This window comes from Cheilinus undulatus, linkage group 7, assembly GCF_018320785.1.
Source record: "Cheilinus undulatus linkage group 7, ASM1832078v1, whole genome shotgun sequence".
Taxonomy (NCBI): domain Eukaryota; kingdom Metazoa; phylum Chordata; class Actinopteri; order Labriformes; family Labridae; genus Cheilinus; species Cheilinus undulatus.
This window is the reverse complement of record NC_054871.1, coordinates 42,412,194-42,556,372: the sequence shown is the minus strand read 5'-3', so window position 1 is coordinate 42,556,372 and position 144,179 is coordinate 42,412,194. Positions and strand designations below refer to the sequence as shown.

General features: G+C 39.3%; 2 protein-coding genes across 2 annotated transcripts in view; one reads left to right on the top strand and one right to left on the bottom strand.

The window, feature by feature from the left end:
* The window catches only part of si:ch211-51h4.2, a 104,946-nt gene extending 66,854 nt beyond the window's left edge, over window positions 1-38,092 (top strand). Inside the window, exons 10-14 of the mRNA XM_041790470.1 lie at window positions 472-530; window positions 1,777-1,841; window positions 17,011-17,160; window positions 34,032-34,074; window positions 38,016-38,092. Of these exons, the coding sequence (XP_041646404.1) occupies window positions 472-530; window positions 1,777-1,841; window positions 17,011-17,160; window positions 34,032-34,074; window positions 38,016-38,030 (332 nt within the window). The 3' untranslated portion in view covers window positions 38,031-38,092. The remainder of the gene's footprint in view (window positions 1-471; window positions 531-1,776; window positions 1,842-17,010; window positions 17,161-34,031; window positions 34,075-38,015) is intronic.
* Window positions 38,093-50,999: 12,907 nt separating this feature from the next.
* On the bottom strand, window positions 51,000-119,810 carry tbl1xr1a (tbl1x receptor 1a). The gene is made up of 16 exons (XM_041791213.1): window positions 119,500-119,810; window positions 85,069-85,134; window positions 63,564-63,665; window positions 61,436-61,581; window positions 61,118-61,343; window positions 60,504-60,636; window positions 58,952-59,093; window positions 58,324-58,387; window positions 57,849-57,946; window positions 57,685-57,745; window positions 57,457-57,578; window positions 56,185-56,259; window positions 54,619-54,746; window positions 54,159-54,324; window positions 51,747-51,848; window positions 51,000-51,653 (listed from the first exon to the last, which is right to left on the bottom strand). The coding sequence occupies exons 3-16, from the start codon at window positions 63,619-63,621 to the stop codon at window positions 51,627-51,629; spliced, it is 1,548 nt and encodes a 515-aa protein (XP_041647147.1). The 5' UTR covers window positions 63,622-63,665; window positions 85,069-85,134; window positions 119,500-119,810; the 3' UTR covers window positions 51,000-51,626.
* Window positions 119,811-144,179: the final 24,369 nt, after the last annotated feature.

Sequence of the window (144,179 nt, the reverse complement as noted above, 5' to 3'; positions counted from 1 at the left end):
TGTGCTACCTGACAGAGCTTGATTAATTAGATAACTCTAATTTGATTTTTTTTTTTTTTTTTTTGGTCAAAAAAAAAAAAAAAGATTATATTGACCATGATTGATTTTTAAAATCAAGTAAAGTGTAAAATATGCAAGGGGGTGAATATTTTTTAGGTACGGTTTCTCAACTTACTGTTGAATATTAGCCTTTATCACAATTCAAACTGATCAACAGCCCTCGTCGTCTTATCTTCTTTATTTGGAAAATTAACAGTGACATTCTGGTAACTGTATTGTGTTTTTCTTTATTATTTTAGTTGTCATTTCAGTGTTTTTGATTGTGCTGGATCCAGTTATTGGAGTGAGAATATCATTGCATATGGGGATTGTTTTACAAAAAGTATTATTTGATGCAGGGAAGAAAGAAATGGCATATTTCTCACCATATGTGGCATTCAACTTTTATGTTGTTTTTTTTTTTATCACCAGGAGGAATCGTCAATGTGATGCCTCTACTCTTCTCACAGATCTCACACAACAAAACACAGGTGAAAAATAGCTGCACACTATACTTGGCATTACCTGTAGATTTGTAGCCATATTCAGAAACAGGATGCGTCACAATGTGTCTGGGTTTTCTTTACGTTATTAGGAAGAGGAGCAGGGAGAGACTATGGTGACCTTTTGGCCAGGTGTCTCACTGTGACTGACCATACTGTGGTTGTACTGAGCTAATAAAGAATGACCCTGCCTGCTGTCTGGGTCATTTTTTATTGGTCAAGTCGAAAATACTGTGAGGGAACAGCCCCCTTCTGGTCTTATTTTTTTGGAAAGGCTCCATCAGAAAATCTTATAAGAAAAACAAGGGTGTGCAAGGTATTGTGCTGAAAAAAACATACCTGGGTGACAAATATAAGAAAATGGTGACAGTATTTTAAAAAAAATTCTGTGTCCCAACGTCAATGATGAAAATCTGTGAAGAAAAATAGAAATTTAAGTTTGTTTTATATTGATTTCAGATGAGCCACAGACTCCTCATCACTGCACATAAACCAAACTTTAGTTTGTTAAATGTAGTGGCAGCTTTAGTGAGATATAAATCTGTTCATAGACAACATAATATATTTGCTTTCTACATTTCTGTTTGATTTGTAATATAACATTTCCGCCAATGCCAGACTTTAAAGCGTTTTTCCAGTATTTGTAGTTTTCTATATGAATTACAGTTTAATCACATTTGATACATGCTTGAAAATATAAGATAAGATGAACTTTTATTGATCCACAGGGAGGAGATTCTGGCATTGCAGCAACACAACAAGAGAGAATGAAAATGCGCTTGCTCATTTAAAGCAAAAAAATACCCCGTATAGATCCTCCTCCTGTCTCTCTGATTGCAAGCCGGCACCTCTGCTGCTACAATTTCACAATACCTTTTTTTATAAGAACAAACTCAGCTTCATGTAAATTACCACCTACATCTGCCTCCACTAAAACACAACAATATGTATCATTATCCCTGACAGGATTTGTATATTTTGAGGTCATTGTCTCCAAAGTGTTTTGAAGACGGATCTTTTGCATTAAACACTGATATTTTGCAGACATCATACTAAGACAAGGTCAGAATCGCAATGTGTGGAGGCTTAAAGCAAGTGAGTCATGGACACTGACATTCTCTTTAGGTGCATGAATGACCAGATGAAGATGTAGGGGCAGAAATGTGAAGTGATTATCTTTAGAATTCAGCTGCAAGGTATTGATGATGTTGTTGTGTATTTTCTTTGTGTCCAGATTCTGTGGTTCAGGAGAGCTGTGCTTGGAGGCCTGACAACCTGCACTATACTCAACATCCTTTGGTAAGCACATCATGTTTCCAATTCTCTGCTCTTTAACTCCTTTACTGGTCAAAACAATTCAATCTTAAAGCCTGATATCATATCACAAGTTTTCCTGAACTGGACTAGACATAATACTCTCATAAAGCCCTCTATCCTTGGAGCTTTATTTTATTGCAAAGAGCGTTCAAGCCTTATTAGATAATAAAGTAACTTCTCAAGAAAAAGCGGGAAAAACATTTAATGGAGAAACAAATATAAAGTAATCTGAGAGGAAGGATCTGATTGCTACAGTTATAGATATAATGCAAACATAAGAAATGGATCTGGGCATAAAGCAATGATGGATTTCGCCAGAGACAATCAGTTATTTTTTATATATCACTATACGATAGGAAAGCTATCTCAGGACACTTTACCATGGAGACAAGAGCTTAGACAGAGAGGAAAGAGTATCATTAGTTTATATACCTTTTCAAGTGTCAGGTTGGATAAAGAATGAGGGGGAAATATCACAGTTGAATTTGGCATTAAAGGTCACTGTGACCTCATTTCTGCCTGCTTCTTTTTAATATGAAATTTCAGCCTCAGTCGTCGTCTTTTTCTCTAGCTGTGTATAAACTCTGTCTTTAGTTATGATGGCCAAAGTTGTAATGTTGTTTGATTGTACCACAGAGACACAAGGTTGATATTAACTAGTATGAAAATATTTTTAAAAGCAAGAAGCAAGATCCCCAGCTTGCTTCTCCTTCTCCAGAGAGAAAAAGCACTGTTTTTAATGTCTGCTTTCTTTTGGTGTTAAGTTGCACCACATTTACTGCCTGTAGCAGTTAGCACTGGCCTAGGGCTGGGCGATTATGGCAAAAATCAAAATCATGGTTAATTGAACTATCTACCTTGATTACAATCAATGAAAGATTTTTTCACCCCTAACCTCCAACTCGGTTTGTTCTGTCAACATTTGTGTAATTTCAAAACAAAAAACTGAAAGGAATATACACAGATCAATAATTTATGGTTATTTATTGAAACAATAATCAAAACACATCAGCTGAAATGATTTTTTTTTTTTTGTAAAAAGTCAAATTTTCCAAGAAAGGTAGAAAATAAACAACTTGTTTTTTCTTTCTAACAAAGTCAATTATTACCTCCGCCAAGGAGGTTATGTGATCGACTGGGTTTGTTAGTTAGTTTGTTTGTTTGTATGTTTGTTTGTTAGCAACATAACTCAAAAAGTCATCGGCGAATTTTCATGAAATTTTCAGGAAATGTCAAAAACGGCTAAAGGAAGAACTGATTTGATTTTGGGACTGATCCGGATCACTGTCTGGTTCCAGGAATTTTTGAAAGGATTCTGTACTATTGGGAGATAGGGCTAATGGCAGAGGTCTGCACTGTTACCACTTTACACCAGGAGATGGCAGACATGAGTAACTTCAATCCCAGTAGCATTTGTTGGTGTGTTACAATTCAAAGTTTTGGAGTTTATAGAGTTTCAAAGACACACGCCCAGTCGAGGAGATGAGGCGGAGTGTAACAGAGAGAAAGACAGCAAATTGTATCAAGAATACTCACAGTGCTGGGAGGAATAGAGGAATATTCACCCTCTGCCATGACTTTCAGTCGTCTGGTGAGACCATGGGTGCTTCCGCCATGACAGTCCACACGTAGTGAAGCCAATGCTTTACCTCACTGTGTCTCCACCACACCAGGGAGGGAGTAATTGGCAAATTAGATTTTGGGAGTGATCCGGATCACCGTCTGGATCCAGGAATGCTTTTCAAGGATTCTTCACCATTGGTAGATAGGGCTAATGGCGGAGGTCTGCGCTCTCTGAATGCTTTTCTAGTTTTAATGTTGTAGAAAAAGTAGAAAATAACTTTGTCCATCAGCTTCATGTTCCATCACCATCAGCTTCATGTTCGACTTTTAGCAGACTGGATGGGATGGTGTCAGGTGACTAGTACTTGTTCTCTTAGGTTTCCAGTATGCCACTTGCCCTGCGACTCCTGGCCGCCTCTCATGTGACCACACAGCATGTAGTTTATTTTTAAGGGGGTGATGCATTAGTAGAGAGTGGAACAGAACTGAAATAATTGACACGGCAGGTTTATGTCGGTTAAAGGCTCTAAATGTCAGTTTTTATTATTTTTCGATTAATTGTCCAGCTCTGTGCTGGCCTTTGTGGATTAGGACCTTTTTGGCTGATTTGCATGCCAGAGATTTTGGGCAGGGTTGCTGTCTGCTCAGCTGAGCAGTTTGCGTACATTTTGTTTGCAGTTTATGCAAATTTCCCCTAAGCATATGTTCTGTGATTAAGAAGCCATCTTTTTTGCCATTTTTACAGCTAAAAGCCATGCAAAAGCCTTCAGTTAATCTGCCTCTGAGTCTGTTATTTTTGTTTTTTTTTTTTTTCTGGTTTGTAATCTAATGACAAAAACGTCACATGCTAAAACCTTGCACACTGAGTCCAACACACTTATTTTTGTATTCATTGATAAAATTCGTAGAACATTGGGAACGGTTTCGTGCTGCAAAGAGAAAAAAGCAGTGAGGATGATTCTGTGACTCTTTCACTCCTTTACGAAACACACTGGGTCCATCCACCCTGACAGAGAGCTTCATATGCGAGTTTGTGCATATATCTGCTGTTCAGAGTTGGAGAGGTGGAGTGCAACTTTTTAATTCAGCTCCTTTGTTGCATGGTTGTGAGTAGGGCTGGGCAATTCATCCCAAATTAGATTAAATCACTATATGGCCCGCTGCAATTTTCAAATCGCAGAAGGTGCAATATTTCTTTAACTTGAAATGTGTCAAAATATCAATTTAAAAAATAAGTTTTTTGCAGCAGCAGAGATTTTATGCACATTATGAAAACATTCAAGTGTCATGTTTTTTTTTTACAGTGGTTTACAAAAATCCTCCTTTTTGTGTTTTATGTATGTTTTTCTTAATCAAAATGGGTGACATAAAAATGATAATGCCCTGAGCTGGTAGCCAGCCTCACATCCTCCACCCCAGCCACCTCCTTTATAGGTTAAAGCTTGTTGCACCCACATATTCAGATTCATGCTACAATGGATTAATTGCTTCAGAAATAATTCCATTGTTTTCAATTCACATGGTCTTATTTATGGAATTATTTAGTGTTTGAAATTGTTGAAAAGTACATAAGATTAATCCAAGAATAATCACATATTAAATCACAATATTTGGGAAAAAAATCGCAATTAGATTATTTTTGCAAATTTTTCAGCCCTAGTTGTGAGTACAACTTTTAACCTTTATACCTTATTTTTTCTATGGCTGATATCCACATACACATAGCAAATCATGGTGTTTCAAGTGAAGTTTCATTGCAAGGTAGAGAGAGAGTGAGCTGGGAGCAGCAGGTGCTTTTCTGAATAATCTATCACCCATTTAAAAGATTTAGATGGATGCAAAAATATAAAAGGATATTGACAGTTTTTAAGTTTTAAAGGCCTTAAGTCTGTGTTTATACTGTTCATGGACCAAACCTGCAGTGTCGTTCTAATATAAGGGCTGCTTTTGTTTTTATCCATTTTGAAAAATCATACCATGATTTAGAAAGCTGAGGCAATTCTGCCCCCCCCCCCCCAACAAAAAAAGCAGAAACTTTTCCACAAAATACAATTTACCAGTTTTTCTGAATCTACACTGCCATGTCAGTCTATTTCCACAGTAGAGCATCGGGTGTATTGCCTCGCAGGGGAGTGCACCACAGGACATTGGGTTATTTCTGTGAACAAATGCCACATCCTCTCCACAGGCAGTGAGTCTGGGATCCTGGAGTCAGGAGATTTTAGGGGGGCTGGCTTTGTTTCAGGCACAGTAGTCACTCTGTTTAAGATGAAGTTGTGTTGAGACTGCAGTTTCAGCCTCACACAGAGAAGATCTGCTATGTTTTGAATGGTGGTTAATGGCAGTTAGGCTTTGATGTTTCTATGAGGTAGAGTCCTGCAATTTTTGTTAAACATTGTGGTATTTTATTGCAATAGGATTGAGTAAGACATATCTATATGACATGTTTATATGAGGGGTATTTGATGTGAAATTATAATTCAACCAAGGCTGGGAAATTCCAAAAATGCATCTCTTTTAAACCAACGTTTTACAGGCCAGGTAGACTTGAGCATTGTAGTCAGAGGATAGTATTTGAACATACTGCTGGACCATCTGGGAGAAGGTCAACACTTACCAGAGAGGTAGGACCCTCTGAGACCTTCAGCAGATGTTTGAAAAGAGTGGACACTTACAGCAGCAGCCAGTTTTGTAGAGGAAATCTGTTCCAGAGAGAAAGGAGGCCATCTGGCATAACAACCATTGACAGAGGGCTGCAGATGCAGCACACAGCCTCGACCGTCCACAATCTCTCCAAACCTATTCAGCAGCTGAAGAGTGTATAGAAAGGTGCACTTGGAGGAAACATTTAACCTGCTATTTCCAGCACTTGACGAAGAAACAAGCCTCAGGATGATGCACATTGTAGTCAGATTGCACTTGAAACTCATCCTAAATAAGTTTGCGGTTTGGAACAGTTACTGAATGCCTTAGCTGTCGAAGGCTACCACAAAAAAGGATGATTCTCTTCTTTAGATGGAGCTTTTGCAGATATCTGTGTGGTCATAAGGAGCCTTGTTTCCATTAGATAAGCTTGCATTGTTCTTCATAAGGCTGACTTGTAATAAAGTGAAGGAAACTATAACTGGAGACACTGTATTTATCTATTGTAAACACACCCACCCACACTTATCTGCCCACCATATTAGAAAAAAAGACAAGAATAATAGATCTGAGGGTGTTTGTTTCCATCAGTCTTAAAGAGAGTTTTTAATGAAAGAGAAGTGAAGGACAAACTTTAAAGTATAAAGAGGAGTTGTTTTCAGCTTATAATTACAGATAAATAAACCTTTTGTTGCTTGGGAGAACCTTTGTTAAGTCTAAGAAACTTATTAATGCAATATCACGCAGGAACAAGGTGAGGGCTTGAGACCGACGTCTATTAAGAGCCTAACCACTCTGAATGGGGAGTTTTATTGACATCACCGGTTACCAGACAGACAAGGTTCCAAGAAATCATGCAGTCTAGTTTTGCTGTGGTGAGTGATGGATGTATTGTGTTGAAAAAGTTAATTTTTATTCACATTGATCTACAGTCAGTACTTCATCATGACATGTCCCATCTAGGATCTCCAGAGCTCAGCCAGAGTGACCATCACTTGTAGACTTGGCGGTGATGGGGAGGTGGAGAGTCGCTCGGAACCACGCCATGAATGAGGAGAAGGCTTGATTTGAAAAGGGGCAGCGTGGAGAATATGGTCTTCCTGGCTGAACTTTCGCTAAGCTTATCGGTCGTTTCCACTAAGCGGTCCAGCTTAGTTCTGTACAGAGTGGCACGCATTTTTTTGCGTTTCCATAGAGCAAAAGTTGGAAAAAACCCGTACAGTCCCACTTCTCGGCACACTTCCGTAAGGGTACCGATCTTACCTATCCATCCCAAAAAGGTGGAGCTACACACACAACAATAGGGGGTTGCATTGACATCACGTCAGCACGCGACTCAGCTGCTCGGCTCCGGGCTGCAAATCACAGAAGTCTGCTCCGTGACGAGCAGGCAAAAATGGGAGGTAAACAGATTAAAATCTGCATTAATCCAGGATATTTAGACTCGACAGAGATCCAAAATGTTTCCTAGTCTGTGGATATTGATATCTGACCACAAATCAAGTTTCCTGATGTTTATATGGATCTGATTTTAAGAACACAAAGCAGAGCCTGAAGGCACACAGCCTGGTCTATCTGTAATGGATGTGAAACTAAATTAATGCTGAAGTTTTGTGAATAAGAAGCAATAGATCAGTTGATTCTGTACTGTAACTAGTTATCCATCTACTTCTTACTTTTGGTAACTTCTAAAAACATCGCTCTGTGGTTGTTGAACATGTTGACAGAACTTCAGGCTGCAGCCCATTTTAAAACGAGATCAGTGCACCCAGGATTTCTGACCTAATCTAGTCAGAACTTTTACTTTATTTATAATGTGTCAGGTTCTCACAGTACAGCTCTAAACTTTCAGATTTTGTTGTATAAACTGTTCTGGACTAGATGTATTTGCATATTAATGTACCGTTGAAACTCCAAACGTCTCTGTACACGTATTCCATCAGCTGAGGATTTGTACTGACCATGGTTAACATAATCAAGATGTAGTTATTTTTTTAAAAAGCACTTTCAGCTGAAATAAAGCTGTTTAATGCTTATTCCCTAGTTATTTCTGTCACTCATCCTTTCTATAACTCTGTGGCTGGACCAGCAGACTCGTGCTGACTGTGACTTCACATGCATGCCTTTACAGCCCACCCACCAAGTGAGGGTACGGGTGTCTGTGGAAACGCAAACTATTTTGGTGTTTAGCGTACCAAACCATACTCAATCAAACCGGACCCCTTGATGGGAACACGGTTTTAATGTGATGCATCGATATCAGATATAAATCTCATCAAAACTAGCACAATACTGCTGACAGTCATGATAGAAAGTAATGTGGTATTAAAAAGTGTCTGTTCTCTGGGAAATGGCATTCAAACCTGCAGAACTTGTAGTGAGGTGCCACCACAGCATGTTGCCAACTTTTTATTTTTTCCTGATTCATCTGTAAGCCTGTAGATCTCTTCTCTGCATATTTGCTTGATTTAATAATTCACAGTTTTTATTCATCTCCTATGTGGTTTCCAACTTTACCTCAGAGTGATACTAAATCATTTTACTATTCCCATAAAACCCTTTATAAAGAGAATATTTTGATGCTTACAGTTATCTTTAATCATAACTTTCCTTGCTCAGTTCCTTAGGCTAATTTCTGTCCTCCATTCTTCTTTCTGTTAAATCTTTCAAATGTATCATCACATTTTCTGTAACAGCGTTTAATCTGAATCTGCTGCCCTGACACTTAAACTGCATACCCTACTTACTGTATCAGCCCAGACCAGGGCTCAAAAACACTAACAGCTTTCATGCAGAAAAACACTGCAGTATGAGTTCAAATGCCAAGACCTATCTAAATTCATGCTTTGCACCTGCACCAATCAAATTTTTAAACAACAGTAGACTTTTGGATTATTGCCTGAATTTTAAAATAGCAGGGAAGCACATTAGGAACCACAGAAAATCCTCTGCTGCAGTGCCGCATGAGATAGTCTTTGCACACCCATGACAAATTTCACCCAGCTATACCCAACAATTGGCTTTCTCTGACCTTTGGTGTACTTTACTGATCAGCTTCTGGCAAAACAACTTACAGCAGCTCCACACAATAAGTCTCTCTCCTCTGGGATGCTTCTCTGAGATTTATGAGCTTCAGGCTGCATTTTTTTCCTTTTGTGTCCAACCTACACACCAGATTGTGAAAGCAGTGTTCCGTGGCAAAGCAGTGCTCTATAATGGCAGGTTTTTCACAGGGGAGCTCCATTTATCGATTCATGATAACATTTCAGAACGATTTCAACTCTCTGTAAACAGGCTTTACTTTCTCTCAACACATACACAGAGCCCTTTGGACAACACATGCACAGCAAAAAACACAAACTTTCCTTTTACTTTTAGCTCAGTAAATGCATGGTTAGATGTGTCTTCAGCTAAGAGTTCTGTTTCGCTCGAGGTTTGCCCTCTGAGAGTGCTTTTTGTGTTTGACTCTTCATGGGTGACAAAAGCAAGGTGGATAGAAGGTGGTGTGCTCTCACTACTGCATCCCCTTTCACCCAGTCACTTAAGACCCTCTTTGCACTCAACATTTTTGTTGGAACTGAGTTCTTCCAGTTTAAGAGGTATCATCAGTCCCACTGTAGATCCTGACAACATGGGATTCAGTTTCTATTTTGATTTTATCTATTTCTTTTTCCCTTAAACATTGCCATCAGCCATGATCGATAGGAACAGTAAGCACACAGTGCTTTTACTTTTCTGCAGCTCAATTTAGAAGAAAAACTGGCTTGGTTTTTACTTTTCATGATTAATATACAAAAGTCAGTCTGATATGCTTGTACTAATTCACCCTTTCACTATAGCACATAGCAACCTTCCTCTGACCATGCAGAGTCTATCACCTTCCTTTATAGTGCATTTAGTGGAAGCAGCGTCATGAATAATATTGACTGGATGTTTAAGGTTGGTGCCTTTTGCAGCACATTAGTATTGGTATATTATGTAGAAATCTCTGTTTTTCAGTTTCTGTGAAGAAACTGTACATGCACGTCTGGTTTTCCAGCATGGAAGGTGCTCTTATTTCCTTTCGTTGTACATTTGTTGTTTGAATATCTTACAACCATATGTAATACTTTCTTAGTTGCAGGGTTTGCAATCTTTGATTCATCTTTTTTTTTAAGACAAGTTGTGTTTTTAGTCAGACTACCCAACCCCTGTAAACCAAGGCATGCCTCAAGGTTCTGTCCTTGAACTGCTTCTCTTCATCGTCTCAGCTCATCTGCTCCCTCTTGGTCACATCGTCCACAAACATGGTCTCAGTTTTTAACTCCTACACCGGTAGCACTCAGCTTTATCTACATGTCACACCATCTGCTCAGTGGATCACTCACTGGTCAAGTGCAAGAAATTAAAACCTGCATGTCAACCAACAAACTCAAACTGAACAGCAACAAAACATACGACACAAACAAAAAATTGTCCTTAATGTCAACAGTAGTCCCATCTACCTGTCATCCGAGGTCCGAAACATGGGCGTCATTCTGGACTCCACCCTGTCCTTCCAGTACCACATCAAATCTGTGACCAAAACTACCTTTTTCCACCTCAAGATCATCTCCAAACCAAAACCATTACTGACAGACTTGGTTGCAGAAACCCTCATCCATGCATTCATCACCCCCCATCTAGATTACTGTAACAGAGTCCTGTCTGGGGTACCTAAACAAAGCCCTGGATAGGCTCCAGTACATCCAGAACTTCACCTCCTGGGTTCTCGCCCACTAGGCCCCTGGCAGCACATCACCCCTACCCTCATACACCTCCACTGGCTCCCAGTTGAATTCCAACTTAAATACAAAATCCTCTTCCTCACTTACAAACCCCTTCATGCCTCTCAGTACCTCTCTGACCTTCTTCAGCAATACATGTCGACCTGGAACCGGTCCTCAGACACTGGCCTTCTCACTGTTCCTACCTCCAAACTCCATACCTATGGTGACAGAGCCTTCAGGACTACAGTGTTCATCCTCTGGAAAATCTTACCTGAAAACATCCACAATGCTCCATCTTTGGACATTTTTTTTCAAACTCAGCCTCAGCCTACAGCCTTTACAGCCTGAAGCTCCCCTCCTTCATACTTTTTGGGGTTTGTCTTGTCATCTGTATTTCCATAAAGCAACCTTGGCTTCCATGAAAGGAGCTATACAGATCCAAGCAATTATATGTTGAATTTCAGAGCGAGTCCTTGTTTAGTCTTTTTTTAAGATAAAGAAACCTTCAGGTATCCAAAGAGCACCTTAGATTGGTTCTCCTTTGAACTTAACTTTCATTAGTCTTTCGAAATGCATCACCAGAATTATTTCTGTCCTTCCTTATCTCTCTGGACTTCCTGGTACACCTGAAAGAACAGATTGTTTCAGCTTTGATCAATCCAGCCGTCTAGACAGGCAGCATGCCCACTTATCTCTAAGCTGTGCTATCAGACCACGCATGAGACTAAGAGTATATTTTTATGGTCGATGTCTACATTCCATCGTTTTAGATGCGTGCTGTGATCGTATGCCGAGCTCTGAGCACTTTTATATGACCTTCCCTTTATGCTGTATCTGAACACATGGAAACATACAGAGCAGCACTCCTACTGTCTAGACAGCATGTAAGAACACAAACTTAAAGTGTGTAATTATTCCCTTTCAGGTGAATCATTTCATTTTAAAAAATCAAAGAGAAATGAGTAAATTGAAGCTCCAAACTTTAAAGACAAGATCAAGGTTTATTAAGATTAAATGTGTGCAAAACCTTTCCAGCATTGATTTGAAAACTCTCACATCTTTTCACTGACTCCCCTTTTGTGGAGATAACAAACATTTCACATTACCTGAGTGTAAAAATATGGCTGTATAACACCTCCAGAGTTTATGTAATGCATTTAAATTGGCATTATTTGTTCTTCAAAAGGCTTGAAGTCTGGCACAGTTTGTCTCTATAAGTTGACTGAAATCATCACAGCTTACACCACACAGATGCAAATCCTCTTTCCTCGCCTTCCTTTCTCTAAACTCTCTCTCTCTTATCACACTTTTTCTTTTTGGGGTCCTGTTCCTGCTTGACGTCCTGGTAAGCAATTTCCTCTGCCTCAATTTTTTAGACCATAATTTTGATTGATAATTATCGTCGGGGACATAATTCTGTTGAGCCACCCAGCAGAGTGAAAGACTAGTAGAATAAAATAGAAATGGTCTGTTGTTGGGTGCATTCGAGCGTAACCACAACAAATGAATGGATAAATCTCTCAGAGCTGCACTCTGCACTGCCGATTCAGAGACCAGTGCCGCAGAGAGAGGAGAAAACGTACTTCTCTCTCCCTGCAGTCTAACTTTATGGCCTTTGGTTTCAAACAAAGAACTTATGATTCATCCTCTGTTCCCCCATCTCCTGCTTTGTTTTTAGAAAAACCTTCAAAGACTAGCTGTTTCCTGAAGGATTATCAGGCCGATTTCCTCCAGATTTAAACACAATCCGAGGGGAAATCCCTGCTGGAGGCCTGGCTGGCACCGCTGGTCAGGCAAGATAGTCTCTTATAATAAACATATCTGAGTTGCTTACAATTGCACATCTTACACAGCCTTTGACTTCAATATCCCAGTGTGAGATGCTCCATCCTTTGGGTAAACAAGTGTTTACCTCCTCAAACGAGACAGAAAAATAACAAGTGAAATCTACCAGTGTGTATGTGAATCAGTCGTAATTCACGATAGTGTCGCTTAGGAAGTAGAACCAACGTCCAACTGAGGGGCCATCGACACGGAGATGAGTTTAGGGGTATCAGCAAAAGTTTTTGATTGTATCTGCATTTCATCCACAAAGAAACAGTGTTATGGTAGCCCGTGCTTTGTCTCTGTGTGAACAACCAAATGCATCTTTCCTGAAACGATTACGTCATAACCCACATCACCTGCATGCATAAGCCCAGCCATCATGAACACATAATTGTATTCAAGTCACTACAACAACCATGAGCAACCAATAGTCATGGAGAACAGCATTATGCCACATGGTCTTAGATCCACTGCAGAGTGTAACCAGAACAGCAGCCAGGGGAATGTTTTGCTTGCTCCATAATCCCCTTCTCTGTTTCTGGTGTGGCAGCCTTACAGCAGGACTTACATGCCTGGCATATATACTCCAGTGTTTTCAGTCGGTTCATACTTACATGGACATATCTTTAAACAATGTCATGTTTACAGAAAACTTTTTTAAAATGATACAGAAATATATCATTTTCTTCTCCATGTTGACCAGAATTAATTTTGACTAAAACTATGACTAAAAAGGTTCGTCGCCAGCCTTTTTTCCATGGCAAGAACTACTCTAAGACTAAAAAATATAGATCTGTGATGACTAAAACAGACTAAAAGTCAGTTTAGTTTTTTTATGGAATAAAACTAGACTAGAGTGTTTTCAGTTGTCGTCGACTAAAACTAGACTAAAACTAAAAAGCGTAGAAATAACTAAAATGTGACTAATACTGAAAGACACTTTATTTAAAGACTAAGACTAAAATTTAAAATAGCTGCCAAAATTAACACTGATTTGGACAAGGTCTGAATCATTAAGAGTTCAAAATCTGCTCCAAAAAAAACCCCCTTATTTTCCAAATGACAGTGATCACAATGTCAGGAGATATGAATAACTGCTTTGGTAAGTAACTTGACAGCAGTTAAGTCATGTTTGAAACTTAAAATGTACCGCGTATTCAGAGAGTATTCAGACATCCTTCACTTTTTTTGTTTTATTTTGTTATATTTGTTTTGTTATGCAGCCTGATGCTAGAGCCATTCAAATTCCTTTTTCAATTGTACTCTTACCTTTTAGTATTTGCAGGACAGATTTTGTCATCACTGACATAAATCATAGTATGAAATAAAACTCAAATATTCTTATTTTGCTTTTCATGTGCATTAACCAGCCATATTTACATGTATTTCTATTCAAACATTTTAAATGTGCATTTAGAAGAATTTCAGCACAAAATAGGGGTAAATGATATTGGATTTTTGCTGACATTCGATATGCCAATATTTACAGATTAGTTTTAGCCAGTGTTTAAATGTACTTCAGACCTTAAACCAATCCTTAAAACACACAATGTAAAGTTTGATGATAAACAATTTAACACAGTCAGGTTTTTTTTACACACTTTAAATGTAAGGAATGATGATGAGTAAAGAAAAAGACTTAAGCTGACGTAGGTCTGTTGGTCCAAACTCCACTGACTTTTTTGTTTGTATGGCCGATATTTACCGCTGATATAGGCCAATTTTACAGCCAAAATATCAGCAAAAATGTTCACATCTGCCAATTAGAGATGTTCCAATACATTTCTTCCTTTCAGATACAGATTCTGATACCAGGGCGTTGGGTATAGGCTGATGCCAGGTACCGATCCGATACTGGTGTAAACTCTCTGTGGAAAATTAGTACAGTATTTTAGCCTTACAGTGAAATCAGAACATGCCTCAACAAATAGAATCAAAATGTGCAGTTGTGTACAAGTTGTTTTTCCTGCTAATTATTGTGAGTTTCACTGCTAAGTATTGAAATAACAGTGAAACAGAGGACCACATCACAGGATCTCCCTCTCTCTCTCCATCCTTTTTGAGCTATTCAGGCCTTCTCCATAATAATCTGCATGTTAAAGCACGCACAATTTGACACAGCATTGCGTGATGACAGAACAGACTGCCATTGGTTGACAGCCCCTCACAAAGCAACAATATGGCTGTTAGCATTCTTTCGCATTCAAGCTAGCGGCAATAAATGATCAAAAATTGATTAAAATTGCGTGAAAGAAGAATGATGTTGGATTCACTGGTGTGGATTTAATCTTTTTAGTCCCCAAAATGTCATCTGAGCTCCAGGCTCTCAGGAAAAGCTTCTGTATATTCTATGAAGGCATGGATAGCATCATTTGAACGGCACAACCACTAGATTGAAGAGGGGAAAAACCTTTGCTGCAGTAGTGGGTCTTTTGTTTGGTTCTTCTTCGCTGCTCTAAAAACAGTAGCTTAAGGATGGGGTGTTTTCAAGCACAATAAAGACTTGTTTTGTGTTCTATAATGCTAACATTTAGCATGGCTAAATGAAGCCAAATCTAATGTTAAACAAAGCAGCATAGGATTAATTTATAAATATGTGTCCTTGCTGATACTAATACCTGCATTTTTAGTGGTATCGGACGTATTCCCAAGATCGGTATTGAAGTCGGAACAACTCTACTGCCAGTACTGATAATTCACTTTTATAGTTAATGTCTGCCTATACCGTTATCATGCCAATAATATGATCTTTGCAAAACGGTAATGATCTCTTATCACAGAAGAATGATACCAGCAAATTATTGCCATTGAGAGGCATGTTGTCTTCATAGAATCGTTTCATAGAAAAATACACAGAGCCTTTTGAGTTGGTCATACTCTATCATAAACATCCATTTTGTGCTTTCAGATCCCTAGGGACTGTACTTAGTACATGCATCAACACAGTGCATGAGGATTACGTCTTCAGTGACAACCTGCAATCAGAACTCACTTGCCTGCCTCTTGTGCAAGCAGTTGCTGATGCATTTCAATGTAATTTTTCACCAATGAGTGGCAGCATTGTTCACAAGGCCCTTGAGAGTGCTTCATCAGGCCAATGACCACGAGCCATAATGCTTCAATTGGCAGCCCCTACTGGCAGTATAATAAGAACTTTGAGTGGCCAAGCTAGAAAAGTGCTTCTCAAGCTTAAGTCTATCATACATTTATGGAGAATGTTGACTGCAAATCAGTGACTCATGTTGATAAATCTGTCTTTGCCCTTTTTCTCTATTATTCATAAACAAACAATAGCAGATGCTCTTGGAAATGTCCATGAAATCCATTAGGGATGAAATGCAGGCCTAAGCTGTTAAAACTGTACTAAGAATCTACCAGCAGACATTTTAAGTCTAATGTATTTTTTCTAAATTGAATTTACTTGTGAAGTTCAAAGCCCTCTGAGGTGTTAACCTACCAGACTCACAGCACTGCGAGCACGCCTATACATAATGCATAAGAGAAGGGATGCCAGTGTCAAGTATGTCAAAAGGAAACTAGAACAGAAGGTGTCTGTGGTGTTGGATTGAGTACATAAACAAAACAAACAGGTGGGTGAGAACAGTGCAGCTGCAGCAGTGTTAGGGTTTGAATGTCATCAACATGAGAGAGAGAAACTGTTGAGCCTTTTCTGATTCTTTGCTCAACCAGAACTAAGGACATGCTCCATTTAAGCTTAGCATCGCAGATAAAAGTCTAATTAATTCATGATGGTGTTCTTGGGGGACATTTGATGCAGCAAGTCTCTGTTTCCCTGTCAGGCTGGAGGGGAATCTCAGTCTCAAAAGGGGAAGAAGTGAAACATTACCTGGTATATCATGCCTTCAAAATAGTGTACAATCTCGTAAAGTCTCAGAATTACCAAAGAGATCCTGGTAGAACTAAAAACGCCAAAGGATGTCTTGTTTTCTAGTTAAGGATCTTGCCTCAGTGTCTGCAGTGAAAAACACCATCCCATTTTCTTGAAAGGTGACATGCGATAACCTGTTTGCACCTTTTAATCTCTGTGCCATACTTTGGACAAAATACATTAAAGCAACAGAGGAGGCTTTTCATCTTATACAAACCAGTTCTTAAGCCTTTCTCAGAATGGTCTGTTTGAGCAACTGTTGATCATGTAATTTGTTTTTGAATGTGAAGTTGAGATTTAATCATCTTATGCTGATCTGTTTTTCTTTAAAGGAGTTTGTAACCATCCTTGCCACCATTTAATCACAAAAAGTGTAAATGCAGATGTGTATTTGCAGTGTCTTCACTCTCATAATTATTGCCTTATCTGCACAGTCCTATTTCCTATCAGGCTCATAACTTTTCCTGATTATGTGTTTCAGGTGCTGGGCAGTGCTGGAAATCGTCCCCCAGACGTCATTACCTGAGAGGAGGATGGCAGCTGAGACGACCCCTCAGCCTCAAGCTAGCAGCTTACCTGGTCCTCAATCCTCGATTTCTCCTCTAACGTACTCCAACATCTCTCTAGAAGAGTGAGTCTTTACGATGCATGACTTCTTTTATTATTGAATGTCACAAGCCTTTGTATGCAGCCTGTCATTCTTTACTGTTGTAACATTTTCTCTGTCACTAAGGTCTTTGCATGCCCTCCAGGGGATGTTTTGTTGATGGTAGGTCAAGATATGTTTCAAAAGAAGTGAGATGAATGAGGATTTATCACATTCATATTATTTACCCTTCTAAGTTAAAGGGTTGTAGTCAAGAATCAACCAAAAATCAGCCCGGCCAGTACTGGGTAGATTGCCAGTTATCTCTATCAGTGTTATATTTTCACTAATAATATTAAGTTATTTAACAATACACTGCTTTGACTGAATGCTGCAGGTTCTAGCCAATAAATACTGCAGTCTGACGTGCACAGAGAGACAGAGCAAGTAGAGTAGCAGAGTCTCATAGCGGAGTTTGTTGTGTCGTTACAGTAATGCAGAGGCTATATAATGTTCAAATTTTACAAGCCTCCATGCTGAAGTTCAAAAAACACCACAAAACTGCCAGCATGTCCTGAAGCTCTTTCTGGTTGTTGTAGAGTAGGGGAAGACTGATTGTCAGCCTGGTTGATTATTGATGCTGATATTTGTCATTTAGCAGATAATCAATATTGGCATTGTATTATCCCGATAATCCGCCAAAATCATAGACTACATTCTGTGATATATCTGTATATTTTATGCAACAATGCCAAGAGAATCTCAACCCTTTTAAGCACAATGACGTTACAGACATCTGATTTTTCAGGACAACCTGGAGTATCCTAATATGTGTGCTGCAAAGATGTCAGATGAATGTATCAAAAGCTGTATGACCAGAAAAACCAAGTCAAAGGAAAAGATTGAAATTGAATCTTAATTAACTTTATACAAGTCAAACCCATAAAAACAATGACCAAGCCCATTATTTAGGCCATAGAGAACTATCAGACAGATAACTGTCTTGTCTCTTTATTATCCTTGGCTGGCCCTGATTGGTCGCTATCACCAAGAAAACTCCAGAAGTTTAAGCATCGTGATGGAGGACAGCTGGCAAGACTACTAAGTTTTGTATCATAAAGTAATATATAGTCACATAAGTATGGATTTAGATGATCAATTAGTTAGGTGATCTGCGAGGTTCAGTGTTAAGCTTCATAATGAGATAAACCTTTACTATCTTCAGCGATGAACGTATAAATAAATCAGTTGAACAATATATTGTGCTCAAATGCAGATTTTACTCTTTTCATACTCAGTATTTTTTGTTTGATATAACTGTATTTACTTTGGCTTATTGAATCCAAGACTTAAACTTGCATCCAAATATTTTTAGTACACATAAGAACATTTGTACTACTGGCCAATACAGACGTACATGAACTGTTAAAGGTGTGCAGTTCTGAGAGATAAAAACTCACCTTCATTTCTGCTCTACATTCATCTATACCAATTCAAAATCTAAATTTGGACATAAATTGGTTCCAAATAACAGTCTTATGAATTACTAATAATCTGTATCGGTACTGGTCCTAAAAAACTACTAGGCTGACTCCTGGTTGTAGTAGTAGCAGGTTTTAAAGTAGGGCTGTTTACCTTAGCGCAATAACGCTTATGATTAATCTAGAAACCGTAATGAATTAAAATAATACTGCTATGAAATAGTTTGACTGCAACTTCCTCTTGTAGTTCTCCAGCGTGTATTTTTATGTGCCTGGGGGTGAACAAGTAAAAGTGATGAGTGATTGGACGGCCTGAGGTCTGCTTAACAGCAAATTTAGATTTAAAAAGCTGCAGAATGGAAGTTCAGATAAAACCAAAGTTGTGTGTGAGCAAAAACACTAAGATCAACAAGCCGTCCTGTCAAACTACACTGGTTGAGTGCAGCAGACCTGGATTTGTCAACAAAACGACAACTAAGCTAAATAGTACAATCAAAATGTTTAACCAAAGACAGCGTACCATCAACAGCGTTGAAGATGAGGGGCTACAAGGCATGCAGTTATTTTGTTCTTGATGTGTTTGTCTGTTCATTAAGTTTGCAGTTTATAGATAGTAATGCTTAGCAATTTAAGATATGCTAATTTAAAAACCATTACAACTAAACAGGGATGTTAGGTAAGTTTAAAAACTGTATTTTACCATAATTATACTTATTTAATCTCCAACAAAAATGCAAATAAATGGCAGTATTTTCATTGCAGTGTTAATTTTGGCAGTTATTTTAAATCGAGTCTTAGTTTTAGTCTTTAAATGAAATGCATTTTAGTTTTATTCACATTTTAGTCATTTCTATACTTTTAGTTTTAGTCTAGTTTTAGTCGATGAAAACTCAGAAACATTTTAGTCTAGTTTTAGTCCAAAAAAGTCCTCACATTTTAGTCTTTACTTTTAGTCCAAGCCTTGCCTAAGGCCAGCAACACACTACAGGATTTTAAGCTGATTCAAGGCAAGATTTGCTTCCCCCAACAATCGTGGGGGCGTACCCCGAGAGGAGCCTCGTCACAAACAACTATTTGTCTGAATAATCCTCATGTGTGTGATGTCAACACGGTTGTTTTACTGCTTTCAAATCACATCGTAGCCTCCAAAATTCCAAATCATGAATATCAAACATGTTTGATATTTACGATTCTAGGTTGTAGTGCCACTGGCGGAGTACCCACAGCAACCAATGATAGCGAAGAGACGGGTAGCGTCACAGCCGGATCATACGTACTTTAGTTTTTAGATTTTTGCTGCATCTGTAACGCATGCCAGGGCAGCCTGTTGTGGCGAGACAGCAAGACGGTATCGACAGACATCCGTGTCTTTTTTTTGTGATCACGCGAGGTCGTAGGCAGGTCGGCCAGGTGTGTGGACTCCAGTGATCTGACAATCTGGCTGAGTCGTCTAGTGTGTGTGTTCCAAGGATTAAAGATGAAAAATCTTTGGAAATTGTCCTGAAGTCTGTGGTCTCTTACAGTTTTGAAATTGTTTCAGAGTAAAAAAAAATCAAAAAACCAAAAAACCAAATCATGGTAGTGGGCCCTATGCACTCTGCCAAACCGGGGGTCCCTGCTTTCTACAGCTGAGAGGCAGAATAGCTACAGCTATGTTGTTTTTTTGACAAATTTAGCCATAGTGGGGAAGTATCATGGATTTGTATGTCCAACAAAGACTACATTACGCTTTAGTCTAGTTTTAGTCATCTTGACGAAAACTAAACTTACTGTTTTTCAGGTTTAGTCAACACAGATCTATTTTTGTTAGTCTTAGTGTAGTTTTTGTCATGGAAAAAAAGGCTGTTGACGAACATTTTTAATCATAGTTTTAGTTGATGAAATTACCACTGTTTCAATGTATGATTAATCATGATAAAAAACAGCGTAGTTATGTGATTAATCATTTTTTAACTATAACCAGCATTAATTTGAACAAAAAAATTAGTTCTTAGTTTTCACGTGATGTTGCAAGTAGGTAACCTTGCAAAGCAGATGGATACACCCGTTTCTTTGTTTTTCACTGGCGAATCCATCTTGCAAAGCTCCCATTTGAACCATTTGAGGCCGGTTAGAAAGTGACAGGACCAATCAGCGATGAGGGGCAGTACTTTCAGGCACGGCAGAGTCGTGACGTAAACAAGCAGCAGCAAGAGGCCGGTGCAATTATGGCGGAAGAGCATAGCGTGGATGCTGATAAAGCATCATTTTTATCAGAACTTGACGACATTTCTTTGTTAAAAGAAGAACAAAGAACAGCAGTGAGCTGTTTTCTTTTCAAAAACGACAAAAGTGGAGTACTTACAGTACATGTCTACAGTCACCATTTTTTGCGTTACTCCTCGGTAACTGCGCACACACAGCTCGATAGCGGCTACATCACGTGTTTTGGTGTTCTTATTGGCCTGTAGAGATGTGACAGACAGAACGTTCATCCAATCACACTCCGAGTTTTTTTCAAAGCCTCTGCCTTTTTCCAAACGTTTCCTATTGAAGCTTTCCCAGATGGATGTGTGAACACATCCATCTGGCGTGTCAGGTTAGCAAGTAGGGAACATGGTATTGGAATGCAGTACCATGATGAAGCACAATACTGTTCCTGATACTCATCCTAACACTAAATACTGCCCTGAAACCATATTATGCACCGTCAAAAGACATCCTAATACATACTGTAAGTCCAAAAGGGAAATTCAGTTTAATTTTGTTAAATATCATGGTTAATAAATAAGAACAATTTCATCTATTGCATTTTTTTAAAGCAGAGAAGAAAATTGTCTGAAATTGTTGGTTGGGGTTGGTTTGGAAAATCTGACATTTTAGGCCATACTTCCCAGCTCTAATCTGTGTACAGAAATATAAAATAGATGTTCAGAACCAAGCATTGCTGTTAAGTGATACAGCTAAAGAGGATAATGCTCAAGAGGCCCATCGGTGGTTGTGAACAAACCCTCATCAACCCACCGAAGTTTGCTTCAGCAAACACAGCTGCAAAGCATCCAGGGATTTTTGTTTGTAGAAATCCACAAAACCTTTAAAACAGTTCTCCATCCTCTTTCACCATTTGCATTTTCTGTCACACACGAGTGGGCAGATGTTAACCAGAATCCTCAGCTGAAATTTATTTCAGAACTATTAAACTACTCATGAAAAAATTGAAGTTGAAAGTTTGTTTCTGACCTTGTAACAACAGTATGAAATAAGTCTACCCACACAATATGCTTCTCGTCAGCAGTTGTGGTAGATCATTAGATTTCAGAGTTTTCTAAACCTCCTGGCCGTTAATGCCTGACAGTTCCTTCTTGACCTTGGAGACCTCAGATGACAAGGAGATCTCAGCTACCCACTCACTTGTTGATAAGTTTTAAATTGTTGTGAAGGATCAGGAGGCTGACTCAGTAGATAGAGTGCCGGGAGTATTAATGGTTATATTCTTAACGCTAGAGCTCCAAAAAACAAGACCGAAGCACAGCGGCTATTCCAATCTGCCGTCTGTTATCTTAGAAAGAATGACAGTGTCAGAAAACTTTCATTGACATCAGCTCAGTCTCTAAATGATCCTGCAGGCGTGGATCTTTTTTGGGCTATTACTTTGTCCCCCCTCATTCTGAGACCATAAAACAGCACTGTGTTGTCATTTGCGGTACTAAATTAGCTTCTTGTCATCATATGCTATTCCATTGATGCCCAAAAAGGTGACTTTGATGATACATCAGCAGTGAATAGCGCGGATGTGCACAATTAACAGCTCTTGTTCTGAATATGTAATTATTTCACAGCATCTTAGACTCTAATAGCTCCCTGGCTCATGCCTTCCCTTTCCATTAAATTCTCCTTCATTCCGCTGATTTGCAGGACAGCCATTTCTCATTTTGATTGCTTGGCATGAATTTTTATTTCTGTGTTATTCCTTCTCCCCTACCGATCACTGCTCATTGTTCATCTCTTTAAAAAGCACAGCTCCTATGACCCACATGGCTGAGACAACCTTAGTGACAGGTACTCGCTCCTCCATGCATGGCTCCCATAGACCAACAGTGCCCCCATGTGGAATTTTTTGAATTGTTTCCCAAAAAAACATCTGTTTGAGTACATAGTTTTTTCACCACTTCAAATCCCAATCCTCTGACCTTGTACTCCTCATCTGTTGAGTCTTTTAGAGCAGCTATGTGCAGTTAAAGCCATGCCAGGATGAAGAGGGTAATCATAGATGAAGTGCCCATGTGTTCTGTCACTAGGGTCAGATACAAGGGTTTGCTTTTAGACACTTTGCACTTCTCTAAACACTTGGGATTTTTGTTGAGTGTTACTCTTTGGATACTGTAAAATGATAGGAGGGAGCAGTCTTACATCAGCCCAACAGAGTAGTATTACATCCCAAACAGTTTAATAACTTGCCAAAATACAGGAACAAAAGATATCTGGAGGACTTTGCCCACATGTTGCTGAATTTAGGCGTATATGTGAGGTTTTTTTAATGGTGTAACAGTACGCTTTCATAGAAACTGTCCATACCAAGCAATAAAGCTGGTGATCATCTTAAACAGTGTTCACCAACCTTATCTGACTAAAGATCCACAATGAGGTTAGCACAGAAACCAAGATCTATCTGCAGGAGGGGGAAACAATCAATCAATCTTTATTTGTGGTGCAAGTTAACAAAATTTTTTCTGAAGACACTTTACAAAGACGGCAGGACTAGCTTGTGGATAGTCTATCAAATGGAGAAAAAGGGAAGTAATGAAACACATTATCAAAGGATTTCATTTTCAGTTTTACACCCATTTAGACCTAAGGCTGACTTTAAAAAAACTCTGAAACTGAAGTGTTTTTTAATCACAAACTCCAAAAAGCAGAGGTGTTTTTTTTTTTTTTTCAAAACCAAACAGAATTTCTGGGTTTACTAAAAACTTTTTCCTAGCCTCATTGATAATCAGAAACCTGACCAAAAAAAAAAAAAAAACATTTAAAGCTGTAACCCATGTGGCTTTAACCATGAATAAATGCCTTTGTCCCTACTAGAGGTGCACAATATGGATATAAATCACATTACTGACTGGAACACTGAATTTTATCTTTTTCCTTCTTTTTCATTCCGATTTTTAAAGCTAATTTCTACGTTACTGACCAAAAACAAACTTATTTAGAACAGTATCCAGACCTCCTTTCACTTTTTTCAATTATCTTATGTTGCAGCCTGATACAAAAGCAAAAGAATATCATTTTTATTCTCATTAATCTACACTCAGTACCTCATAATGACAAAAATATGAGTTTTAGAAATGTTTGCAAATTGAAAAAAAACCCCTGAAATATCAAATTACTGTTTAGACCCTTTGAGAGAGTCAACACTATTTGTGTAAATAACATCCTGAATGTACTTGTCATTTAGATGTAATTACCTATTTCCTCTAATAAGGACCAGGAGTTAAGTTGTGGCTGGGCCCCACATTACAGTGGTGCACACAAACAAAATTGGGCTGGCCCTGCTTTATAGACTGGTGTATAGAGCTCACCAGTGCCCGCCGACCTTTCCGATGGAGCTGGTTCCAGAAGTATTTCACCATCCAAATTTCCCATAGACATGTAGCTATATCCCGAGATGTGAATTTTCGAGTATCTTATGATTTGATTTGATTTCGATTATGGAGGTCATGATTCAACTCAGAATCAATTTTCAATTTGAACATATTCTTGGCTCACAACACATACACTATTTCTTATAAAGAGGTGATTATTCCAGCATCTTCTTCAGGCTGCTGTGCACCAAGGAGCTGTAAATTATTATTAGACGTTAAAAAGCATAGTAAAATGTGTTCAAGATGATACATTTTGGTGTATTTGTGGTGTTTTTATCATCTCGTTCTAATAATATAAATAAAACCTCAAACAAAGATGACATTATTTTCTTGCTTGAATTGCAAAATAATTTGATGAGAATAAAATGTGAGGGCTTCAACAGGAAATGAATTTATCAGAACCTTTATAGTGGAAAAATATTAATGAGATTAAATATTTCCCTGCTGATGATGTTATCAGAGAGCAGGTCTTATGTTTGAACAGGTGACAGTGTCAACTGATGACTTTCCAGCAGAAAACATTGTTAAAACACTGGACATTTTTCTGTTGTGTCTAATATATGCACAGAAGATATGAATTTAATTAAGAATTAAAGAAAAGGGCTCTTTATGTTTTCCATTAACCCAGATGTATAGTAATAAGTAAACATGGCCTATCATAAACTGTTACACTGGTCTTTGACTTGAAACAGACAATAGATCCTGGTACATTTATAGTCCGTGCCAGTCAGCAGTTCTTGGCTGTTGTTCAACTTATTTACATGATGTGAACTCCAGCATATGAGCTGTTCCTGAAGTAGTCTACATTATTATAGTCTAGCACACTTAGCGTACATTACAGGCTTTCTCTTACCTGGGATTGTAGTGAGTCTTAAAAGTTTCCTTCTTATGTAGGTAGTGCCTCTGTATGTGACACAACCATGAAAACATGACTGAAGCTAAGAACTAGCGCTGCTAATGCTAACAGCGCAGTCAACTGAACATACTCCTCCTAAGCATCTATGTGCTAGTCTAGTTGGAGAGGGTGGGTGGAGGAAAATACCGATTGCCAGTTCTTATGTTAACTCAGAGAATAACCCTTGTGTATTTCACTTTGATTTGTTTCATAGAAAATAGTAAATTTGGTAGTTGTAAATTCTGGCAGTCAGCTGACACCACTTACAGCCTAATTACCCATCTGTCACAATTTACTTTACTTTGGAAATTTTCCCCAAACTGTGAGCATGCTAATACAGATCTCAATATGCTTGTTCCTTTGAGTAGTGGAGTATTTTCTCATCCAAGGTAGTGCAGACTTAAATTAAAGTGAAATACGGTGACTGACAAAAGTAAAAGAATATGAATGCTGACAGTGGGAGGATGCATGATTCATCCTTTTTTCAGTATTTGGATGTATGTGGCTGTAACCAACATCAAACACTTAAAAAATGTTGTCAGAAATGCCATTCATCACAAAGTCTGAGCCTTATTTGTTCCAGTTATGGCAGGAGACATCAACAAATCTAGTCTGATGAGAGGATCAAGGCTAAGGCAGATCAAATGAAACTTTCAGTGTCTTTCACACAGACACAGAGGAATTTGTTATAGAAACTCAGCTCACTCTTATGAATGTGTTTAAGTATACTAGAAGAAAAAAGAAAGAAATTTAAACAATAATTTAGAGACTTAACGTCATATTTTAATAGTCAGTGTATTCACTTTTTAATAATGGAAATACTTTTGGCCAGAACAGCTGTGTCAGTACCAATAAGAATTGTCAAGCCACCATTAATTGATTGTTGTTGAAGGCACCCTTTGCATTTTGAATAATTTGACTGAGAGGGCTTTAACATTTCAACATCTTTATCTATCTAGACTGTAGTAAACCTCAGAAAGAAAACATCTATCTGACCCATTTCAAACCCATTTGTTTAGAACTGACTGGCATAAAAACAGACAGCTAGGGGTGCTGCAATGCAAAGGAATGGACTGCTTTCATTCACTGACAGATTGGAGATAGTTCCACATACACATCAAGTGTACCAACTGGAGTTTCCACTTGACTTTTTTGTCTTCAGCCAAAATTACCAGCAGTCCTCAGGAACTCTGGCCATCCCCCCTACTTCCCAGTTGGGATGGTGTTCTTATAACCTTGCAAAGCAGATGGATCCGCCTGTTTCCATGTTTCTCACTGGCGAATCCATCTTGCAAAGCTCCTGGCTGAACTGTTTTGGGCCCGGTTAGAAAGTGACAGGACCAGTCAGCAACGAGGGGCAGTGCTTTTGGGCGCAGCAGAGTCATGATGTAAGCCGCAGAGACAGGAAGCCAGTGCAGATATGGCGGAAGAGCTAAGCATGGATGCTGCTAAAGCGCCAGTTTTATCAGAACTTGACGACATTTCTTTGTTAAAAGAAGAACAAAGAACAGCAGTGAGTTGTTTTCTTTTCAAAAACGACAAAAGTCGTGTACTGACACGTCTACAGTTGCCATGATTCGCGTTATGCAGTTCTATATGGAGTTTATTCCTCGATAGCGGCTACATCACATGTTTTGTTGCTCTTATTGGCCCGTAAAGATGTGACAAACAGAACGTTCATCCAATCACCCGCCGAGGATTTTTTCAAAGCCTCTGCCCTTTCCCAAACGCTGTCTATGAGTAGTTTACCAGATGGATGTGTGAAACACATCCATCTGGTGTGCTGGGTTATTGTTCTTAGGCTTGCCTCCAAATGTAACAATGTTCATTGTGGCTAAACAGTTCACTTTTAGTTTCATCTGACACTCTCTGCCTACATTGCTGCTATCTAGTGGAAGATCCACCTAAAACCTAAAAATATCTACCAGTAACTTGAATCATAGTCATATTTGACCAACTAGTGGTACTGAACGCTGGGAAATTCTGGTACCATAAATTAAAAGTACAGAAAAATACAGCAATTTCGGTATACTGTGCAACATTAGTGCAGTTAAACCAAGGTGATTGTTTGATTCTACCTGACATTTTTAACATAATACAAAGCAGGGCACTGAGAGAGAATATTTCATTTTAATGCTGTTCATGACAAAATATCACAATTTATCCTTGTCAGTTTTATATGTAATAATGTCATGAATCATAATTTTCAGTTATTGGCCATTCTACCATCCTGTGTATTTTTTAAATCAATATAAACTGCAGCTCTGTTACCATAGAGATCATTCTCAGTATTTTTCAGTGTCCATTCTCCAACTATTATCCTAGCAGATGTTTAAAACATAACCAAGAATCTCTGCATCAGACACACTCAAACCACCCAGGAAAGAAGCAAAGACGGAGAAGAAGCTAAACACATAACAGCAGGACAACAGAGATAAGAAAACATGGCATCAAGACAAATAAGTCATCTTCTCACTGAAGTGGAGAAAGTGAATCAAGATCTCAGGAAAATGAGCCCAGAGGACAGAAGAAAAGAGCTTCGGAAACAGACATTTAGAGAGCTGAGAACAGTGGAAACGGAGCGTCTAGCAAAAGCTGAGCTGGAAGAAATGGGAAAGCGCAGGAGAGAGCGAGAAGAAACTGAAAGATTGCAAAGAGAGAAGGAGAGGATTGAGCAGGAGAGGAGGAGGCAGGAGGCCAAACACAGGGAAGAGGAAGAGAGGAAGGCTTTGGAGAAACAGAAAAAGGATCAACTGGAGAACAAGAGGCTCCACTGGTAGACAGTGGTGACGGTGACGGAGGAGCTCACCGCAAAGTGTTCGTCCTCCATGCTGAAAAGCCAGCAGAGAGGAAGAAAACCTCTGTCTAACAACTGGGCTGGAGAGCAGAGAGCAGACAGTGATGAAACTGACCTCCACCCAACTGGCTACACAGACCCCCCCACCAATTGAAAGCGACAGGCTTGAGTATAAAAGTATGCATATTTTCTTTTTTGTTTCAAAAATCAAGTTATTTTCTTGAAGTTATTGATAAAGTTACTTATCTTTAACTTTATTTTAAATCACCAGAAACACCCAAATCTATCAAGTCCCTGCTTTGGCTGACAGAAACTGGGACTTGAATCCTGGTTGGAGGGGTTCATGGATCAGATGGAGAGGAAGAGGGAGACTCGCAGGCTTAAAGTAGAGGAGGAGTAAAGTGGACTGCCTTTAAAGAGAGACAGCACCCATTGTCAGACCAGTTCGACATCTATACTGGAGGCTACAGCAGGTCTAGAAACCACATCCTCAAGAAAGTCATCTTACATTAATGTTATAAATAAACTGCTCTTTGAATTTTCTGAGTGGAACTTGAGCTTTACTGAAATAGATTTGTCAGTATATTGACCACACGGGAGGAAGTCGGTGTGTTTCCTTTGAGAGGACAGTCATTGTGCAGCAATGCTATACAGTTACAAAGACAGTTTGTCAAGTCCCAAAAGCTGTTTTTTTTTTTTGGAAATGTCACAACAGTTTGTTTTTTTTTTAATTAAACTTCAGCACGTTACACACTCCTGTCTCCTCCATCAGCTGCGCAGGTAAACAGGTGCTATGCTAGCTTAAACATGAGAAATTCAAGACTGCAGTGGCTCAATTTCTTTGTGGTAAAAATATAAATATATATTCAGTAGTAGAAGACTAAGCTAGCAAAGCATTTTTGTGTCCACACAGGTGCATCTCAGTATTTTAGAATATCATGGAAAATTTCAGTGGTTCAATTCAAAAAGTGAAACTCATTTTTTATATGAGTTCATTACAGATTAAAAAATTGGGGTGTTTATTTCTTTCAATTCTGATGACCAAGGCTTACACCTAATAAAAAAAGAAAACAATTTAGTCTCTCAAATAATTAAAATATTACACAAGACCAATGAAAAAGGATTTTTAATACAGAGATGTAGGCCTTCTGAAAAGTGTGTGCATTTACATGCACTCTATTCTTGGTTGGGGCTCCTTTTGCATGAATTACTGCATCATGTGGTGTGGCATGGAGGCGATCAGCCTGTGGCACTGCTGAGGTGTTATGAAAGCACAGGTTGCTTAGCAGCCTTCAGGTTGTCTGTATTGTTGAGTGTGGTGTCTCTCATCTTCCTCTTAACATTTACCCAGAGATTCTCTACAGCAGCGGTTCTCAACTGGTGGGTCAGGACCCAAAAGTCGATCATGGAGCAGTTTTCAGTGGGTCGCTAATGTGTGTCTAGAAAAAAATGGTGGCAAAACTCAATGAAAAAGATGCAACTATACCGTTTATTCTACTCTGTTTGTGATAATGGGTAAATTTGAATGTTTTATCAATGTTTCAACTCACATACTTCTTTTTCCTGCAATAAAAGAGCAATTTTTTTACCATGTTAATGATGTAATTTTTCAAGATCCCTGGACAACTGGCTAAAATTTACACATTACCATGGGGAAAAGGGGGTGTAAAACATATCAGTTTTGTCCTGTCTCTTGTTCCTGTCATAAATTCTATTCCATCCAGTGGAAAATTTTTATTTACCAAACATGCATTGTTGAAAATCCTTGGAAATTTGGGTCACACTTTGTCGGCAAAGTGTGGGTCCTGAGGCTAGACCAGTTGAGAACCACTGCTCTACAAGGTTCCAGCAAGTGTTCTGACCAGTGAAGCACAGGAATATTGTGGTCATTTAAACAGCTTTTGGTACTTTTAACCATGTGGGCAGGTACCAAATACTACTGGAAAATGAAATCAGTATTTCCATAAAGCTTGTCAGCAGAAGGAAGCATGAAGTGCACCACTTGTGCATGTTTTTCTACCATACTTTTTTCTTCCACTCAGCTTTCTGTGAGCATCTTTACATCTATATATCTATATAACTATATATTTGCTTGGATGAAGAACTCTGTGAGCAGCCAGCTTCTTTAGCAATAACCTTCTGTGGCTTTCCCTCCTTATGGAGTTGTTATTGAGATGCACCTCTATGTGCCATGAAATTACTCTGCCATGTACATGTTGCATCTTTTTAAATAGGAATTGGTGCATGGCTCATGTAGGAGGCAGACAGCCTAACGTCACACATTATCATGACGGTAAAGACTCAAAAAAATTGGAATTCATGAAAAAGTAGGGGGCTGACAGACTGTGAGAAGGGACAGACAGAAAGCACCATGATCTGCGACTGTCTCTGTACGGCACAGTCCCTCTATCATGACAGATTGATTGTACAGTCACTTAGAAAATAAATAACTATATAAAACACTCTCTAAGTATTTATTTATTTAAGCATCTAAAAATCCCCACTGAACCAGCAGTTACATAATAAAACCACTACATTTCCTCAGTGCCCAGCTGCCTTTAGAATGAAGTTTCCAACTCCTTTAGTTGGCCTGCAAAGTATCACAGCAAGAAACAAACTAATGAAACCTACAGCACTTTACAACAGCAGCAGACAAATGACCAAAATTAGAGTTTAAAAAGGAAACACTGATTCATAGGTGTAAGCCCTGACCTGGCATGTGTTTTACAACCATTTGTGCCTCATTTAATATTTAGACAATATTTTTCCTGTTGTAGCATTCTTGCATCTCCCCAGGAGATCCTGTGCAGGCTGGGAGCTGGCCAGCTAGCAGAGACACAGACAGAGCCAGGCTTTACTTCATGGACTCTTAATGAAGATTCATTAATGCAGTAATAGTGCTGTTATAATGCTCCTTCTATGCACTAGGTTGTAAGCCTTATGAATAAAGGGACTGTTCATTTTTTTATCACTCAGCTTCTCTCTGATTGGTCAACAGTGAAAAGACAGTTTATTGGATAAATGTAGAGGGGCATTTAGCCAAATGTCAAGCTAAAACAAAGTATGTGTCAACTTTTAAGCTACAGTCAAACATCTTTCGTCTAATATTACTGATTGAAAAAACTTTGCTGTTCACATAATGGGTTATCTTTTTTAATTATTTCTTAAAAAATTGAAATATGGTCTGAGGCCTCCAGAACACTTAATTTGTTATCTTTAAACCATTTCTGTGTAGCTTTCAATGGATGCTTTGGGTCATTGTCTTGCTGAAAAAATACTGTTTTCCTAAGCTGTAGTGCACTTTTGATTGTCCTCCAGGATTTTTCTTGTATTTTGTCACATTCATTTTACCCTCTACATTTACAAGGCTTTCAGTGCAGACTGCTGAGAAGCATCCCCACAGCATGATGCTGCCACCACTGTGCTTCACAGTAGGGACGGAGTGTCTGTGGTGATGTGCAGTGTTTGGTGTCTGCCAACACAGCATCTTGTCTGATGGCCCAAAACTTCAATTTTGGTCCCATCAGACCAAAGAACTTTCTTCTACTTGGCCATCTCACATGCCTTTGGTGAACTCTCCTCAAGATTTAATCTGAGTTTTCTTCAGCAGTGGCTTCCTCTTTGCCATTCTCCCATAAAGCTTTGACTGTTGATGAACCCAAGCAACAGTTGTATGCAGAGCCTCTCCCATCTCAGCTGCTGAAGCTTGTAACTCCTTCAGAGTAGTCATAGGTGTCTTGGTGACCTGATCTAGGCAGATTCACATGTGCCATATTCTTTCCATTTCTAGCTAATGCATTTAACTGAACTCCAGGAGATGTTCGGTGCCTTGGATTTTTTTTTTTTCCCTAAAACTTTTCAAAAACCTTTTCTCACAGTTGCTTGGAGTGTTATTTTGTCTTCATGGTGTAATGGTAGCCAGGAATACTGATTAACTTGACCTTCCAGACAGAGGTGTCTATACTACAATCACCTGAGACACATCCACTGCACTCATGTGATTCCCATTTTAATTATTGTGAAACTACTAGCACAAATTGAATTGACCTCTGTTGAATTAAGTCAGTCACTTTAAAGGGGTTGATTATTTATGCAGCCAGTTATTTTACCTCACGTATTTTCGTTTGATTGAAATTACTTTGTAGAAATCTGTTTTCACTTTGACATCAGAGGTTTATATGTTTTTTTTTTCCTTTTCAAAAAAGCCTCATTACTTTGCCCATGATTGATTTATAAAATAATGAAAAGGACTAAACATCCAAGGGGATCAAAACTTTTATAGGCCCTGCCTGAGGTGTGCAAGCATCAGCATCAAAATCTGCTTTATTACACTGACTTCCAGTTGTAGTATACACTAGTATCTAGTAGTATCTAGTACAGCTTGCAAGGGATGCAATGCAATGTGGCGCAATATTTTGTCCCTGTCTGCCCCGTTTCTTTCTTTCCTGTCTGTTGCGTGCACTGGCATTGACAAGGAAAGAGATGACAGGACACCAGGAGTGTGTTTTTAGCATGTTCTACAGAATGGGGATAGTGTTATCCATGATTGAAATGCACAGTGTTATATTATGAAAAGAAAAAAACATTCTTGTCATGGTAAAATTAATATACTGCATTAATAGATTTTAAGTATTTCAACAAAGAAGTTTCTGAAATGTCCCTTTATTGATATTTCTGTCAGGTTTACTAATGTGGAAAAATAAGAACACTCTGTAAACAACAAAAAAAAATCTTTGTGTGCAAGACAAACCAAATACTTACAAGGACAGTCGGCACACAAAAGGTCCTTGTAGTATCTTTAATTCTGCTGACATCGATGCTGATGAAGGCTGATTGCTGAAAGTTGCTTGTTGTGATCTATTCTCTGCTGCCCTGCCCAGAGTTAGAGATGCTATAAGGACATGTTGTTTGCTGACAGTTCAGTCTTTAATGTTTATTGCAGCAGCTGAGCATAGTTTGTCTGTGGTGTCTTGGCCCCGATCTTATCCTTGCAGGTTTTTGCAGATTAATCTTACATGCAGATTTTTTGAGGAGTACGTGAAGAAACCCTCAGTTAGAGCCTACAGGCGTAGGCTGGGGTGATGATGGAACTGAAAGTGAGAGCACAGTAAAATGGCAGAGCAGATGGAGGGACCAGAGACCTTGCAGAATGCATGGATTGCATATCTGGAGGATGTTTGTCAGGTGATTTTGTATAATGACGCATATCAAAATAAAATCAGGGTAGCTTGAGTATTCTGCCTGAACTAGTTGCTAGCTCCATGAATGTCATTTTATGTCACCAACAGCACTTTTCTGAATCTCTCACCTCAAAGAACCCATCCTGAAATTAAAATAAGCATATTTTCAATGATTTCACAATGGAATTTATGAAAGACGTCCACACAGCTCAGTGATAGTTCATGCAGGACACAGTAGTCATATGCCCAGCCATGATCAGCTTGCAGCCAGCTCATATTCAGATCCATGCCAATGCTTTTGAACTAATTTTATTGTATTCAGTGCACATTGTCATTTATGTGTCTATAAGTATGGAGGTTTTGAGCTACGCAATCCCTGGAAAGTCAAATCATGCTGCTCGACTAACCAGCAGAACAAGTAAAACTGTATATTTATTTTGCAATAAAATGGTCAAATGTATGAGGACAGTATTCCTGACTGAAATTGTGTTGTTGTGTTGATGTTGTTCTTCCTCAGCCATTCTGGCTATAATGTGTGTTCTGCTTTGAAATTGAATTCTTTGTGTGACAAAAACATGAAAACCATGTTAAAAGATTTTGGACTGCATTTATCTTAAGATCTGATGCAGTACACTTTATTTTTTCCTTGGAGAAAATTTTAAAAAACAAACAGTTCATATGTAATAAAGCACAACATGTACATTGCATACTACCCATATTGCTGTATTGTCAAGCTGGTATGGGTTAAGGTACACCAAAGCTGTTGAACATTAGACTTTGCTTTGGTAAAGGTTAGCTTTGCTCACTGACACTTCACAGTAATTTTTGAAGGGGCATAGATCATGTTCCTGCGCTCTGCTAACCTTTTTAACTTTGCATGTTTATGTCAGAAAAAAACTAACTTTTCTTTTGGGTTTTGGGGGGGTTTTTTTTTGGTCTTTTCAGGTCTGAGAAAGCAGGAGAGATTGCAACCATCCCTCTGACGCGGGTAAAACTGTGCATTCCTATATATTTCTGTATATATGCCTTCCATTGTGCTCACATGTTGCCTGTCAAGTCAGGCAGTTTTTTAATCAGTAAACATTTTGAGCTTCATCTTAATGTTTCATGAGTATCAAGGTAGTCCTCTATAGTAAGACTAGGGAGTATTAATTTAATCTCCAATGACAACGCCACACTGTCTCGTTAAACCATAAAGTGTTCATTAAAATGGACATAGCATCAGCTGTCTGGGAATGAAGCCAGAATATTCACAATAGTTCACAAAACCTGCCTCCTCACTGATAACAGACTGGCAGAGCTTGGCACTCATCTGTTAAACATTTATTATCCGTGTTCAGTTTTTATTCATTTTAACATTTACATTATTTAAAAAAAATATTATTAAACTTGTAACCGCCAGTAAATGTTGTTCCTACCAACATTTTTTTTCATCAGGCGAGACATGAAACTAAGTGAAGAATAATTTTTTTTGTATATTTCGATAAAAGAGAAATGGGCAATGTCTTGGAAATTAGACTCCATTGTGATGTCTACATGTACTCAAAATACTGGGGCTGACGGCAGAATAGGATACCCCCCTTATGAAGTCTGGTTGGTGGTCATGAGAGATGCAGGATCAGATGAGGAGTAGACTCCTGAGGAGCTGGTACAGTGCACCTATGAGATTGCTTGTAAGAGGAGATGGAAGTATACAGAATAAGATTAGCAGATTTGTGAAGACCTTTACAAGATGTTGGTGAGCTAGAATGGAGGTGGCTGGGGTGGAGAAGGATTGCACCGTTCACTCTGAAATGATACACTGTGGAAGAGAGGGCGACAGATATAAAATATGATAGCTGCATGATGATTGGTCAACTGAAGTTGTGGCAGAATCTGATTAGCAGACCTGTAGTCAAGCAAAGAAAAACTTGGTTGACTGAAATTACACCCACACACCACAATCGATTGGTCATTTAGGTAACAGGAAAAAAAAGACGGTGAGAAAACCTTTCCTTTATCTCAAAATCAGTTTGATCCGTTACAGGTTTTCTACTGCATCTTTCTGGTAATTTATATGATCTTAATAATCAACATAACAGGCTTCATGAGGCATTTTTTATGTTTTTTATTCTCATTATGTTGTATAAAAATAACAGCTGACTCAGAGACGATAAGTTTGCACCTTCCTTTTATCATATTATTGCTGTGATCCCGACACATGAACTATTTAGCATCATAGCCTAAAAATATCCTCAGATCATTGTTTCTCTCTGCTGCTCTCTTTCTGTCTATAACACTAACGCTGACGTGTACGTTTTAACAAAATGATAAAGGGACTTAATACTTGTATTTGCTGACAGGTGAATTGAATAAGCCGCAGTAGCTGAAGCTTTGGCATAGGATAGATGAGACAACCAGCAGCACTACTTCAATACATCTTAGTGTCGAGTTTAAGATGTGATGTTTCCAAGTTTTATAAAACATAACTACTGTGAAGCAATCAGAAAATAACATTCTGCATCACTTTGTGTGCAAGATTGCCCAGCGCTGGATTCGCTCCTCTCTCTTCTGCTCTGCATCTCTCAATCAGTCAGCTTCCTACTCCCGCCGTTTTATTCATAACTACCATAAACTTCTGTAAAACAAACATATGTTTATGATAGCTAAGATTTTACAGCAAGGAGGCACAGGTGATGGTTAGGTTATGCTCATTTACAGAAGCTAAAGTCTTCCAACTGGACAGTCTTTATTTAGAGAGGTAAGTCCCATTGAGATCAGAGATTTCTTTTCTAGGGAGATTTGACCAAAAACGGCAGCAACCCACGTACACCAGCCAATACACCTGAACACATACAGTGCACATTAAATGGTTTTAACAGTAATCAACCATCACTAAAACAGTGACATCCCTAGTCTTCACTAGAGTTTAAAAATGTAGAGTCACCAAGTTTTGCTGTTTAACTCGGTCTGCAGATTGTTTCTTAGTAAAAGGTGCAGAGAACCATAAAGCCTTCTTTACCAACTCAGTTTGGACTTTATGGAAAACAAATTGCGCAAAAGATCAACGATCACAAGTTGTGTAATCCATCATAAAAAAGATAAGATAATCCGGAATTATGCCATGAATGGCTTTGTAAATGAAGACATACAAATTTCTAAGACAAAAGTGCTTAAAAAAGCACACTCTCCTACATTCTCCACTACCACTATCAAAATAAAGATAAACAGATGATGAAAGATGGCGTCGAGGATGAAGATACAGAGCAGGATCTTGGTAGAAAAGGTCTAACCCTTAAAGCTACTATGAGGACTTTATGCTGGTTATGAAACAGACAGAAACATATACTGATGTCTCTTTAGGACCTTGTGATTCTGGTATGATGAGTGATGGAAATAAAGTGAGTGGAAAATAATTAAACTCTAGGAGTTTTAACAGCAAGAGTGAGCAAGAGTGAGTATTTTTATATGAAAAACCATTATGAAGGCCAACTAGATTGGGAAGATTTAAAAGCCAGAGCAGCTAATGTCAAATCAAGTGTTATTTCTGCAAATTTTGTTGGATTTGTTTTTAACATTGAAGCTACACACTGAGCTGTCATGTTTGACTAAGAACACATCTTTCTGAAACCACCTTGAAGAAGTACAAAAGTGCCTTATTCCCTGTCGTGTCCTCATTTTCAACATCCGCCAACATCCATCACCCTCCCCACCAACCCATGTAGATTATTAATGAACGTTACAGGGCCTACTCCTGGGTGGCCGAGCTGATCCAGGTGTTTATAGCCATCAGCGTCACCGTGTCCTTCCTGGTGATGGGCTCGGCCATGAAACACACCAGTAAGTTTACTCCTACTTCAATGTCAACCTGTTAGTTTGTCTTTTATAATTCTGTCCCATTTATGCTGCATCTCTAACATTGCCTCTATTGTACAAGTAAGGAATTTAGTAGTGTAAGTAACCATGCAAACCCCAAAGTCACAAGCCCTTTTATTCCTATAGAGAACAGAATTTAGATGAAATAGCTGAGCTGTACGTGAATGTTCTTACTTGCAGACTTGATACAAAGATGCACCTAATGATTTTTAAATATTAACAGATTTAAAAATGTAGATCACTGACACAGGAACAGATTTCCTCCAGTTCTAAACATTATAATCCAGTTCTAAGCATTATAATAGGCACAGATGACCTAGCGGTTTGGTGACACCCCATGTACATGGACAGCCTTGGTTCAAGTCTGGCCTGTGGTTCTTTCACCACGTCATTCCCCACTCTCATGATTATTTTGTGCTCTATCCACTGTCCTAACCCTCTTATCAAGGCAGAAAGTCCCAAAAAATAAATCTTTAAAACGATAAAAAACCTTTAGAATTTTCTGAGCGCATGCACACAACCATTTGCTGAGACCACAGGACCTCTCACGATTTCACAGCGGTGAGTCTACAGACATGAGATCTCACAGAAACTCACGTGATCAAATGTGGCTTCAGAGAAAAAGAAGTCTTGAGGATGATAGCTTGATCAATGTAGTTAACAGGCTGTCCTGTTTTGATATGATTTTTTTTCCTAGAAAGAGGGAATATGGGGGAATTTGTTTTTTTTTTGCTGTTAAACAGAGCAGGGAAATTTTAACACAGCTTTTCCAAACGTCGGAATGAATCCTCATTACATCAAAAACAGCCTTATGGAGGATTGCCTTTAAATATTTTAGATATTTGATATTCTCTTGTTGTTAATGCACATTAAGAAAACCCCCTGGGTCAATAGCTACTCAGCAGACATCTGAGTAACCTTTAAATTAATTAATTTTTACTTTTACTGGAGTGGATTTGTAGACCAGTACTTTAACTTTTACCTTAGTGAATGTTAACCAAAGAAAGGGTACTTCTACTTGAGCACAATAGTCTTGTACTCTTTCACCTAACTAAAGGCTGGTTTGTATTTCAGTTGATGGTCTGGTGAGTTCGTTGTGGAGCAGCAGACTGGAGTGGCTGTCTAAAGCCTGGGAGCGAAACCTGCCCAACAAACATCACATCTGTTCAGCCAGAAGGTGGGTGCTCAAAGTGCAGAGAGGAGAGTCAGATTAAACTGTTCAGTTCAAAAGGCTCATCTTTGTGACAAGATGTCATCAAAGCAGTTCATGCTCTCACAAAAGAAGGGAGGCGTCTGAAAAGATGAACACTGGGAGCAAACCTATTAATGTGAGAAAAAGAGGGTATGCATTTGACTTCACAGGCTGCATTTCCAGCTGCTGAGTGGCCAAAAGTTCAGACTGGTGACAGAAACCGGTAGAGAGTTAACAGCAAGCGTTTATTTTAGCTGTTAAGTGTAATAACTGTTTCTTGAAGATGTTCCCCATAGTCCGTATATAACTTTGTTGTTTGATCAATTTTTACTTGTAATTTTGAAATTTATATTTGCATTCTAAGCCGTAAAAGTGGTTCATTAGACATGTTTGTGGTTTTCTCATTAAAAATGTAAAACTTTATCCTACTTTGATTTTGTTTTTTTTTTGTGTGTGTGAATTTAGGTCCGATGTGTTAGTATAGTATTTCAAAATGAAAAAATAACTGTAAAATCATACATGTGTGGTTGTGCTGAAAAAGAAAATGGTACCAAACAAGGCAAGGTAAAAAGTTTTTTTTTTTTTGGTGAAATACAGAGGTAAAATAAAAAGTAGTCAAAAAAATTATACCCTTGACCAGAGGGTCAAAGACAACAAAATGTTCATAGACAAAGTCTCTTTTTTTTGTACTCAAAGTGTACAATGCATTTAATTTCACCCCCAGGACACTTACTCTAAATGGCTCAAATTGGAGTTAAAAGTTTGTTAGAATAATCATGTTCTGCTGAACATCGCCAAACAATTTTTTGATAAAGATGGAGTCTTGGCAAATCTAAAAGCAGAATAGGTCTTTTTTCCTACTCTAATAAAATTTCATTACATTCCAGGTCTTTTTTTAATCTCCATGAGCATAATTAATAGTTGAGCTTTATCAACGGCCCAGACTCATTAACTCTAAAGTGCCAGTTATTTTGCATTTGTAGCAAAATTGCCTGTCACTTTCTGTTTTTCATAAAACAAAAATAATTTTTATCCTGGTACATGGTCTTCCTTCTGTTTTCCAAAACTCATTTGTTTGTTTTGAAGTGGAAAGTAAATTGCAAAAAGCTCTGAAAGCCGTGGTGAGTCCTTGAGCAAAGTTTATACTAAAAATGTATTTTCAAAACCTCCAAAGCCACTTTTGAAACTTCCAGTCATTTCTATGTGGATCAAGCAATGCTGCAGCCAAATTTCTCTGCTGACTTTTTCTTTTCATTTTCCTTTGCTATGACAGTATCTTTGTCAAATATGTTTTTTTTTTTTTTTTAGCTGAAACACTCTTCAGATGTTAATTTTTCATGTTTGTCTTCTGTCTTTCTGGCAGCATGGCTAAAGGTTTCGTGTCACTGCTCGCGTTCATGGTCATCTTTATCGTGTCGGTGTGTGACCCCAGGGTAAATCATAAAAACACACTCACACTCTATTTTAGAGGAAACAAAAGATTCATGATATTGAAGACTTCTACCAGTCATTTGTGTTTTTCATCCTTCCTCAGGGCTTTGTTGTCATGTTGGATAAAGTTGTGTCCTTCTCCCTCAACACTGAGGTTGGCCTGTTTGTCTTCATCATGCTGAGAGAATCCAGAGAAGACAGATTCCAGTGAGTTCTGATACATCCTGCGTAGAGAAATGCAAGCTTTACCAGCCAGCACATAAATATTTAACTGAATTTAGCTGACAGAGTGCTGAAAACTTCCGTTTGGATGTGTATTATTATGTTATCAGAGCTACCCTTGGTAAATGGTGCCACAGTGCAGATAAAGAAAAAAAACATGTTTAAATGACCCGCATCTGCTCTTTCTTTAGCCCCTAGCATCTTTTGCTTGAAACATGACGAATATGACCTTAGATTTTTTATAACGCTGTCTACTCTTTTGATACTTCGATCATTAAAATATGGAGATTGTTTCTTATCCTACCTCGAACCAAAAAGTATCTAGTATCTAAAATGTTGGTGGAATTACGCTGTTACATGTTATCGAATAAAGCGTAATAGATTTTCTGACATATTGTGTTGACTTTCGTCTTGTTTTTGTAGACACATCGGTGTCCCTCTGCCTGTAGGCGACTGTGTCTTTAGCCTCAGCTGGCTGCTCCCCACCTACTTCCTGTTTGCAGTCACCTATGACGTCCTGCAGACTCTGTCCGACGTGGCTCATTACCTGCATTTCTTCAGCCACAGTGAGGAAGCTCACTACCACAATCTGACTGAGAGTTTAACAGCAGCCAATCTCTCCATCCTGCTCTGATTCCGGAGACGAGACGGACCAGGAGGAGTTTAATTTGCCAAAAACCTGAATGTTAGAAAGTGCTTTTATATTACATTCATCAAGCTCTTCATACAATATAAACATTTTAAGCAGAAGCATTGTTGCTTTTGATGCCAACTGGACTTTTCTGTTGTTTTTGCACTTTAACATGACAATTTTTTTATTTTTTTCTCTTTGACTTCAGTGGCCAGCCTGTTAGTAATGCAAACTGTGCTGTTGTTCTGTTTCTTTTTTACACTAAGGATGTTTGAACTAGATACTTTGGGCTTTGGATATACAGTGCAAATACATTTAAACATGTTTTTCCAGAACAATCCACTGCAGTTTTAAGAAACACACAAAATAAGGTCAAAAACGGTCATTTGCATGTCATGCAAGAGCCTGAAACACATTTACACACCCAGGCAAATTGTTGGCACTCTTCCATTAAAGAAAGAAAAACCCACAATGGTCACTGAAATTAATTTCAACTGAAAAAGTTATCAAATTTACTGAAAATTATTGGTGAAAATCAGACATTATTTTTGACTTGCGGTTCAACTGAATCATTTTAAAAAACAAACTAATGAAACTGTCCTGAACAAAAATAATGGTACCCTTAACTTAATATTGTGTTGCACAACCTTTTGAGGCATTCTCTGCAATAAAGTGAGTTCTGTAACTCTCGATGAGACTTCTGCACCTGTCCACAGGTATTCTGGCCCACTCCTCGTGAGCAAACTGCTCCAGCCGTCTCAGGTTTGAAGGGTGCCTTCTCCAGACTGCATGTTTCAGCTCCTTCCACAGATGTTTTAATAGGATTTAGATCAGGGCTCATAGAAGGCCACTTCAGAATAGTCCAGTGTTTTGTTCTCAGCCATTCTTGGCTGTTTTTAGCTGTGTTTTGGATCATTATCCTGTTGGACGATCCATTACCTGTGACTGAGACCAAGCTTTCTGACACTGGGCAGCACATTTGGCTCCAAAACGCCTTGATAGTCTTGAGATTTCATTGTACCCTGAATAGATTCAAGACCCCCTGTGCCAGATGCAGCAAAGCAGCCCCAGCACATAACCAAGCCTCCTCCATAGTTCACAGTAGCTTCGATGTTCTCCCCCTAGGATGCTTCATTTTTGCATCTGTGAACATGGAGCTGATGTGGCTTGCCAGGAAGTTCCAGTTTTGTTTTGTCCCTCCAAAGGACATTCTCCCAGAAGCTTTGTGACTTGACAATATGAATTTTGGCAAACTCCAGTCTTACTTTATTATGACTTGCTCTCAACAGCAGAGTTCTCCTCAGTCGTCTCCCATTAAGTCCACTTTGGCTCAAGCAGCAAAGGATGGTGTGTTCTGACACTGATGTACCTTGACCTTGCAGTTCACCTCTAATCTTTTTGGAAGTTGTCCTGGGCTCGTTGGTTACCATTCGTATTATCTGTCTCTTCAACTTGTCATCAATTTTCCCCTTGCCTCCAGAGAGGTTGGCTACAGTCCCATGGACCTTAAAGAGGTTAAATAAAATACGGGCTTTTCAGGACGCCAGTGTGAGAAACATGAGGAGTTTTTTGAGCTGTAAACCATGTAAAGCTACTACGTGTGTATCAGAGAGATGGTGTAAAGCCTCGAAAAAAGGCATAATACCCCCACTTTAAACTTCTGAAAGATATGAGCAGCTGTAGTCACAGGAGCATCAAGCTGCATGGAGATGGTCTTATAGCCTTTACCTTAAACATGCTTGACTGTAATTTTCTTTCTAATCTCCCAGGACAACTGTCTCCTTACCTTTCTGTGATCCATGTTCAGTATGGTACGCACCATGATACAAACAGCACAGTGACTACTCTTCAGCCTTTAAATAGGCAGACTGATTGATTACAAGTTTGAAGACACCTGTGATGCTAATTACAGGACACAACTTAGTTTAACATGTCCCTATGGTAAAATTATGTTCAGTCTTTCTAAAGGTTACCATCAATTTTTTTTTTTTTCAGGCTAGTTTTCAGTTGAACCACACTTCAAAGGCAATGTCTGATTTTTATCAGTTCATTTTCAGGACATTTTCATTTATAATCACTTTTGTCAGTTTAAAGTTACTATAGCGACTATTGTGGGTTTTTTCTTTCTTTATCAGAAGGGTACCAATAATTTTTTCCGAGTGTATGTGACTCAAAATGGGTCCAGCTATCACAGGAATCAGGCTGTAGGCCTCTGTCATAGTCTGAAAATGTGCATCAGTCTCTTCTTTTTAACAGCTGATCTGAAGACAGATGAGATCATGCATAATCATGCATAAAATAAGGTTTGACATCAGCATTGTGATCAGATGCAGAGTTGAAGAGTGTTGAATGCATCTGGTCCCTGCTGCTGTAGAAATGTAAATATTTTACTTTTAATGATATATACTGTATACAGACTATATGCCGATTTACTTGAAATGCACTATGCAGAGTATATATTTTAATTGAATGAGAGTTTGCACTCACTGATCACTTCATTAGGTATACTTAACGTTTTCCAAAAATTCTGCTGAAGTCACCTGGCATACTGAATTAAATCCCCCCTTCTTCCCCAGTCTCGAGCTCTGTTTGAACTTTAGTAGATCATCCTATTTACATCTGCGTGTCTTCACGGTTCCTGCTTTAGCAGATATTTGGACACATAGGCAGATGGGACAGCTAGTGAAGTGGTTGGTGAGTGTAGATACTTCGTTCACTTAAGCTCCCAGCCTTTTTCACCACAGACAGCTCCAAAGTGACACTTCTTTTGTCAGTGAGCCCTTTGTGGGAGGAATAGTATTGTTTGTTAGCTGAACTGAAACATGAAGATGTATCCCCGTTAGTCTGTTTGTGAGCTCAAATGCATGTTCACAAGAGTATTTTTATATAAGCATGATCTGTATTTATCCTCAAAGCAAGCGAATAATCAAAGTAGACGATACAGCTTAGCCTATGGAAATGAGTTATTCAATAATGTATTGCTTTTTGATGCTTATTTACATTTTTTAATCATGGCGGATTATTGATGACTGATTACAGGTGCTGATGGTTGAAACTTCAGCTCTTGAAAACCGTAGTGAATTCTCTTGAATTTAATTTCCTTTTGATTTGCTTGATTTTAAGCCAGAATCTTGTCCCAGAAACATTTAAAGTATTATTTAAACATTTAAAGTATTTTTACAATCCCAGTGACCACCGGAGGCAGCTGTGATATTAACCCTGAAGTAAATCCAAGTCCCTGTAACTCTCTTTATGGCTGGCTACACAAAAAAACATTTTCAGTCTCAATCAATGTCGCAAACTTGGGAGACGTCAGACACCAAGGGCAGATTCAATAGATTTTGAACTTTAAAATCCTCAGAGCAGACACTCTAAATGATTCAGCCAGAGCACACACCTGATATTTGTAGAAATAATTTCACAGTTGAGATTTCAAAGACACAAGATCTCACAGAAACTCGTGAGTTTAGTATAAAACAAATATGAACAACAATCAACATCATCTACTAGATATCAAACCCGATTGTGGTACATCTTGCATGAGACACTTGTGTTCTTTTTCAGTGTCAGTGCCATGTTGGTGGGCTATTAAAGTATGCAGCATCCAGAGGAATATCATCCTCCAATCTGCTCAATCTCACTAGGCTATTCTATCGGAGGAAATCAATCGGAATCATAAATATAAAACATTTGGTTATTATGATTCCAGATAAGGGAGGCTCCAACTCAATCAGGAGCAGTGAAGTAACCATATTGACACCACACACGAGGGTTATTTGGACTAATAATCTGCTGGAACAAGCCTCAAATCAGTTTCACCACCCGAGTTGTTTGAGGGAGGCAAATTGAGCAGATTGGTGCCAAAGATCTCAAGAGGAGCTCAAAGCTTTGTCTTTACTTAACTTAAATAGTTCATACAAAATCTTTTAGTATGATAAACAGATTCAAACCTGCAGGTGCACCTCAAAAATTACACAATTTCAGGAAAAGTTCCTTTTTTTCAAGAAGTGAAACTTCTATATGTGAAATATTTCAAACCTTTTTTGTATTAATCTTTATGATCATGGCTCACAAAAAAAATCTACTATCTCATAATATTAGAATATTATAGAACAAACAAAAAAAAAGATTTATAGTTGGTTGAAGTAATTTGTTGGAGCTTGACTATTTTGTTGAGTCTGGTGTCTCATCTTCTTGACATTTCCCATGAGATTCTCTATGAGGTTCAGGTCAGACCAGTTGGCTGGACAATCAAAAACAGTTTTACCATGGTCAGTAAACCAGTTTCTGGTAGTTTTGGCTTTACTCTGCACAGGTGCCAAGTCCTGCTGGATAAGGAAATCAGAATCTCCATAAAGCTTCTCAGCAGATGGAAGCATAAGGGTCTCTAAAATCTGAAAAAGCACAGTGGACCAACAGCAGCAGATGACAGGGCAAACCATTGCTGGCGGTACCATGGATTATCTGCTTCTCTGATGTTCCTCCAGATTTTGGCACCTTGGTTTCCAAATGAATCAAAATTGACCTTCACCTGAAAACGGCAACTGAGCGCCGGTCCAGTTCTTTTTCCTTAGTCCAGGTGAGACACTTATGACGTTGTCTGGGGTTCAGGAGTGGCTTGACACTAAGAATACAAAACTTGTAGGCAATTTCCTCAACCCATCTGTATTTAGTAGCTCTTGATCCACTGACTCCAGCTTCAGCTCTTTGTGAAGTTCCTCTAAGTTCTTGAACCTGCTTTGACAATCCTCTGAAGGCTGAGCTCATCCCTGTTGCTTGTGCATGTTTTCTAACCACGCCTCTCTCTTTCAGTCAACTTTCCATGAATATGCTTTGATAGAGCCTCTGAGAACAGCCTGTCCTTTCAGCAGTGGCCTTACCAGACTAACCCTGCTTGTGAAAGTTCCAGCGATTGTCCTCTGGATTAGAGTCAATCCAGCAGTCTTTCTCATGATTGCAGTTGTGTGTACTGAACCCACGTGAGAGAATGAAGGCTGAGAAATCCTTTGCAAATAGGACTTTTCCACAATATACTAATATGTGAGATAGTGGATTTTGTGAGCTGTAAGCCATAATCATCAAGATTAAAACAAAAAGTCTGAAATGTTTCACTCTGTGTGTAATGAATCTAGAATCTGGAAAAATATCTTTTAGAAGATAGTCCAAATTTTTGAGATGTACCTGTATTTTCTTCAAGTTTTGTCCATGAAGGGGAGCCGGTGGCCTAGTGATTAAAGGCACTCCCCATGTACATGGGCAGCCCAGGTTTGAATCCAGCCTGAGGCCCTTTACCGCATGTCTCTCCCCCACTCTTGACCCTGTTTCTGACTCTATCCACTGTCCTCTATCTAATAAAGACACAGAAATAAATCTTTAAAAGTTTTGTCCATGAAATAGTTAAAATTGATGTTGATTTTTGACAGCAATCTATCACTTTTTAATTTGAATGGGTCTTGGTGGAAGTTTGGCATTTCTTAGATATAAGTAGGGAAGCTCCAGGGAAAAAAGGTTGTGAACTACTGGTCTAGGGTGTAGCCAGCCTTACAGGCAGGTTCAGTGCCAAAACAATGTTTTTCTTTGTGCTTTGAATGAAGCATGCTTGCTGGGTTTTATTTAAATTTTGCTGTGTACAACTGAAAGCACAAGCATGAGCTTTATCAACATGATGGATGTTCAAACCTTTTTAAACCCATGCTTATCTGTTTTTAAAGCTTTCTTTTTCGTGTTAAAACTTGATTTAAGATGTTATGATGGTGTTAGCTCACACACTCATGCACACAAATAAAAACTCAAAACTCTTATCAAAATATATTTTATTCTGGACTGTTTGTTTCACTGATCTGACTTTGAATGTTAACAGATTGATGTGAAGTGAGCTGCAGAAAGTAACCAAAGGGAAAAAAAAGAACCTTGATATCCAATGGGAGAGGGGCTGCAGGGCTGACGTGACGCTTGCTTGTGGTGGCAAAAATCGAGGCTGACTCAGCGTCAGTCAAGTCTGCCCAGACAAAATGTGTGGGATAGACCAGAGGAAGGTATGAATTAGTGCGAGATATTTTTAAAAACTGTTGGCTCCATTTAAACACATTTAAAAGTCCATTTGTAGAAATATCCAACAAAAACAAGAAGTCTGAGAGACAGTAAGGTTGAATATATATTTGTCAGAGGTGCTTTGCAGGCAGATAGGCTGGTTTTAATTTTAAGGTCCTAGTCCAATTAAAACGCCATGGTAATAGCTAAAGCCAGTTTATGGTGATTTTGTTCGACTTTTTTCTAGGTTTTACTACAAAATAGCCCAGAAAAAAGTCCTTTGGCGGTGGACTTGGTGGTGGTTTTATCTACACTGTGAATTCAGCAAGAAGCTTTTCCACAAGTCATTTCTTCCTGAGTGACTAGTTACCCTAGTAACCCTAGCTGGATTGGACAAAGCAGACAAGAATGAGCATCATTTAATCACTAGCATTGGATGGAGGAACACTCCACCCTTATAGCCAAAGTGGTGGCTGGAGTTGGGATATCTATGTACTGTTAATTATTTTCTTACTTATTTTCTTTACAAGTAGGATCAGTTAGATCAATCTACAGATTAGTTTAATCAAGTTGAAATATTGTAGCTATTTCCCCATTTGGTTAAACATTCGTTCAAATTGCGTTTAACTGACTTGAGAGTAGAAAATACTGATAAAAAGGTCAAATTCCTCACAGGGATATTGTAGTAGGTGTGACGTTATCCGAATACGCTCTATACAGTGTGGCTAACATTAGCCGCTAGTTCTGGCAGCTTTGGTTCCTCTGCAGATCAATATCATGCTTTGATATGTGGCCTTTTCACTTCAGCTGAGTAGTTACATGTAAATAAAACCCTCGACAGCCTACATACCACATTATTTCTATTTACTAATTTAAAAACTGTCTTACCGCTCTGTTTCAATTAACCGCTAAGCTTCTCATATTAACGTCCAACAAAATGCCTGGGGAAAGCTCAGACAGGAAGGCAGCGGCCTCTAGTGGTGGAAGGTTCATTACAGCTTAAAAGAGCATTATATACCAGGATTTCAAGCTTGTGTTTACAAAAAGTTCTTAGTTTAACAGACTCATAAATCTCACGCTGGCTAATTTGCTAAACTAATTTAACTGTTTAACCATGTACATTCCTAATTGTAGCCTAAAACATTGTGCAAGTAATGTTACGTTATTTGAATAAGGACAGCCACGTGTACCCATCCCTAGTATTTAACCACATTGCATTCACACAAGGTAGACAAATTGCTACCAATGAGAGTGATCTGCCTGCAGACCTCCTCTACAAAAATGACTCCCAACCATGGCAAATGATGAATAAAGAAAAAAGAGGAAAATAGCCTCCAGTCTTTGCTTGATTAGAAAAAAATAAAACAGTTTTAAGCAATTACAAGACTGACTTTTCAAAACTATTTGTCTGCACGAAGAAGAGTTTGAGAAGAATGTCATTTCTGGAGATAAAGCTTCTCTAAAAGGGTGAAATGATGAAAAATATTTCTTTATTTGGACAAATTTGATGGGAATCTGCTCCTGGGAGAAACTTTTTCCAGGCAGGGAAGGTGCCTTCAGACTGATGGCTCAGCTCAGTGAGAGTTAACCTTTGACTATTTAATAGCATCAAAGTAAAAAAATCTGATCAAAGAACATAAAAATTAGCACTGCCAATAAACCATCATTCACATTTTTTTTTTATCAAAATCTATAAAGAAATTACAAAAATGTAACTGTAATTTTGTCTTAGAGTATAAAATGTTTGATCATTGAGGACCCTTAGAATAAAAATGTGAGCAGAATATTAACGAGGAATGAAGGTAAAAACCTGTAGCTATTTTTTCCTTATGTCCTGGCAATTTAACAGCACATATGCAGTGTTTTATGAAAAGTACACTTGTTGCTTTAATGTTGAATTCTGGGATTTACTTCAGCCAGTAAGATTCAACAGGGGGAAGAGTCACAGCCTTCAGTGACTGAATCTAAACACACCAGCCGTAGTTTTCAGAACGTTTGATGCAAATGTGGTCTGTCCTCCTCACAGAACGTCTCCTCTTCCTTTAAAGTAATGAGAGGACTCGAGTAAAACTTTTACAAGAGCCAGGAAAAGAAGCAAAAATAGTGGGAAAAAAAGTGTATACAATTCTTCAGTCAAGAAACAGCTTTTAAACATAACCGAAGAAATGAGATTAATAACAGAAAATAGATCTAATTCTCTCAACCAGGATGAGACATAGCTTTGTCTCCATGTCTTATGTTATTTTTGAGTTTTTTTAAGAGAGCCAACTTCACCCATCAACAAGAAAGCATCAGGCTATGATGGTAAGAAAAACTTCAGTTCTAACAGGCAGAAATCTCAAGTAGAAGTGGACTTATGGGTTACATGCTGATTACTGACTTTAAAGTTCGATGTAGATCTCTAAAGGACTTCCACTATGGGGTGTTAAAGTGCGTCTGAGTCCCTCACTGAGTCACTTCTGGTAAGTGTATGCTCACTGATTACTTTATTAGGTATACCTGTCAACACAAAAACCTATTCAGCCAATCAATCAAGCAACCAATGCATTGTCCATGCATCCTTGACATTGTCAAGGCAATCAGCTGAAGTTCAAACAGAGCATCAGGAAGGTGATTTAAGAGGCTTTGTGCCATGGTTGTTGGTGGTCCGGCTGACTTTCATGGTGTTTACACCAGATTCTGAACCCGTCAGTTCAATGACACAGCAGAAGATTTATCAGTCTAAACAATGTTCTTCAAAGTTTATACAAGCCTGTGTGAATTGTAGTCTTAGTTTCCCCTTCTTAGCTGACAGGAGTGTGATATTCTGCTGCTGTAGCCCACCTGTTCTACCTTGGTTGAAACTGGTGGCTATTTTGTCTGGTCATTCTTCTTGTACCTCTGCTATCAAGTTAGTTATGTATACATATATCCTATTGCTGGTAAACCTTGAGATAGCTGTGAGTGAAAATCCAAGTAGATCAACAGAATCTGAAATACTTGGACCAGCTCAACTGGCACCAACAGCCATGCTCGGTTAAAACATTATCCTGACAGTTACATGCTTAAATGTATTGGCTGCTGACATGATTGGCCGGGTGTTCATTGTTGTCCACATGCAGAAGACAACAATCCATTTGCTTTTCGTCTTAAAGAAATTTTACATAACCATGGCATCACTTCAAAAATGGTCAGCATGAAAACTGAAAATTGCTGTAATATATATGCCAGACATGTAAGCAGCGCTGTAACGCTGCCACAGAAATACACGAAAAACAGAGAAGAAGATTATGTAGCAAGCGCACCTAAAACTTTCTACTGGCTGTCCTCTGTGGAGGATCTAAGAACATGTGGTGTATGCTGTCCTCCTTGATTGTTTTTGGCTCACAGTGGGAGCAGAGGAGCAGAAGATTTTGCTGTAAGCCATAATAAGCTCAGCTGCACGAACACAATCCTGTAATCTGCCATCAATGTTGTTGACGGGGTTAGCGTATGTGGGTTAAGGGGTCTATGAAGTGATCGCTTCATTAAAGACGCACTTGGTTGTTTACACAGAGAGGTAACGGGTGGTGTTTACAAGTTTGTTCAGTCTGGGACCTGGTTTCAGGCTCCCAAAAATACCGTTCCATGTGGACAAAAAGCTGATTCGATAAAAAAAAAACTTTTGGGGATACTCCTTCAATTGTCTCAGTGTGGACAACCCCTTAATGAGCAGATGGACAGGTACACCTATTAAAGTGATCAGTTAGTGTTTATACTCGAAATCGTCACTTTCCTGAGAGAACTGAGGAAGTCAATATTAAAACGGCTGCAAAGTCACCTTTGTTGTTAGATTTAGGTGATTTAAAAAGAACTATAAACTTTTTTCTTCCAAAACAACTAGAAAGCTTGCTGGAATAATGTTTCAACATTGATCACTGTGGCCCAGCACTCTGTCTTCTTTCTTTGCCTCCAGAGAGTCTACAGTACCTCAAGAACCCAGAACAAAGTGGTGATTAACTTCATTACATTCTGTGCCCGATGGCTTTGGCCTGTGAGAGTGGATGGCAGCAAAAATGGTGGATATTTTATCAATGATGAGGAAACTCACTAATGCTTTAAACAGCACTGAAAAGGAGGACACCTCATAGTAAAATGCATTTGTTTATGTTGAACCCTACTGGCTGAGTAGTTTGTAAACCGGGATCACTGATGGGGTTTTGCTCGACTAAAAATCCAGCCTGGTCAGCTGGAGGAACTCAAGGTTGGCTTCTTTCCAAGAAAAGCCTTTTAATTTTTTTAATCTGACAGTTAACTGCAAAGGCCGAAGCATTAAGAGAGAGGAACTATGGGTAAAAGCTTCTCCAAATAGAGCACAAAGGAGCTGTTTTTTTAAAGATGTACTTTGTCTGTTTTATGGGGAAGGATGGAGCCTAAAAAGATCCAGAGTGTCCCCTTTGGAGAAAACTGCACATGTATTACTGCATTTTAAGAACGACCCACTCACCACTGAAAGAACTACTGCAAAACATGACACATGAAATCCTTCAGGTAGCCACACTGGTTTGAAATCATGACGAGGACACAGTTTGGGTTGCATGTCTGAGCGTGTTTGTTTGTATTTTTCTTCTCCAATGAATAAAACTCTGACGTGGCCAGCCCCTGCCCCTCCCCCAAAGATAAAAAATATAAAAACATTGAAACAAGAGATCTGAAATTTAAAAAAACTAAGTGCCATCCTATATTATGGTGGAGAAGTTGATATGTCTGCACAATGAGATCCAACTAGTAACAAAGATCAACACTTTTTTCATTGTTTTTCATTTTGATGACGATGAGCATGGTTTAAAGATCAAAAAAGCAAAATAGCTTCCAAATTTTGGTACATATACGGATCTGTAACTTTTTTTTTTTTTTGTCTATGAGTTTTTTCTTTTTTTCCGTGGCGTCCCGTCTGCATCTCTGTAAGAGTCTGCACAGATAGAGAGGGGCGCCTCCGTCCGCCCGTTTATCCATCCGTCTGTCTGTCTGTCCTTCTGTTCATCCCTGTGTCTGGACCTGCTGTGTCGGGTGCTTGCTTCCTGTTCCTGTTTCCTGCTTCCTGTCTGTCGGTGGGCGGGGCCATAGTCGTAAGCGTGAGCAGTACGCAGGGCAGGCAGGGACAGTCATTTGGCTATGTACACATTCATGGTCGGTCCATGGCTTCCAACAAACAGCAGCACTATTTCCGAAGGTCTAGTACACACACCTGGAATAGAGAGGAGAGATATCAGCCTGCAGAACTGACCCTGAACCATCACAATAAAAAAAGATGGAAAAGGAGGAGTAGAGAGGGACTTACAGATCCGTCTGACGCGCTAGCTCCCACTTTGTCCCCTGCTGCATTCCAGCAAACCTCGAAGATTCCCCCCGTCCCTCTGTAACTGTGGACTAAAGCGCCCGTCTGCAGCAAAGGAGGCACAAGAAAAGAGTGAGAGGTGTTCTATAAGAACTCATATGGTGTTTCCTTATTTTGATTTGATTTGGATCTTTATTCTTCTCAAACATGACCAAAACAGAGTGTTAAAAATGGATTTTTAACACAGCTTTCCAAAAATCCTAGTTTTGTTTTGGATGCTTACAGTATTTTACTTTGCACACAGAAACAAACAAAAAGCACAAAACTACATGGGTCTAAATTTTTAGCCCCCTGATGCTAATAGTCAGTAGTGTCTCCTTTTTACTGGATAACAGTCTGCAGTCGTTTGGTGTAGTTTTCATCAAGTGTCAGACTCATTTCCTGAGGAATCCAAGCCCATTCTTTGGCCATTCTCTTAAGCTCCTCCAGATTTGAAGGTTTTCTGGCATGGACCTTGGCCTTCAGTTCATCCCACAGATTTTCAATGGTATTTAAGTCAGGGCTTTGTGCAGGCCACTCACTAACACCCACTTTGTCTGGAGATGCTTCTTCAAACAAATCCACGAATGTTCTGGGTCGTTGTCATGTTGGAATACAAAGCGAACAAGATCCAGTTTTGCTGCTGACTCCTCGTGGTTTTCTTTTAAATTCTCCATATATTCCTCTTTCTTCATGATTCCTTCCACCTTTACGAGTTTCGCAGTTCCAGATGCACTGAAGCATTCCCACAGCATAACACTTCCACCGCTGTGATTCCCTGTGGGGCCGGTGTTCTTAGTGTGATACACCTCTCCTTTCTTTCTCCAAACATAATCAACGTCTCTATGGCCAAAGATCTTTAGTTTAGTTTCATCTCACCGTATGCAAAATCCTTGTATACCCTTCTCCTGCTTTGTGAACATCAACAATTAATTTTCTCAAGCCTAAACTGATTTCTTTTGTTTTTGCCATGATGCTTTCTCTAGTGATGGATCAAACCCTTACTAAAGTTTTCACACTGTGTGTAAATATGAAGATAACCCCTTCATTTAACTTGATTTTACAAGCTTTGAGCATTATACAGTTAAAGCACATCATTGTACAACAGTGGTTTATTTTATAGCTCAACAAAAAGGTCAGTTCTAAAGGGTCTAGTATTAAGTTCCTGGTAGTTTTAGATTTTTTGTGAAATAATTTTGTTTCTGTGTGCAAAGTAAAATAATGTTAGCATCCACAATAAAACCAGCATGTTTGGAAAACTTATGTTAAAAATTCCTTGCTCCTTGCAATTTTGCACAAAACTGTTGCAGAGAAATTATTTGGCCACAAGGGGGCAGCAGTCACATGCATGTCCTCCTGCTACATTGAAGTCCAGAGTTGAATGTAGTTTTTACTTGGGTGCTGTTATTGACCTTTTCTCGTGTATCTGTCAGTGGTATTGTGGAAGATAAGTAACATTAATCAGAAGGGAGTTGCATGAAAAATGTAACAAAAATGTGAGTTTCTTGAGGCTGAAAAACTTCGATAGAGTGTCTATTTTCGTTCAGGTTGCACTTCCCAACACACTTAACAGTTTGTTGAAATTAATATAAGGTATAAGCTCACAGATTATTTTCAGGTACACCTGCTCATTAACAGCTAATCCCATGGCAGCAGCTAATGGATTTAGGCATGTAGACAATGTGCTGAATTTCAAACTGAGCATTACAATGGGGAAGAAAGGAAACATGCCATGACATGCCAGGGTTTACAGATAATGGTGAGTAAAAGAGAAAATATAGTTAGCTGCAGTTCTCTGGGCCAAAATGTGTTGTTGATGGTCTGAAGAGAATTACCAGACTGGTTTCAGCTGATAGAGAAGCATTAATAACTGAAATTACTACTTGTTGACCATGTCTACACATCTAAATGCACTGGCTGCTGCCATATGATTAGCTAATTTGCATTTTGTGTATAATTAAGTGGTTGGTGAGTCTAGATAGGTGCAGTTAAACATTTGCAGTTATCACAATTAACATCTGATAAGCAATGAAGAACTGAGCAGTTCTTAAGTTTTTATCACATTATTTAAGTCAGATTCAGTGTAACTCCTATTGAGTGTTTTTTAGTTTGCCTTAATCCAGAGGAGAGCTGTGCGTAATGTCTTACAGGTGTATCTCTTTATGCATGATAACCATTGAGATGGTGTGAAATCACATATTAACATATTAAAGCGTATAAAAAAAGTCTAGATCACATACATCTGTTCTGCCCTGACAAAAAAATACAAAAAGGATGTTTATTTAAGTTCCATCCAAACTGAACTGAAATCATGCCAGGGTGTTCATTCCTGCAGAGTTTACATGGAGGTCATGTGGACTGTCTTTCCCATCCTACCTGTGTATTCCAGATGTGCACACATTTGTCGAAGGAGCCACTGGCCAGATGTCGACCATCGGGGCTGAAAGCCACGCTGTAGACCGGCTCCTGGTGTTTAGTCAGCGTGTGGATACAGATGCCCCTCTCCACATCCCAGAGACGGACTGTGGAGTCAAAAGATGCACTGTGGGAGTGGGAGACAGGGATAAGCAGGGTTTTAACACTCATGTAGAACAAGACTTTTAAAAAAAGTACAGCTTTATAAATTTGTATTGCAAACAACATAGCACATGATGGTAGCCACACTCCATTATAGTATTAGAGACACTTATAACATCTGACATTGAGTTAAGTAGACGTCAGGGCACATGAGGAAAGAAGTGAGAATTTTACCTCCTAATATCTATTTACTGTATAAAATTTGAATTTTGTTGTTCCAGTTCCCAATCAGAACAGATGCAAACTGAAGGGCACTCACCTGGCTAGCATGAGATTAGCACTGGGATTGTTGGTTCCAGGGCCAGTTGGACTCCATTTGATGGTGTAGATTTCTTTACTGTGGGCCTGCAGGTCGTGGACACAGGAGTCCTGCTTCATACTCCAAATCTGAAAGACACAGAGCAGAAAATCTTTATATTTAAGTCTTAATTATCAATGAAGTTTATTAGCTGCAGCTGACAACAAGAGCAGGCTAGGCAGTTACACAAGTTCAACTTAAAGCATATTCACTACGGATGCACATACACTTTGAGTTTAACTGAGACTAAGTACTTGTTTTCATAAAACACTGCAGATATCATGGTCATTATCATTTTAAAGCATGTTAGCCTGCATTACATGAGTATTTAGTCAAAGCTGGAGCCATGTCTGCAGTTTGGTGATATTTCGACAAATAAAATTAACTTGAAAAAAGAATTTAGTATTTGTACATGGTCTGGAAAAACAAACTATTGGTGCTTCCTAACTATTCACACGCACAAACTCCTGAATTTTAACCTGAATTTTCTGGGTGATCTGCATGTATGAAAGCAAACAGCCACATTTTTCCCTCCCTTGCCTGATTAGGAAAACCTTCTGCTGTGAACAAGTAACTCAGGAAATGTTTAGCGGCAGAGCTCCTGAAGTTATAAAGACATTCCCACTAGTGCATGTGTGAAAACGGCAATAATCTGTGTTTGACTCACTGAACTCAGAAAACTTGCTGCCCTCTAAGCATATTTTTGGACATTGTTTATGCTAAGGGAAAATAATGAATTAGGATAAATAATATTAGCATTTAATCAGCAAATATGCTTCATGTTAAAGATATAGGGGTGTGAGTGCTTCAAACCACGTCCTGGGCCCTGGTATGATAGGTTTGCTCATGCACGAGCACAAGCATGCAGAAACATACACATGACTTTTAAGATGACTAGAGTTAGAAATCTTTAGGGAGCTCACGATTTGATGTATTGATGCATTTTGATGCACTTGTTTTTTTCTGTTTTTCTCCCTGTGTCCAAAATAATAAAAACATTACATCTGTGTTTAGAAAAAGGAGATCAATTAAATTTCCACTATCCTCTAATGGGAGATGTGTGTAAACAGAAAGGTACAATTGCACTGATCCAAATGAAGCAGCATCATTTCCTTGTAACAAATCTGAAATTAAAAACATGAATGTGTCCTTTTTCACAGATGAAAAACTGGTAACATTAATCTTGCTGTTTCCCACTGCATGTCAGAGTTCTGCATTTTCATTCTGGCTATTCAATATTCAAATAATCGATTATTGGACATTATTAAATTGATTCAGAATCATCCACCTCCAAATAACAGTGCTTTTAAGAATCGATTTTTTTCTCCCACTTCTAACCGTGACCATATTTATGACATGGCTATTTCTTTTCACAGTCGTTTTAAACTGGTGGAAATTATGTGATGCCGTATGTACAATGTGTAACCATGCAATGCTTATAATAATAGTGATAATAAGATTAAATCAGTGCTTCCTAACTAATGGATACCAGTGACCTAAATATAACATTTCAGCAGCTTTGCTCACCTTCAACGTCATGTCGTCTGAGCAGGAGGCTAGCAGGTTCCCTGTTGGATCCCACTTGATTGCATTTACTTCATTCTGAAGAGAGAAAGAGGGAGAGAAATGAGAAAGTGAAGATGCACATGCATCAATAGAGACATTTGATTAGCAAACGCAAACCTCCCTACATTGATTTGAAAGTTTTATCAGTTTAATAAAACCAATTTAGGGTTATTTATGATAATTCTTGGTCTGAATTAGGGCTGGGTGATACATGGTGTATACTCGATTTATCGCTGCTTTTGCCACTTGATGTGTAAATGACCATCAGCCGTAGAGTGTAGATTGCGTGGACGTTTTGAGCGGCCAGCATGCATTTCTCTCTGGAGTTTTGCTTCTCCCCCTGTCTACTCAGCCTCTCTCACAGAGCAGAGAGCTCACTCCCCCGCCCATCCAGAAACCCATCCTCTGGGCATGCGAGGTTTTGTATCAGAGGAGGAGGGAGGGAAGCATGAGAGAGCTGAGAGTGTAAACACTGAGCCAAGGCGAGTTAGAGGTGTTAAGAGGTGATAGTTGGAGATGGAGACGGACTAATTGGTTTAGATGAAAAACAGCACCACATCTGTCATACGGCAGTGGTTCTGTTTCAAAAGGAAGACGTCAAACAAAATGCAGTAATCCGTGAAATATACTGCAAGAGATTACGACAGTAACACAACACATCAGGAAAGACATGGTACCAGTATGTGTTGTTGAAAAGCTTACATCTCTAATTGGTGAGTTTTGTGTAGGTTTGTTTCATCATTAATGAGGAATATAATCAGCATTTTAATAATCAATCAACCCTTCAGAACTTTCCATTCACACTGAAAGATGCTGACAGTATTTATTTTTGTTTGTAAAAGCTTATTAATAAAGTCTTTTTTCAAAATAAAAGTGCTAAATTTAGAATTATATTAATTTTACCCTTTCTGCATACAAATTTTTAAAAAAATAAATACAAAGGTCTACTTTTAACATCATACTGGTGTTGTTTTATGTATCTGAATTAAAATGTATACAGTATTTTGGAGGAGATTGCAAAATATTGCAATATATTTCATGAATCACAATACAGCCTAACAATATTGATCTTACTTTTAGGCCGTATCACTGATCTCTAGTCTGAATTAATGCTTTACAGGGCCTCCGTCCAACCAGTCAGGTAAAAGACAGAAGCACCTTTATTAATCTCTTGTGCATACATATCTATTTTGAAGGAATTAATCTGTTACTACAGCCATAAACACCACTTACTGTATGTCCCTGGAATGTTTTAATGGGTCTATCCTGTCCCAATTTACAGACATGAATGCACATATCTGTACTACAGGAGGCGAATGTGTTGTTGCTCTGCCAGTCCACGTCTAGTGCTGGAGCTGTAAGAGATGAACAGACCAATGTTAGAGAGGATAAAATCAAACTGTGAGTTATTACATCAACATTGAAACTCCTTAAAGAAGGCAAGAAAAGAGTCTTTTGTACCCGAATGGAAGGGAAATTGTTGTTTGGCTTCTCCTGTATGGGCATCCCAAATGATTGTTGTCTGCCAAAGAACACATTCATGCGTTGTTAGAGCGAACAAAATCAAAACAGAGCATTACTTTGATAGATCTAGCACCAAGCCAGAACAAGGTTCCCCTGTTTACCTTATCTACCCCTGCACTGAGGATAAAATTGCCTTTTTTATTCCACTTGAGTGCAAAGATTGGACCTTTGTGTTGGCCGAGTGTGCTGGCCAGGTTTCCTGTGAGGCAAAACAAACAGAAAGGGAACAAAACATGTTAGTGTAAAATCTGGAATGACAACAGTAAGACTTTAGGGCTCTAATTGAGAAAATATGCATCAAGCCAGCCAAGCTGCAGCATGTGCAGCTGCCTCACGGTGGCAGTGTTGCTCAAAGATACACTTAAAGCCCTGTGACATTTATGCTGTAATACTGAGGAGGCAGCAAAACCACTTTAAGATGCAAACCACAATCATTACATAAAACATCAGCTCTCATAGTTCGGCAAAAACAATTATCTAGAAGTCAAAACTTGAATTTTCTCGCCTTGATCTCCAATTTCACTTCCTCTGTGTAAATAAAAGATGCGTATGTATAATAAATCAAAGCCATCTCACCATCCTTCGTCCATATTCTGGCAAAGCCGTCATAGGAGCCTGTTGCTAACAGCGTGCCCTCGCTCTGTCACAGAAAGAGAGAAAGCAGCTTCATTTTTTTGGAGGCAGCAGTATTTGCATTTCAGAGTCCTGGCTCAATGAACGTTTGCTGTGATTCAGCTGCTATCATAAGAGAGGTTCTGTGTTTCCCATCAGCATGGATGCTTTCCAGGAAATTTCTGCCTCTGCCCCTGGCTCAGGTTTACAATCCACTGGCTTGACTAAAGGAAAATTCCACTCTGATACACTTCCACTGTTAGGCACCATCAGCAGCTAACAGCTAACATCAATGCTCACAGAGCTCAGGGAACTACAATGTCAATTGAGAATTGCCTTTCTTGGGAGTACAGGAGCATGTTCTGTGTGTTTTGTTGCTTTGGCTGTCAGTACTAGTCTGTTAAGTAATCACAATCATTAAAAAAGGCCTGTAAAAAAGTGTTATGAAGCAGCAGGATTATTACGAAACAGCACTTTGAAGTGAAATATTTCACAACAGCTTTGACCTGGTTCCATATTTTGATTTGATGCGCCCATGGAGGGTGACTCACATGTTACATCATGTGTGCTATGTGTGTGTTAGCGCGCTTACATTCCAGTCTAGCGAGGTGACGTCTTTGTTGCTGGGGACATCCTGTCCTCCTTCCCGTATGCAGTGTCTCAGCACCAGCTGTGTGGAGCTGCTTGTACTGTTCTCACTCAGGTTCCAGATACGAGCTGTCGAATCCCCAGACCTGACGAGTACACATACACAAACAATTTTCAGGTGTCGCACTCAGCCTTCTGACAGTTTTTGCCATGAGAAGATGAAGTCAACATGGTGTGTTACCATGAGAAAAAACTATTGCTTTGCTCTTCCTTTGAATCTTCTGTGAGTTTACTTAAAAGTGGGGAAGCGTGGACTTGAAACAACATCGTTAGTTTATAGCAGTGAGGTATTATTTATGGTTTCATTAAGCAGTTGCCTTTCATTGTTCAAATTAATCACCTCACCTAAGGATGAGGTGAAACTGCAAAAAAAAGTATTGTAAGATATATTTTCCAGTGTTATTATAATCCATAGCCAAGTCCCATTTCACCTTTTAAGAGTTCCCTTTAACAGGTGAAAGACAACCCTTCAAGTTACTGATACGTCATTAGTGGTTGTTGATGGTATTTACCCAACAGACACTGCATAACAAGACATACAAGAATATTTTAAAGGCTTGTTCAAACAAACGAACCATAACGTATCCACCCATCACTGTCTCCATAAAAACATCTCTCATCACTCATCATGTACACACATGAATCACAAGAGAAAGGACGCATGTGAGTGCATGTGAATGCATTCAAACTCAATGAATAATGCCAAAAAGTCAAAGCTAAAGTCAAAGATGGAGCTGCAGAGAAAATCAGAACAAATTCTGGCTTTGTTTTTGAGACAATTCTGAGTTTACACAGGTGCTGTAGCTTTAACATCTATGAGAATCTATAAGTACAAGGCAGTTAAACTGGCATTTAAAAGGTTAAATTCCTGACAATTAATCCAAATTTGATATTACTCATCAGGTTTCATGTTCATAAAAACAATGAAAAAAAAAGGAAAATAATATTAATGTATAATATTTTTATTGCTTTCTAAGTATGGTGCCTATTTTTGATCCAAAGAGGCTGCAGGGAACATTTTTAGGGTATCTGAGGATTAACTTTGTCTTGTCATTAGTAAAACCATGAACTCAGCAACAGGTAATTTCAGAAAATGTAATGGATAACTTTCAGCTTACAATAATATTTAGACATACAGTTGATTTTTAAAAAATTACTCCTTTTAAAACAACCACCACTGGTGCTAAGTCACTTTAGTAAGCCATTGGGAAATACTAGTTTTGCTACTACTTTTACGATACTGGAAGTCCCACCCACTTCTGTAGCTACAGTAGACCCTTCAGTAGTAAGGTGATATACATTCGTACACCTTTAGTTTTGTATTCGAGCAGCCATCTTGCTAGACCTTCACCAACAACACTGGTACTAACACATGCACCAGTTTGGGATCTTTGCCGCAGAAAACTTGTGTGGCACACAGGCACTAGAGTAGAATTTGTTTGTTTTAGAGGGTCAGGTTTCAGAGGAGAACACAGGCAACAGAGACAGAGACTCACCCCGATGCCAGCAGATCACTGACTGGGTTCCAGGCACAGATGAAGACTTCTGACTCGTGACCTCTCAGGACCATGGCTTTGTTCTGAGGGATCTCTACATCTCCATCCACCTCCATCAGGTCTGCATGGTTGTCTGAGCACAGAGGATTTAAGTTAAGTTCAATTGTCCTTATAAGGACTTTTTTATTTGCCACATATCCAGCATAAATTCAGTTTAAAAGAAAATTATTATTCCTTGCTCAGCACAGTGCCAAATATCAAAACTTAAACATCAACAACAAATTTCCTTTTCCTTTCCTTAAAAATAAGATTTAAAAAATGGCATCATAGATTACAATATGCACTGATTAGTTTAATCTAAAGAAAAATGTTAAAATTTTATTCTCACAACTGATGTTGTTAGTTGATATTTCTTTCCCATTTTTCTGCCCTTTTCCACTACCTTTTAACAACCCACCCCCGCCAGCACCTCTTGAAAACCTCTCAGGGGATGAATATCCCCACTTAAAAAGCATAGACTTATAAAGTCCCCTGATCATTGCAGATAACCAAATACCTGAAAAGCTACCTTCACTTTCATTACACATTCATTTATTCTTAAATAAAAAACTCACTAGCTAAGGCGTGGGCTCCGTTCTCCTCCCCATTGGCAGTATTTTCTCCATTCTTGGCGTTTCCGGCGATACTTCCTCCAGTGGCCGATGCCGGCGCTGATGCAGCGGCCTGCTGCTGGGCCATTTTGTCCCGGTAGGCCTGCTGCCTCGTCTGAACCACATCAGGCATCACAGCATCGATCAGGGACAGAGACTCAATTGGCCGCCCGTCAAATAATGTGCCGTCCTATGAAGAGGAGGAAATATCCAGAGGGTTAGAGAGGAGAGGAGAGGAGGGTACGGGGGCAGAGAGTTTTTAATATTTGGTCAGTGTCATACCTCATTGATGCTGACTTCAGCCTCGACGTACTGCAGGCCCTTCTGGATGATGCTGATGAGGGCAGCAGGGGGAACCAGAGCACCATTGATGTTTGACTGGCTGATGTGACTTTCTATACCAAACGTAAACGCTGAGTGGGAGAACCCTGAGGGGAGGAGACGGGGAGAAATGCAGAGGAAGGAGGAAAACCATCAGTCTTTACTGTTAGCTAATAATTCAGCCGAATAGTTCAGATTTGAGTGATGTAAAATAATTTCAAGTGAGCTTAATTTGATGTAAATATGTTAAAATACCATAACATCTGGACTATAAGTCACCCTGTTGTATGGCCAGTAGTTTGTTTTTTTTGTAATTCTCCAAGGAGGAGTAAATGTTCAAACAGTCCTGCTGCACAATGATTTCCATTTTGGTCTGCGAAGTCCACAAAATGCAGTTTCTGTGCAGCTCAGTCACTAATTTAATGCCATATATTCTTGTCTTTTAGATTTCTGGCATATTACAGTAAGAAGCTCTCATTCTGACTTGTGAATTGCGCAAAAAAATCTGATCCAGGTCACTTTTAAGTGCAGTGTGAAGGTAGCCATAGAGACAGACAACCAGGCACACTCACACCTACAGCCAATTTAGAGTGATCAATTAACCTAATTAGCATACCTGGTGATTTGAGGAAGCCAGAGAACTCAGAGAAAACCCATGCACAGGAAGAACATGTAAACAAGACTCTGTCCTTCTCACCAAAAACTTAAGAGTAGAGGGAGCGTAACCTGACGTGTCAGATAATGTTTCATACACAGTGCATTGCATGGGATAAATATTCCATATTCATCGGGGCAACAGCCAATACATGGTGTTTAGGAAAGGAGAACATTTAAAAAAACATCTTGGAGGGAGACTGGACAAACATTCTGTCTTTCTAATTCATTACAGGCCACTCAGAGCAATAGAACAAATAACTTGGCATGTACAGTCTTTAGAGTATACTACATAACAAGAGCTCCATAGGCAGTTGTTAACAATCAGTGAAGCCAGTTGGTAAATCACACTCCTACACAAGCTGATAAAGACAAGAGAAAAAAAGGTTTGGAAAGGTTTCAGTGTGGTCTTTGCTCTAAGGAAAATGTCCGGTTCTGACAAAATTGCCACTATAACTATATCCAAGGTAATAGCTTCGCTGGTTGGCTTTATTTATGTGCTTGCAATAAAACCAAACTCTGGCTATAGCTACTGCCTCATTCCCCTTAAATGAGGCTGATTGGTCCATTTTGCTCAGAAGAGGCACAACATTTTTAGCTTGAAACCGGCGAAATAGATCTTTCTGATGTCAGATGTGGAATCTGGTTATCTAGCTTTGCAAGGTTCAAGGGAACACCTACTCTTGTTAGTTTGAAAATTAAGTGAATTAAGAAGATGATTAATGATGATTTCTATGCCAATACCAAAAGGATCCATTTAAATTATTAGATGGCTGCACCACAACACCAGCCTGAATTTCACAGGAAATACGTTTTGTGCAAGCAAAATGTCTCCTTATTCAGACTGACATTTTATTTTTACAGTCTTACAAAAATACTTGTGTCCATTTATTCCCTGTAAAGTACATTATGTAATAATATGAAGGTAAGGAATGGATTAACTATCATTCATGCACAGATGTAACAGGAAAACTGTGCCAGCTGAACTGAGCCTTTTGGCAGCTCTTCTGTGGTAAAATTAAAGTTCACTTCACATAACTCACACAGCTGGTAAAAGGTTATTTTTGCACCTACAGAGTTTCTCACTCAAAGGAAAGGATGCCTGGGGTTTTTAAACTGCTAGCATGGCTATTCTGCTCTAAGTTTTATAATATGTCAAAAATAATCCAAAGTAAAACAAGATATTGAGTCGAGTTGTATTGCTAAGGGCATGACTCAAATGATTATGTTTCAGAGCGTAACTGCGTCAATATTAAAGCATTTCCTCACCATTAAAAACCATGACAAATACGCTGGTGACGTACCTGAGCTTTAAGTGTGTCGATTTAGACAAAAAACAAAAAAATGATGAAGAAAAGATGCAGAAGTTTTAGGGAATTTAACAAACAAAACAACTACCAACACATAAAGCAAACTTAAGGTGCTGAGCGTATACCTGACTCCTGTAGGTATCTGTAGACCAGGAAGTTGACCTCATCACTGCTAATGCTCATCTTTACTCCTGTTACACCATGAGGTCAGCACGCACACAGCTAGCCTAGAAAACAGAGAGAGAGATTCATCAGTGAGGGGAAACACTCATCATTTACTCTGCTGTTCAGTGCACACAAAACATGCACACAAGACATGTGACTGCACTTTAATACAGACAGATCAAGCATGGCAGGATTCATTTGGAGCCTAATTAATGTCTTTCTTATTTAGCCTTTTCAAAATAATTTCACCACCAAATTATGAAGGGAATGAAAACAGCTGCTGACCTAGTTTAGTCTATTCTTGTTTACTACACAGGAAGTTGCCCTACTTAAATGAGAATTTACAACAGCATACAAAGAGCTGAAACAGAGATATCTTTGTATTTGTTTCATTTTTGGATCTTCGTTTAAGTTTGCATAACTGTTTACAGAATTTTAAGTAAGGTATTATCTTTAAGGGGCATATTCAAGAACCAATTAGATATCTGGACAGGACTCGAAGATTACAGAAAACTATCAGAGCCTGCGCTCACTGTGAACAATCGAGTACAAACAAGTACACAACACTCGATTTATTTGAATATTTGTTGCATGCTTGAGACCATCAGAAGATCAAATCCGCATTGCAATCATAACTTTCCAGGACACATAAATCCTGTCTGAGAGTAGTAATCATCTCTGTGACGTCCTTTGGCGTCTTTTAAGCCTCAAAAATCATTGGTATGTTTTATTAAAAAAAAGCTTTCATGAAACATGATTCATCACCTTTGTAGCCAAAATATCATCAGACTTTGCGTAAAGAGGGCAATAAGGCAAAAGTCTCTGTAATGTAAATTTAAAGTGAGTACAATCTGAAAGATGTAGGACGTATTCATCTATTTTTTTACTTTTCTGTGGAATTTGCGCTATATTCATATAAAAGACACTAATCTGATAAAATCAAGACGTCTTAATATGCAAGGTTCCCTTTAAAGGTCTTGAGGGTTGAGGTACGCAATCGACTTTCATCTTATTAGCAAGCCTTCTTCCATTGATTACATAACCTGGGCACATCATAGCAGCCCCTAAATAAAAACAAGCTGCATTGAATTTCTTGTGTTAATAAGCCTGTCAGTTCAGGCAACAGTTTTTGCATACTAATATTCAATCATAAAGCAGTCCAGTCCAATTAAAAAGAGCCTGGTTGAGTATTCAGACCCATCTGCCATCAGGAAAATCCATCAGACAAGCTTTAAAGATCAAGTTCTCAACAGGTTTCACTGAGACATAACATTTAAGACTTACATTATTATTATATCACTATCATTATTGGTAGTATTTTAAATTTTAGACAGTTTCTTTATGTACACTAAGTATTTGTCCACATGTTAATAAGTGAATTTGGGCGTTTCAATCAGACCTGTTGCCACAGGTTTATAAAAACAAGAACCTAGCCATGCAGTCTCCATTTGCAAACATTTGTGACACTAGATGGGTCATTCTGAAAAGCTCAGTGACTTCAAGCGTGGTACTGTGATGGATGACACCTTTGCAATAAGACAGTACTTTAAATTTCATCCTTGCTGGGTATTCCAAAGTCAGCTGTGACTGGTATAATGAGAAAGTGGAGGTGTTTAGGAACAACCGCGGAAGACCATGAGATATCAAAGAGCGGGTAAGCAACTGCATTAGTACATGGTTCGTGAAAGTCGCCAACACTCTGCTGATTCCATGGCTGAAGAGTTCTGAACTTCCACTGGCATTAAAGTTCGCACAAAAACTGTGCAGCTGGAGCTTCATGGAACTAGTTCCCACAGCAGCTTGCAACCCTCACATCTCCATGTCCAAAACCAAGAGGCGGATGGAGTGGTGTAAAGCAAACTGACACTGGTCTGTGAAGCAGTGTTCTGTGGAGTGACGGATCAGCTTCTCTGTTTGGCAGTCATATAGGAAAGTCAGGGTTTGGCAGGAGCCATTAGGGCGTTACCTTCCTGGCTGCACTGTGCCAACTGTGGAGTTTGGTGGATATTAGTATGAGGCTGTTTTCAGGGTTTGGGCTAGACCCCTTATCTTCAGTGAAGGCCAATCTTAGTGCTTCAGCATATCAAGACATTTTGGACAATGCTATGCTTCCAACTGTGTGGCAACAACTTGGATAAGGCCCTTTTCTATTCCAACATGACTGTGACCCAGTTCACAAAGCAAGAACTTTGATAGAACCTCGACCTCAACCCCACTGAGCTCCAGTGGGACTGACTAGAACGAAGATTGCGAGCCAGGCCTTCTTGTCCAGCATTGATGCCTGACCTCATAAATGCTCTGCAGAATGAATGGACACAAATTCCCACAAAAAACACTCCAAAATGTTGTGAAAGAATACAAAAGTGCATATATCTGAATACAGTGTCATCACAATCCAGGTTGCTGTAATTGTCAGGTGGCCAAATACTTTTGTTCATATAGTGTGTGTTTATCATTGCATACATGCAAGTATTAGGGCTGGGCAATTAATTGCAAATTAGATTAAATCGGGATATGGCCTGCTGAAATTTACAAATCGCAGAATTTGCAATATTTCTTTAACTTGAAACTCCTCAAAACGAATGTCTGATATGTATTGTTTTTTTGCAGCAGAGATTTTATGTACATTATGCAAACATTCAATTGTCAACACAGCAGTACATTTATATATGACGTATTTCTCAGTAATCCCTACTTGCATCAATGCTGGTGCACCATGCTGCTGCTGGCAAAGCTTAACCTCCTCCTCCCCAGCGGCCTCCTTTACAGCTTAGAGCTATAAAACCGCATATCCACTGAGCAATAAAATGGTTAAATATATGATGAGTGTGTTCCTGACTGAATGTATGTATGATTTATTGCTTGAATTTGTTAAAAATTCACAAGATGAGGAACCTAAAAATAATCGCATGTTAAATTGCAATCACAATATTGGGGGAAAAAAATCGCACTTAGTTTATTTTTGAAAAATTGTTCAGCCCTTATAAGTATCAGTATTAATCTATTATAAATCTGTGAAATACTTTGTCAATATTATTTGTCTATTGTTTTATTTATTTTGCTCTGGCAACAACAGTCTTATTCATTCATGCCAGTAAGGCTTTTTTAAACTTGAACTTACTGATCAAATATATCAGGAATTTTATCACAGCTCTGACAGGTAAAGGCAGAAACATTGTTTGACAGTTGTCACATTTCCACACAGAGCCCATTGTTTTGACTGGAACTCCAACATTTTTCCACTACGAAAAAGACGCTCCATGCTCTTAAAATTGAGGTCAAAAGTTTAAAGTCTTAGCACTTCAGTGTTGCCACCAGACAAGACTGCTTTCTTCTTTTGTCATTTTATGGCAGTCCACAAGGTTACAGATGCACTTTGTTCATTATATAGCTGTAGTACAGAATTACACCCAGGCACCAGTAAAAACAATGAAAAATAACAGGTAAAAGTAGCATGATATCCTCATTTTCTAATAAATTAATGATGGCTTGAAGGTTTAGAATTTATTACCCATCCCTTGGGAATTACAACCGTAGAAGTTCAAGAGCCAGTGAGGCCCTTCCAAATAAGGAGCACAGGCTCAAAGCCTACCTCCCCTGAGAATAATCAGCTGTGTAATGCCTGGAGCTCAGTTTCTGCAGCCCCCTCTCCCTCCCAGGAGAAGCAGGCTTTCTGTGCATTTAATGGCGTTTAAGTGGATGAAACACTCTCATGGGTTCTGGGAGCACTAGGTTGCATTTCATTTCCCAGAATGTTAGGTTTTTTTTGTCTGGAACAGCAAGATATTTAGCACAACCTGTGGCCTTAATGCTGCAGAATGTCAGACTCAGCAGGAGCAGACAGGAAGTAGTAAGGATCCCACTGTGCAAACATGAATAGTAGTTTACAGTGGCGCTATTGTTTGATGTACTTTCTGAAGGTAACAAGAGGAAATGGAATGGGCTTGAATGCACCTATGATTATAAACTAAAGGGAAACATCACTGTAACAGCAAACAGCATACAATACGCATAATAGGTGCAAAGTAAGAGCGACAGTGTTTCTACTCCTTTGACATTTTTGCTAATCCTGCACAGCCAGTGCAACAATAACAACAAACACTGCCACAGAGTAAGACCCAGTTGCATCTCCTTCACATGAGAATAAGGCCGGTATAGAGAAGCCATCCATGCCCCAGAGAAAGGCAACAATACTGTACCAAAATAGCAGAAGAAGGTGGTGTTGTTTGCTGCTCTGTTGTCTCAGTGACAAATCAGCCTCTAAAGTGAATCTTCTCCAGACCAAGCATCACAACAGAGTAGACAAAATAAAACAGATAAGGACTATTATTTAGACGTGACATCAAAGAACACTGCGACAAAATCTCTGGAATCAAAAAAGCAGCACATTGTGACATTGTGAGCCGCTGCTACTGCCCCATGAAACACTGGAAATGCAGACACACTGTACTCTACATTAGACCTATTATTAAATCATGAACAGCTGGAGGGCTGCTTTCACTCCCAATTTACAAGATTGCAAACATTTTAGCTGCTTTCAAGCAAGACACACCCTGCACTTTGTGTTAACTATATGCTTGACAGAAATTTACAGAAGCTACTTCTGAAAATACAACAGCAGCCGTTTTTGTTTGTTTCTTCTTTTTCTCAGAGGCTGTAAATCAAAGATTTGATGCACTTGAAACTGATAATCCAGATCACTCTGCTTGCATTGAAAGCTCTGTTCACTTTCATTATCACCAGGCGCGATTGAGATTATGCTTCAGACCAGTAGTTCTCAACGGTTGGTCTAGGACCCAAAAGTTGGTCGCGAAGCTGATTTTAGTGGGTCACAAAAGTGTGCCCAAAAAACAAAATGCAGCAAAAAGTCTTTGATGTACAGAAGCCCTCAGTAGACATGTAGCACAATGATACATTTTTTTGTTTTCCTGTAATGATGACCAACTTCTTTATTTCCTTTGCCCTGGATAAGGAAGCTGGTTCCCAAAAAGTTAGGTTTCCATGCCAGGAAAAATGAGTAAAATAGAATGTATGGATGCATGTCCTTCTGCAATGATGTGCTCTTTAACCATGTTTGATTTATCTTGCCATCATGTTTTGTTACATTTAGGGTACAAACTACAAAATTTTCCATTACATAAATTGAGTGGTTGAGATTTTTTAACTCTGGGTCACAATTTCTTATAAAGAGGTGGTGGTGAGTCTTGATGCCTGACCAGCTGAGGACCACTGCTTTAGACACAACTAGAACAGTGATTTCCACATGAAGACAATAATTGGGTTAGCCAGGTATATTTGCAGACACTCAAGTATATTTGCTGACTATTTTTTTACTTCCTCTTTATTTTAGTCTATAATCCATGGATGAGAGAGATTTGCCTACTTAAATACCCTTTCAGTAAATGCATTGTTTGAGGAGAAATATCTAATGATAAAAGTTGAGTTTCTAATGCTGCTGTCCAACAGTATCAAGTCACACATTTCAAAAGGTGAGAGGAGGTGAATGCGCTCTGCTTGCTGTGGTTGTGCATTCACACAGACAGCTATTGTATGATATGGTTTTGAACACCTGCCGGTAATATCCGGTAAAATTCAGGGAGGGTATGACAACATTAAAAAAAGTTGATTTGTTGTTGGGGGGGTGTTAAAGAACAGCGCTGCCAGGGTCCTGATGAGGGTGCGTAAACATGAGCACATCACTCCCATCCTCTGTTCCCTACACTGGCTCCCCATCCAACAACGAATCAACTATAAAATCTGTCTCCTCACACACCAATACCTCCATAGTACCACCCCACCCTACCTCACAGAACTCCTGACCCCCCACACCACACCACCAGCAGACAGCTCCACAGTACCGACAGCCACCGCCTCCATCCACACAAAACAAAGCTCTGCACCATGGGGGACAGGGCCTTCCACGCTGCAGCCCCCGCCTTTGGAACGCCCTCCCTGAGCACCTCTAGATGCAGGACAGTGGACTCTTTTAAAAAGCACTTAAAAACATTTTTATTCAGTCTTATGGCTGATTTGTAGTTTGTAGTTTCTGTGATCTGTAGTATTTGTGCTTATCTGCTTTTTACTCCGTTTTTAGACATGTTTTTATTGAAGCACTTTGGGATTTGTTTGCCAAATGTAAAGTGCATTACAAATAAAATTTATTATTATTATTAGTAGTATTATTTAAGCGACAGCAGCGAAAATGAAGCGTTTCAGACGGAGGTTAAAATAAGGGTTTTTCAGAACGCCAGTGTGAGAAACATGAGGAGTTTTTTGAGCTGTAAACCATGTAAAGCTACTACGTGGGTATCAGAGAGATGGTGTAAAGCCTTGGAAAAAAGGCAAAATACCCCCACTTTAAATTTATTGAAAAAGGGCCACAGTTGGCCCAGGAGCCATTGTTTGGCTAACCCTGATATAAAATAATTATAACCAGTGTAACAGTCAGATATCTCCAACATTTTACAACACATCCACATGTATAATCACATCCTAACTGATGTTTATGATGTAAATGAAGAAATCCTTCTGTTCTCTCAATCACAGAGAGAAAGGAACTTAATAAGAAGGTCAGTCTGTAACAGTGCATGTAGTTTGATGCTGCACTGTTCTACTCCTGACTGTAACGGTTCTCTCTTCATCTCTCTCCATCCTCACTATCTGTCCGTCTGCCGCATATCAGACCGCTACGTTAAGACAGACACGTATCGGCTCGTTAAGCAACCAACGGGAACTACCTACGGGAGGAATTATGAAGCTAATAGATACTCCAATGTAACCTCATTTAGACAACAGGACTTCATAAAATCTCGAGTTTGAAGCCTCCGAGGGGTGAGTAGGTCTACAAGTTGTGACTTCAGCAGTGTGCCTCGCGCACAGACACACCTCTCTCTCTGTGACTCTGGTGTGGTGAGGTAAAATAACTTGTAGCATGGATGAGTTTTCTTGTAGGTGCAACATTATATCGCCCTGTACTGCTCTGTGTTGAACTACGTGATGTTTGCCAGTGTTTCGTACAGCTGCTTTGACATGCTGTTATTGTTTAGGAGGGGGCAGGGTGAGTGTTTGTGAAGTGAGGCACAAGTTGATGCTTTAGTGATCCCCCAGAACATATTTCCCAGTTCCTCTTTCTAAAATACAGAGCATTTCAGTCAAATTCACTAAATTTTTGCAGTTTCCGTGTTAAATAGTAGATTCCATTTCTATTGGCCAATTCTGTGAATCCATTAATGCTGAAATCTTTGGGACCTACAATATATCTCTGCCAATGTGTCTGTTAATCGAACCAATATCAGCTCTGTTGGCAAACATCAGCCTGTTAACGGTTAATGTAGCATGCACCATTATCAGTAACCAGTGTTTTTCTGCTTTGTCACCAATGTGACTGTGGTGATTCTGGAAATAGGACTTTGTTGGGTAGTAAAACCCCCTGTTGGACAGACTCTGGTTTGTTTCCAAACATGCAGTTTGTACAACATGTTCCAGTCATATGTTAACAGGCAGCTTTGACTAAATGCCCCTGACTAAAGTTCTTTACACACTGGGTCCATTATTTTTGAATCTGTAATGTGAAAAAACATCATGCACTCAGACCCTGCACATTGACCCGATGTGTTTTTCTTTGGCTTCATTGCGAAAATCTGTACAATCGTAGCGCTGGGCCAAGTTAAAGAAATCGAGAATAACTTTCTAATTCCGTGTTTGTTATGACCTGTGAGTAGGCTTCAAACATATGTCTTTATAGGTTAGCTATATTTCCATGGCTGATATTCACATAATACACCGGCAAACTATGGTGTTTGAAGTGAGGTTTCAGTGTGTGTTAAAGTTTGAGGACGAACAAATGAAAACAATTCAGTCCTTCAAACACACTTGTAAGTGTAAGGAATGATAATGAATAGGTCTGTTGGTCCAGCCTTAAACTACACACATTTATTTATTTTATGGCCAATATTTACAGATTTTATGGCCAAAATGTCAGTTGTAAATGTTGCTATAAATTTTCATATTTGCAGATACCAATAATTCATTTTTTAAGCTAATATCTGATGATAATGACACCCAACAGATATTATTGTGCATCACTATTCTTAATGACATGAAACTACAGTCTTGGATGGATCCATAAAATGCCTTCATTCATGCAAACATTAATGCTGAAATAATAAGATAATAAACCTATGCATATTATAAAGTAGAAAGATTCTCAGCTGCATGAGTTAATTTGTTTGCATACAGATGAAGTGATAATATATACAGAAAATAAGAAAAATACATTTGATTGTTTGACTAAAGAACATAAGCGCCATCATCCAGCCGTTTTCCCATGCTTTAATTGAGTCAAATTCTGTAAATAAAGTGTACATCATGGTCTTTTAGTAAGCAAATAGTGAATCTGGTTTACAAAGTAAGCAGGGATTTGTAATATTTATTCTATTTTAAGTCATCCACCACACAAAAAGCTGCTGATATGATCAGTAAACACAATAAAAGATGGAAGGCAGAGTAAAACATATAAGACCTGCTGTTGTGTTTGGTTGAAATAAAAAACCTGCAGACTGTTGAGTCACAAATCACCAGGCCCCTCAGCTCAAATCCCATCTGACAGCTGCAGCGCCCTGGAGGACAGGACAGCCTGGGTTTGTAAACACAATGCTGTAGTTCCATCATCCACCATCCCTCTGCAGTGGCGCTGTTGAGCCACCATCTGCAGCCAGGAGCTTCTGTGTTGACAGTGTGGGAGAACAGAGAGGGGGATGGGCACAGAGAAGGGAATCTCTGTCTCTGCATTTCTTCCCTCTTCCCTCCTCCCTCCTCCCCCCTCGCGCGTTCTCTCTCTCTCTCTCTCTCTCTCTCTCTGTCTTCTTCCCCTCGTGACTGCTGCCAGTCGCAAACTGGCCTTTACAGTAAATTTCAAATCAAGTCACAGCTCAATGAGAGAGGGAGAGAAAGAGAGGGAGAGAAAGACCCACAAAGACAATCAATCAACAGCAAAAGAAAATCAGGACATGGCAATTAAATCCATATGGCATATAACCTGTTTGCTAACCATGACATGAGTTCATATTGATGAGAGCGAGGAAGGCTCTGTCCGTCACAATATGAAATCAATATAGCTAAGTAAATCATATTTGCCCTGGGTTATCGCCGGCATACATAATTCATTAAGTCAAACACAGGCTAATGAAACATCCAATCAAAGGTTTTAGCTCACTCAAAGAAGTGTGATGAAAATAAAACGACACCTGCTCGATATGCTGCAACGTTCCACTTCCTGTCACAACACATTTAGCCACACATCAATCAAGCGTTCGCCCTGCATCATTGTTGTTATGATGTCAACGCAGACCTCGAGCTAAGCTGGATGATTTAGCAAACAGAGTAGATTTCTATTTCAAGGCCATGAGGGATGCCAGCTTTTAATGCCTGGACATGCATTACATTTACAATAGCATGTCTCAACACTGCACACTAATTAAGAGGCAGTCATTCTTCTTCTTATATGCTGCAGTGAACGTGCAATACATATCCAAAGTCAAACATGTGACTGAACTTTCTGCTAAGCCTTCTCAAATGATAACTGCATTTTGCAATGCATGAATTAAATCTGTAAGACACCCTGAAAATTACACCACACAATACAGACTACAACCTTGTGGGACAGGGTGATACTCATTTTTTAATAACATCATACCCTCCCTAAATTTTTACCAGGCTATATGGTATCACCACCAGGTGTTTAAAAACCACATTGCAAAGCGAGTGTAGCGCACGCCTCTATGGCGCTTCACCTAATCTTTTATCAGAATGCTTTGAGTCTAAAAACACACATTTATAAGGTGATGTTTAAAGAAGTGCTGGAAAATATTTATAGTTAAGGCATCGTCTTATACTGAAGAAAGTATTCGAAAAATCAGGACGGATGATCAAAAGAAGTTTCTCTCTTTTTCCTCTCCATTTATGATAAAGACATGCTCTCTTTTCCCTCTTTCCTCCCAGAGGTGACATGAGAAATAAGTATCCACTATAAGGCAACTGTTTATGTGTACCTAAGAAAAGCGAGCCCCCCCCCCCATGCAAAAATCAACATTTTAATTGTTTCACTGATAAAATCCTGAAAAAAGGCATATGCATGCTTTTCTTATCAAAAGACCTTTGTTTTAACAACTTAATAACTACAAATTAATATTCAATATTCAAATCAGTATTTGCAAATCTAATTTTGGCAGCCTCAGAACAGACACCTTGATGACAAACTTTGTAAAGCTATAGATAATACAATGGCCAACTTGCTATTATCACAAGAAAATATTAAATTCACTATCAGCACTAGGGCCCCAAGATTTCCATGTTCACAGAATCATTGATGGAATTGTGGTATTGGCCTATAAAAACCAATCAAAAATGTATTAAGCATTCAATTTTTTTACCCAGAAAGCCTCTGTGTTTGTGTCACTATTTTGCCCTGCTTGCTTTGGCTACCAGTTATAAGCTCTTGCATTGCAAAACAGTGACCAAAAAAAACAGAGGCTTTCTGTGTATAAAATAAAAAGCTTCATAAATTTTTGACAGTGCGTACTTTTGAGCCAACGTTGTTTTGTGGCCCAATATTACCGAAATCTCGCTAAATTCCTTTGAGAAACTGTTGCCATCTGTTACGCTGTATAGTCTAGGTTCCTGGACGGACCAGTGAGTCCGTCTTAAATGCTCACTGAAATCACTGGAGGCTAATGCCACTGTAACTTTGCTGAATGTGCTAAATTTTGATTAGTGCTGGGGTCATGGTGGATTAATGTTAGTTCTTTATAAATGACAAAAACTTATATAGATCAGTGATTCTAAACTTGTGGGTCTGGACCCAAAAGTGGGTCAAAGATCCCATTTCAGTGGGTCACAAATGTGTTCCTAGAAGCAAAATTAGTGCCATAAAGTCCATGAAATCCCTTTAAGAGAGGCTTTTTTTGTCTGTTCTCTTTGATTTGTCACTTTTCTTATACTGTAAAAGGTCCAAACTCTACTATTTTTCATAAAATAAATCCAACTGGCTGAAAAATTACCAAAAATCTGGGTCACAATTTCTCACTGAAGAGTTGATGGGGGTCCTGAGGCTTGACTTGCTGAGAACCACTGATATAGACTATTTCTTTCTGTAAAGTGTCTTGAGATTTGTTATGAACTGCCACAAAATGATGCCAGTTACTATTTGTATGTGAGATACAAAGGCAGATTAAAAGATGGACACATTTTCAACACACAGCCAAATCACAGAACTCCTACCAGATGCTGTTCATCCACTGTGCTTGTTTACATCTAGACAGTAGAGCTGAGAGACCAGGCCCACAACAGAGCTACAGCAAATCTATAGCTACAGCCCTGACAATTGGTGGTGTTACAGTTTTAGTACATTCAAAACATTGTGAGCAAACATTAAAATCTATTAATGATTTTATTTTAAAATCAAATTATGAAGCAATACATTTAATCACTGAATTACTTCCTTGTAACTGTGACCAACTCATTCTAAAAATCATTCCTCAAGTAAAAAAAAAAAAGCTGCTGCCTTTAGTGCAACAGTCTGAACACATTATTATGTTAGTGGCTGCATGTGTGTGCGGTGCCTTTCTAAATGTCAGGTGCATCCCCTGAAACTCGAGAGGGGGGTAAACCAACAAACTGCCACAGCACACTGATGTGTCTCACTGCGTCGTGTGCTTTCTTTTGTCCCTCCCAGTCTGTGACAACACACACACCATGTCGCTTCATGTTCTTTGAAGACATTTCTGCATCAATAAGTTAAGGAGAGCCAAGCTGTGATGGCTGCTGCTCTGAGTCGACTCTGCAGGTGGAAATGGGGCTCATTCCTATTTAAAGGCTCCCTCTGAGACCTGGAGGTTTGGGTCTGTTTTTAAAGAGCAGCAGTAGGATAAGATGATACATAGCCTCACCCCGAAATACATACATCCTCTTATCCCTGGAGAGTGGTTATAGGTTGCAGGACTGTGGATGTAAATGTTAAAAACTCTTGTAGGAAATTCTTCATGGTCACAGGGAGGCCTGCTTAGAACCAGATTTTTTAGTTCAACCTGGGTTAGCCTCAGCTGGAGCTAGAGACTAAGATTGCAGCAAAATGGAGAATGTAAGATGAGAGAAAACACTGGTAGAAATACACTCATTTAGTCAAATTTGTAAATGAACCTTGTCAGTCTCGCTGGTCTGCACCAGATTTGATTACTAGTCAGCTGTACACATCAAATTATGTACAAACAATAAAGGAACCACCAGCAACAGCGAGGGGCTGGCTGAGGTCCATTCTTTTCAGGCTCTACTGTCTGCATGTAAACAAACACAGTCAATCAATAGCATCTTGTACGAGCTGCAAATCCAGCAGTATTCTGATCTAGAAAATAGAGGTAAATACATGCAGGCTGTGTCATATTAAACTGGAAAACTAATCAGAGGAATGCATAGCTACATTTAGCACAGGCATCTGGATGCTGACCTGTCTAAGAATAGCACTCGCAACATCAGGCACAATCAGTAAGCATAACTCCATTGTTAAAGGACCAAGTACAAAAAATAAACAAAATAATGAACAGTATCATACAAATTAACAACACATGGATATTCTGCATGCCAAAGAAATTCTCATCACTGTTTCTTATGAGGCTTTTATCACATTATACTTGCAAGATTCATATACTGTCCCTTTCTGGCTTTCAACATAAATAAAAAAACATACCGTATTTTCTGGACTATAAGTCGCACTTTTTTTCATAGTTTGGCTGGTCCTGTGACTTATATATCAAAATATGTATAATTTAACATGTTTTTAAATGTTAATTCATACTGACTGACGTGAACCAAGGAGTAAACGTTACGTCTATAGCCGCTAGAGGGCTCTCTAGGCTTGTGACTACAATATGATGCTCCTGTACCACTGAAAAAATTAACTGAATCATTAACTTAAAGAAAACAGAAAGAAAGTTTGGAGTGAGTGAGAAACTTGTGAGGGAATGGTGAAAAGCTGAGGTTACTCTTAGTGCAATGAAGAAAACAAAGAAAGCTAATCGCGGGCTGAAAGCAAGATGGCCAGAGCTGGAGGACCAAGTCCAAAGATGGGTGCTTTAACAACGCGGGAGAGGCTTGTCAGCAGTGCAGTAATGTCTACGCGCCCTGGAAGTTGCCAAGGAGAGGAATAAAAATGACTTTGCAGGCGGGCCTTCTTGGTGTTACCGCTTCATGCAACCCAATCGCCACTCTATCAGAGCACGGACAATGGTGTGTCAGAAACACACTAAATACAAGTGACCTATAGTCCAGTGTGACTTATATATGTTTTTTTCCTCTTCATGACGCAACTTATACTCCGGAGCGACTTATAGTCCAGAAAATACAGTACACTAAATTTTATCATGAAGCTCCAAACAATTCTGAATACACTGTGCTTAATTTGGACCGCTTTTGGAGCATTTTACCTTTAGACTAGTGATAAATTTGTTTAAATGCTATTATGTAGGGGTGTAATGGTTTTGAAGTCACAGTTTGGCACATTTTCAGTACTGGGATTTAAGCAAACACAAAACAGAATTTGGTTGACTTTACCTATTTTTTACATTTAAAATAAATTAAGCTAAATTAAATTAAAAATAATGCTGCAACCTACAACAAAAGGTCTTCAATAAATAAAGATACTGGAATGAATTATGCATATTCTAGGTTATTCATTTTTATTGAAATACTGGCATATTGATACCCTTCCCTTTCTTAAATTTTTCAAATTTCCCAGCTGACCTTGAACACATCATAACATAAACGTTAGTTGGCTTGTTAAGTGCACTAATTAAAATGCTAGATGGTGCTGGTAAATATGTTTTATTAATAGTCTAATCCTGTTCTGTTACATTCTAGAGTATTGCCAATACAACAACCCTAATAAACACCATATTTATTATCATTTTGCATCCATCTAGACCACATAAAGTTAACCTGCTTAAATAAGCAGCTACTAGAAAAGCTTGATCATTGAAACTGAACTGAATGGCACTGGAACTACCCACAACACTTCAATAAACATATTAGTATATGATGTTTTTCCTTAATTTTAAACTACAGATAGATTTTTAGAATGATAAAGCACATGACATTCAAGCTCTACCACTAGATTACAGCCTCGTTAACACAGGCGTTTTAATAGCACTGAACAGTTGTGTAAGGTACAGTGACTAAAAGAAATGCATGTGGCTCTCCCTTCCCCTCCCCTGAGTTGCTGGTCTCTCAAAGTGACAGATTGCATTGGCAAGCCTAGCTCTGCCTCAAATGGCCTATGTGAGGTCAGGAAGGCTAGCTGTCTGTCGCTGACAGATGGTAGCACATAGGCCTTGCCAGCTAGCCTCGCTTGATGGGCAGTTAAACCTGCTCTAGGCAGCTCGTGTCCATCTGAATGCAGCAGGTCAGTGAGGTCCGCTGAATCAGAGGTGGTTATCTCACTGAGAGCTGACGTGTCGGCTCGGATTAGAAGAACTCGCCAAAGTCATGAGCCCAATGACTTAAAGATTCTCTCTAGAAGGTCAAGGTCTCTTACACATATCAGGTACAAGTTGAACAACTGCTCATTTTAGAGTTCTTGTAATGGGACCAAAAATCACAATAAATGCCCAAGTGAACATGTACTACAAGGTGAAATCTGCAGTGGGAGATTACCCTGTGGTTATTTGTTATGCAGACCGCTCAAGTTGTAGTATTAAATCAATAACCGTCCATCTGCCTGTCAGTGGTGTTTGTTGTGTGAACTGTGAGGTCTCTTGAGAAAATGACATGATGTAAAAAAAACAGCAACACTCAATTTAGCTGGCTTATCTGGCTTTGCTATTCTTATTTTGCAATTTGTCTAACAGTGCTGAGGTTCATAGGGAAAAATAAGCAACATTCCTCTGCATTTGTCCTTGTGCTTGGCCGAAAAGCTGATTCTGACCAAAGACAATTCATCAAATATGGATGATGCTACAAAAAGCTTTAAATACTTAAACACGGCTGCAGAAAACACAACAACACATTAAATTCAGCGGCAGAGAAAATCGATAAGAACACATTAGTGTAAAATGTAGAGTAAAGTTATTATTCAAGTTGAAAATGCAGGGAAGATGTATCTAAAGTAGGGGTGTAAAGGTAGACATGTTCAATACAAGATACATTATGATGTCAGTATTTTGGACAATGATGACATATTTTCAAATTTCACAAAATCTACCAGGATATGATTTTGATACGATTCCATACAGGAATTGATATATGATTTAAAGCACAAATTTCCTGCAGTTACAGAAAACAGTTTTGGCAGTTTAAATACTAAGAAGTGTCTGTTTTTTGAGGGCCCATGATTGCCTTTGCATTAAGAACATAATATGGACATTTGAATTAAAAAATGTTGATTTTATAACAGCACATATTTCAAGTACCAAATATTTTTAATTTCCCATGCCCTCTGACCCCCCTGAAGCACCGGTTGTGTACTTTTCCTGCAAACTTTCACAATCATGATCACAATTTTTGGCGATTTTTCCCATTTTAGTTTTTTTCTTGAGCTTGTTTACGCACATGTGGACTTGAACAGATATTTCTGCCCTTTATCAATCTTTCATACTTAACATAGAGGCCTACTAATGTGGCAAATAGTTCATTTTTAGTTTTGTAATAGGCATGCAGCAGCGAGCTTTTCCCTTCCTATTTATCTGTAGAGCCTGTATCAGACACTACTTGAGTTTCTTCAGCTTAAACAAGATGTGAGTGGATTTTATCTGTGAAGGCCATTGTATATGGTGAAAATGCAGTGTAACACACAGCCAAGAGAAGTGAGGGCTTCCTCTTTCCTTTAGCTGCAAACTTTAAGCAAATGCTGCTACCGCTAACATGTTCAGGTATCAGCTTGTGGGCAGAAACTGTCAACAGCAGGGGAACTTTTTTTTTTTTAAGCGTTGCTTAAAGGTGACAGTGTAGATCCCACTCCCCACACTAAGAGAAGGACAAGACAGAAGTAGTGCACAGACATTATTCAGCTTCTAAGAAGATCAGGGAGTAAAAAGTCCCTTTAAACTAGGGGTGGGAGAAAAAAATCGCTACAGCATAGTATCATGATATTTTGTCTGGTGATATATTGTATTGTCTCGTCCATGAACCGAAGTCGATGATTATGAAAAATAAAATCAATTGTTTGTCCAGTGAAGTCGGCAGAGGCGATGGTCATAGAGCAGGAGAAAGTTACTACAACAAACATCACAGCACCAGGAGAAGGACATTAGGAATGCAAGCAGGGCACGAATGAGATGGACATGACACATGAAGTTTGCAAGAAGTGCTATATGAAAATAAAATACTGTGGAAATACAACAAACATGAGGGCAACACTAATGCTAAATCAGCTAAACAGTTACAAAAAATGGTATATATTGCAATATATGGTATCACAAAACTCACTGTTTATTTAAACAGAGCTGGTCTGCTAATACAAAGCTTAAACTTACAGGGTTATGGTCCAATCACAGATCTCTTTTTCATGCCTACTCATTGATAAATCAGTTAAAGTGTATTTCCACAGTGCTTCCTTCGTTTTAAGACCATCGCTGTGCACTTCCCTTTCACAATACATTGCTTAAGTCTTTTTAAAGTAACACCTAGGCGTAGAGGTTACACTCGGGCGTAACTTAAACAGAGGGTAGAACTTTAAGTCAGTCCTAACTTCTGGCTCCAGCGTTAAGTTACGCAGAGGAGTACGACCTGCTGGTGCACTTGGCCACAAAACAATCACATAATCTGGACTTTGCCAGCTTTGGTCGGTACTGGAGAATCTAGTCCAATAAGCATGATTATCTCGCAATCTGTACTCCTCTAAGCAGCCATCTAGCAGGGGCTGTAGCTCCAGTTTACGGCCACCACCATGGTGCTGTACTTCCAAATGTAAACCATCTTGTGGACAAAATAGAGCAGCATTTTGATCTTAGAAATACTACAACGTATGTAGGCTAGCTTATAGCCACTCAACAAAAGCAACATTGAGCCCAGACATGTAGACATCAATCTGCAGAAAGCACAGATGGCATCCATAGCAATGTTACTGCCATGAGTGGCTAACACACAACAAACCAACTTGTGACTGTCAGACCGAGATCTCATGTTTAGCTATGTTTAATAAAAAAATGTGCTTCACTGTGTTGACTGTGATCTGAGTTTTCCCTTTACTTTTGACTACTCTAGATTTTAAATAGTCAGTGATGAAATTAGTCACTAAGAATATTCTTAGTGAAAGTTTGATCATTTCAGCTTTTAATTCATTAGGTGAATGTGCTTTTAAGGTGACGGGGAAGAAAAAAAAAAACAATATGGGTTTGGCTGGGTGTTATACAAGCACAGAAAAAATTCCTAAAATGCACCATGAAGAAAAATCCCCCTGGTTTACAGCCAATTTAAACTCTTCATTATCATCACAATAAATCGCGAGATTAAGCCGACAAAAGTCAATCACAATAAAATGAACAATATGAACAGCATGATGTAAATCTTTAACAAATTAGTTATTTGGGGAATGTTGACTGTTTCACATCCTAAGGCTTTCAATCAGTGCAGAAACATCAACCACAGACAGAGTTTCCTCAAGCTTTACATTTAGAGAACACGACTTAAATCTATTATATCTACAGTTGTTTGGAGGGGTGTTATTGTAGTAAACTGTTAATCCACATACTCTTACATAATAACCAGGTACGCATCTATTTCCAGGAACAGACTGAAGTAGTGGAGGTATCGCTGCAGACAAACAGTATGAGCTACTTTATTGACAGCAGGGAGTATTGGGCTGCTGTGGGTGGGAGTGAGGTGTGGAGCTTGAGTTTTGTGTTACAAGAAAATGTGGTGAACTCCATTACCTGTATAAGCACCCAGAGACCTGCCAGTATCACACTTCTTTTTTTACAGAAGAAACAAACACAGGTTAATTTCAGCAAGCTAGCCTCTGTGCGGCAAATGTGAGTCATGAATGAGCTCTGTAAACTGGATGGTTGGTTCACAATTCTTTTGTAAAATATGGGCTTTGAGTTATTTAGCACACCTGTGTGCAAGTCTCAGGGTTGAGGAGGAGATGTAACCTAACACGCCAGATTGACTGTTTCATATCTCTATTGCATGGATGTATTTCACATCCATGTGGGAAAGCTCCCATAGAAAGTGTTTGGAAAGGGCAGGACATTTCAAAAAATTCCTGGAAGGTGATTGGAGGAACGTTCTGTCTGTCACAGTAACGATAGGCCTATCAGAGCAACAAGACAAAATGACATTGTACGCTTGCACTACTCTTAAGCTGACACGTTTCCGCTGCCGTAGATAGTTAATGACGGAACTCCTAAGTGAATAAATCTGATGCTAAGGCTGGGCAAGAGACGTGCAAAATCATCTTCTCTACCATGACAATCTTTCAGTGTGGCTCTTTGCTCTTTTTTTTAGTAAGAAATGTGGTACAGCTCCGATTAAACTGCCGTTTTCCTACAACTACATCCAAGCTAACAGCTACTAAGACAGCAGCCGTTGGATACACCGGCAGACTCCACCCGTATTGATTGCAAACTCATGCTGAAGCAGACCGGGAGAAGAGTGCAAACGTATTTTCCATCATGAAAGCTTTCAGCATGGCTCTTTGCTCTTGTTTTAATACAGAAATGTTGTCCAGTTCTGGGAAAACTGCCGCTGTGACTAGTCCAAGTTAATCACTCCACTAGCAGCCACTGTATATACCCACTCACCTGACAACAAACCATTTTCCTCCCGTAACTCTAACAAACTCTTGTCGAAGCAGGTCGGCAGATGGGCGAAACATCTGTCCCAACATGACAATCTTTTAGAGTTGTTTATTTACTTTATGACACACAGAGACGTGGTCCAGTTCTAGAAAAAGCTGTCGATATGCTACAGCTACATCTGAGGTAATGACAGCACTGGATGCAGCCAATCATAAACGGCTTTGAGTACAACTAAACCCCACCCATAGCTACCGCCTCATCCTCCTCAAATGACCCTGATTGGTCCTGACTGTGTTCGGTTCGGCAAAAACATTGTGGATTGGAGCTTTCAAGATGGATTTGCCCGATGATATTGTATCCATCCCTTACAAATAAACCATAAATAAATGAAAAAACATCTGAACTGGCAATGACTTAACTGTTACTTGAAGCATCAGTATTGGTCCTAATTTCTAAAATCAGTGCACCTCTGGTGAAAACAGATTTTAATGAGCAGCACAGAATTTGTAAGTTGTATGCTCAATGGAAGCTGTCACATAGGATGGCAGTTTAAACATTTTTTTCTCTCTTGGATAACCACAAAACCCAACTGTCTTGTGCAGAGGCGGGGCTTATCTTCCAGATGCTGTGACAACAATACAAAGTGGTAACAGAAGCATCCTTATCCTTGGTATTTAACCAACTGCCACCACTAAAACATGAAATGTCGCAGGTTTGCAAGTTTGACAGTAAGTATTTAACCAAACTGGAGCAGAATGCTGATGATCTGTTTTGCAATGGGGGCTAATTTAGAGACCAGGCTTTAGTTGGGAATGATTACTGGCTTTCACAACAATTTGAATTGGTTATAAATGCATCTGAACATTTTAATTCATTCTCAGTACAAAAATAAAATTCACTTGGCCATTAGTGTTGTTGTGTATAATGTCTTGCAAATGGAGACCACTTTATCTCACCACTTTCGCTAAAAACCGAATTATATAATTCTGCATTTCTGCCAGGGCTGGAGACAAATGACAACAGCGCAGTAGCAAACCTAATCTCATGCTTCATCACCCAGGCTTATCTGTATTTAACCCCCTCTCTTTTCCATCTCTCCATACTTCTATGAATCTCTCACCACCTCATACTGAAATGGGTTTGAGCATTAGGTTTAACCAAGGACAAGCTCTCAGCAAGAGGTGTGGAATTTCTGGCTCACTGTGGGACTCACTAGAGGAGAGGAGTCAAACATATTTGTGGTGTATTTTCAGAACGGGGGCATAGAATGGAAGAGGCGCAGCACACAAGTTAATTTCTAGGCAAACTGCTGCAATGAATCAATACTGTGGGCTGAATCAGTTTAAACAAAGACTTCTTTCTTCTCTTCTGTCATACAACAGCCTTGTGGGAGCAAGACAACGGCATAAATGAGAATTAAAACCATGTCCTTATTCCTGACGCCATGATTCCCCAAAGACATTTGGCAAATCAGGAGAGATTTTACGACGACTTCAGAATCGTCAAAATGTGCTAGTCTTGTTATTTTGCATTGCTCCTGAGGTCAAGGCAGACATTTTACACTGTTGCAATGACACAAAGAGTCAGTGTGAAATTAAAGACAAAGTTAAGGGTGAAATGCTTCTGTAGGGCACAAACAAATTGGGTGTCTTGTTTGTCGTTAACTCTTGGCCTGAAGAGCTCTGGTTCAAAGTCAGCGTTTTTCTCAGTGCAGCGCTACAACAGAACAGCAGAGTAATCAGAGCTGCATGGCGTCCTCTACACGAAAACACACAAAACAACACTTCAGGATACAATCACACCAAAACAGAGCCCAATCTGTTTCTCTGACATAACTGTTCCTTTCGACTGACTAAGTTTACCCATCTGTTACACATTAATACCACAATAGAATATCATTTCCTGGAATTCATGCACAATGACTCGGTTTTTGTTTTCTGGTTTCTGACTGCTATGAAAATGAGAAACATGGAGGAGTGCTTTAAGCCTACTCATGCTAATAACACACTGGATGATATAACTGTAATACTGAGTAATGGTGTCGAGACTCAAATTAACAAGCCGGGCTGAAGGTTTGACAGTGGAAAAACAAATCCTTCCAATTTAACTGAGCAGACAGTAACACAGGGAGCTGCCAGAAATGGTGGCTGCGGGAGCATGGCTGTCACCGCACAGAGACTTAGCTCCACAGAACCAAATGAACAATGTCACTGAGTCAAACAGAAAGTCCCAACGCATCCAAGCGGAACAAACATGGCCATCACTATGGAGACTGAAGGCTTGTCAGGGTCCCATACTGCATTGTGAGTTGTGCACCACAGGGTCGAGTTCACAGGAAATTTGCTGGAATCTCAAAGAGTTCAAAACAGGAAGAGTGTACTGTTCCTCCAGTGGAAATCAAACAGCTCTAAGACTTTGACAGTTGGTGGTTAGCAGAGCAAAAGTCCTCTCTGAGACATACGTTTTCTTCACTAAAATAAAGACAAGGAGGGGAGATGCAATAGGCACTGTGGGAAATAAATAAGAAGTAGTGGCACCGTTAACTGGTCTGATTTGTTTTACCCTCAGTATGGTCCAAAATCAAAGTTGCCTTTCCTTTTAAGAGCTATGAACAGAACATTTTAATGCCTTAAGTTATGTATAAACATTTAACAGCACAACCAGGCTGTAGGTTTTCACTCACCACTGTAGTAAGTCTGTATGCACCACCGCTATGTTCAGTCAGGGCCTTGTACCATCAGCTCAGAACCTGCAACAAACAAGAGGAAGGAAACTCAGTCAGGGGCTTTTGAACAAGCTCAGATGAAAGAAACCCGAAGCATGTTGGTTATTAATTTCTGCAAGCACATGCTGGATGATTGTGAGCTACAATAGCACATTATCAGCAACAGAGTCCTATCACAAACGCATCTGTATTGTTGTCAGAGAGGACATTGAACAATGACATTGACGGTTTGTCCAGCAAAGCATGCCCCATGTTTCCCAGTCTAAAAATAAAGCAGACGTCACAAGTATGTCACAGAAGTTGCCCACAAATAATGATGGAAGAAAATTGTGAAAGCAAATGAAGATGCCTAAGTCAACCAGATCCTTGGTCAGAAAATGTTTTATTATGCCCCTGATGTCAGACTAGGGGCATGAGAAAGGACAAACCACGTTTCCATGAATTAAGCTTGTCAAAGATGATCTTCAGGACAACACGGATGTTCATGGTTGTATATGTACATAAGTTTGTTCTAACCCACTTCAGCATCTCTATGCATTTCTATGATTCTTTATGAGCCCCTGTTTTGTATGTTTTAAGTCCCTGTTATACAAAAAATCATCTTACAAATCTCTGATTTCAACATCCTGCATATGGCTAAGACAAAGTACAAACTTGCCAGTAGATTTGAATTCCTTGAGTTTCTCTTAAATACAGAACCAGGTGTTCAAAGATGTTCATCCACTGCAACTTTGTCAATTTAGTTAGATGGTTGACCCACTGGCTCAGCACAGCTTTAGAAACCTCACCATAGCTAAGTGTTAGCTGTCACTCTAAGACAAAGAGTCTTCTGCTGCCAAACAATTTAAGATTTATAAGTTGGTTAAACTGAATAGCATTTTGTATAGCTAGGGCCTGAAATCCTCTTAAAACTGTAATAAATCCTACCACCACTAGTAGCCACTCTAGCACCAGTTAATGGCCGCTGCCTTTGTGCCAGAGGTGTCCCCGCACTCTGTTGGATGTAGACATGAGAAGCTTAGCATTTAGCATGTCTGAGGAACAGCACAGTATGGCCGTGTGTTCAACTAGAAAATGGAAATAAAGTTGTATCTAGGTGTTTGAGGGTTATACTCATATATAACCACTCATCCAAAGTGCTGAGTAACCAAATTAAGCACAGTATCTGCAAAGAGGAACAAAGGCTGACAGAGCTAGCTGCTAATTTTAGCCACACTTCACCCAGCACAAGAGTCTCGCATCAAATGTGGCTTTTCCATTACATTGGCTTGGCTCTGTTTGGTTTGACTCGGCACGGTAGCCCAACATCGCAAGGGATTCGCTTTTCCACCACAACTAAGCTACCGTTTGAGGGTATATTCCAACAGGTAGACACATCTGTGAGGCATCTCCACAGATGCTGCAAATAATGCTGAGCTGGTGTGACATCCCTGCAACTTTACACTCGTCTGTTAAATATACTTTAAATAAGCATTTAGCCACATTTAGCTGAAATAGCCACCTGGGAACCACTGTTTGGAACATTTTGAGTACCTTTGCAGATACATAAAGATTTGGTAGAGATGCACCGCTTTTCAAAATCAGGGCCAATCCTGATAATATGTTCAAAATAACAATCTAACCAGTTGCCAATACCACTTTTTTCTATAAATGACTTCTTTTAATGTGAGACTCCTACTGTGCCATCATTTTTTACTTCATACTCCAATGAAAAAATCTCCAATTCAGAAGTTAGGTAAACTATATAACAGCATTAAATATGCTGTCACAACAGACAAATACCAGCTACTGATGAGGTCATGAAACATTATTTGCAGATAACTACTGTTTGTCATCAGGGATGATATAAGTCACTACTGATGTTAAAACAATGCAGCTGTGCATCTCTAAAAATCAAGACAGGCTTTAATTTTGCACATAATGATTGAAACACAAAAAAAAACAGTTGAAAAAAGACAATCCTTATCAAGAAGCTTGACAAATATAATGATGGCAATATATCATCATCCTTAATTGTGTGATGTAATTACAGAATCACTGGAGGCCAGATATCTGTTGTAATTAGGAAAAGGTGCTATAAACCAAATCCCTGCAAATTTGACTCGGAGTGTTAGTACTTCATGACTCCTCTCTGAATCACTTCTGACATGATAGAGGGTAATGTGAACAGAAGTAAATGCCAGAGGTTATAATGTTGTACAGCAGCAGTGGTGTATGCAACCAAATAATATTTTTTGAACAATTAAATATTAACATACAGTGCAGTGTGTGCTGACCAAAAAAGCTTCTTCTGGATGCATTTAGAGCAGATTTCATTGTAGACCACTTCCAAGGTACAGTTTGCAACAATGTGCTGTGTGCAACATCACACATCAAATCAAAATGTTCAGTAATCCCTGACTAAGTAGCGAGTGCAAGAACTCTGAATTACCATCATTTTTGGGCACTGGGATACCAAGTGGTGATCCTCACTGCATACTGAAGATGATCTAAAATCAGACAGTTCAGACCTCATACAGAGGTGGCCTTCATTCACACTGGTTTGGTGTTGTAGATGCTGTGCTTACGGCACGTGTTCAAGACCATCCCATCAGGTGATGAGTTCTGCATCATTTGTATTGCTAGTGGCTAAACTGCACGTAGCATGTAGGGATACCTAGCCATAGACTAAGAGTAGCAGTGCCTCTTTAAAAGCTTTTCTGCACCATAAACATGCTTTCAAGAAGATTTAATATTTAGCAGACAAACCTTGTGGATTGCAATGACAACTCAATGGAAGACAACAAGCTTCCTGCATGACTGGAAAGTCAAAGGTAAAAAAAGATCAAAGCCAAATACGCCACGGAAAGGTTGTGTAGGCTGCTATTTGCATAAAAGGAAGGAAAGTGAGTTCTAACCGCAGGTCAACACCGGAAATGTTAAAGTACAGTGTGGAGGCACACATTAAGTGCAGTCAGCTTGGTATCAGGATGCCCAAAACGGATGTTGATGTAAGATAATGACTTCAAAGTTTGCCAGAAATGATGGTAAAACCATGTGGCTCACACTCACAGAGTAGCACAAAAGACAAAACAGCTTAAGCAAATTCAAAGGCAGTATCATAAAACTATAACCTGTTCATGTTGGAACAATGCCCAATGAGAATTACTGCCTTTTTAAAACCAGACAGTTCAACTTTACCGCACTTCAATGCTGTGATAATTATTACAGCTGCAGATTGAGATTGCATCAGAGTGTTGCTGGATTGCATAATACTGTTAAGTGGCCTGAAATCACTGAACATTAAGATTCTTTTTCCAGGCTCTTTATCCTTACTCACTGCTTCCCTCCCTATTTTCTCTGACCTTGATTATTTCAGAGCCTCTTTTCTTTTACTCATTCTTTCCCCTTGATTTTCTGTTCCCCTCCTCCTGGCTCTGCTGTCTCCCTCTACAGAGGCTGCAGAGTGAAAGGAGCGATAATGTTACCACAAAGAAAGCAGGAGTAGTCGGGTGTGGCCAGAAAAACACTGAAATGTTGAAGGTTGCTGAGGGCTGGCTGGAGGACACAGATCTGCCATGGTAGGAATGAGGTTTGTAAAAGCAGCACAGGGAGGCCAAGATAACTATCGCTTTGATGGAAGACTAAATATGAAACACCAGTGATTTTTATCTCTGCTGTCATCAGTAACCATGTCAACCAGCAAAGATGTACACAAACACACTCAAGTGTATAAAGTTCAAAGGGAAATGGTGACATGCTGCGGTTTAGGAAGAATAAAGAGTACAACTTCAGAAAAAAAAAAAGTTTCAGCTCAACTTAATGGAAAGGCAACACATCTTCTCCTGGCACATGCAGAACTGTACTCTACCTGACTGAAATGAAATAAGTGGAACATCAGCCAGATTTCTTTTTAAAGCAAGCACGGCCCATTTAATCAATGCTGATGAAGGAGTTTCAAGGTTAGTACAAATTAGTTTCAGAGGTATTTTTTTCTCAAAATGCCAGCAACACAGTGGTTTATAATACAAAAAGGAGCAAAAATGTTTTCAGCTGTACACTTAAGGGATGTGTTTGATAAGCTGATCAACAGTAAAACAGTACTCTGAATGGTTATGGTAAAAATCAAACGATAACAAGGGGTGTCAAAATGTTCTATACTCTATTTGCATGGACTGAGTATTACCTATGGACCTCTTGTAATTTATGAATTACCTAGTTTTGTCAGAGTATGGTGCAGTGCATTCGCAGGGGATAAAGCAAAGTCCATAATTACTACAACTTCCATACATTTCTGAAGGAAAACATAAGGGTGCTGCATGGCTGCAGCAATAAAAATGTACAGTGAATTTTAATTTCTTAAGTTCATACAAAAAATACAATGTGCACATCACGTGTTGACATTTCCTGCATGTGTCGTATACATTCTGTTAACCGGAGTTTCCAGTAGATGTGTGCTTTAGTGTTTTTTTTCCCTTCTAGATACATTTTTTAAATATATTCAGCTGTCCATGACCAACAAACTAGTGAACAGTCTCCTCCTACTCTCCCATGTTGAGGTCATGTGAGTCATCTGTGCGCATCTGCAGCTGATCAGAGGAAGAGAGAGGAAGTCGAGCATTCCTCCTGCTAACGTATAAGAAAGGGAGACGTCTAATGTTGGATGTGCACCTCTCCTGTTACTTTTAAGTTTTTATACTGGTGATGCTGTGAATATTATTCTGCGCTCTATATATTTGGGATGGTTATGTAACTCTCCTCTGCAGACCAGCTTTGGCAGCCTAACCACTAGGGCTGAACAATTTGTGAAAATAATGTAATTGCAATCTTTTTCCACAATATTGCAACGGCGATTTAATATGCGATTATTTAGGTTCCTCATTTTACGTTTTGTTCAACAAACATAAGCAAGAAATATGTTTATATTATGACAAGCACAATATAAGTTAAACTAGAGACAATCAATTAAAAAATATCTTATTACGATTTTTGTATAGCCAATTTGATATCAATTGCTGTATTGAAGGGGATGATCATTTCTCATACTATTCTCATTTTGATGAAGAAAATAAATACATGAGTAAGAAAATAGGATGTTTTGTTTTAAAAAATACAAATAAAAAAGACACTTAAATGTTTGAATAATGTGTAAAGCATAAAAAAAGAAAAAGGACTGTATCAAACTAGTATTTTGACAATTTTCAGGTTAAAGAAATATTGCACTGGCTGTGATTTGAAAATTGCAGCATGCCAAATTGCGATTTAATCTAATTTGCAATCAATTGCCCAGCCCTACTAACCACTGAATGTTGAGCAACATTTCAAACTGTAAATTGTGTTATGCATGACATATACGGTTAAATAACACTGATGTCAGATCAAGCACTGGCAAAGTGAAGTTAAAAAAGCATAAGTGTTGTCTGTATGAAGAGAGCAGAGATGTGCATGCACACTTGGGCAGCAGAATTTAACCAAATACGTTAAGCAAATTAAATTACCTGAAAGTAGGGATGCACGATATTATCAGTCTGAATGGCATAAATTTTGATATCTGCAGATCAGACTGATAATATTTACATCTGATATTTTGCCTGTGTATTTCAGCATACATCAACGGTAAATTCTGTCCATATATACTGATAAATTAGTGGAGTTTTAGGCTGAACCAACAGACCTGTGTCAGTTGAGGTCTTTTTCTTTATTCATCCTCAGTCTTTGAACTTTGAAGTGTTCAAAAATCCAATATTGTGCATCCCTACCTGAAAGAGAAGCACTATTCATAACCTACATGTGTCAGAACTTTGTTAACAATCTCTTACGCAGCCTCTATCATTTTTTTTTTTCAATCAGAAGAAGAAGCAGAAAAAGAGCACAGACCATAAAAAATTAAAAAACCATCCTAAATTACAGAGATGCCACTTCACAGGGATAAATTTTGCCTGTGGATCCATGTGTTCAAAAAATGGTTGAAAGTTCGCCCTGAAATTTTATTCAGCAAACTACAGACATCTGTCAATTTGCACAGGATTAAAAACACAGACGTCTCATACAGTTATTACAAATTACCAGAAGTCCCTAGGTAATTCTTAGCCTGTGCAAACTGGGAACAAAGTTCAAAGATCTGGTTCTAAATGAGAAAATATAAGGAGTGTATAATATTATCTGCATGATATTGTGCTGGCAAATAACAGCTGATAACCCTATCAGGTCAGAGTAATGTGCTTAACCATGGCAAAACTGTACTAAACCAAACCAAACCACTTTATAGAAACAGGCCATATACTCATCCAGGCTTTAGATGGAGGCTTTTGAATTCCTCCCTGCTGCTGTTTCTCTGACTTTTTTAGGGCTGTAATCAACCAAAGAAAATCTTGGTCAACCAAAATTACACCCACACAGCGACCAATTGATTTTGTCATTAGGGAGCAATAAAAAAATCTGTGTAATTTGAGACAGGTTACTCATCACACCCTTCTGGCAGTCTGAATGATCTTTAAAAATTAACATAAGCTTAATGAAGCATTATTAATCATTATTATCCTCATTGTGTTGTACTAAATAACAGCTGACTCAGAGACCATCAGCATGCCTTTAACTGTATAATTTCCATGATCACAACACAATAACTCTTTAGCATCATAAAATATCCTGAGACAAGTGTTTTATTCATTATTAACAGAAGTACTTGTCTCTGTGTCATTTACATGCATATATTAGACAGCTTGAAGCGCTTCTTACTGAGGTGAAGGGGAAACGTTTACTGGTCAGGTCTGTCCGTCTGTAACAGACACTAACGCTGACGTGAACATTTCAATCTGACGATAAACTGACAGTATTGGCTATGTATTTACTGACTGGTGGTGAATTAAACAGCCCGCAGGAGTCCAGGCAGAGTAGAGGCACTCAGCAGCATCACTTCAGTACAAAAAGCCTGAATCTTTATGGCGGGTTTAAGATGTTTAAAAGCTATTTACAGCAAAACTGCTGACACAATCCGAAGATAACATGTTGTGCATTACTTTGTGCACCTCTATAGCTGCATTGCTCCTCTCTGTCTCCTGCTGTCTGTTAATCGGTTAGCTGCATGCGCCGCTGTTGCATTCACACACTGGGACCAACCAACAAGCAGGAATCTTGGTCAGATGAGAGCGTTTCAACCAACCATCTGACCAATCGAGTGCAAGATGTCAGCTCTAGTTTTTTTTTATGCCTGAAAATGTTATTACTTTCAGGGCACAAAAGTAGCTTAAGAGTTAGGAATGTTTTCATTTTTGCACTTTGAATGTCTGGTTTTGTTGTAAACAGTTCAAGATGTGGCCTTTTTGGTTGCACTTTGTAGCAGAAATCACTTCAAGCACCCAAAAGGGAGCTCTCTGCTGCTGCGGTCTAATAAGCTTTAAAATGAGAGGCTAAAGAGCAGCTCTAGTATACTTGTTATCACTGTTCCTCAAATGGTGCAGCAAGACACAATGGTGTGCTTTGAGGCAAGTCTTGGTGTGCCATAGGAGTCTGTGGAAATATATACACTTACACTACAACTACACAGCAACATAAGACACTGTTAATGTTTTAAAGAGGCTACTCTGTATGGACATGGATATGGTGTACCTTAAGACTCTGACTTGGGGGGGAAAAAAGGTTGCAAACCACTGCTTTACATTATAGATTTGGCCTGTATGATAATATATCAGTTTTATCGATTAATTAAGGGCTTTTATTGTGAAAGCCCCCAATGGGAAATAAGGTGGTCATTTGCAGCTCAGCATTACAGAATTGAAACCTAAAGCTAAAGGAGCAGTAACACAGCATTTAACATACAGAAATTAAAAAAAAAATATATAAAATAAATTTCATGTTATGCTCGGACATGAATTCTGTATACCATCAGAGGTTTCTGCAAATAATTGAAAACTTTCTGTATTCAAAGAAGGGGGAGCAGTGACTTGCCTTTTGTTTGTTAGAAGTCCAAAGTGTAGGAGGCAGTCAGAACTGAAAGTCCGAGGCACTCTGATACAATAAAAATCCTTTATTCAAACAGGGATGTCAACGCGTTTCGACTTCAGATAGTCTTCATCAGGACATCAAACATTCTGTGTTGATGTAAACTCTCTTTGCAGTAAAAAGGAGCATTTTTGAGACCAAATTACAGCTTGCTCTTACCCGAGAGAAAAATTCAGTTGGTATTTGTTACATTTAATTCATAAAATAAAATAAAAACATGTGTTTCCTTTTGTGGTCATTTGTGTGTTTTTTAAACAAGGATAAGAAAAAATTGTTTAGAATCGTAAATCAAATTTTTTTTAAGAAAATCGGGGATTCGATTTTTAGGCCATATTACCCAGGCTTATTATAGATCAATGCAAATAGACTAAAAAATGTCTCTATATCCTAGATAGTGATCCTGGAGATCAGCAAGAGACGACTCTATCTTTACCTTACAAAAAGATTGCAAATTTGCAAAAATTGCACATCTTATCTTGTGCATGCATAATCATAGATTTCACATCCACTCACATGGTGAAATATGTAACTTGATGTTACATAGCTCTCAGCTGAAGCTTCATTATAAAACACAGTACAGCACAACTGTCCTATTACATTAACATCTAGTTTTTATGCAGTATAAACAACATCCTTCACAGCATCCACCGGTTAAAGTCATGGTGGACATTCATGTTTTTTATTTGCATGATGACCCAAAATCAAAAAAAAGCCACAGGGTGAGGCAATGCAGTCCCTACACAATGGAATGATGGCACAGGAAGGTGGGGACAACAATCTGGCTCAATCTTACCCACAATAAAGGATAAATGTGCACGGATTTGCTTTTATCTTCCCATACTTCATTCACAAATACACACTGTGTTTCAAGGCCACTGATGATATAGGCATTCCAGCTCAGGAACACTGAATAGAAACCCAAAAGACTGAGCAAACCAGCTCCAGGTGTTTTCCTGGTTCAACAAAAACAGCCCAGTGCAGCTGCATTGTTGAAGGTTTGATTCCAGCCTAAATAGTTTCACCAGAGAACTGAAGGAGAGCAAAGCAGATAACATTTGTCCTGTGAGCGCACAGAGAACAGACTGTACTGGAAAATCCAAAATAAAGCTGGGCAACAGACCATCCCTGTCAGGCCCATCTTATGACGCATTCGTTCTATTAGATCTCGGGTCACAAGTGTAACACCACAACTTCCAAATTACAACACACAACCTTGTAAATCCTAACCAGACCGCATCATAAACATGGTTCATATCACCATAATTAACAACCTATAACGACAGCGGCCTTCTTTTAATACCAGCTGGTACAAAGCCATTCCAAACAAGTGAATGCAAAGCCAAGATATACCAGATTTTACAGATAAACACCTCAATTTATGAGCAGCACTAAGCTCCAGCTTTCCCTGATATTAAAGCAAATCAATACTTCAGAGCACTACAAAGACCCCATGACATTTAGCTTGGCTTCAATCACCCAGGCTTCATTCTTTCTCATGGGAAACACAAGGAACATCTCATCTAATGGGATAGGGGTTTGCCTACCAGTAGACAATAAAACTCAAGTTAGAGCGAGCTTGTTAGGGGTGAGATAATCAAGGCAACATTTAAGGCCTTAGCTCTAAGAAATGATTTATTCTGGTAAGTTTATAATGTGTTAGATATACTGAAGTATAAGGCACGGCGCATGGTTGGAGCCACGCAGCGAAACATTTTTAACATAGTCTGAAAAAGTGAAAATTCCTGTCTAATTCCTAGGTTGGTTAAGTTGATTATACAGTTTGCTGGTCAGCTCAACTTTTAGCTCATCCTTTCAATCAGAGTAGCTGCCAATGCTATAATGTTCTCAAGGCTTGGGCACAGAACATTTCTAATCCCTCACCCCTTTCCTCACCAACAGGCCGGACATCCGCCGCCTCCGTAATCCAGCAAACTGGGCTAGCTACTGACTGGCACACGCTCGGCTAGGGCTGGGAAATTAATCACAAAATAGATTAAATCACAATATGGCCTGCTGCCATTTACAAACTGCAGAATTTGCAGTATTTCTTTAATTTGAAATTCCTCAAAACACCAGTTTGATATATTTCTTTTATTGCAGCAGAGATTTTATGCACATTATGCAAACATCAATTGTCAGAACAGCAGCGCATTTAAATATGACGTACTTCTCACTAATCCCCGCTTGCATGAATGCTGGTGCACCATGCTGCTTCTGGCAAAGCTGAACCTCCTCCACCCTAGCCGCGTCCTTCATAGCTTAAAGCTTGTTTCACTCTCATAGTCATGCTAATATGGATTAAGTGCTTCTGAAATAATTTTATTGTTTTCAATACACATTGTCATAAATTGATCTATTTGTCTATATTTCTAGCTATGCATACCCAGAAGGTCAAAGCATGCTGCTTGACTAACCAAGGGAGCATCTTTTAAGCAGATTCCTCTCTGCCAAGTAAAACTGCATATCCATTGTGCAATAAAAATGTATGACGAGCATGTTCCTGACTGAATGTAGGTTATAATATTGAATGATTTATTGCTTGAATTTGTTGAAAAATACACAAGATAAGGAACCTAAAAATAATTGCATATTAAACTGCAATTAAAATGTTGGGGAGAAAATTGCAATTAGATTAATTTTGAAAATCGTTCAGCCCTACACTCAGCAGCTATGTGCTCTTTGGCTGCAAGCTTCCTCAAACTTTGCAGGCTTGTTTGTGTATGCATGCAAAAGGCATGCAAAAGATGGAGAAAAATTCAGTTTGATTCCATTAATTCCTTTTTGAGTGTAATTGCAACGCACAAGAGATGTGGTGCAACGCGACACTGTTTGTACTGCAATGTCCTATTTTTATTTTCATGTCTGTTACACACGTGGACAAGGAACTAGGAAAAGAGCTACTATTTAGTTTGCTTTTCTAAATAATTTGCAGTGTAAATCCTTGGAACAAGCATCAGCTGATAGCCTAAGTCCAGGGGGTTAGCAAATGTTTCCATGGCTGCAGTATGCTCTATGATGACACGCTAATTGTGGGTAGTGCAGCAATTTTTCCAAAGATTACAAATAACTGCCTGTGTTCACAGCTGAAGCTTTAAAGGTCACATATTTTACCCTTTTACCAACAAGTTTATATTGGTCTCAGAGGTCCCCAAAACATGCCTGTGAAGTTTGTTGCTGAAAAAAACACTCCAGTATTTGATTTTATAATGTCTAAACCCCCCTGTTTCAGCCCTGCTCAGAACAAGCTGTTTCTACGTCCGTGGCTTTCAATGTTAATGAGCTGCCTGACTCCGCCCCTGACTCTGCCCCTCTATGGAAATGTATGTGGCTTTAGGGTGTGGCTCTCCTGATCCTCCTATCAGCTGGCAGCTGAGATCAGGAGAGGAGGGCGGAACTTTCTTCCAAGCGGGGAGGGCCAACTGAATCTGGGGACGGGGCCAACTCCCCACATGACATCACGAGGGGAAGTCTGAGAGCGGCTTGTTTCAGCACACATTTTCTGAAAAGTGGAGATGGAGAGTGGGGGAGGGAATGGACTTTTCTGATTCTTGGGGGGATTGTGGACAGGCCAGGGGCACAGATTGTTTTTTTAGAAAAGCCTGAAAAAGTGTATTTTGCATAATATGTCGTCTTTAAGCGCTGGAGGCTACCGCAACCTCCAATCCCTGCTGGCTATTACTGTTGCTAGGTTACAGAGGTGGACCTCTGCTTTCCTCTGAAGAACCTGAAACATCGTTTTAACTCTGTGTGCTTCTTATTTCCTTTTTTATAAGGATTTGTCATCGAGAAAACATAAAACCAATGTTAAAGAATGACTCAAGCACACTGTCGGACCACTAGAAACCACAAAAATAAACATGGCTGACAATCAATATCCTCAGCTCGCTTTCCCTTCACCACAGTTTGTCCTGGCATGTGTTAAAGCTGCAGCAAAAATAATAAAACAAGTAAAAAAACATAAAGCAAATTCTAGTTGGACTGAAGGCACAGTTGTGTTTATTTTTATGTCATTGGTCGTGGGTATTCCAGCAAAGGCATTAAGACCTAGAATCTCAGAAGGTAAAATAATCATGTTAACACTACACACTTGAGGATTATTCAGACAAATGCTTGTTTGTGGCGAGCCTTCCCTTGGTGTACACCTCCACGATCGGTGGGGGAGGCAAATCTGGCCTTAAACCAGGCTTAAAATAGCGTAGTCTGTGGCCAGCCTTGAGCTTGGTATTCACTGTTTGATTTTGGGCTGTCCCAAACAAAAGATGACCAATCGTGGCGATGTCCTCAGTCGTGGCTTTAAAACGGTAGTCCTACATCGCACTGAGACAGGTTGACGGAAGGCCGTTGTCATGGTCTTGCGGCCAAATATAGCCTGGGGCAAAATTCTGAGTGTCCTAAATTTAAGATGATCAACTCACAGTGTGACGCCGCTTCAGCCTATGTTGACGAACAAACCAAATGTAATGCAGGGAGAAAAACAGTCATTACTAGAATGGAGACAATGCCAAACACAGAAGTTTGTGGGATTCCGGGGAGGGCCATGATCTGAATGTTACAATTACAACCGCTTTGCTGGTGCTCTGCCTCATCATCTACCACAGCACTGGCGGCGTAGATGGGCGACATACACTGATGATGTTTATTTCTTGCATATCGGAGTAAATCGCAGCCTATAATTCAGCGGTGATTAGTGAAAGTTGTCCTCGTACAGTCTGCACACATCAAACTTGATGTTGCACAGTGTAACCTACTGAAAATGAACGCAGTCAGCACTGAAAGTGCTGGCTGTGGAATCAGGCCATTAATCACACATTCCTTAAGCAAAGTTATTATCATATGAATATATTAGGGGTGTAAAGGTACCTGTATTCTGACTATCGATTCAGTACGGGCCTCTCTGTACAGTTCCCCCACAGACAGGAAAATAAAAGCACAACCCACAACATCCTGGCAACCCCACAACTACAGGAAACAATAACAACAGCCTGAATATTCCCAGATAATAGTCTCCTGTTAAGGAACACTTTGTTTCCCAGTGACATACAACAGTGGACAAAGACAAGGACGAGACAAAAGTACTGCCCACATTAGTCAATGGATGCATCGCTGACAGAACGTCCATTATTCTGAAAGCAGAGCAGATCCACAGCCATTTAAACTATTGAGAACCCCCCCCCCAATTTAAAATTTACTGAGCCAAATTAAAGAAATTCTAACCCTCCACCTTTCAAAGAAAGGTCTCACCAGGACTTTATGGACTTTCCATGATTTAAGGTCTCGTCATTATAACTCTGGTGCTCTGCTTGAACTGTGACTGCAAAACCAAGGTACTGACTAAACCTGATTTTTCCATATCATTACACCCCTAGAATATATGGTATGTTTCCTATGGGAGCATCTTCTATTGTTTCTAATTCAGTTAGCCTATGATGATCAAATCAGATTAGCCAGCATGGGATTTATGAATCAGTTTAACAAATTACCCATTGTTTTTATAAACACGGGCTTAAAATCCCAGTCTGTAAAGCTTTTTTAAACTGTAATGAACCTCCTGCCACGAGAGGCCGCTGTAGCTTCAGTTAATGGCTGCTGCCTTCCTGTCTGGCACTACACGGATGTAAAAATGAAAGCTCAGCGGTGGCTTAGCGGTTAGCTTGTAGTAGGAACAGGGCAGTATGACAGGTTTTTCAAGCAGTAAATGAAAATAAAGTGGTATGTTGGCTGTCGAGGGTTGAACTCATGTGTAACTTCCACCCGAAGTCAAAAGAGGCCACATATCAAAGCATGATATCAATCTAAAAAGAGGAACGAAGGCTGGCAATGCTAGCTTGTAATGTTAGTCACGCTGTAGAGAGTATATTGGACTAATGTCAAAACCGCTGACACTATGACCCTGTGAGGAATTTGACTGTTTTCTAAGGATTTTCTCCTCTTTAGACTAGTTGGTTAAGTGACATTTAAATAAGCGTTTAGCCAAATACAGAAATAGACGCTTAGAAACATCTTTCATATCAATATTTCAAACAAGATGTCATGTAAGACATTATTATATAGATACAGTTCAAATAACACTAGAGGCTTCTTTAGTGCACCTGTCGTCTCGTCTTCTTCTTTTGTCACTGTAGTCCCTCCTAACCCCGCCGCAGCTCTCTCACTGAACAAAATTAAAACTTAAAAACACACACACCCCTCCCCCCTTCATTCACAACAATACCTGCATGCAGTGAGAGAGACAGCATGGATGCAAAGAAAGGTTTTTTTATTGTTTTCTGCTATTTTTGCTTAAAAAAAAAAAAAAAAAAAAAAAAAAACAGATCGTTAAACCAAATGGGAATAGGTGTACTTTAACAATACCCATACCCATGCACTTTGACATGAGTCACCATCAAAAGCATACTGAAGAAAGCAAAGCATTTCCATTTTCACTCAAAGCCCTGATGCCATTCTGTTTGCACAGAGGAAATATTCAGAGCAGAAAATGAATATGTAATGGATGCAGTACTGAAATGCAAAGCCGTGTGCACTAAGGACACCGTGTTAGTGCACAGTTTTCATTCAGAGCAGTTAAGTACCACACCAAGGACTATCACCACACAGCACACATCTGCCTTTGTCTCCTTTAGATGTGTTTGGTGGGTTAGTTTCTTTATTTCCCTTTGACTGCATGCTGCAGCAGCCATCAGCACAGTTTGCATAACTGTGTATGCAAATCAACCTATTAACCAGACCAAAATATTCCTGATACTAAACCAGCTAACAGCTAACCTTTGACACCTCTAATGGGAGTACACTCATTAAGGCAGAAAAGCAGCAGATAAAGAAAAGGAAAACACCTTCACCAGGAGCAGAGGTAGCAGGCGTGCTAAGATAACAGCAGGTAGGTTGACATATCTACAGCTATCAGTGGACACACTTCCACTGCGGAGGCAGAGTCATTAATATGAATACAGGATGCCTTTTAGAGACACAGGCCACCCAGGGCAACGATGTGACATCAGCTTTGACAAGGCTGCTGTTTAAATACATCTGCTATTCTTCCGCCTACTATTTCTACAAATATACAGGAGAAATTTGACTCTGTCACATTCCTTTTGTCTGGATTCAACAAAGAAATAAGACTAAGTACTGATGGGAACAGAATCTTAGCAAGCACATTTTTATTTAGTTCTTGGAAAGCTTTTTAATCGCAAAATTGAAAATAAACTCCCTTGCAATATGATTTACCCATATTACACTTCCAAAGGTGAACTGCAGCCTCATTCTCAGATTTCAATCTCATACTAAATCACTTTTAGAGGCAAAATCAACCATGTTTGACAAAAACAACACAGCAAAGGGCCACTCCACCAGTTTATCAGTTCACCAAACAATTATCTGCACCCACAGTGCATCTGCAGCGTGGCGTTCCTGTGTTGGCAGGTCAACCCTGTCCTGGAAGCTGAGGAATGCACTGTCCTTTCTTTCAGGCAACAGAGGGACGGACACCAGCTGTACTGGGGCGTTTCCACCAGTCAGGAGGGAAAAAAGTGGAACGTAATTCTGTGATTTAATCAGAAACACCAGCATCAAGACACTCATCATCCGTTCGAAAAGGATTACATTTTTGATGAAAAGGTTGTGAGGATTAAGCCCTCAGTATCAAAAATATATGGACACAAGGCCTGCATGTTATGAGAAAAATATCTGATGTGCAATAACAACATTGTTCAGTACTGCAATGACAATAAATAGACAAGTGTGTCTGAAGAGGGCTCTATAGATGTAAAGTGAAATATTCCGACGCTTTCTCGTAGGGACGCACAATATTAGATTTTTGCCAATATCCAATATGCCAATATTTACAGATTTGTTTTAGCCGATACCAGCATCGATGCTGATATTGAAATATGCTTTTCGGACAAGAAATTTCAGTCCTTTGGGCACACTTTAAGGTTTGAGAATGACCAAGGAAACAAACTTTAGTCTTTAAAAACACTTCAAAGTTTCAAGAATGAGGATAAATAAAGAAAAAGACCTCAATCAACAAAGAGCTGTTGGTTTAGCCTAAAACTCCACTAATTTATTAGTATATATGGACAAAACTTACAGTAAATATATGCTGAAATACACAGGCAAAATATCAGATCTAAATATCGGCAGGAATTTTAATATCTGCCGATATCGATGTTAGACCGATAATATTGTGCATCCCTACTAGGGGTGGGAATTGATAAGATTTTATCGATATCGATACCGTTATGGATTCTTCTTATCAATTCGATTCTTTATCGATTCCTTTATCAATTCCTTCCAGTAAATTTTCTTTTTGGATTGCTAAAAATGTTAAGCATCAAGTGTTTGGGAGAACATGCTAAAATAGACAAAAAAATCTCTTTTTTGCTGGATATGTCTCGGTTAAGACAAACTGCTCTCTGGAGCTTTAATCTGTGAACTTGAATTAGAATACAATTTTACTGCACATTTTCTTTAAAGGACAAAACCTTAAAATCAATATGAAACTAGTCTCTGGAGTCCCCCCGCCCCGGAATAACCCTTATCATGACCCCTGGAAATATTAATAGCATGAGTGAACCCGTTGAACTAAACCATTTGGTGAGACATGACTTCATAGCTAAACCATGACCCACATAAAAGTGAGGATGCCACAAAAGATAGAAGACATTGAGATAACTATCACAGGACCCAACAATAACTTGCTTGCATAATTTTTGGTTCCATATCTAGGTGAATGTTAGGTAACTGTCTTTGTGTACAACAGGAGAGTCATAGAACAGGGAGACAGGAGCATGTCTGCCGTCACTATGGTGGATGAAGATACGCCCTATTTCAAACTTTTTCCTGTTGATCATGCAAACAAGTCAGCACAATTCCCAACAAGAGTCAAACAATGAATACAAGGACACATTTTACAGCTCCATGCATTTCTTAAATATTCAACACTTTGCATTTAGCACAAATGCAGTAAACATTATTCCTATAGCTTAAGGTGATATCAAAAGGCAGATGACAACGCAACTTCTGCTCTGGTTATCAGGGCAAGTGTATGGAGCATTCAAAATGGCAGATACCAGGAAAAGCAGTTCATCACATGCATTAACTGAGATGGGATCATCTTAAATTGCAACACAAAGCTAATTCCAAACACTGACACAAATAAGGAGACTGTGTAGCTCTTACTAATCTCACAGTAATTTTGGTTTACAAGCATACTAAATGCGAATGTTTGCTGGCCTTACCTCAGTTTTAACTGAACCCATCAATGCATTTTCTCCTGTACAGAGAACAAAATTCCTGCTCTGAGAAACTGAAAAGAAATGTCCTGTAACTCAGCACTGTATTATATCGTGGCAGCTAAAATTAGACTACAATTTCTTTTATATTCTGAGTCAAAGGGCCAAAAATGTGTGGGTCCAAAATTTTAAGACACGTTCACACAATCCAAAACACAATAGCTTTGTTTTATTATCTGTGATGCAATCCAAAGGCAGTTTGTGTGCGGCAGGTGTTACAAGTAGAGATATACATCCAACCACACATTACCTCAACACAGACATGTTGGGTTCAGTGTAGCCAATAAAATCATAATGCAGTAAATATTGGCTCCAAGGTGTTGATGAGCTAAAGATTAGAAGCGAATGCTTTGCTACAATTGCCAGCTGAGAATAACAGCTACTATCTCCTTTACTCTAAGAAGGTCGATGTGTTTAATAAAGTTCAAAACAAAACTACTGCATTCAAACAATTAGTTGGACTGTTTCATCTGAAACTTGGAGGCTTTAAAGCATTCTATTTGATCTTAAACAGACAAAGACTCATGCTAGTTATGAAGAAAGCAAAGATTTAGTCTTTGATATTCACAGCATGTGTGAAAGGAAAAAAGAAAAGCAAAAATGTTCTACAACAAGGGATGGAAATCAATACAAACAGCTATAAACCTTCTCTTGTGAAGAATGTGGGGTACCAAATAAGATCATTGATTTTGACTGATGATGCACCGATTCATCGGAAGAACATCAGCATCAGCCGATGGTGTCCTTGTGAACTCTAATAAGTCCATCAGCAACATGACTAGGTTTGTACCTAGTATACAGCAGATCGACTGTTTCATGTCCATTGCATGAATACACTTTACACTCATCCGGGAAAGCTCCCATAGAAAGCATTTGGGAAGGGCAAGATTTGTTTTTAAATTCTCAAAAGGTAATTGGAGGAACATTCTGTCCGTCACATTCATGACTGGCCAATCAGAGCAACAAATGACATGCGAAAGCACTACTCTTGTGCTGACAGGCTACCGTGGCTGTAGATTGTTAATGGTGGAGCTTCGCAATTAATAAAAGTGGGGGGACATGCAAAAGCATCATCTCTCACAAGACAAGCTTTCGGTGTGGCTCTTTGCTTTTGTTTTAAAAAAGAAATGTGGTCCAGTTCTGATTAAACTGCCATGTCCCTACAGCAACATCCGAGCTAACATCTATCATGGCAGCCGCTACTGGCTACACTGGCAAACCCCACCCATAACGATCGCAAACCCATGCCGAAGCAGACCGGGGGCAGTCATGGAAAGCTTTCAGTTTTGCTCTCTGCCCTTGTTTTCACAAAGAGATACTATCCAGTTCTGACTAAAGTGCAGCTGTGGCTAAGTCCGAGCTAATCACTGCACTAGCAAGCATTGTATACAACCACTCACAACAAATAACCCTTCCCCAGTAACTCTCACAAACTCATGCCGCAGCAGGTGGACAAAAGAGCGAAAACATCTTTAACATCATGGAAAGCTTTAAAGAGTTGTTTTTATTCTTTATTTCATACAGAAACATGGTCCAGTTCTAGTAAAACTGACGCCATGCTAAAGCTCTATCTGAGGTGATCACCGCACCGGAGGCAGCCATTGCCGAAAGTATTGTCACTCACTCAGTCAGTCAGTCACATACAATCCCATGCGTAGGGCTGACCTCAGCGGTCAGCCAAAAAAATGTAACTTGGGCTGATGACAGTTGCTGACATATGTCAAACCTGGACAACAGATAAATCTAAAGAACTCACTGTTGTAAGAGAAATGCTAAAATATGACAAAAGCAGTAAGAGACAGCAGTCTGGCAAGTTTTTGCTGAGTGCACCCTCTAGCTGGCTGTCCAGATCAGCCAAGTTCGCAGTGTGCAGCGTCTTTAATGTGGTTGCAATTGGCCAAAAAATAGTGGGACACTTTAGCCATCCTCCCCTCGCCTGCTCACATAGGTTTAGCCAGGAATAAAGCCAAAGTCTCCTGTGGCACTACTTTTCCCACTGAGCCAACACTGACAGTAAATCTGCTGACTTATCAAGCCTGATTGTTAAAAAAAGGTGTTATAAAACAGTGCCATACAAGCAAACAAACCATTCATGACCTCACCAAGCACCTCAGGACAGACACCCAGGGCTCTCCAAGTATATTATGCTGCAGTTACACTGGACTTAATAAAACCCTATGGACCAGCACCAGCGGATGATATGGGCACCTCAAATCCCTGAGCACTGGCTCTCTTCTCACATGTAAGATCATTTTGCATTCCATTTGAAAGTCAAGGTCCCATCTGGAGGAAGATCAGAGAGGCACAAAATCCAAGTTACTTGAAGTCTAGTGTAAAGTTTCCACAGTCAGTGATGGTGCCATGTCATCTGCTGCTGTAGGTCCACTGTGCTTTATCAAGTCCAGAGTGCTTTATCAAGTCACCTACCAGGAGATTTTAGAGCACTTCATGCTTCCGTCAGCTTACACGCTTTATGGACATGCTGACTTCCTTTTCCATCAGGACTTGGCTCCTGCCCACACTGCCAGAACTACTATAGTAGCCGATTTGCTGACCGTGGCATTTCTGTGATTCATTGGCCGGAAAACTTGCCTGACCTCTATGGAGTAGTGTCAAGAGGAAGATTAAAAAAAAAACACCAAATCCAACAATGCAGACGAGCTAAAAGCAACTGAAGCAACCCAAGCCCCCCCCCCCCCAAAAAAAAACTCAGCAGTGCCACAGACTGACTAGCCACTGTGCCACATTGCAGTGATGCAGTAGCTGTGCAAAAGAAGCCCTGACCGAGTTTTGAGTGGATAAATGAACACACTTTCCAGGAGGTCAAGTTTAGAAAATGGGGATAAAGATGTAGAGAGGCTCTGTCAGATTATACTCACACATAACTGAAGTCATGCATAATGATATCAAGCTCAGGAATGTGGACATTAGCCTGCAAAGAGGATCGAAGGCCGGTGCTGCTAACACTGCTAACATTAGCCACATTCAGCAAACCAACTTTGCACCGTCCCAGTGTGGCATTTTGATTGCAGTTACAAGTTGGTTTAAAGAATGTCATTACTGTACTTCAGACAAATCAGCTAAACACAATTATATGTTTTGATTAATTGGATAGTAAATTATGCACCTATGAGCATCACTTAAACTTCTTCTTTCTAGTCCATTGAGTATCCAGTATTGAGCCACTATTGTTTCAGTTTCAAGCATTTCAGTGATGAGTATCATGGTACCAAACTGGACATGAAGGTCATAATTTAGGTATCATGACTGTTCAGGATGAGTGTTTTTATTTTAACTTGTGTAATATGGATTCCCCACAAGCTCACTTAGCTTCAGCTTCATAACTCCTGTGCTCTTGTCACAGAAGAGTCAGTTCCCAAAAAAAGGCTCCTTAATCATCTTGAAGTGGTGCACTTCTGTAGAGGTGAATCAAGTGAAAAAAACAACTGCACAGTTTATCTGAAGGCTGTGGTAACTAAAATACAAAAACAGCTACTTTAATTATTAATGTCACACAGAGGCATGCAGCCGAGCAGGAGGAGACGAGTGAGATGCTTTCAGTGGCATCAAGAAAGCACCTGCTTAAAGTTTAAAAGCAACAGCAAATCAGTTAATTTACAAGTATGGTAAAATGGTTGTATCTCAATTAGGATCTTTGACTGAACAACTGCTTCAGTCCTAGCATACATGCACCTGGGAAAATCCATTAGTTAACATCAGTATGTCCGACTATGCGGTGCTAAGTGGCATCACGGCCACTTTCAGCTTATTAATACTGGACCCTTGATCTCCAAACATGTAAACAAGCAGCTAGCCAGTAATATGTTAATGATGGAAACATTAATTAAGACAGTACTACTTATATGACAGACAACGTGTTTCAAATGCATATTCAGGCGCTACAACCCCCTTTCTCCCCCTAAAGCAAACCTGTGATGGCATACTAAACTCATGTCTGAGCGTAAGATCACAGGAAAATGTTTTTATAAGTTTCTCTGTGTTCCTTTTTGCTGAGGTCAAACTGCTACTGGAAACACCAAATATCCTGATGTGGGCGCTCACAATAAAAGCACTCAGTAAAAAAACAACTACACACTTTTATTGTGAAGGGTTTGTTTGTGGTGCAATGTTCATTATTGATTTAATTTAGTTTACACTACTTCAGAGTGTACAGCTGTTTCTCTGACTGTGGATAATCCCACAGCCCGCTTGGTGGAAATGACCTACTTGAATCATCGTGGACTTAAAAGAAGCAAATCAACAGTTTAAAGTCACCTTTAAAATGTTGTTCAAAACGTTGTAATACGAGCTGCTGCAGCTTTCATTAAAGCCACAGACAGGCCAACAGAGATGCTGTAGTAAGCCAGCGCTTCACTTCATGCTGCTGTCAATACAGACATCAAACTTCAGGAGGAGAGAAAACACCATTTACCTTACTACCTAGCTACACATTTATCACACAGGCACAAATGGGTGATGTTTGGCTTCTTATCAGGCTGTTCTTTGGTGGTGAAGATGACTGGACTCAGGGTGACCTGTTTTCTGTCACATTATGCTCGCAGCTGCATGGCATTAGTCTCATGTGTGCAGCACAACACAATACAATAAAACAATTTCAAACTACATTATCCAGGTGTGTTGGCACAACTTTGAGAAGTCTGATTTGGAATGATTTCAGGTAGACTTACATTTACATGAATTTTAAAGTCCAGTTTTAGTCCAACTCATACAATTCTTTGACTTTTTATAAGTACGTATGAAAATCATACATTGGCTTTAGTTTGAAAGAGATTTAAGGCCCTGTTTACATGGCAGATGACAAAGTTTTGAAAACTAGAAAAGCACTCAGAGAGCATAGACCTCTGCCATTAGCCCTATCTCCCAACAGTGAAGAATCCTTTAAAAAATTCCTGGATGTGTCCCCATGTGCCCCCCACCACGGCATTCGCAGATTACTCCCTCCCCGGTGGGATGGAAACAGAGTGAGGAAAAGCATTGGCTTCGCTACGGGTGCCATCAGATGCACCCATGGTCTCACTGGATGACTGGAAGTCATGGCAGAGAGTGAATAGGTTATTCCTCTATTCCTCCCAGCATTGTGAGTATTCTTGCTACAATTCGCTGTCTTTCTCTCTGTTACGCTCCGACTCGTCTCCTCAACCGGACGTGTGTCTTTCAAACTCTATAAACTCCAAAACTTTGAATAGAAACACACCCAAAAACTGCTGCTGGGATTGAAGTTACTCATGTCTGCCATCTCCTGGTGTAAAGTGGTAACAGCACAGACCTATCTCCCAATAGTCCTTTAAAAAAATTCCTGACGGTAATCCGGATCACTCCCAAAATTTAATCAGTTCTTCCTTATGCCATTTCTGACATTTCCTGAAAACTTCATCAAAATCTGTCCACAACTTTTTGAGTTATGTTGCTAACAAACAAACTAACAAACGAAAAACCCCACCCGATCACATAACCTCCTTGGTGGAAGTAATAATGTCCATGCAGGACACGCCAAAAATGCGGTAGTATACATGCCAGGCCAGTAAGTGGCGGTATGATTTAGCAATGAACCAAAACACACGCATTTGTAAAGACACTTCCTTCCTCGGAGCATAAGTACTACAGTGTAAACATCAAAGATGGCAAGCACACGAACGATGGACAGACGAGGTGGAATTGTTGCTTTGACTGACCCTCAAGTATGTGCAAAACCCCTACTCACGCATGGCAATTGACTGCAACCAGTGTGCACATGCGTTTTTAGAAAGTTGCATTTTGCTTGTCTACATGGAGACAGAGGTTTTTTTGAAAACTTTCCACTCCAGAGAACATTTTTCTGTTTTCATCTGAAAACAGTGTCTTGTAAACAGAGCCTAAGTTTGAGTCAATTCTGTTAAGCTTACTCCAAAGCATTTTGTGATCTAGAGTATTGTCACGAATTGCCCAAGCAACATAATTTTGCTAATGTATGTTTACCCTAAATACATTTTTTTCAATTTTAAAAAACTGTTCCATTCAATTTGTGCTCAAGAAAAGTGACACAGTTATGTTTTGTAACAAAATGTTCATTAATCCTCTGTCACAAAAGACAGTAAATAATAACCAGTAAATCGCAAACATATCATAACAGACGTATCCCTTAAGGAAGTTCAGACAAACTAGCACCTCTCATTCAATGGTCAGCTAAAGCCTGGAACGGAAGCCACAGGGTCTCCCTCGGTCTCTGCAGCAGAGAAGCAAAGGGGCTGCAGGCCTGTAAACTTCAAAGCCTTGTGGGTAAAGAGGGGGAGGGGCGGCCCAGCACAGACACATTCTTCACAATGTTGAACTTGACCCCCAGGGTTGCCAAACACACCATGTGACTGCTGTCAACTGTGTGCATGTGAGCAGGCCTGAGTTTGTATGTTGTAAAGCTGTGAGAGAGAGATAAAAGGAGAGACCCTGTAGTATTAGACATTCTTTCAACATTTTGACCTCATGAATCTTCACAAATAATAAAACTGTTCTACATTCTCTGGGGAAAAATGCACAAAATACCTGTGTGCTTCTAAAAGGATAAAGGCTCAAAACAGAGAGCATATTATTCCTGCAAAAACTTTGACCACAGCGACAGCTTATTACACAGGGATGACCCAAAGTAGTCCATGTTTTGATTTTAGTATTGTCTGAGGAAGACATGTCTATGTTATTATGCATATGGAGCTTTCTTTGTTAAATATGCATCTTATCTGAGTTTCATCATGGCCGACACATAACCTCTTGTAGCTGTAGTCACTGTGTGCCATGAGCAAACAAACCAGTCACATTTTGCAAGACAGAGAGGAATCAAAATTGTACTCTTATCATATCATTTCATCTGCAGGCAGGTGTCTGCCTGGCATAGTAACTGCAATTGCCCATTTTGAAGCCAAACAAGCCTGAGTGTTCATAGAAACAAAACCATACACTAACTGTGTTTCCATCAAGCAGTCTGGCTCAGTTCAACTCAGTACGGTTTGCACTTATTCGCGTCTCCACTGTCAGAAGCTAGGAAAGGCGCGAAGATAACAGACTTGTACTGCCCTACTTTTTCTGCACTGTTCTGTTGAGGTACCAAGCAAACCTACTGAAGCTACACACACTGCTGGCAAACAACCCTGCCTGACTAGTAGGCTGTAGAAACGCAAGCAAGATGAGAGCTACCATACAGAACTGTGCTTAACCAAATGGGACTGCTAGGTAAAGATGCACCATTCAAGCAACCATTAAGGTAGCACTGCCACCATTCTACACTTCCTCATATTAAAGAATATGTTCTGTAGATAAGAGCATAGTCTCCTCTCTTGCATAAGAATGACTAATATGTGACTGTAGATGAAGAGCAAGTAAATAACCTTTATTAATCCCAGAGTGGAAATTTAGTTTGCACATGCCGTTCTTTTTTTTAAACATGCTACACACATGAAAGCTAGAGTTACACGCACATGCAGAAACACAATACTATGGAAATGCACTAATGGAGAGATGCAAGAGTGAGTGGCTGCACAAGAAGGATGCCAGAGAAGTAGGGGGTTCGGTGTCTTGCTCAAGGGAACTTGGCAGTGTTCAGAAAGTTAGCAGGTACTTCTGCAGCAGCCAGACCAATTCCATACTTTAGTCCTTACTAACTGGCAACCCCGTTGTCCCCAACCCAAGTCCCAGTAGACTGAGGTATTGCTGGCCAACGGATAACCACTATATGAAATAGATGAAAGCCTTCAGCTCCAGCTGCTTTAGCCAAAAGCCCTTTACATGCTGTGATCCCATAACAGCGCTTTAATGAACTTCTGCTGTTATTATGCATTTGTACTTCCTGACCAAGAGCGAGTACAAGTACTCTATCTCTCCATGTGACAATTTATTACGGCATACTTTTCATTCTCATCTATTTTTTTCTTCCTCATTTATGGTGATCATCCTTCCTCATTTATCACTAACCTGCAGACATTGCTCCAATGTTCACTACATACTCACATAATGAGAGGCTACCATCATTCTTTCAAATGTCGAGTACAGTGTCTGCAGTGTTTTAAGAGTACAAGTCAGCGCACATAGGCTTGTTATCTGCACTGGTACTCTATACTGGTATCAGTAACTGTGCATCCTTATTATAATACTGATGTCCCTGTGTTTGGTTTTACATTACGGTGGTGCAAAAAGGGACCAGGAAGTAAGGCACCATGACAGCTGTGAAAATATCATTGCATGCTTTTAAAGCTTGGCTGTCTTTAATGAAAGACACATTCTGATGATCCTGAAGCAGTTTAAGTTGAATTTAAGTCTAAAATGATTCCTAGGTACTTAACATCTTCAACCACATTAATGAACTCATTATTGATTTTTAATAACGATTCTTTTTCCATATGTTTGCATATTGAGAATGTTTATTAGTAAGACTCGAACCATTGTGATACAGAATGTAACAAATCATTTAATTGATTCTGGCTTTCCTTGCTGATCCAGCTGATGTGAATGTAACTGTGTCATCAGCATACAGCTAACAGTCAGACATATCTCAGGTAGGTCACTGATATACATGCAAAAAAGCAGCGGACCAAGAACTGACCCCTGGGGTATCCCTATGCTGTCAGAGTGGACGGTGGACTTTTGCCCATTAATTGGACACGTTGCTCCTTCCTACACCCAGGTATGAGTCAAGGGAGGATTTAAGAAGAACAAGATGACAGCTGCGACTCGAGTGTAATTTACTTGAACTCTAAGCCTGTAAACAACGGTGATCAGTGAAGAGATTAGCATGGATACAATAGAACAGGACATTTATTTCTTAAAAGAAGAGCAAAGAAGCATGCTAAAAACTTGTCTTGTTGGAAACTGTTCTCCCAACTTATAGGTGGCCCCACTGATTGTGAAAATACTAACGCCTGCCTGCAAAGCTCGCCTTTTGTAGGATGGTGAATGACTACTGTGTTATTTCTTTGTTGCTTAAGTTGGTGCATAATCAATGTGACAGACAGTACGTTTTGCTCAATCACCCACCCAGATTTTTTGGAAAGGTTCAGCCCTTCCCAAAAATCGTGTATGGGCTGTTGCCTAGATGTAGTGGATATCTGAAACAGTCTGCCTGCTATGTTAAGTCACAAGCTAATCTTGAACCTTTAATTCTTATTTCAAAAAAGGCTTTTTATGCAAATGATACATTGAGATCTGTTTCATAACTCAGAAGAAAGCCTACGCGGCATACAATCAGCTGATTTTGATCAAAAATGTGTCACAAAGCTGTGACATAACTTTCATTTCAGAGGTTTACTTTGTGTTGTTATTGCACTGCAATACAGCCGTGTGTTTATAATGTTTCCACTGCACCTCTCTCTCAAACATCACCACTACAGTACACAGAACCGTATATCTTCTATCAGTTCATTTAATTCACTCAAGCATGTAAATGACTGCTCCATATTTGTGCTTCTCTTCATCTCTCATCAGGCTATTACCTAACTGAGGGAGACATTTTCACTCACTGCACTTCTTTGTCCATTTTGTCTCTCTCCCTTTTCAATTCACAACACTGACAAGCACCAGTTACATAACTGTACTACTCCAGCACTCTTCCTCTGTGATTTAATAAGGCCAACTAATCAATGTGTCCTGTGTACGTAACATGACTCAGCTGCCTGCTCTGAAAATAACCAGATTCTTGTGTCCTGTTCTCAACGTTTACTCTGAGAAAGCAACACCAAGAACTCAGCTGGTCCCAACTGTATTAGTGACTCTTCTGGTCATAGCTTAGATATTAAACAGCTGATTTAAATGCATGCTTTATTCTCACTCTACATTACTAAGATGTACAAATGAATAGTCTATACAAGAGAAGAGATGCCACAGGTTTCTCTCAACACCCCTTTTCAAATTCTGGAGTCAGGGTTACAAAAGCCAAGGTCAGACAGCACGTTTACACACAGCTGTTGCTCAATCTGATGGGGTTTCAGGACCCACCAGCCCCAAAATGTATTGTTTTAACCTCTAGTAGTGTGTCATAGTGTAAAACAATCAAGTTTACATCTGGGATGTCACACGGTCTCCTGATAGAAAGTCTAGCATGTTTGATTTTACAGACCAATGACAGCGCAGAGCACTCTGATAGGCCTGGGCAATATGGCCTAAATATATCATGATTTTATTTTTGTTGCCCTTTGCCATAATGATACCACTGTGCTGTATTACAAAAAAACAAAAAAATGCATTTAATTGTATTTCCAGGTGTTACAGCGCACCTTCTCCACCTAAAACAAACATGTGATGTCGAGTCATCTCTGAGCATAAGATCATAGAAAAATGTTTTTATAAATCAAGTTTTGTTCCTCTATGCTGAGGTGTGAAAAGCTGCAACTAAAAACACCATATTCCCTAATGAGGGCCATCACAATATAAGAACTTGGGGAAAGCCAGAACTACAAAATTTGATTGTGAAGGATTTGTCAATTCTTACTGACTTAATTTAGCTTTAGCAGCACCACCAGCAAAATCACATTACTTCAGAGTTTACAGCTGTTTTATGGACCGTATTTATCACCACAACCCAGATCATCATGGCCTTAAAAGAAGCAAATCATCAGTTTAAACACACCTTTAAAAGTTTGTTTAAGCCATTGTAATACAAGTCGCTGCAGCACTGCTGAGCTTGAGCCCAGTCTGTTTTAAAGCCACAGACAGGCAAAAGGAGATGCTTGCTTCATGTTGCTATTATTACAGACATCAAACTTTGGGAGGAGAAAGCACACCATTTACCTTAATACTGAATCACACCGGCACAAAGGAGTGACGTTTGGCTTGGTATCAGGCTGCTCTTTAGTGTCAGAAGCAGATACCAATAATCGGCTAAATGCCAAGTATCAGCCTCAATAATTGGTGATAATCAGTCAACCACTGGCAAAAATCCACACCATGGTAGAAATTTTACTGGTGACTGTACTGATACCAGTTTACCGCCCACCATTACACTCTGCATGTGCAAAAGTTAATGGTGAAGTGAAAGAAGAGTGAAGATGGCACTACAAGACTGAACTATGAGGAAAAGTCTGTCAAGTTCTGACATAGCATCAGTACAAGGGATGTGCATGGTTAGCTGGCTAAACAGTTAAATTTGCATATCATATCTGCCTGTGCAACAGCTACGACTCATTTAAACTCAATATCTATCATTTATTAGAGATGCAATCCTGAAACCCTGGTCAAATGCTCTTTTGAAACTGAGCCTTTAACCACTTGTAGCCACTGTAGCGTCAGTTAATGGCTGCTGCCTTCCTGTCAAAGCTTTCCCCCAGTTCCTGTTGACGTAAACATCGTAGCATCTAGTAAGAACACCACAGTACCGCAGTATTTTGATCTGGAAAATGGAAATAGAGTTGTGAGTAAGCTGTTGAGTAGTAATACTGCTGTATAACTACTCAACTGAAGTTATGAGTAACCAAACTAAGCACAACATTAATTAACAAAGAGGAATGAGGGCCGGTGAAGCTAGCTGCTAACTTTAGCCACACTCCTTAACACACTAGGCTCACATCATACACCCATGGACACAACAACCCTGTGATGAGTTAGAGTGTTTTTGAGCATTTTTCCCAAATTAGATGAATCAGTTAGATACAACTGATAGGGAAATAGACGCAAGGGAACATCCTTAATCATTACCTTTATGTTATGTCACTGTGAAATGACATATGACTGGAATTCCCACCCTGTGAGTGATTAGCATTACCATTCATAGCAAGATAGAGTATCATTCATCATTACATTTGGATAGAAAAAAAGCTATATTACTGTAAATTTAGTATCTTTTTGTTTTCATCACATTGGTCATGATAAATGGTCAAAAGCTACCATATAATCTGTCATGATTGTTGCTAAAATTACAGCACAAATTGATGACTCTGTGATCACCTAATCTGACACACTGACCATCGTAACAGACAAGCATATTTGGCAGTTTGACCTTGGCATAACTTAGCATGCACTAAAGGCTCAATCTGAAGATGCTCAACAAGCACGTTGATGGAGAAAATGCGGCCATAGCCATTAGCTGTCAAAAACCAATCAACCTTATCAGCTACAAAGCTTTAAAAATGTACAAGAAGTTAATTACAGCCATTCAGAGCCTCAAACTATTCTTGAGCTTATCTTTAAAGGACTTAAAGCACAGCTCAAAAACACATGTGACCCTAACTGAGGTAAAATTAAGGATGTCATTGAAGTTGCTAAGCTCTCTACAACTGGCTCATTGCAGTAATCCATCCACATATTGAAGCAGCATGAAAGAATAAGCTTAGACATGATAAAGGCATTGTTTTTTACTTAAACTGCAGCTGTTTCTCAACCTTTGGTTAACACTAGAGCAGCTAATATCCAAGACAATCAGATCAATGACGAGTCATGTTTTGAATTTAAGAACACAATTTCCAGTCACTTTAGAAACAGGAGGAGCTTGGCATCTCTATAATCACCACAATATGTTTGTGAATGTTCTATGTATGGAAATTACCAGTATTCTGATGTCAGCCAATGACAGAGCAGACCTGGGGACGCTGGCTTGGAGAGTTGTTTTGTTTTCTCCTGCTAGCCTGTCATTTCAAGAGCAGAAAAGAGAAGAAACCACCGTAGAACTTTTTTTGCCAGAAAATGAACTACATCTGCTCTTTGACCCATGTGTAAATGTACAAAATGTTACAAACATCTCATGAGGGAAGAAAGAAGCTCAGAATTTAATCAACATGTCTCTGATGCTATAAAATAAATGAAAACAGAATATTAACAAAATAAAGCAAGATTGGAAAAGATTGGAAAAGACACTTAAAAACAGCCTTGTCAAACATGCACATAGCTCTCAATAATTGACTGAAATTTGCACCTTGAGTACACATGCAAACACAAATGGTTGACTTTTTTATTTTATTTTTTAGCTTTTTGCGACCAGAATTACGTGGTGCCCCAACACAACCCAGTTCCATATCACCAGCCCTTATCAGAGTCAGACATATTTTCATAGGGAATATGGTCTTCCAAAGGAAAATTCTGGAGGAATTTGACATCTCTAACTACAGATATGTGTTGGTGTCATATTTTCGTGTATGATAAAATAATTTCCTCACCAACACAATCATGAGGACTTCTAAAGTTGTGTGTAGAAGTGTTTGGTTGAACCAGTTTGCACACAACATATGCATGAGTACGGGGTAAACAAATGACTACCATCATCACCTCATTTTAAACAATGAAAAACCCTGTTTCCAGACTTCTTCTAGCCTGACATGCCAGATAGACTGTTCAATCTATCCATCGCATTGATATATTTCACATTAATCTAGGAAAGCTCCCATAGAAAGTGTGAACATTGGACAAACCGTAACATTCATTATGGGCCAATCAGAGTGACAAGACAAAATGAGGTTGTACGCTCCCTAACAGACTGGCAGGAAAAAGCTGCTGTAGCATATGAACAGTTCATGATGATGTGGATAAAACTCATTCTGAGGCTGGTCGAAAAATATCTTCGCCAAAAGAACCTTTCAATGTAACTCTTTGCTCTTGTTTTAATAAAGAAATACAGCACAATTCTAATAAAAATACATTTTTCTACAGTTGGGCTCTGTGCTCATTTTAATGTAGAGATGTGGTCCACTTCTATTAAAATTGCCGCTACACAGTTGCTACATCCAGGCTGATAGGGATGAGTATCCAAAACTGGTACCAACATGGTACCGTTACCAAAACATCCATATCTACGAGGCCAAATTACAATACAGATATCAATACTTTATTTTATTCTGTGCTACCCAATGAAAGGCAAGAAATATGTTATGGAATCTGTGCGTTTTGTGTGTTAAAATACATCGGTTTCCATTTCTTATCCCATGTTTGATTGTCATCATTTAAAGATATTTCTTCAAACCATTTATGAGATAGGTTTTATTCTCCCACCAATTTTCAACACACGTTTTTCCTCTCAAAAGTATCGATTCAGGCAGCAGTATCGGAAAAAAAGAAAAAAAAATATTCCCAACCCTAAAAGCTACCCACTAGACTAGCAGATGTGAATGAGCTAGTGTAGAGGCTACTAAATTCATGTCTGAGTTGTTTCCAGTACAACTAAACACCGCCATAGCTATCGCCTCATTCTCCTCAAATGCCACTGATTGGTTCAGACAGCTTTTGGTTTGGGACAAACGTTGGGGATTGGAGCTTTGCAAGATGGATTTGCCTGATGACAGACATGGAGTCTGGAAGGTTATCTTTCTTTAGCCATCCTCTTTGTAAACTATGCATTAACCCTTAGAATCCCAAGCCAGTTGTTGCTGGTTTTGGTCTGCATGTATATTTTATGCAAAAATGCATAAAATCTGAATCTCAACCCTTTTAAGTGCAATCAAGTTATTGAAGAGAAGCGAATCTCATGGAACTTTATACAAGTCACATTAGATCATAAATGAACAAGTAATTTCACCTCTGCTTTTAGTTCCTATAGGCTTTGTCCATAAGGAGAAAATAAATAACACCTTGCTAACAAACACACAACAGAAACTATCACTATTATTTATCTCAGTAAAACCGATTCACATGTGCACGACTCCCTTTATAGGAGTGCAAACATCCTTGTCTCTTGTTGATGTTTGGCTGGCCCTGATTGGTCGTTACCCCCCAGAAAACAAAGGCAGTTGGAGCATTGTAATATACAAAAAGACTAATGAAAGTTATAGTCTTTTACATCAGATGTCAAAATAGGGGTCTGGTAGCATCACTGCTAAGCTTTATGTGCAAAAAAAATTGTCATGTTATCATTGATTTAGCTAATTGGATTTGTAGTATAAAAGCTCAGAATAAATACTACGCTTTGTACCTGGATTTAAAATGTCATGGAAGGGACATAAATGCCAGAAGCCAGCCATAGATAAGCAAAAGGCAACCTTCCAAATACAGTTTTCCCCATGGATAACTGTCTTGTAGTTCCTGACATACTGTAAACAAAGCATGTGCTAAAACTGGATCGTTCGCAATCCAACAGGGTGCAGAGGGTTGTCAGGATTAAATGACGTGCGAGCGCAGCAGGTAACCTTAACAAAAAATTCACAGCATTTATATCATCTAATTGCTCACTCGGTCCAATCATTGAGCATAAAATCAAGCCAGTTCAGATGAGTCTTCTCTCACCAGCATGTTCTCTTACCATCTTTTGTTTCTGTAATCAATACATCCACTAACAAATCATCTCATTCACAGCTGTACACAACTACTGAAAAGTCAAATCCCTCTTCTGAAGAATTTTTGCCATCACTAGCCTCCATTTTTCAGGGTTTAAGTGTTAGGTAAAAGTCTGTCTTACATATTCCAAAAGCAGACTAAAGCCACTGCTTGTTATATGTTCACTTTCAACAAACATCTCATCCTGATGACATGAAAATATTTTGTTAGCATATTAAAACTACATGTAACATACCTCGGGATCCATAAATAGCTCTCATTTCCTACTACTGCAGGAATTCTTGCTTTGCATTCACTTTTAATCTCATTACAGAAGCAAAAACAACAACCAATACATGTGTTGTTCCACCACATTTGACACAAGTTGTTTCTGAATGCACCACAAACACTGACAGCCAGCTGACATACACATATGTTGTGCATCTGTGTGAGAGGAAATAGCTGGACAGATGTCAGTGATCCATATCAAAGAAAATACAATAGAATAATCTTGGCATAAGGTCAGGAATGCAAATATAAGCAAGGTATCAGAGCCAAACCACTCTACTGCCAAGTTATTAGGGCCACCTACAGTCAGATATACTGCGATAAATAAAAGCCACACTTTTATATTATACCTTACATCACCAAATATCAAGGATGGTCTGTAGTTTTGTTCTGTTTCTAAAACAATCAACAATAGATTACATAAAAGGACCTCCTTGCTTTTCATAAGCAGCTGTGGTTTATGTGTAATAATGCACTCCGAGACATTCCAGTGTATTAAATAATGGATTCAGCACCTTTACTTTACCAGGACACCTTTAAATATTTACATAATATAATCTGTGACATAAATCATAACACAACCAGAGACCAATGTGGGTACAACAATAGTGGAAGACATGGTGTGTATTTGGTTTAAATAAATCTCACTTCATGCCTAAAAATACAGTAACCTAATTAGCCCATGAATCCTGACTCTGGCTAACCAGATTCAGAGCATTTCCCTTATCTGGGGCTGGTACATTGTGTCATTGAGTTGAGCTCCACAAGGTTGGCAAGTGGCCCTCTTGGGTGTGTGGGTGTGTGTCACCCTTCCCCCACGGCCCATGGCTTTAGAGTAACCAGCTGCAGAGCACTCTAGCAAGCTTTGAATAAGACTGGCACAGAGGTATTAAGATATTATATAATATTGGAACATACACTTGGGGACATTTACAAATCTCCTTGTTGGTGACAATCAAAGTTAAACTATAACATTATCCTCAGCTGTGGGACTACATACTGGTCTTGAAAGGGCAACAACCACAACAGGTTACCTCAACTATAAAACAAAATGCTTGAATTGACCTAAATAAATGCTGTTTAAAAATTTATTTAACTAGTTTTAGTATTTTTAGCAATATTAGCTAAATTTAACTCTTAACAATAAGTCCAAACCGTTTCAAAGTGTATTCAAATGTCAAGCAAGATGTGAAAGATTCTTAATCTGTAATTCAACAAGTTTCTAAATTACCTAAAATAAATAAATAATAATGTAAAAAGTTGGACAGCTAAGTAAAAAAAATAATGTAAAAGTAGAAGCATGAAATACAAAAATAATACACGACAAAAAGCATGGTTTAGATTTAAAATAACAAAAGTAGCATAATTCACAGCTAGCAGGAGTTGCAGGAAGGAAGGGCGCGCTCACAAACACAAACCAACCACGAGAACACATGCACGATGCGCGCGCGCCTACTCACGCGCTGACGCTGCCCATCCCCCACACTCGACAGAAAATATAAAAATAAACGATCAAAACAGCGCAATAACCCATCCAAACCTCGTATATACATTCATATGTGCTCTCTCTACCCGCGGGTATAATTTATAACGGTAATAGTAGCGTAAAAAGATAATAAACACTCACCAAAAGCTCCAAATCACACAAGGGGGGTGCCTTCTCCTCTGTGCTCCTAATATGGAATCTCCTCCTCCTCCACCACCGTTGTTTTCTAGCTCTAATTAAACCTCGAAAAAGCGTTATAACGGCCCAGAGACCCGGCCATCCGGTGCTTGGAATCCCCAATGACCGATGTGTTTTGGATACACGGGCATATATGATGATAAATCCCCTTAAAAATGAGCTGGATGGACAGTTGGGTCTAGATTGTAGGTTTGCTCGCTAGTAGAGAAAAGAGCCAAACGGTTCAGTAGCAGCCAACGGCTTCAGACTGAAACACAGAGCAGCTGACCTGCCAGGCGAAAATGAGGTAGGCCTGAGCTCCTCGCTGCAGGAAGCACACTCCAGTCACATAAACATCAAAATCGGTGTCGCAGTGTAGAAAAGGATGTTGTTGTCAGGCTGGGGTTGACGCTTAGTCTAAAAAATATTTTTAACATATCAGGTTAAATAAATCATAACAAAATATTAAAATAAAACCCACAATATTTTTTGTAGGCTAATCAATTTTATGGTGGATGAAGATTGGAGGGTTTAATGCTAAAAGAAATGTAAGCATTTTTTAATATTATTTTCAGTGTTACAACTGAAAGAAGCAATAAGGCTACGATTTATATATTTGATTTATCATCTATTTATGTAATAAAAGGCATTTGGCAGCTGAACCTTATCATAAAATACTTCACCCCTCCCCCACCCAAATCTGTCAGTGATTTTTACAGCCATTTTACAGAAGTAAAACTGCTTTTCAGGCAAAATCTAGTCACAGTTTATGCAACTGTGCTTACAACCAATCAGTGGAGGATCCAATAGTTTGCCATGATGGCTCCTAAAATCTTACTAGCCACCCAAGTGTTCACCCCAAAAGCTTTAATAATGGTTGGTTAATGGCCTTGTCTGAGGCTGAATTTATGTTAGATTCAACTATAATTTTCAGGCTGTGTTATAACAGACTCCTGTAAGCCTCTTTTCCGTTTTAGTCAGTAGTCATTCATTTTATTTATTTCACAGGGATGGAGCACATTAATAATGAAAGTATAAAAGACAAATTTATTCATGCAAGAGATAGCAAAACTGCTCATTTACATCCATGGTCCCTTGACAAGTAAAAAGACAATACAACAATACTTACTATGTACAAACACCAGATGAAAACATAAATGTAACCTCTGCTGAACGAAATGCTATTTTAAGGAGTATTTTCCACATCGACGTGTTGCAAATATGAGTCATGCACTTCAAGTTGTATAAACAATGAGGTTTACAGCAGGTCTAAATGCAATGCATGCATACGTAAACATGCATTGCCCCAAAACAGAATGATATAAATACACTGTGCATCGCAAGTACATTTAAGTAGTCTAGCTGGACTACTGCCCTTGTCCCAGCATACAGTGTCTATAAAAAGCATTCACTCCCTTGGATGTATTACCCTTTTATTGATTTTATAAATCATCATGGTCAGAATAATTTGGCATTTTTTATTACAAAAAAAAACCTCTAACGTCAAAGTGAAAAACAGATTTCTACTAAGTAGAATTAGATGAAAATATGAAATGTAAAAGAAGTGATTGCATAAATATTCACACCCTTCAAATCAGTATTTAGTAGATGCACCTTTGGCTGCAATCACAGCACTGAGTCTGTGTGGACAGGTCTCCATCAGGCTTGCACATCTGGACACTGCAATTTTACTCCATTCTTCTTTGCAAAAACAAGGAACAAATTCTCTATTGGACTGAGGTCTGAACTTTGACTCGGCTACTCCAGAACATTCACCTTGTTGTCTTTACACCATTTCTGTGTAGCTTTTGCTGTATTCTTTGCATCATTTTCTTGCTAGAAAATAGATCTCCCAAGCCTTAGTTCTCTTGCAGACTGGATAAGATTTTCCTCTGGGATTTTACTTTATTTTGCTCTATTTTACGCTCTACCTTCAAGGGCCTGCTGCCAAGAAGCGTCCCCACAGCATGATCTTGCACCACCGGGCTTCACTGTGGGGATTCTGTGTTTGTGGTGATCTGCAGTGTTCCACTAAACAGAGAGTCTTGTCTGATGGCCAAAAAGCACATCAGACCAAAGAAGACCATGGAGTCTTGTTGAGATTTGAGTTGATTTTTCTTCAACAGTGTCTTTCTCTTTGCCACTGTCCCATAAAGCTTTGACGAACTGGGGTGACTGGTTGATGATTATTATTGTTATCTTGTCTTTATGACCCCATTTAGACAACACATAACAACCCAATATATAATACAAATGAGGTAAAGATTATTTTTGTCCCTAACAGAACATTTCCAGTGCAGATAAAGGCAGGATTTCACCTTGTCAAATGTCATGCAGGCTTGGAAAAAGGGCAAAACCTAAGCTTTGGATACTGTAGTCTCTTGGTTTTAGTCATATAGTTTTTATTCAAACGGGAAGTGCCAATAAAGAATGATCTTGAATGACCAGTTTGATCAAAATAAGAAGAGTCCACTTCAAGGTGTAGGATTAACAACCTCAAAATTGGTCCAAAAAGCATCTTACAATATTACAAACTGCCTAAAACCATTTTACCCGCCTACACAGATGAAAAGTGGCCAAATTGGCTGGAAAATTAAACCATTTTAAAAAAAAACAAAACAAAAAGGGAATTTAATCACCCAACCAGAGCACAGTTTATTTATCCCAGCATGATTATATTCCACTGTAATGGTATCACTTTTTTCTTAATGGTTTTATTTAACTCTGTGCTTTTAAAGTGGCAGCCTCTGATGCTGGGGAAGACCTAGGTCAAACAAAGGTCAGAGGTGGTGCAAACATGGAGGCTTTTTTCTGCAGAGGAAAGTTCTCAAGCAGAAAGCATTACATGAGCAGAGCAACCAGATGCATACAGATGTGCACACTGCAGACATAAACAATGAAAAATAATCAATGCATGCAGGTTTGCATACTCTGCAAGCTACACTGATCAGCATGCACACTCACACAACACAACAAAGATAGGGTCCAGCAGAGACAAACAGAAGCACACAGCCTTGGGCTAGAGTGTAGTGAGGATTGAGCTTTAGCGTGGCTGTGATAGGAGAGTGGAGGATGGGTAATGACTTTTATACAGGGGGCACTCAGTGCATTTCCTCTGCTTGTATTTTCACTTGCCTGGGGAGGTTTGCTGTGAAATAGAGTTCCTAGTATTTTGATTGTTACAGTTGTTTTACATTTTTCTCATTGGAACACTTTTTTTCACCTGCTTTTGTTTTGTTTTGGAAACGAATGATGCCATGCCAGCAGAGGTAAGTGGCTGTGATGTGTCTGAGGCCCATCACTGCTGAATGAACGAAAAGAGAAACAGTGATGTAGACTCAGCTCCGGTGTGGCAAATTGTCAAGTGGAGCCCCTCAGGGGGAAGCAGACCACTGTCAGGGTAATGACTTTCTGGGAATCCACTCTCTGGGATTTCACTCTGCAGCAAAAACACCACCACTGCTACCTCTAATAAGTTTACCTTGATAATGTATCTCAGGAAAATATAACATTAATGCTATAGAACTGAACATTTACAACTCTTTGGCTACTCTGCATACAACATAAAATAATTGATTGCAATAATAAGTAATGTGTATTATTTTGAGTCCACTCGATGTAGTTAACACACACTTATTTGGCTCTATGGTTGGTCTATTGCCCACCAAGTAGCGAGTTCTGACTGGTAGGGCTACTTCAAGTCAAACAAACTATGACCCAGGCCAAGTCTTTTCAGTGCATCACAGGAAAATTTTGACCTTCATTTTTAATTTTTACATGGTTATAATGAAGCATGGTTGAAAAAATTAAGCTAATCGTAATGCTTGCAAAAGCACTGCAACCACACATGAAGCCCATTTTAAAATGCCAATTTTTAAGGTCTTTTTGCCAGAAGAGTTATTGCTTAATGGGCACACACTTTACAGGGGGTTTAAAGCTCATCTTTTTTGATTTTAAAGAGGATATCAAGTTAAGTATGATAAGTTTAGGCAGGAAAATGTCGAAAAGCAGTTTAAGAGTTGCAAAAAAATGGTTTGAAAGTGGCAAACATGGAATAACACTGGCAAAATTTGGATAATAAAGGCAAATGGGGCAAAAATGTCCAGAAAAATGGTGAAAAGTAGTTAGGTAGCAGTAGTAGTTGCATTAGCCTCCAGTAAATTCAGATAGCATTGCTGTTTAAGAAAGGCTTGTTGGTTGTACTAGCCAGGAAGCTAGGCTATACAGCGTAAAAGATGGGTACAGTTTCTATGCTGAATTTTGCAAGTTTTTGATAAAAATGGACCAAAAAGCATTGTTAGCCCAAACCTACGCACTATCACAAATATGTGAAGCATTTTATTTTATACCCAGGAAGCCTCTGTGTTTTTGTCACTATTTTGCAATGCAAGTGCTCTGAACCACTAACCAAAGTCTGCATTGCAGCACAGTGACACAAACACAGAGGCTCTCTGGGTAAAAAATAAAACACTTCAAAAGTTATTACTAGTGTGTACATTTCAGCTAACATTGTTTTGTGGCACATTTTTACCAAAAACTCGTTAAATTCCATGGAAAAACTGTACCCATCTGTAATGCCTTAAAGCCTAGCTTCCTGGCTGGTACAACCAGCGAGTCTCTCTTAAAGGATCAATGCTCACTGAAATCACTGGAGGCTAATGCCACTACTACTGCTACATGCCTCATATGACCCAACTTCAAAAATACTGAAATATCCCTTTAAGAGATTTTAAAGTTATTCTTGTGCACCTTGTTGTATCTTTGCTTTCATTCTTTCACAAAGGCCTAGCTAACAAAAAAATCACATCAATGAATCATGAATAAAAGTCAAATTAAATGGTCTGTTCAGTTGTTTCTAATGACTCAGTGAGAGGAGATTTTGCCTAATCTAATAAGCCAGTGAGGGCTGGGACTTACAAAGGGTCAGTTTGTTATAAATTCTGAGTCACTTAACTCTATTAAATTACTTCTTAAGGCATGTTTTTTCAGTGAGCCTTTCTTGATTTTATTTTTCACTTGAATGTTACTTTTTACAATTTCTGTTAGCATTTGTTCTTAACTGGTCCAGCCTTGGGATCCACCACATGTTCTCTAATGGCAAATTGTGGCTCAAATTTCTGAGATTTGTCCATCAGTCGGATTTATTTTTAAAAAATGTTGCTGTTTGAACCCCAGATAAAAATGTTACGGAACAAATTTAAAGATTTCAAGATTTACAGCAGCAAAAGCATGCCATTAGAGAAAACAGAACAAAAAAAAATAGTGTAAGCAAGTGAATGCAGTTAAAGACAATGAATAAATGTAACATATGAAATACAAGAATCTAACTTACAAATAATGGATTTTAAAAAGTATAATTGTATTGTACGTTTTTCAGAGTTCTTCTGAACAAATTTTGTCTTGAAATGTTTATCTGTCCCTTATTTTACCTTTTCTTATGATTTTATGTCATACCTGTTCCATGTAATTTTCGTATTATTATTATAACAGGCCTTGTAAAGCTCTTCTTACTCTGATTTTGAGATGTGCTCTAAAAATAAAGTTTATCATTTATTCATATATCCTGTGCAATCACACTGCAATTGGTTCAACAAGAGTGCATCAGGAGGCCGTGAGTCAGGCACTGGGGTCCTTTCTCAGTGAGGTGTAATGAAATAATAATAAAAAGGCACCTTTCAGGAAACTCAAAGTCTCCTTACGAATAAGATAACCCTAAAAATGTTGCAATATCAGGGCCTGAGTAAGCAATATGCAATGACAGTCAACAATATACAGTATAACAGAGAACGCTATGGCTATAATGAATACGTGATTTGAATAAATCTTTGAAATTTAATTATTCCATTAAGTAAAAGTTTACAGATAGATTCACTCCTCATCATCCTCATAGTCTAAAGCGACTGTGTGAACTTCAATTGTCTGTGGGTTTTAGTGAGCCCTGTTTGCAGGATGGGAAGAGCAAAAAGCATTTAGAAAGTCGAAACAATGGGTTTCAGAGGCAAAAATACACAAAAAATGTCAAAAAGTTGCAAAAATTGGTGTCTATAGAAGTCAAAAGGGGTTCAAAATAATAAAAAGTATGATTGAAGTGTCAAGAATAAGTAAAAAAGGAATGCAAAATTGAGTCACATTTTGAAAAAAATGGTGTAGGAATGGGGGAAACAATGGTGAAAATGGGTCTCAAAGTGGCATGAATAAGTCATTTAAACATCAGAACCCATTAATAGTTTAATGCACTTTTCAGCTCTTAAATGAAGTCACTGTTAGCCTGGACTCTAGCACAGATGCTACTGATCCAACACACATGCACTGATATCATCACTATCTCACAAATTAGGAGGGCCCATTTGCTGGGTTTTTCAGGGGCCCAGCCAGTTCTGTAGGCAGGCCTGTGTAGAGTAGGCTGTTTTGAAAACAGCTTTTGCTTGAAAATGTAAACACAAGTCTGTTTTGGAAGCAGCCGAAGGCATGCAGGTGATAAATGTAATGAATATCAAATAAAGAATGTCTTTAGAAAGTACTTAGTCTTTGCAGTTGTTCACACATGCACAATCATTTAAACTAAAGCACTGTGACAAAACAATTAACAAAGGAACGACATGGTAACCTTTAATCTTTCTGTTGCCTGCCCAACCATCACACACCGTAGGACTCTTGGCATTTGATTTAGCCAGGAGGTATTAAATGACAGCTCAGCAAAGACGGCAATGAGACCGGCGGTTTCACATATTTACCTGGAGAGGAACAGTGGGGGTTACAACATGACTCACTGAACGTCTTCTTTGGAGAAGATTAGAAGATTCTGATGATTTTTCTCAAATGCTGTGAAAAGCTTTGTTTGTTCATGCACACAAAGAACAGAAGTGAAATGTGTCACAAAAATGAAAGTACTCTACACACCAGTGATTCCTAGATATTGTTCCTGTAACAAACTCTGCATAATACGAGCCATCGTGACCTAACAACTTTGTTATCAAGTTATCAATCATCATTTATCAAGTCTGCTCTTGAGCAGTCCTCCACTGGTTGGCTGAGCTGATGGCTAGTGTAATAGGTTGTCCCATTAAATAAATACTGTAGCAATGAAATTCTGACCCCCCCCCCCCAACAAAAAAGCTAATCTCTTGACTTGATACTGAGACATGTGCTTACGTGTCTCAGTATCAAAAGCAGTTGTTCCCTACATTTTTTCCCCTTGAGTCCCCCTGTTTGTATCTAAGAAACACTGAGGTCACTTAAAACCCAACAATGAAAAAAAAAATAGTATTTCTGTCAAATTGAACATTGATTTTAATTTTTGATTGAAAAGAATTAAGTTTAATAAGTTTTTCTTATGAAAGGACCTAAAGTATAAACTATTAGATAAGCGTTTTACCATGATTTTAGTCAATATGTGCAAACCTAATTTTAACAGCCCCAGATCTTTGGTGCAACCCCCCTAGTGGGCTTCACTCCCCAAGTGAAGCTGCAGCTGTTTTAATGAAGAAATGTTGTCTAGTTCTGACAAAACTGCCGCTGAGGCTACATCCAAGCTAATCACTCCACTGGCAAACATTGTACAAGAACACTGACAGTACAGCTAACCACCGCCTCGTAACTCTCACAAATTCATGCTGAAGCATGTTGTCAGAAGAGTGAAAACATCTTTTCCATCATGAAAAGCTTTAAGTAGGGCTTTAATCTTTATTTCACAAAGAAATGTGGTCCAGTTCTGATAAAACTGCTGCTATGTTTTAGCTACATCCCAGCTAATCAACTCACTGGAGTCAGCCACTGTAATCAGATAGTAAAAGTAAACTCCGCCCATAGCTTTTGTAAGTTAAAGATGTATTTCGTTAAAGCAGCAAGAAAACATTTCAATGCTTTTCTATGGATGTCAACGAGCTGGATGTCTGTGTGCATTGTGTAGCTGCAAGACACACGATTGGCTCATGGCATTGATGGGTGGGACATAGCGATAGGTACTACATTAACATGTGATTCAGGGCAGATGTATATCAATCATTATTCAAAATGTAAAGTCAAAAACAAGAGCTTAAAAATGCCTGAACAGTCCTTCCTTTGCTGAAATGGATCTGCCGTGTTGGCATGTAATTTTTATGTGATTTGTTACTGTAAGAGACTCTTATCATTCATAGTCATTAAGGGCTGATTTAGAAAAAGAAAAAGATAGTGTAGCTTTAAGCTAAAGTTGCCAGAGTTGGCATTTTCCCATGTCCTGGAGGGTTGCATAGAGATTGTGCAGATGTTTGCATGTAACCCAGTTTGTGAGCAAGACTGTGTGATGCATGCAAATCTGCTGTCCATCCCATCACTTCTAGTGTATTCCCCTCTTACATCCCATGTACAAGCCGTTACATCCATCTGGAAAACTAGAAATGCAATACATAAGAGAAACATACACTCACACTTTCTCGGTCATTTTGCATCTTATGTAATAAAAACAGCCTCGGCCTAAATCCAAACCCACATTGAACTCCATCAACTTTAAAGGGCATGTAATCCTTCTCTTCACCTCTGACATATTTAGTGGTCTTACGATGACAAGGTCTCAGCTAAGCACAGCTCCATAATATGTCTTCATAAGACCTTACAGTAGAGCCGCCTCTACCAGCAGGAGCATTCATTTTCCTTCTATGGTGGAGGATAGAAGTGCATGGCTGCTGCTGCTAAGTGATTAAATTATTTAGTGAGGCAGAGTAGAAACAGAGTAAAAATGACTGCCTGAGTGTGTGTAGGGCTTTTGTGTTGATGTCCACAGGGGAAAGGAAACTCTGAAAGAAATGACTTTTATCTTCGGAGCGTGTGCATGTTTGTGTGGAGGAATGAGCGAGTGTCATTGTGTGTTCTGCCTCACCAGGCTGATAAGACAAAGAGAGTCTAGTCAGTTTAATATCCTCATCGATCCCCCTCACCTTAGTACACATTAACATTTACAACTAGGAAATCCAGCTCAGACAGCTGAGGACCCTCCCGAGTGAAATGGAGATGAAGACACTAAGGAGTAATCTGAGAGGGAGGAGAAGGAGGTAAACACCAACAAATCCCAGAGTGAGCAAACAAACCTGGTTAAAAACCCACTCAGAATCAGGAGTGGTGGTTCTGGCTGCTCAAGATAAGAAATTGTTTTTCTCTACAGCTCCAAACATAGATACTTATGTTGTATAACTGGAAGAAAGAGAAAGAAACTTTGAAGATAATGCTCAAAATAGTCAGTTCTGTGGCAATCCTTCACTCTTACTTCCACAAAGAGATGCTTTGCCAACTGTTAGTTTCAATTTCACTCCAAACTGAAATATTCTTGTAAATAAAGGATGTATTGGAATTTAAGCTACCTTACATTTGGTGTTCCCTTAACATTTCAACTATGACCAAAGCCGGTTTAAACTTTAACAGGTTTGTCCATTTTTGACACCTCCAAACTGCCTTAACTCTAGGCTACTCTGTCACTAGTGTTGATCTATAAACAAGGCATGCTAACAGGCTAAGCTGAGATGCTTTACTTGATCGTTTTAAGTTCCGACAAACTCCATTAAACTGTGAGAAACAAAATTAAAGTTGAGCCTTGATAAGGCTTTCCCTCAGGTGCCTCTCTTTGGTGACCGGGCGCATCAAACTGGAAAGAGACCTGGAACTTGCTGGAGAGATTATACATCCTTTCTGGCCAGGAAAAACTTTAAGATCCCAAGTGGTTCAAACATAAAGATGACTTTGCAACTGCCATGACCTTTGCCTTTTGCCAATTTACATGTGGCTTACATTAGCATGGCCAGCCCAGCCTTGGGTCCACCTTGTAGGCTGAGGCCTTTCCCACATGGAGAAGAAAATGATATATTTTTGTTTCATTTTGAAAAAGTTTTCCATATCCCTGTAATTTACTTCATCAATATTTGGCGCCAGCATATTAATTCTTGCACAAGGAATAATGACGATTATCACCATATTTATTTTTTGTCCCACCCCTAGTTAATAGCTATGAACACTCCAGGCTACTGCCCTGGAAACCAGCACAAAGGATGGATAACATCTTGTAGGGGCAGCACAGTTAAAGTCATGCATAACTGCATTACCACAATCAGAGCAGGCATGTGGACCTTAGGAGACGTCCACACAGAGACAGGTTTAGGCGTATCTGCAGAAGTATTTTATTGTATTGGTATTGCTCAATAATCTTTAGTCTCTGTTTTTATGTGTATTTCTGTAGCAGCGTTACAGCGCGTCTTACATGCCTGGCATATATACTATAGCCTTTTTAATTGTTTTGAACAGTTTTACACTTATGCGGATATTTCTTGAAACAGTACCGTGGTTATGGAATTGTTTTCAAAATGAAACAGAAACATAACATTTTCATTTCTGTGTAGACGAGGCCTTAGACCCAAAATGTAAATCAGCCATGTGGAGCTGTAAAAATATTTGTAATCAGTTTAGCCAACTTGAACTTCCTGTGCTGACGAGCATGGATTATGATGATTAGTCCTTCAGTTGTCAGGTTGCATACATTCCTAGTTAAGCATCAAGCCTTAATTCTTCAGGGACATTGTGCACATTTTGCGCACTTTTCATTCTTAATTTTTTGATAATTTTGGCTGTATTCATGGATATGACATGAATTTTGGCAAGGTTGTTTATTTCTATTTCAGTGTTATTTCAAGCTCAACTTCTTTAATAAGTCTAAAATACACTGTTTACAAGCAAAGTTACACTCAAGCTGTTAAGCACAAATAATGCACCACTGAAACTCATTCAAACTGAAATGTTTGAGCTCACTTACAGTAAAGCATAATTCATTTTTATTATATCTGGGTGTCAATCTGGGCTTTGCCTTGGAATTGATCATTTATACCACTCTCCATTAGATGGGCGTCATTTTTGACTATATTTGGCATGTGGAGAAAAAACATGCTTAACATGCAAAATAATAATAATGGATTGAATCAGTTTTGCTGTTAATCATTGACATATTCCAGGCTGTAATAATTCAACATAAAAAAATTACTTTGCATGTAATATATTGAAATGAATTAATGTTCCTGTTTTGTTTCATGGGAAAACATGGTGTCATCATGATTTAAAAAATGGCATTCAAAGTAGAATAAAATGTTGACATATAATATTTTGATAGCTACTGTGTGAAATGTGCATTTTTAGTGCTTAGCAGCTTGAGAGTCAGTATTTGACATTGCACAAAAAATGCATAACAACCAATATTGCTGCAAATGGCTGACATATCCCAGGCTTTAGTAATTCAACCCAAAAAAATTTACTTTGCATGCCGTATATTGAAAATAATTCAGTTTTTTGTTTTATTCATCAAAAAATACAGTGGCATAATGGAGAAAAACGATATTCAAAGTGTGGAAATGTTTAAGATTGAATAAATATTTGATAGTAATAAATAATGCACTTGTATGAGGAAAAATTATCATACTGAAAGTAGAATAAAAATTAATGAATGAATATTTTTAAACACATTTTTTGCACTTAGCAGCTTGAATGTAACTAATATTCAAAGAAGAACTTTCTGTCCCTCAGAGTTTCAAGCCCTACTGTAGATTTTTCTCTTGTAATTGCTGATAGCTTTCATTTAAATGAATAATTCTGAATGAAATACTCAATGCTCTTAGCATAAACAGTCAAACAGCTTCATGATTTGGCAGCCAGTATTAACCTCTACAGAACAGAAGCACATATAGATAAGGCACAGTCTGTCCTGTACATGTAAGTGTTGAATTTTCTTGAGGAAACTCTATTAAACCTGCTGTCTAGGAAACCTGAAAAGAAAAATGTAAGCAAAGTTTCTGTGTGCTGTACATGTTCTTTCTGGTCCAGGCAGGCATTCGTTATACCAGTTTAGAAATAGTCAGCCTTTTGGCTGGTTGGTTTGCTGTAGTAGGTCAGACAGAGGCGCTGGTATTAGACTAAAACCTTTTCATAACCAGTTTAACCTCCTCACAGACAGCTTAACTTTAATTCTAAGGAATGGTGATATTTTTGAGGTTGGCAAGGCCAATGGCCCACAAGACTTAGCCCAATTTCAATGGAGATTAAAATAAACTAGAGAGCAACAAATTCAATGCACTTCTTTGTTTTGTCGTGTCACCATAGCTTTTTTTGGTTAGTTTTTGTGGGGGTTTTTTTTTCACTTGAATGCATTGTGTGTTAACCATGTAAGCAGTACACCAGAAGAGGACTGGGCCTCTCTGATTAATGTTTAATTAGTGTTGTTTCACAGTTACTGACTATGAATAGTAATACTGACCAAGCTTATGCAACCTTACTCACATGAGAGTGGAGTTAATAAGTCTTTCTCTCAGGCTCCAAGAAATGATTCACCAACAAGGCAGGACCTACCATCCATGTCACCTTAGGGCATAAGTAATGCCAAAGCTTCCCACTTCACTATTGGTCTCTTTTTATGGCATTATATCTAGCTATAAAAACATTGTATGCACTCAAACCTTCTTTACTTTGAGATTAGACTTTCAGGAAGGTTTAAGAATAAGGATCTAGGTGTGTGACTGTTTCATGAACATACTATTGACTTTTTGGTGTGGGGTCAGACTATTTTTTAACTAGATGGTGAAGATGGCAGAAGCTTGTTGCAAATCCTCTGGAAGAGTATTGCAAGGTCAGTGAATCTGGGTTTCAAAGTTCAGATCATTTGAACTCTTTTTCACAAAATAACTGTAGAGAAGCCTGAAAATATGATGTCATGACACTATCGCCAGCATTCAAAAGTGTAAAATAAACTATGCCATAGTATGCCATCATACTAGTGTATACATACATACAACACAAGTATGATAAAACCACTATAAAGTGAAAAGACTGAACCGTAAATCAGGTTTATTGTGAAAGTTTACAGACATTCGCCTTTTTACAATGAACAAATCAAACAAAAGCAATTGAAATAGCTCAACATGACACGCCTCTTTAGTACTTAGCAGAGCATCCTTTTGCTTCTATGACCTGCTGCAAACAAGATACATAGCCAGACACCAGCTACTGGCAGCATTCCTGAGGAATTTTAGCCCATTCCTGATGTGCAACGGTCTCCAGTTCAGTAATAATCTTGGGTCTGCATGAAGCCACAGTCCTCTTCCTCCACCAGAGATTTCTATGGGGTTCAAGACAGGCGACTGTGATGGCCATTGAGAATCTTCCAGGACTCTTCTGCAACCAAGCCTTGGTGGAATTTGAGGTATGCTTGGGATCATTGTCCTGTTGGAAGGTCCAATGACGCCCAAGCTTCAGTTTCCTCCCAGGCGGCATGAAGTTTCCTCCTAGGATTTCCTGATACTTCAGTGAATCCATCTTGCCTTCCACTGCAGGTTTCCAGTTCCAGAGGATGCAAAGCAACCCCAGAGCCACCATGCTTAACTGTGGGCACAGTTTTCTTTTCTGTGTATGCTTCATTCTGCTTCCTCCAGACATACCACTGATCCATCTTGCCAAAAGGTTCCAGTTTTGTTTCATCGCTTCACAGGAAAGAATCCCAAAACTTCTCAGTCTTATTTATATGATTTTGAGCATACTGGAGCCACCTTTTCTTGTGCTTTTGGGTTAGTGGTGGTGTACGTCTTGGAGTTCTGGCATGGAAACCATCTACATTACTCCTTGCACAGACTGGTGGGCACTTTGAATTTCTCTGTATATGTTACAATGACAGTAAAGCTATTCTATTCTATTCTATTCTACATTCAGCACTCACCTAACTGTACTCATTGAAACCTCCGTCCCTGTTGCCACCAACTTTTGCTGGAGTTCTTTCGCAGTTACTCGAGGGTTTTTCACTACCTTCCTTCTCAGATATCTGGTTGCAGCCATTGATAGCTTCCTTTATCTGTCCTGTTCAGGTAGTGTAACCACTCCTCCTGTAACTTTGAATTTGTGAACTATGCTTCCAACAGTGTTTCTAGCAACATTCAGTTCCTTTGCTAGCTTTGTAACCTGTTCCTTGTGTGTGAAGGGCAATGATCTCTTCTCTTTACTCTTCAAACCCCTCACAGTTCAGATATTTCATGTGTTCCAGCTCAAACAAGCCTGATACAACTAATGAAGCCCTTGATTGGTTGCATCAGATGTGCTTGAAACAACACTGGTTCTGCATATTTGAGCTGTTGTGAGGGATATTGCTCAAGGGTTGAATAATTTTGAGACCGAAGAAGTCATTTTAAGTTTCATTTTCAGTTGGATTTAGGGAACTCATTTGAAGCATTCAATGTGTTGAGCTATTTCAGTTCCTTTTTGTTTGGTGTGTTCATTGCAAACAGCATTTCACAGTAAATCTGATTTGCGATGGGGATTGAGTAATTTTAATTGCAACCGTAGGTGAAAGTTGGGTGAAAGTTACACCAAGAAACAGTTTGAGTTAGAGGGTACACATAGAAATACGACACTAACACACTGATGTCATCTGGTGTCTGTGGGCAAATTTTAATTCCAGGAAGGTCGTCTCTCCATTGAGAATGTGTTTTCAATGTGCAGCCTTTTATTGATTCCAGACTGTAGAGATGTCTGTGCTTTGTAAAATGCTGCATGATTTCACATCTCAAGGCCAGTGTTTGCACAGATATGGCATAAACAAAACAGGGCTGAAGGTGCTCTTTGTGTTGAGGTAATGCCTCGGCTGAAACTCATAATAAGTGAAAAGCCCTCAGAAATAAAAGCAGAATGTTTGTGGAGGCAGGGAAGACGTGACCAAAGAACCTCAGGGTGATATCACATGACCTGTGGGAGCAGTTCAGATGTCTGAACCTCGCTCTCTAACTGAAGCACTTTTAAACACAAAAACCATTGGCTTCATTTGTCTGCTGAAGAAATTGATTCTAGGCTTTCATACTTGTTTTTGATACTTTAGTTTCTGCAATGTCGCCTAGAACAAATTATCAGCATATACACCAAGAAAAATAAAGCTAATGTGTAAGTAGAAGAGCTGCAGTTCCTCCAGTGTCCACTTGAGGCTGAATCCAAAAGAACAGGAAGTCGCATGGACACCCATTTTAAGATTCCCATATTTAGAGTAGAAATAAACATACCTGCAACCTGGTACAAACAATGATTTTGGTTTTGACTAGTAAATGCATTTATGGCACACACTATAACAAGCATGAATATTTCATAACTCTGTTTTTTATTTTATAAAGGAAATGAGTAAGTCAACATAATTGTTCCACTGATATGACTGCAGTCGGCAGGTTTTAGCCTGTAACCAGAAGGCTTACTTCCACCTCTTTGCAATCAAAATCATTAGAAATCACTATTTTAAAATATGGCGACCACCAGCGTTGGGCATCAAAACTCTCTTTCAGTAACCAATGGGTGACATGACTAAGACTGTGTCCATGTTTTATACAGGATATGGTTTAGGTTAGCATTTTCATTAAGATTGTGTTAGACATTCTTTCAAGTTTATCCATGATTTTTTATGTTTTAGAGGGTTTATCAGTCTGTTAAGCTGGTATTCCACACAGAAAGTGAAATGCCTTGCTAGCTAACCAACTACTCTTGTGATTCTTGGTCCTCCCAGTCTTACCATACTCTTGCGAAGCTTGGTACCTGACTTATGGTCAGAGGCGCCGTCTGGATACCCGTATTTTTGTGTATCACTGGCAAGACCGTGTGTCTAATGCTGATCAGGAGAGGAGAGTGGATATGGGGAGGGTAGGCTGCTTTCCCAGGCCTAGAATGTTGTTGGATTGTTGTCTGTAAAATACAAGACAAGTGATCCAACTCAGTGGCCTGACATGCTATTCCCAGGTGCTGTAGGTACGATGAATTAAACAACATAAAATCATTTAATCCAACAATCATGGTACCCCTAAAACAATCCAACACTATTTGGATAAGGTTAAAGGTCATATATTATGCAATATACACTTTCTCAGGCTTTTCTAGCAAAAATATGTGCCCCTGGCCTGTCCACAATCCCCCCCATTCCCTCACCCCCTCTTTTTCTCCACCTTTTAGAAAATGTGTGCTGAAACAAGCCGTTCTCAGGTTTTCCCCTCATGATGTCATGTTAGCACCGCCCCCACGTTTGGTTGGCCCTCACTGCTTGGAAGAAAGTTCCACCCTCCTGTCCTAAGCCTCCTCTCAGCTACCAGCTGAGAGGAGGATCAGGAGAGCCACATCCATTAATCCACATACATTTCCAGAGAGGGTAGGAGTCAGGGGCGGAATCAGACAGCTCAGTAACATTTAAAGCCACAGACACAGAAACAGTTCATTCTGAGAAGGGCTGAGACAGAGGGGTTTTCAGACATGCAAAAATCCAATACTGGAGTGTTTTTTCAACAACAAACTTCACAGGCATGTTTTGTGGACCTCTGAGGCCAATATAAACTTGTCTTTAAGGAGTAAAATATGTGACCTTTAAAGTTGCATGTTGCTGACTACGCACAAACACGTTTGGCTTTTGGATCCCATGGACAGACAAAACACGGTCTCCTGACAGATGACATGCAGCCACTGTGTTCTACTTGCACTGTGCTTCGGTTGTACAGATTTGGGTTTCAAAGTTCATTCACAGGGAAGTTAGACTAAACAACAACATTGCAGATGTATCACTGCTCCACGTATTTTGGCAAGTTTAGGGTAAAAATTGGCCAAAAACATAGTTAACTCAATTGTACGCCATATCTAAAATCTTTGTAGCACTTTATTTTTCACCCTGAAAGCGTCTTTGTTGAGTGCCATATTGCTAGTGAACTTTGGCTATCAGGTGTGTGCTCTTCTTCCTCAGTGTATCTGATCAGCTGTTTGGGTCTGCAAGCTCCTTCAGAGACAACAAGAATCCAAACTAAAGCAAACTCAAATGAGCACTGGCAATGTGGTGCAAACAAGAAGATACTTTAATAACTTGGAGTGCACAGAGAAACAACTTCTATAGATGCAGACCTGGTGGGACAAAAGTTCATAACTTTTCTTCAGGGCATTTCTGATCACAGTTCACAGGTGTCTGCAGCCTGCATCACTCCCCATCCAGAGTTCCTGTCTTACTGAACGCCGGTGATGCCGGTAATGGCTGATATCTATACAAGCTACAGTCGATCTGGTTTGTTTACTTCATGAAAACACTGTGTCAGCTGTTGGTGTGGAAAACTGATCTGAAACTAGTTCTAAATGAGTTACTTGATGTTCCCTTGGACAAAGCTGCAGGTCCAAACAGCTGATCAGGCAGAAGAACACATAGCTGGTAGCTAAACCTTGCATAGGAAAATAGTGCCAATCATAGAGGCTTTCTGGGTAATCAATAAAACGCTTAACATTGTTTTGATATAGTGCACACTCAAGCCACTGTTATTTTTTGGCCCATTTTTACCTAAAGTTTGCTTAATTACCCAGAAGAACTATACTCATTTGCTACGGTATAGCATAGCTTTCCAAGCACGTACTATATGATAGGACAATGGACACTAAAATCTCTGGAGGCTAATGCTACTACTATTGCCAAGTACCTCATACAACCTAACTTCAAAAATACAGAAATATCCCTTTAATATTAAGGAGAAGCTTGGTAGCCTGTGTCCCTACGGCTTTATTTCAGTGTCCATGTATAAATGGGACTACAGTGAGCCATTTTATTATTTTCTCTTTCTATTCCAGGCATGTGAAACCTCTGCTATGGTTCTTAACTCAGTGAAATCCACTACTTTTTCTAGCTAGCTGTGCTTTGTTGTAGTTTTGGTATTAATACTGCATATGAGTGGGTCACTGTAAATATCCAACAGATAAGAAGCAGTGTGATCTTGAAGAGAAGGTCATTTTTTACTGAAGGCCTATTCAGGCTCTCTTTATTATTGCCATTCTGCCTGTTTTTCTCCTCTTGTCTTACTGCCCATTATGCCCATCTCTGTGCCTCACTACTCAGATGGAATCATCCATCTCTACACAAGAGGGGAGAGAGAGAGAGAGCAAGACAGAAAAAAGGAGAGGGAGATGGGGGAGGGGAAACGAGAGAGAGAGAGAGAGAGAGAGAGAGAGAGCTTATTGTAAACTGTAAGAGGTGTGCAGCAACTGGGACAGATTATGTCTGCGGAAACGAGGACTGCAGGATCCCACCCATCCCCCACACCACACATACACATACTAACACTCACACATACACACTACAGCTCATTTGTGCCTGGCTGGTCACCTCGCTGCAATAGATAGATTCCACCCCACCCCCTATCCTCTGCTCAGTCATTCAGACCTGGGAGAGTCAATAACAAGCTGACATCATCATTGGTTTTGTAGGATACAGTGCTGCCTTTATTCTAGCAGCCATATGAGAGAGAGAGCAGCGTCTTCTGTGCCGCAGATGAGGGCCAGAGTGACCGAAAGCAGGTCAGAGGGCAGAGGCAGCAATACATAGACAAAAGCAGAGAGGGAGAGAGATGGCGGGATGGGGGAGGGGAAGAGCAGCGTGGCGGGCCTTTCCAGTCTGGCTGCAGTGACACTGACCAAGATGTATATCACCCACTCATACATTTACAGAGGGAGATCCTGGTACACATAATCACACATACAGTATGTGACATGAACACAATGGTTAGGCCTACTGTTCATACTATAATGCTAGCATACACATTAAACACAAAAGCAGATAAATACACTTGATTTTCAATATTTTAGAAAATATGGCAATGATATCAATCTAATATTATGCACTGCAGCTAAAGACTTGCTTAGCAAGCAAAGACAGAGCAATAATGAAAGTAAAGATGTGAATGATTAGCCAGCTAAATAATAAATACCCAGGCCTTTGGTGGTAGGCAACATAATTATTATTCAGTGAACCTTGTTCCTGATTTTTAAAATAATTTCAGGCCTTACTTCCCAGTCAAGTGCTCTGTCTTAACTGGTGATGTTCATAGGTGTATAATTTCCCATCTGTTTGAAAGCAAAATATAATTGTGATTAGCTAACTATAGTCTAAAGTCAGGTAGATACACACTTTACACTGTAATGGTAATTGTACACCAAATCAGTGAAAGTTGATTTGCAGAATTTGGCTAACGTTAGCATTGTAAGCATTGCCAGCCTTCGATCCTATTTGCATGTTAACATCCACATTTCCTGTGCTGAGAATCCCCACTCAAGGCTTTGGTTAATTTAGGCACGCTATAACAAACACTTTAGACGCAATTTATTTTCACCCAGAAAACCTCTGTGTTTAGTAGGATTTTGTAATGAAGGCTTCTGCTATGTGTTTTCCTGCCTCAGTGTATCTGATCAGCTTTTTGTGTCACATTAAATTAAGCTCAAACAAGTTATTCAAGTTCAGTTTTCCATGTTAACAGCTGACACAGTGTTTCCATAGAGTAAACATACCATCTCAGGTGTAGCTTGTTTACTCACTTGGATGACAAAATTCCAATTAGCTCTAGGTCAGGGTGGGTTTTCTCCAATTTATTTTCAGAAAGTTGAAGAAGGCCTGTAAAACACCAGTGTTCAGTAATACTGGGAACTCTGGATGGGGAGTGATGCAGGCTGCAGGTGTCTGTGAGCTTCTATCAGAACTTTCCTGAAGAATGTTGGAGCGTCTCACTCATGATAGCAGTAGCTCTTGTGGGCATGGGATCACACTTTCAACACCTATACCAACAGGTAAGCTAACCGGTCTTCACTGAAGTTTCTCTCTTTCTTTCTGCTGAGTCTCCATCTGTGCACATAAAAGTATCCCCTCATTGTCATGTGACTCAAAATTGTTTATATCAGTGTTGTTTTAGCAGAGGAAAGACCCATTTATGTTCAACGTTAAATACAGATCCAGATCCAGCCGGAGCCTTCTGTCCGTGCTCCGCATTCATTTCGTCCATATTTCTGCACATTTCCATAAAGCCTACGGATACAGTCCTAACAGAGCAGTACCACCAGAAACTGTGGGGGCAGTGTTGCTGTCACTACCCGATACGTAGCTCTAGTGAGACACACGGAAGAAGTAACAATGGCGGAAATTTTTGAGGAAAAGTTGTGCGAGTTGGTTAGAAATGCTGCCTCCGTTTTTTTCTTTCATTCAAGAGGTAAATTTTCAATACCTCCTCCACAGTCGCCATGTTTGTTTTTGAGTTTGTTGTTGTCATAAACTTTTGACTCTGAGCTTCCCCCCCGGTGGATGTATTGGTTAACATCCATGCCAATGTAAAGGATGCATGGAAGTATGTGAGCAGTGACGGTAACGTTTGAAAAGGATGTATACATTTTCGTACGTAAAGGGAGTATAAATGGGCCTTGACTAGTTGTTTCCTCTGCTGAAGCCAAAAAAGCTGCTAAGATACGCTGAGGTGTTAGAACATGTAGGTTGAAGCTGAAGCTCATATTGCAAAATAGTGCAGGAGCTTTCTGAGTGAAAAATAAGATGCTTCCGCTTAAAAAGTTTCCATAAAGCGTACAATTGAGTCAGATTAATTATGCAGGGAAATTATACCCATCTGTAGTGCTGTATGGCCTAGCTTCCCCAAGCGAGTCCTGTTTGAAGGGGCAACGCACACTGAAATCTCTGGAGGTTAATGCCACTACGATTGCTAAGTTCCTCATACAACCCCAACTTTAAAAATACCAAATATCTCTTTAGTCGGGGCTACTAGTAGAGAGCTGCTACATTACAGTTTAGACTAGGGATGCACATGACTAGTCAGCCATTCAAACATTTTTTACCAGCTCAGGCTCGTCAAACGCTCTGTCTTAACTGTAACGGAGTGCCGCAGTGCCGCAACAAAAATATCCCTTTTATGGCTCTTAAACCCAAAGGTAAACAACAGCGAACTGATAGCACTGTTAACGTCTGATAAGAACAAAGAGCACCCCTCTATCAAATCCACTTGCAGACATCTGAAAATATCACAGGTGCATTTCCTCACTCATGTCTCTCAGTATCTGAACAAGCACATATAATTTCCCCACCCTCTGCCTCAGCTGATTCAGTGGCTGTACGATCCATCTCCTCCCATATTCCATCTCTTTTCTTCTTGGCCAAATTGGCTAATGATTAACTCCAGGATGATAAGCTTGGCTTTAGTTGCTGTGGTTTTAAGTATACAAACAAGCAGAGGCCGTGGGAGGATTGGAAGGTGGCATTATAGCAAGCAGAGACATGCACTGCTGACTGCAAAGTATTGCAGGGTGACACAGACACACCATTGTGAAAGTATGTGGTTCTAATAATGTCCTACGGCGTTGTCACAGCATTGATTAGGTGCAGAAGTATAAAGCAGGTAAAAGGTTTCATGTTAAACTATGCTGAAAAGAGCTCAGAAGCAGGTATAGAGCTTACAGCTATAAAGGTAACCATTGAATATGTGACGAATAAAAGTGTTGGGATAGACATGTTCATGTGAGCAAAATCCTGATTTATTGTCTAATCCAGGGATGTAGAACACCATTAGTGTAAAGGTGCAGAAGAGCCTATAAGTATGTGGTTGCACTTACATAGTTTTGTCTAATCCTGCTCTAAGTTTGTTGGGCCTTCTATGTTTTTTTTTTTTTTTTTTTTAATTTTGGAGAACAAGACGACACTGTCATTTTACTGTAAGTTTCCTAGTCCATGTTCCATTCATTAATTTTCTACTACTCATTTGGGTTTGACCAAGACATCCCTCTCTCCAGTGGAATTTTCCAACTCCTCCAAGGGGATCCTGAGGCATTCCCAGGCCAGAAGGGATATGTAATGATTCCAGCAAGTTCTGCGTCCACCCTCGGGTGTCCTCCCAATTTGACATGCCTGGAAGACCTCAAATGAGAGGTGTCCAAGGGGCTTCCTTATCAGATACCCATACCCCCAACTTCTCTACTTATATACAAACGACTTATTACCATCACTTAAATGTGTGTGTTTTTAATCAGAAAACCTTTCATCCCTCATATACTTGCATTTGTTTATGGAACGGTCTTGCCACTGGCAATATGGCGGACACGCTGACGTATCATGGCATTTGCCAAACACAGTCAATGAGGTGTCTACTTATGTCTATGTTCAAATCAAACGGACATATCTGCTGTTGTCATGGTGATTTCAGATTTTACCTGAAGGAAAAAAAAATACACAGGAATGAATTCCCTGAATTTGGAGAATCTGCTTTTGGCTCTGCTCTCTTTGTGCAGTTTCTTAGCTTAGCTACAACTGAAGACAACACACTTTGCTTTAATTTCACAATGATAATGTTTTTTTATTTTTTCATTACAGAACTGTGGATTAGTGTTGTGCCGTGTTGAATGCTTTGCTAGGCCAGCCATATTTGGTTACATTTGAATTCAAGGCCTCTGATTGGACGATTTATAGAATGATTGTAAACAAGGGACCAAGTGGCAACCTCCGGTCCTGAAAAAGGAAGCTAATGCGGAAGTGCAAAAAATTGCAATACCGCAAGTGTCCACTTGAGGTTGGCTGCAGGAACACCGGATGTTCCATCTGGACACCTGTTAAACAGCGGGTTTTAACACTAGAAATAAACTGGTTTACAGCCTAGTTAAAAAAACAAACAAACGTGTTTCATTAGCTAGTGTCTTATTGTGCCCTCACTGTACAGGGGGTGAATTTTTTTATACCACAATCGTTTGGATTATATTTAGGATAAACTTCACTTCACAGTGATTGGCATCATTTAATGGACAGATAGCTCGACAGGCAGAGGCTACGTTTCTGTCAACCAGAATGCTAGCTAGCTTGCTGACAGGAAGTCACACTTGGTGGGTGGGCCGTTTGGTTGATCCAAAGTTTGGTTGAGACCGCGATTTCAATATGGAAGCCACCGCAGATTGGCTTCAAGAACTGTTTGAGTCCACCTATTGTAAGCAGATGGCTGACATCAAATGGGGTTTGTCCAATTGACCTCCGGCTAAGCCACGCCCCCTCCACTCACTCGGACAAACAATGAACATTCAGTGACAGGCGCTATGGCAGGTGTCACAGTAGGACACATTTCAAAGGAGGCCATTGATGATTTTTGGAGACAGAAAGATCACATATCATCTAGAAGTAACCAAAAGGGTCTAAACTACGCGTTGGAGGATCTATTAATCATTTTATTGTTGAGAAGGTCGATAAAAAGCTTCACTTCCAAGCCAAAATTTACAGGTCCCAGTGATAAACTGCTTCTCATTTCATCACCATCTCAGACAATAAGATAGAGGATCAGCATCAAAGTGCCACTGAAGTTAAGGTTTTTGGCTCAGAATATGAGAAAACCATCTTTACCACGAGTGTCTCTCCGTTAGTTTGATGCTACAGTATTTACATTGAATCATTCAGCATAACGTTTGCCAACCTTTATTATCTTGGCTATTACAGATAAGTTAATAAAGCTAAGCTCCAGAAGTTAACGTTAGTTTAAATAGAGCCCTTTGGACAACAGCTAACAATGATGTATGAACACCAGAGTACAAAAACTCGAGCAAAATAAGCTAATGAACTCCCAACAAACAACGTGACACAATGAACAATGCAGCTAGGAGCTAATGTTAGGCTAACTTTAGCTAACATTAGAGATGTTAAAAATAACTTTATATTTCTTTCCAGCAAAGTGACAATGTATTGCCTCAAATACTGTATTGACTTACCTTAGAACAGATGTAGACATCTTTGTTAATTTTATTCAAGCTGAGTTGATGTTGTGGTCTACCGCACAACTTTATCCAAAGAAGACACTTTTCTTGGTTGAGATGTGGCTTAGGAAAGGGTAAAAAATCCACTCTGTCGCCCAGCCTCTCAGGATACCTAGTGTTGGAGTTGCATGTACCCGATGAACACCATTTGACCATTTTAGACTGAAAATCTCAAAAAATCCTCATAAAACCAAACGAAAACTGACTTTCTGCAATGCATTTCAATGGACGTCCAGGCCATAGACTGTAGAAAGAATTGGACAAACCCCGTGTGATGTCAGTCGTCTGCTTACAATAGGCAGACTCAAACGGCTTTTGAAGCCAATCCGTGGAGGCTTCCATATTGAAATTGGGGTCTCAACCGAAATTTGGATCAACGGCCCACTAACTAAGCGCAACTTCCTGTCAGCCTGCTAGCTAGCATTCCGGTTGACAAAAACGGAGCCTCTGCCTGCCGAGCTATCTGTCAATCAAATGAGACGCACCAATCAGTTTGCATCCTAAATATAATCCAAATGATCGTGGTACAAAAAAAATTCACCCCCCCATACAGTGGGAGCACAATAAGACACTAGCTAATGAGACACGTTTGGTGTTTTGAACTAGGCTGGAAACCAGTTTATTTTGTGTGTCAAAACCGGCTGTTTAACATCTGTGCAGATGGAACTTCCTGTGTTCCTGCAGCCAGCCTCAAGTGGACACTTGCGGTATAGCAATTTTTTGCACTTCCACATTGGCTTCATTTTTCAGGACCAAGACCAAACAGAAATCCAGGAGCTCTTGGATCTGGTTGCCTCACAAAATGATCATCTGCAGGCTGAAATGTCAAAGTCCAACTTCCTGCAGAGACAGGTAGTGGAGGTCCGACAGAGGCTGACAACTGAGATGGACTCCCTTAAAAAGCAGGTAGGTAAGGGTCCTCCAGAATGAAGCCTCTAGAAAGGACCCAGCTACCATCCTGGAGAAAGAGGACTTGATGAACCAGCTGCAGGCACAGGTCAGCTGTTTCTACTCCCTTAGAGTAGTCATAGGGTGGCCTCTGTCACAAGTCTCCT

Excerpts from the sequence above, each read along its gene's own strand:
- tbl1xr1a (XM_041791213.1), bottom strand. The coding sequence starts at position 63,621 with ATGAGCATTAGCAGTGATGAGGTCAACTTCCTGGTCTACAGATACCTA. Across the intron at positions 58,388-58,951 it reads TCACCTCGCTAGACTGGAAT|AGCGAGGGCACGCTGTTAGC; the intron begins GTAAGCGCGCTA and ends TTTCTGTGACAG. Across the intron at positions 54,747-56,184 it reads CAGACGACATGACGTTGAAG|ATTTGGAGTATGAAGCAGGA; the intron begins GTGAGCAAAGCT and ends TGTGTCTTTCAG.